This window comes from Panthera tigris, chromosome A1 (assembly GCF_018350195.1).
Source record: "Panthera tigris isolate Pti1 chromosome A1, P.tigris_Pti1_mat1.1, whole genome shotgun sequence".
Classification (NCBI taxonomy): Eukaryota; Metazoa; Chordata; class Mammalia; order Carnivora; family Felidae; genus Panthera; species Panthera tigris.
The window spans coordinates 172,617,825-172,759,637 of NC_056660.1; the positions used below are offsets into that span (position 1 = coordinate 172,617,825).

Consider the following 141,813-nt stretch of genomic DNA (forward strand, 5'->3'; position numbering starts at 1 on the left):
GGATTCCAAAGATGAATAAGGAACATTTTCTTGGGAGTCCGTGGGGAAAGACAAACATTATTTTAATAGACTGTTGTCAATGCAATGATATAAGCCAATCCAAGACCCTCAGATCAATAGACCACACTCAGCTGGGGTCAGGGCCAAGAGGAACTTCTCAGGAAAGGCTCCACAGCATTGGTGATGACTCAAATATAATTTTTTTAATGTTTATTTACTTTGAGAGAGACAGCAGGGGAGCTGCAGAGGGGGAGAGAAAGAGAACTCCAAGCATGATCCATGAGTCTGGGATCATGACCTGAGCCGAAATTAAGAGACGCTTAACTGACTGAGCTACCCAGGCACCCATGAAGTATAAAGGGTAGGAAAAATTTGGTGACAAGGCTAGAGAGGGCAAAGGGGGAGGTTATTCCAGATAGACCAGCATGAACAAAGACTTAACAGCAAGAAGCAGCTTGATGGGGGTAGGAAGTCTGGAAGGCACACCTGGAGTAAAGGGTGTGGAAGGAATGGTGGGGAACTTACTGAGCCTGTGTGCCTGGCTGCTGGGCACTGTTAGCTGTGAGAAACAAGACTATGAACAGCTCCGAGTAGGGAGAGCCTAGCTCCTAGCCCAGCCCTGGCTGTAGCCCACCTTTCAATGACCTGACCACCAATTCCCATCCCTCAGTTCCTCCTGGACAGCTGGAGATTGGTACTAAGGGTGCTATGAGAGAGTCTTGTCAGGATTTGTCCTTCTTGTTGGTCAGTGGTCATCTGGCGTCCAAAGAGAACTGCTGGCTACTACTATGCCTCTGCTATAGCCAGGACTGTCACAGCTGCTCACAGACCTCAAGCCCGAGCAACCTCCACCCTCTATAGGCCCTGACACAGAACTTCCCCAACACTCTGCCTATGGTATCGGGGAGATAGACACAGGACTTCCAGAAACATGGATGAAGAGTTTTGGCATTACTTGTTAGGAACATATCCTCACCCTGGCCCAGAAGACTGTGGACTCTGGCTGTCAGCATGAATCACATCCAGTTCCATATTCTCTTCCAACTAAACTAAGCTGAGAGAGACTAGAGCCCTAGGCTAGGCAGGATGTTATGCTGTGGGTGATGGCCACTCTGTCCTCCTGACCCCACCCCCAGTTTCCCTGCTTTTCAGAGCCCATGTGTCTGATTGGCACTAATCTAGCCAAAGCTAATACAAGAGCCATCATCCCTGGTCTCCACCCTGGTGTCACATGGGGGCCATGTTCTACTGTAGATAATGGTAGGGTTACTGCTGTTGAGGTAGAGCAGAGTTTTAAAATTTCTGCTTACCAATTTCTCAGAAATGAAAATTGGTGCAGTATGTCTGGTCTCCTGTCTTGGTGGGCGTCTTAGCCTGTTCAGACTTCTATAACAAAATCCCACAGATTGGTATATAAACAACAGAAATTTATTAGTCTGTATACTGAACTCTCAGATCAAGCATGATTGAGTGAGGGCCCTTTTCTAGGTTGCAGACTGCCAACTTCTCATATCCTCTCATGACAGAAGGGGCAAAGATGCTCTCTAGGGCCTCTTTTATGAGGGCACTGATCCCATTAGGGCTCTGCCCTTATGACTAATCTTCCAAAGGCCCCATCTCATATCTTCACCTTGGGCATTAGGTTTGCAACATAAGAATTTGGGGGGGATACAGATATTCAGACCATAGGAGTGGTCATAGTGATACCCCAAGGTTCTATGTATTCAAGAAGACCAATTTGGGCAAAAACAGCTTTGTGGCCAACAGCTGTACTGCAGCCTGAGATTCCCATTTCCTTTCTGGTAGAGAAGACCCAAGGTATAAGCCTACTTTCTCCCCACCCACCCCTTGGCCTACCAATTCAAGGATAGACTCTACAGTCTGGCTGCCACCTTTCCCATTATATATCCCCACCTACACATATCTTCTTTAGGTCTTTGGAGCTGCATCCCATTCCATGAAGGTGCCTTGTGCTCCGTGATTTTGTACATGATCTTCTCTTTGTCAAGGATCACCTCTGCCAGCATACTGCTATTCGTCCTTCAAGGCTTAGCTTTCTCAAATTGCCCTGCCCACTCTAGAACAGAGTTAGTCTCTTCCTCTTGTGTTCCCACATTGCCTCTTGCACATTAGTACTTCAGCATTTTACTGTTGATTTATTTATTTTGAGAGAGAGTGTGTGTGTGAGTTGGGGAGAGGCAGAGAGAGGGAAAGAAAGAATCCTATGCAGGCTCCATGCTGCCAGTGCAGAGCCCAATGGAGGGCTGGATCCCACGAGTCTGGAGATCACAACTGAGGCTGAAATCAAGAGTTGACACTTAACTGACTGAGCCACCCATCTGCCCCAGTACTACATTTTGGAAAATTGTCTATTGTATTGTACATTTCTCATGCTAGGCTCTTCCATCTTTCCAGGGGTAAGCCATCAACTCAAAACTCAGACTCTGAGTGTTTGTAAAGTGGACGGAGCTCCCAGCATTACAGAGGGGATGTCCCAGGGTCCTTGACCTAGTTCAGGGCTCCAGTTTCCTGCTTCATCTTGCTTAAGTTTGCACCATAGCCCTGCCTGTGCTGGGCTTCTCTTAAGGCAGACTCAGAAGGAAGTGCACCTTCCTGAATTAACTGATGTTCAGTTAGTGGTGGCCAAGGAAGAGGGTGGGACATTACAACTCAGGTGACTTGTGAGTTTCATTTCACAGTTCAGTGGGATGCCTCACATTGAGAGAGAAGAGCTGACGCCCGAGGAAAGTGACCAACTGCTTCTCCCAGGTAAGAGCCTCTTCTAATTCCTGCTTGCTTCAGCCCCAGTCCCTTGCCCTCATCTCTCCAGCTTGGCCCATGCTAGGGGAGTGGAGGCTGGAACAACTAAGCCAGATGTCCTCAGTGGTAGCTCCCATCCTTGGCAGGGATCCGTGGATACTTTTCAGAAGGAAGTCTCACTTCATGTAGCTGATTCAGCTGAGTTAAGCTAAGAGGCCAACAGTTACTCAAACATGTGCAGACCCTGGCTGGGTTCTGGGAATCTAGGGATGTGGAAGAAATGTCCCTCCCCACTGGGCTCAGCTGGAAGAGGCAAACAGGGATACATTTACTGGGAGTGTAAACACTGAGATTTATTGAGGGGAATCTTCACAGTCTTTGGCATGTAGAAATATGGAATAGATATCAAATAGAAGAGTGAATGAGTAAGAGAGTGAATATATGATTGAATTAGCTGGGAGTGAGTGAATGAATGTTTGAGTTAGCTGAGCCTCAAAAGGAGAGTGAAAGCTCACCCCGTGTGTAACTCTTGGCCCTTTACTAAGATTATAATTGCCTTAGTTATCCCATTTTATTCTTGAAACAAACTTGTAACATACGTGGAGTTAACATTCCCATTTGACAGATTTTGGAAATTAGGCATATGTTACTTTGAGGAAATTTGTTAGAAACTCATTTCTTAGTTCTCCAAATAAGGACCCCACCCCCAACCCCCAAATTTTTCAAAGCTGTATTAGCACCTACCTATGCCAAATTTTGTGCTGGGCTGAAGATGTAAATGACTCAGACACAGTACTTCCAGAGGCAAGGAATGCCGTGAATGAAGGCTGGACAGCAAGAGACAGGGTGAAACTTGTAGTAAGTGTGGCTGGACTATGAGTGGGAGTAGCAAGAGAGGAAGCTTGGGGCCTGCAATGCTGTGATAAAGAGTTTTAGACTTTTTTTTTTTTTTCCTGCAGTGGGAACATCACAATGTAAAGGTTTACCTCCTTAAGGGAGATAGGGCTGGGAAATGGCATTTTTGCATAGTCTGGTGATATGTTGGTAGTTGGTAGGGCAGGGAGATATACAAATTGGAGCAGAAGTATCAGTTAGTAGTTGTTGGAATAATCAGATGGGAATAGGGTCTGAGGCAATGGCAGTGGGAACCAGGAGGAGGGGATACATGGGAGAACTCTTTCCATTTTTAGCTCTTTCAGCATAAGACCTGATTGCATAGAGGAAGTGAGGGTCAAGGATGTAAACAGGCACCTGAATAGCTGTGAGAGTGAGCAACCTTAATGCCTCCAGCCAATGTGGAAGACAGGAAGAGTTTCATAAGGAAAAGTGAAGGAGAAAATGAATGTGTCTTTGACTATTGAATTTGATGAGCCTCTCTATCATCTGGACAGTAATGTCTAACAGACCATTAGAATTTGGGATTTGGTTCAGGACAGGGGTAGATTTAGGAGCCCTTGCAAATAGGCCTCAATCAAACCTTGCAGATGATACAAAGGGAGTGTGGGGAAGAGGGCTATGGCCAGAAACTAGGAGAGGGGGGTGTTGTTTAAGGGGAGAGGAGAGAAGAAGTTATGAAGACTATGAGAGACTCAGGAAGGAGGCCCAGGAAAGACTGGCTGTCAAAGCCAAGGGACAAGAGAATTTTACCGTGAAAAGAATGCTCATGGCTTTGCATGACTGAGAGAGGACAGTAAGGGTGGGGACTGAGGAAAAGGTTGGGATTGGGCAGTCAGGAGATCCTAGGTGATCAGTAGGAGGGCAAATTCATGGGCATCATGGGGGTGGAAGATGGGGAGGGGTTGCAGGGATGGAAAAGTATCTTTCCTGAAGTTTTGCTGTTATAAGGAGAGAAGTAGAGTAATTCAGTGGACAGATGCCTTCTGCTCATCTTGGGGCCTCCACTGCATTTTCCCTTTTTCTTAACCCTGAAAGGCACCTGAATCCCCAAAAGCTCCCTTGGGAACTTCTTGGAACACCAGTACCACCTCTAGCTTGAATTAGCAAAGTACCAGACATCTCTACAGTCCTTTACAGTGTGCAAAGGGATTTCAGATTCATTAACTCCTTTAATCCTCACAAGAACTGAATTTTTGTCCTGTCATAGAAGAGGAGATTGAGGCTCATAGAGTTTCAATTCAGATTCATCTAAATAAATCTGAAGGCACACCCTGAGCAAGGTTCTTTTGTTCTCATTATTTCATTTGCGCCACATAGCCCTTTGACATATATTGGTCCCCATTTGGCAGATGAAGAAAATTAGGCCTCCAGATTAGACACCTGGTGATGCTGCTTTGTGAAGAGCTGGGTCCTCGACTTTGAGCACAGGGCTGTTTCCATTCTGCATCACTATACTTCTAAAACCCACCCATGAACTGATGTTTGTGTTATACATTAAATTTCCTGAAGGAAAAAAAAAATCCCAAAACTAACTTTATTTATTTATTTTAATGTGTACTTATTTTTGAGAGAGACAGAGTGTGATTGGGAGAGGGGCAGAGAGAGGGAGACACAGAATCCAAAGCAGACTCCAGGCTCCAAGCTGTCACCACAGAGCCCAATGCAGCACTTGAACTCACAAACCGTTAGATCATGACCTGAGCTAAAGTCAGATGCTTAACTGATTGAGCCACCCAGGCGCCCCTCAAAGCATTTTCTAAGTCTTACTCCATTTAATTCTTACAACAACCTTGTAAAGGTAGATGGTAGATATTTCCTCCCATTTTACAGATGAAAAAACTGAAATTCAAAGAAGTCAGAAATGACCTGCCCGAAGTTGTGCCACTAGTGGAACTCCTTTCTAAAGCGCGAACCCATCCCTGTTTAGATCTCCCTTCAAGATGAAGTTTGCTGGGCGCCTGGGTGGCTTAGTCAGTTAAGTGTCCAACTCTTGATTTGGGCTCAGGTCATGACCTCACGGTTCGTGAGACTGAGCTCCACATTGGGCTCTGAGCTGACAGTGCGGAGCCTGCTTGGGATTCTCTCTCTCTCCCTCTCTCTGCCCCTCCTCCACTCACCCTCTCTTTCTCTTTCTCAAAATAAACTTAAAAAAAAAAAAAAGATGAAATCTGCATGCCTTAGCTAGGCATAAAGGCCATTCTTAGTCCAGCCTGCCTGCTTCTCCAGCAAGTCTTTGGCCCCTCCTTACCTCACACCCTTTGTTCCAAACCTCTGGAACATCCCTGAAATCCCAAGCACAGTAGCAGGTCCATGTCTGTTACTGCCCATGTCAACTGTATTATGATTGTTGGTAAGGCTCTGAAATCCCTGAGGCCAAGGGCTACATCTCCTTTGTACCCCAACATTTGGCACAGTAGCCATCAGGAATTGTAAATGTAAATAAATGACAGAATGAATAAATGGCATTGGGATTAGAAATCAGTCTTCCTAATGCTCTGTTAATATACATGCTTCTGGAAAATGAAGGCCTTCTGGTTGATTACCAAAGGATCCGTTGATGGTCAGAGGTTATGAGCTCTGCACACAGCTTTCTTCCCAGACCCCTTAAGAAGGAAGAAAGTTAAGGGCCATGGCCTCTGAGGGTTTGCAGAGTGTGTGGTTCATGAGGGCTGTCCTTTTCCTTCTATAGGTGGCCACCCCCCATTGTGGAAACACATGGACTCCATTGGGGCAGTAGGGTTGCAGCAAAGGGAAGGATTTCCTAGCTGCTCCCAGAAGGGCTTGCCTTGCCCCTCAGACAGCTCTGAGCTGGTAAGTGCAGCACTGGGTTTCTGTCTCATGGCTATTCAAGGCTGTCAAGGGCAGGATCAGCTGAATATGCAGTGGGGCCATGGGCTCACAGCCATGCAGCCCTTTCTAGTTAACCAAGCCTTTCAGATCTGATCTGGTAACTACCTCTTCTGTGGCTCCACACAACAGCAAGGTGGGGATTATCTTTTCATCTTACAGCTGAGGAAGAGGGGACTTAGAGAGGTGAAGTGATTTGAGTTTTAGTTGAGCTAAACAGGAGCTTCAGCTGAGGTGTTTCAGTTCCAAAGGCATTGCTTTTGCCACCTTGCTACATAGACGCTGTCCCTGCCCTGATGGGTTGGCATAGTCTAGAAAGGACCATCTTGGGGTTTTCTGGTAGAGAGTTGCATTCTTAAGGCACATCCTTCTCCTATTTCTTTAGTTACTCCTGCATGTCTCCCTCCCTTCAACATGGCCACTGCAATCAGGCACACAGAGATGATTGCAGGGCTGAACTCAACGTAGAGGTTATTCTGCAGCACAGTCCATAAGCCTCAGGTTAGCTCAGACTGAGTTTCTCTTTTCTGTCATCTGTTTTTTTTTTTAAGTTTATTTATTTTGAGAGAGACAGAGACAGAGAGAGCAAGTGGGGGAGGGGCAGCGAGAGGGGTGTAGAGAGAATTGCAAGCAGAGCTGGACTCGGAGCTCAAACTCACAAACCATAGATCATTACCCAAGCTGAAACCAAGAGTTAGACACTTAACTAACCAAGCCACTCAGGCACCCTTCTTTTCTGTCATCTTGACCAAGATTTAGAAACCCTTGCATATCACACCATCAAGCAGGAAACACTTGTGTAAGTCATTTCATATCTGTTAGTCTTGTTTCCTCATCAGTAAAATGGAGGAAAATAAAGTCTAATCCTCCCACCCCCTTGGAGGATTAAGTGAACTAATGGAGATAAAGGACCTGCACAGAGGAGGCATCCATGAAAGGGTTCTTGAGTTGTTCCCTGCAGTTTCTTTAGTTTTCTAGGTTATTCTGACATCTGCTGGACTTGGCTTGTTGCCTAAACTGTGAGGGCATCACCCCTCACTGCATTTCATGCTCCCACATCACCTTTGTCCAGTCTCTGCTCCAGACCATGCTATCAACGTTTCCCTAGTACACAACTCATGGTTGGGCCACAGAAGTGAGCAATGACATGGCCCCTGGCATGGGGGACTCAGGCCTTCTGAGTATTATTATTCTCTTGGCCATATTCCAGGGCCACACAGCCAGGAAGTGGCAGAACAAGGACTCAGATGTAAGTTTTCTCATCCTTTGGAGTTTCTTTGCTGCAACCTTCATCAGCTTTGAGTTCTTTTGAGGTGAAATTGCTAGTTTTTATAAGGTTTCACATTCATATGGAAACCCCTCTTCGGTCAGTTCTGGGCTCAAATCCCACTCTGTCCCTTAATAGCTGCTTGGGTTATGCAGATGACTATCCCTCTCTGAGCTTCAGTTTCATCATTTGTAACACATGAACAACCCCTCCTAGTGTACATGGCTGCTAGAAGCATCCCCTATAATGTAAACACGGAACTGAACATCTGGCACTCCAGGTAGGATCATTTGCCTCCTTAGGAATCTGTTTTCCATTCTCTTCTTAAGCAGAGGTGGGAGCAACTCGCCTGCATCTCCCTCACTGAACATCCTTTCCTCCTTGGCTCTCCCTGCCTCCTTATTCATATGCCTGGTGGTTACTTTGCAGATATGGGTCCAGCGTGGGGCACTGGAATGGAATTCCTGTGGGACAGGTGGTGAGGACCTGGGAAAGGCTCAGGCCAGGAGACTAGAAAATAGAGTCACAGGTTGGGACTCTCCAGCAAACCTAGGAGGGCTGCTGGTGTCTCTTTGAAGGACAGGCCAGAGAGTCATCTGGGGTAGGTTTCCACATACAGATGAGGTACTGGGGTCCTCTTAAACTCCCCCACAGTAGCCTGATGGAGAAGAACCTGGGGTATCCTATTCTCTGCTTTTTGCCTGCCTATCCCTCCCATCACTTTGATTCATCCCTAGTCCAGCCTTCCCCCCAATTCATCCCCTCACTCTGAAGAAAATCCCTTTATCCTCTTCTCCAGATCTTCAAATGGCTTGTTCCCTTCCTTCATTTAGGTCACCTCCTCAGGGAGAACTTCCCAGACCAATATCCAAAAATACCTCTTCCTCCCCTGGTCACTCTCAAACTTCTATTCCTGCCTTTAAAAAAAAAAATCTACCATTTCTACCAGAATATATGTTTATTTGCTTATTTTCTGCATCTATGCTGAAATCTGAGCTTCACAAGAACAGAACTCAGCTGGTTATGCAACATATAGTGCTTAGAATAGTGTTGGGCATGTAGTAGGGGCTCTATCGATGTCTGTGGGAAGGATGGCTGACTGATGGCTGATGACTGATGGCCAATTGTCCTCCATTGTGTAGCCTCCAAATTTTCCTGGGCCGGGCTTACTTAGGTTCCAGAGTCAAATGGATTAAGAACCTGAACTTGAGATTCATTCACACATTTTGTTCATTTGCTCATTCAATGATAATTCACTGAGCAGCTCACCTCTGGGTACTGGGGAGCCAGAGTGAGTCAGGGGTATGACAGGAGAGAGGTCTCACTAAACCCTGAATTCAAAGAAGAGGAAGGGGCAGGGGACACAGGGATCTGAGAAGGAGCTACCAGAGAATGGAGCAGGAGGAGGAAGTGTGTGGGTCTCCCCTCTAAGAAGGAACCTTCTAAGAATGCAGGAATGTAGTGTAAGCTGCAGGCTATAAAAGAGAGCCAAGGGATGTGAAGAGGTGAGGAGTGGGGCTGAGCAGGTGTTGGGGAGACCAGCAAGGCTCAGAAAGAGCTCAGGAAGGGCTCTAGTCAGCTTCTGGGAAAGTCAAGGGAGGTGCTGGTCTGTACTGGCAAGAAGAGGAGGTGTGAGCCAGGCAGGACAGTCCTGATTGGAGTGAGAGAGCTTGGCTAGGTTAACAGGGCTCTTGCCCAGATGTTAGCCTGTTTCTCCCCAGGTGCTGGAATGCCTACAGCAATTCAAGGTAACACAGACACAGCTGCAGCAGATCCAAACCAGCCTCCTGGGCTCCATGGAGCAGGCACTAGGGGGGCAGGCCAGCTCTGCTTCCGCTGTCCGGATGCTGCCCACATATGTGGGGTCCACCCCACATGGCACTGGTGGGTGACATAGATTAAGATGGGTGGGCAGGCCTGGGGAGAGTGTTCTGATCTGGGGAAGGGAGAAGTTCCTTATCCCTCTTCCCATTAAGGTTCCCAACTCTAAGCTCTCTTAATGAGACTTTACAGTCCTTGGGGATGTTTCTGGGAGGTAGAGGGCTTGTCTTGCCAGCTCATGCCTTTCTGTGACCTTTCTGCCCCAGAGCAAGGAGATTTTTTGGTGCTGGAGCTGGGGGCCACAGGGGCCTCACTGCGTGTTCTGTGGGTGACCCTGATGGGCACTGAAGGACACAGGATGGAGCCCCGGAGCCAGGAGTTTGTGATCCCCCCAGAAGTGATGCTGGGACCTGGTCAGCAGGTGAGAGGTCACTGCCCAGTCTCTGGGGCTTGGCTGGGTAGCCAGGGCTCTGGTGGGCAGATTTGAGCCCCCAACCTGTTCCACAGCTCTTTGACTTTGCTGCCCACTGCCTGTCTGAGTTCCTGGATGCATTCCCTGTGAGCACTCAGGATCTGCAGCTTGGGTTCAGCTTCTCCTTCCCTTGTCACCAGACAGGACTGGACAGGGTGAGGCAGAGTGGGCATGGGAACATTGGGTGGAGGAACCACAACCCTATGAAGGTTGCTGGGGAGTAACCCAGCTTTCCTGCCCCCAGAGCACCCTCATTTCCTGGACCAAAGGTTTTAGGTGCAGTGGTGTGGAAGGCCACGACGTGGTCCAGTTACTACGAGATGCCATCAAGAGGCAGGGGGTGAGTAGAGGCAAGGGCAATGGGAGGGCAGCTTGTGTGGCCTGGGCCTGGGCCCAGCACACATAGGCTGTGCCTGTGCTCCTGGGAAGGCCTGCTTTCCTTTTCTGTTTACATCCTTTATCCAGTTTAACTCTGGGGTGAATGTTGCTACCATTCCCATTTTATAGGTAAGGAGGCTGAGGCTAGGAAAGGTCAAAAAATTTTCAGGACTGTAGGAGAAAACAAGGATGAAAGGACTTGACCCTGTCCTCAAGGACTTCACAGTCTAGTGGGAAAGCATTTTGACAAAAGATTGTCCCTGTCAAGGAGGTGGTTCCAATGACTCTGGTAGCACTGGGAAAGGTACACCAGGACCTGGGCAGGGATTTGAAGGAGGAATTCTCCAGGTGTATAAGCTAGGCCTGGGGTGGAAGGTCTGGTTTCAGAGAAGAGAATATGCAAAAGCCTGGATGCCTGAGAAAGGTGGATCTGAATTCATGTGACTAAATACAGTGGTGCTAGTGGATGGTAGTCAGGGCTGGGAGGAGCAGGCTTGGGAAGCCAGGCCAAGATGAGGATGAGCAAGCCAGGTGCCAACAGTGCAGTTTTCCAGATGCCATGCTTGCTCACCCTCATCTTGGTCCTGTGGGGAGCGCTGGTGTTCTGGGGGTGATGGCTGAGGTTGGAGCCTTTGAGAGTCCCAGAACCCGAGCTGGGGGTGGAAGAGCCAAGGGGAAGTGTGGAATGGGAGGAAAATCCTCTAGGTGGGATGGCCTAGAATATATGTGTGGGCATGAGCACACATATTTCATGGACTCTGAGAACCTCCATCAAAGCCAGGACCCCTCCGTCAAACCAAGGCCCTAGGCTTGCCTATCCCCCCGGTTCCCCACTACCTACATAGGTAGAACCCTGACCTCTGCCCTCTCCATTGTCCAGGCCTACAGCATCGATGTGGTTGCCGTGGTGAATGACACAGTGGGCACCATGATGGGCTGCGAGCCAGGGGTTGGGCCTTGTGAGGTCGGGCTTGTTGTAGGTGAGCGGTGGGCCATTTGTGATGATGGGTAGAGGGCACAGCTACCTGATGGGGAGGTCCTGATGGAGTCATCCCTGCCAGACACTGGCACCAATGCATGTTACATGGAGGAGGCAAGGCATGTGGCGGTGCTGGATGAGGACCGGGGCCGTGTCTGCGTCAGCGTTGAGTGGGGCTCCTTCGGCGATGATGAAGCCTTGGGACCAGTGCTGACCACATTTGACCATGCCTTGGACCAAGAGTCCCTGAATCCTGGTGCCCAGAGGTGGCCTGATCTTCTGCTCTAGAGCTTATCATTCTTCTGCTCCCTTCCTCACTGCTATCCCTGAACTCAGGACCCTCCCTCTTGCTTGCTCATAGGGTTTCCAGGTTGCAACCTGGGGGGCCCTGGCCAGGCTCAAAGAATTAAGGGCTTAAGATTCTAGAACCCAGAGTTTTCAACACTTAGCCCTCCCTTATTCCTGACAGGTGTTCCCTGCCCTCTTTTGGGTCCTGCCACCCTCCAGGAGCCCCTCTGAACCCAACTTAAGCCAGAGGGGGCAGCAAAATCTGGATAAACACCCACCTATCTCCTGGAAGGCCATTTGCTTCTAGAACCTCCAGCCCGGGGACCCTAAAGAAAATGATCCTTCTTTTGGGGCTCTTAGAGGTGGGGTCAGGTGGGCTGAGGGCTTAAGAAAGGCTCTGTCCAGCCATACTTCCTACCTATAGGTTTGAGAAGATGATTGGGGGCTTGTACCTGGGTGAACTGGTGAGGCTTGTGTTGGCTCACCTGGCCCAGCAAGGAGCCCTCTTTGGCGGCTGCACCTCCCCTGCCCTGCTGAGCCGAGGCAGCATTCTCCTAGAGCATGTGACTGAGATGGAGGAGTAAGTAGGGAAAGCGAGTGGGCCTAGACAAGGGGCTTCTTGGCTTGGGAGAGGGAAGGATGCTCTGTCCCCCAGGTAGCTCTGGGGCTGGGGGTGGGTAGGGAGCTTCCAGGCTATTGAGTCCCAGTACGCTGTGTCCCTCTAGCCCCTTGGCCGGGGCAGCCCGTGTGCATGCTATCCTGCAGGACTTGGGCCTGAGCGTGGGAACCTCGGATGCTGAGCTTGTGCGGTACGTGTGCACAGCCGTGTTTACTCGGGCTGCCCGACTCTGTGGTGCTGCCCTGGCTGCTGTTCTCTCCCGCCTCCAACACAGCCGGGAGCAGCAGATGCTTCAGATCGCTGTGGCCACCGGAGGCCGAGTGTTTGAGCAACATCCCAGGTATGGGAAAAACACACAATCCTGTGTGAGCAGGTAGCAAGAACATGTGTGTGTTTTCCATAGAGACCCAGAGGGCACTCTGTGGTAGCATGGGTGCCAGGCAGTGGGTACAAGTGGCACTCAAGCAGAGTGAGGTCAGATGGGGACTAAGGGAAGCCAGAGGAAGTCACGGGAGAGAAAAGATGCTTCTCTTTGGGTGTGCAAGGGAGGGGTCTCTGGGAGCACTGGAGACACTGGGCATATGGTTGGTTCACAGATGGATTTAGAATTGAAGGGATCTGGAGTAATGGGGCTCAGGGCTTCAGCAAGCCCTGGGGTTCAGGTTCAGGTGCCAAGCCAGGTATGCTTGCTATGTGTCTGTGTAGTTTCCTCAGCATCCTGCAGGAGACCGTGATGCTCCTGGTCCCTGAATGTGACGTCTCCTTCATTCCCTCTGTGGACGGGGGCGGCCGGGGCGTGGCAATGGTGACTGCTGTGGCTGCCCGCCTGGCTGCTCACCGACGCCTGCTGGAAGAGACCCTGGCACCATTCCGGTTGAACCGTGAACAGCTGGCAGCAGTGCAGGCACAGATGCAGGAGGCCATGGCCAAGGGGCTCCGAGGGGAGGCCTCATCCCTCCGAATGCTGCCCACTTATGTACGGGCCACGCCTGATGGCAGTGGTGAGGACCTGGCCTAAGTGTGGGGCTGGGTTATGGGTTCCTGGAAGTCATAGCATGTGCTGAAGTCGAGCCACCAGCTTTGTCCTGGCACTGAGGGTCTCTGTCCCACAGAGCGTGGGGACTTCCTGGCCCTGGACCTTGGGGGCACCAACTTCCGGGTCCTCCTGGTACGTGTAACTGCAGGAGGTGTGCAGATCACCAGCCAGGTCTACTCCATCCCAGAGTGTGTGGCCCAGGGCTCTGGACAGCAGGTACTCACAGCTTGGACCTGATGTCAAGAATGGGGAAGAGCCAGGATGGGACCACCCTCTGACTTGCCCCGTATCTCAGCTCTTCGACCACATTGTGGACTGCATTGTGGACTTCCAGCAGAAGCAAGGCCTGAGTGGGCAGAGCCTCCCCCTGGGTTTCACCTTCTCCTTCCCATGCAGGCAGCTTGGCCTGGATCAGGTGAGGGAGGGAGGGCCAGGAGAAACCATCCCCAAGGGCTTTCCACCCTCATCCCCTTCATGAAATGGGCAGGAGGCCTGGGAGAGGGCTTCAGGTGTCCTGGGCTGGAGCTAGGGGTGGGCAGAAGCACTGCTGTGCTGGGCCAGCACTTAGTCCCAGTTTCCCTGGATATGGTGCGTGCAGGTGGAGGAGGTGTGGCCTAGAATCTAGTGAAGTGGCCTGGAATCTAGGGCTATAAAGAGGCCTGAGGTGGAAAAGATCATGGATACCCCTGGGGGCTGCCAATGGGCAGGAAAGTGGAGCCAGGTTAGGTCTGGGCGCTCGGGAGCAGTGTAGGCCCAGATCAGGGCTGATGAGGGGACACACTGACTGTCTCCCCCACAGCCCTGGTGTACTGATCTAGGGGACCTGCAGGGAAGAGCATTTGTTCCTGTATTTCAAGCGGCTGTGTTGTCCAGTTTCTTTGCATGTCTTCCCTTCCTGGCCTTGCTGTGCCCTGGCTTGGTGTTGGGTGCCTGACTGGAATGGCAGAGCAGCATAGAACTAGACACAGCACCCACTAAGCATCCACCTCTGCATGTCCTTCAACAAGAATGCTGGACTTCTCAGTGCATACATCTGAGGCCTGTCATGCAGACAGCTCCTCCCAGACCTCTGGTCCAAGTTCCCAGGAGTCTCCTCCTCAACAACCCCAACTTCTGCCAGAAAGCCTCCTGTGATGAGGAGCTTGCTGCCCCTAAAGTTGCCCACCACATTCTTCCACGCCTGTGCTCACTGAAAAAGCTCTGCTTTCTCTTCTCCACCCAGCCTTTGTGCAGGTTTCACCTCTGCTCCAGCTCTGACCTCTCTCAGACACCTGCCTCTGTATTTTGCTTTCTTTCACACAGTGGCCCTTTGGAATTGAGCATTCAGCACTGTCTGTCTGCTGGTCTCCTCCACTCTAGGCTAAGCACCCTTGCACCGTTTGATTATTCCTTGTAAGGTGTGAGAAGAAGATGGGACTCAGGATGCAAAATCAGGCATGCAAAAACAAACAAGGTCCTATTCATTTTCTAGAACTGAACTTAATTTCTGTGTTGAGCCCACATTCTTTTGAGGAGTGATAACTTAATGATAATTTGGGGACCTCCTTCCCCAGGTAGGGGTCGCTCCCAACTGCACAGCATCCTTTGTTGTGTACATGCAGATACTCGGGGAAGTCAGGAGATGCCCAGGCCCCAGCTATGTGGACTCTCTGCCACTTCCTGTCTTGGTTCTTGACACCTTCCTTGACAACTCACCTTCCCCTCCAAGGGGAAGGAGGACAGAGACCTCCTCTGCTGTCAGATCACTCCAATCTCTACTGTCTCCTCCCTTCCCACACAGGGGAATGGCCCAGGAAGAGGCATAGGACACCTTTCTCAGGAAACTCCAAAACTTCAGTCCCTCACACCCAGCACCCCTTCCCCAGACCAGGGGTCTTTCTCTTGTCTGGGAGCAGGGAAGTTTTGCTGCTACTAATGATCTGTCTCCCCCACACTAACCCTCCTCTTCATTTGCCCTCTCACTCTCTGGTTTCTGGTTTCAATACAATGAGCATAGAACAATCTGGCTGTGGTTATATAGGAAAAAGGATAAAAGGAAATATTGTTGGGGGAAATGTCGGTTAATAGTTCTAAAATCTCCTGCCCCAAAGATTTTCATAGCTGCTCTGCATGCTCATACTTTGGGCAGAGCTGCCATTTTCTAATAGCAGTAGGCTAACTCCTCCTGCCCCCACCCTCAAGAGGAAGCACACTTAGAAATGAATAGTTCTATGCTGCCAAGCCCATCACTAAGTTCACAATTTAAGGCCAATTTCTCACAATAAAGGCCTATCTGTCTTGTCTCCCCCCATTCTGCCCAGGTGTCTGGATTCTGGCTTTTCCATTTGTCCTGCACTCATATCTGGAACACACAAGTGTATCTGCTATGGACACGGCTCTATCCCTAATTCCTCAATTTCCTTCCTCTCAAGTGACTCTTGCTAGTTCTTTCTGAAAGAGCAGAATTTTCTGTCATTTGGACCCCTGAGCCTTCTGTGTCCTCCCCCTTCTCATACATAGCACTCATTTTATCAGCTCGGTTCATTCCTAACCCAATTATGAAGGGCCGTTCCTTCTGGGCAGCCGTCTTAAAACATCCAGACTCTCAGACCATCTGAGCATTCTGGCACTAATAATAGAAGACATAGGTCAGATGGTTATTAATAGCTTTCTTTACACAGGAAGGCCCCTGGAGAGTTAGGAGGGGCAGAGGGCAAGGCCTTCAACCATGTGGCAGAGTGGGTATGGGATCCTGTTTGGGGAGAGGGGAAATCGTATGCTTCTGATGGGATGCAGGCTTTGGGGAGGGTGAGTGAGATTCCAAGGGGCCTTTACCTTCCTGCCCCACCTTGGTCCCACCCTAGGGCATCCTCCTAAACTGGACAAAGGGTTTCAATGCATCAGACTGTGAGGGCCAAGATGTTGTGTGTCTGCTGCGGGAAGCCATTGGGCGAAAACAGGTGAGGAGTCTGCCTCTAGGGATGCTTGGGGCTGTGGCAGGCCTTGAAGGGAGCAAAGGGTCCCTTGCTTCCTGACCCAGGGGGGTGGAGTGGGTGGCTCTCTGCAGTAGAGACCTTTGGGTCCAGCGCTGGTTGCTGTGACGACCACGTTGCCCAGCAACTAGCAGCATCCTTTTGTGTGCAGGCAGTGAAGCTGAATGTGGTTGCCATTGTCAATGACACGGTGGGGACCATGATGTCCTGTGGCTATGAGGATCCCCGTTGTGAGGTCGGCCTCATCGTTGGTGAGGAGGGCCCTGCTTTTTTGTGCTCCTACTGCCTGGTGTTAATTCATTGCTTCCTGTTGATTCCTCAGGTTGGACACTCCCCTGGTCTTGGGGATGTGGCATCTTTCCTGCCTGACCCAACTAGGCCCTGCAACACTCATTTGGACTGGGTGTCTAAACTTTGGTTGTTTAGCCCAGCTCAGCTACTGACTCACAGTCATTTAAGCTCTCTGAGCCTCAGTTTGCCCTTCAGTTAAATGACTCTGAGCTTTAGAGTCATACAGATTTGGGTGGAAATACTAGCTCTGCCACTTCTATCTGTACGACCTTGACCAAATCACCAGAGACTCAGTTTCCTTCTCTCTAAGATGGAGACAATAATGCCTGTCTCAAGGGTCATGAGAATGAAACAAGAGGCAACAAAGTGTGGGACAATGCTTAGCTCATGGTACATATACAGTGCTTGGAACTGAGTAGAGGCTGTGGGTGGAGGACACAGAATGAGCTGTGGGGGGTCCTTCAGGTAGTCCAAGATCCTAAGTCTTTATTAAGCATTTCTCCTCTAGCCAGATAGGGCCTGGATGAAAGGTCAGGAAACCACATAAAGACAGGGGAAATACCTGTCTTCTCAAAACTGACCATAGGGTGCCTGGCTGGCTGTCAGAGGAGCATGTCACTCTTGATCTCAGGATCGTGAGTTAAAGTCCCATGTGGGGTGTAGAGATTACTTAAATGAAAAAAAAAAAAAGAACAAACTTTAAAACAAACAAACAACTGACCATTTAGTGGGAATTGAGCCCAGAACAGCATGTGGCAGTCAGAGAGCTTAATCGGACTCTACACATCAGGGTGACAAGGCCAAGATCAGAAAGGAAGTGATCCCAAAATGAATGGGACTTGAAGAGAGAGGGTTGTCTAGGCAGTGGAGGAGGGCTCCCACAGCTCTTTGGGTAGTCTCCCAGAGAAGGAGGTATGTAGTAGCCTCCTTTAAACTGGGGGCTTCTTGAAAATAGAACCTAGCATGGAGAGATGCTCAGGAGAGGTGTGCCCAGATTGCTATGTGAATAAACAACTAGTGAGAGGAATTCCAGGTGGGGCTGACAAAGAGACCACCTGCCTAGAGCTGACCATGTATTGGGGGAGAGGGAGGGGATGTCTTTACCCAGAGTATGCCTTCTGCCTAGAATGCCTTTCCTTTCTGTGCTTCTTGGCTTTAAGGTAAAATCCAAACGTCATTTCCTCTCTGTAGCTTTTCCTGACCCTCTAGGCAGGAAGACTCAGCGGTGCTTAAGGCTCCCATGATGCTCTTATTTGCACTTCTATCTGGGTACATACAGGCACTATCAGAGTTAGCTGCTTACTGCCCAACTTTGGCCACTGTAGGGCTCCTCATGTCTTGATTCCTATGTCCCTGGTTCCCAGCCAGAACCTGCTGGTTTGACTAAAGATGTGGAAAGCCAGTGTAGGGAGATTGGGCCTCTCAGTTGCAGGCAGCAGGGGTTGGGAGGCTCCCTCACGTATCTCCCAGGGGTGGTCTGGGGTAGCATGGAAGATACAGTGATGGTGGTGCTTGTAAGGAAAGTAGTGGAGGCCCAGAGGCCTTGATGCCCCAGGGTCTTCAGAAGGAATGTCAGGAAGGAAGGCATATCAGGATCTGGCACAGGTTGTGAGTGTGGGGAAATGGAGAGGTAAGACATGAACCCAAATTTTGCCATCTCAGTCTGGGAAGGGTTCAGAGGAGTCTTATCCATGTCAGTAAATGGCTTCCACCCTGTCTGGCCTCTCTGCAGGAACTGGCACTAATGCCTGCTACATGGAGGAACTTCGGAATGTGGCAAGTGTGGCTGGGGATTCAGGCCACATGTGCATCAATATGGAGTGGGGAGCCTTTGGGGATGATGGCTCTCTGGGCTTGCTCAGAACCTGCTTTGATGCAAATGTGGACCAAGCATCCATCAACCCTGGCAAGCAGAGGTATGGGCTGGGTTGGAAAGAGGTGGCTGGTGGTGGCTGGCACTGGTTATGGTAGCAGGTGGGGTCTCCTGACCTTTGTGCAACTATGCTTTCTTGCAGTTTTGAGAAGATGATCAGTGGCATGTACCTTGGGGAGATCGTCCGCCACATTCTCTTGCATTTGACCAGCCTTGGAGTTCTCTTCCGGGGCCAGCAGACCCAGCGCCTTCAGACCAGGGACATCTTCAAGACCAAGTTTCTCTCTGAGATTGAAAGGTACCTGAGGCCTGCATTGCTCCTTCCACCTCCCAAAGGAATCTATCCACTTTGGGTAAAATTTTGGTTGGTGGGAGGTCCATTCCAGAGGATGGAGATGTCATGAGGTGGGAAAGCTAATGCAGGACTCTGGCTCTCTGTGCTTTCTTCCTTTGTTTCCTCAGTGACAGCCTGGCTCTGAGGCAGGTCCGAGCCATCCTGGAGGATCTGGGACTGCCCCTGACCTCAGATGATGCCCTGATGGTTCTGGAGGTGTGCCAGGCTGTGTCTCAGCGGGCTGCCCAGCTCTGTGGGGCGGGTGTGGCTGCTGTGGTGGAGAAGATCCGTGAGAACCGGGGCCTAGAAGAGTTGACTGTATCCGTGGGGGTGGATGGGACCCTCTACAAGCTGCACCCCCAGTGAGTCTGGGTGCTGGGCTGAGCAGGGAGGCATGGCTGGCTGGGGTCTGGCTGGCCTGGTCTTACCTCAGCCCCTCTCCTTCACAGCTTCTCCGGCCTGGTGGCGGCCACAGTCAGGGAGCTAGCCCCTCGCTGTGCGGTCACCTTCCTGCAGTCAGAAGATGGGTCTGGCAAAGGTGCAGCCCTGGTCACTGCGGTTGCCTGTCGCCTTGCCCAGATGGACCATGTTTGAAGAAGTCTCCAGGAACTACCCTTGCTGGACCAGGGCCCAGGTCCTACCTGTCCCCAGCTACCCAGGACTCCCAGAATAGCCCAAATGTGGCCATTCTGTGGCCACTAGCCTTGACCTCTGGCTTTCTCAGAGAGAAGTAGCACTTGGGTTAGCAATATATATATATAATTTATTTACATTCACGTCCGCTAAAATCCCTACGCACCCCGGCGGCCGGGCAAGGCTGTGTACATAAGGCCAAGTGTAAGTGCACGAATGCACTTAAGACAGAGTCAGGGCACGAGCTTCACACAACAGACCCCGCATGGGGGAACCGGCCAGCCCCAGGAGTGGGCACGCCACGGCACGCACACTTGCCATTGTCCAGCCCGGGACTCCCATTGCATATTCACATGCCCTGTTGGGCAGGGCTCCTCCAGGCTGGGGGTAGAGGGAGGATCAGGGAGGAGCCATTGGGTGTCCCTGGGTGGGTGGGAGAAGGGCAGCATGTGAGAGGCAGATGTGGACTGATACTGGGTGTGAGAGACGTGAGTGGCCTCCAGGTGTACAGCATGAGATGAGCGTGTGTGTGTGTGTGTGTGTGTGTGTGTGAGAGGGGGAGTATGTGAGATGAGAACACGAGACATGCATGGGCACATGCCCGTGCGGTGGTTGTGTGCCTGAACCCAGGGGCCGCCCCTTGTCCAGCTGTGGCCCTCAATCTAACAGGCTTGAAGCCAGGCCCCTCAGATGTGCCCCTACCTGGCAGGCACAGAAATGTTTGCATAAGGTCCAGCTCAGGCAGGAGCTCTGGGGGCCATGTCCCGAGCCCAGCGTGTGCGCGCATGCCCGTGTGTATGCGGCCTCCTGGCCAGGGGCAGGAGGAGAGGTAGCATCACACGCACATACACACACACAGATGGGCTGGGCCTGGCTTGGGCTCTAGGCACTGTCCACCCTGGGTGGGCCCCAGAGGCCAGGGCATGGTCAGAGCAGGTGGCAGTGCCAGCCTGGCCAGGCAGGCCTTGGAGGGGCAGAAGTGTAGGCAGGGTCTGAAGGGCCAGTGTTAAGGGACAGTGTCTGCCAGGAGGGGGCCTGTCCACACAGCTCCCCCTGAGCATGGGGGAAGGGCCCCGTCTGGCATCTGTCCGTCCCTGGTGGGTGCCAAAGCTGGTGAGAGTGTAGGCGTTGTAGGCCTGGCTGGCCTCAGCACTCCGCCTCTGACACCGTGAAGAGGCCAGCGTCTGGCTGGCCCAGTCCGGCTACTGCTGCAGCCAGCTGGCTGAGGTTGCCGTTGGGGAAGTGCCGCGCCTCCCACAGGTTGAGGATCATGGCTGTGGGGCTGGGCTTGGAGGCAAAGAAGCTGAGATGGCTGTGGAGGGGGTGGGGAGGGGGAACAGGAGCCAGTCAGCGCCCTGCCTTAGCCCAGGCTGTACCCTCCTGTCCCTCAGCCCACCCAAGGGCAGGACCTCCCCTTGACCAAGTGCACCGACCACCCTGGGTGCTGGTGGATGGGGTGCAAGGCCCACAGAGCTTCCTGTCCACCCCACCCATCCTACCCCACCAGGATGGACTGCAGGTGGCCTTTGTAGCCCCTCCTTGCCCATCTCCCACCCACCTGTCCAGGTGGAGTTTCTGTGCCAGAGTCCGCCAGTCGGCACCACGGCTACAGGGTGGGTCAAGGCTGGTAATGATCTTCTGCCGAATGAGGAAGGGGATCTTGAAGGCACTGGGGCCCACTAGGGCTGGGACCCCCCCTTCACTCTCCAGAGCCAGCAGCTCAGCAAATCTCGTGTCCTAGGGGAAGGAGGGGTGGAGGTGCCTCTTAGAACTTTCATGGCCCAGGCCCACTGCCACCTCCAGCTGGAGGAGTATCCAGACCACCTCAGAGCATAGGGGCAACATGGGCAGTTTCCTGGGCACCCCTGGTGTGCCAGGGCCCTGCTCACACCAGAGTTTAGAGGGTCCCAAGCCTCAGAGGTACGGTGACCTATCCAAAGTCACACAGCCAGTAAGCAGGAGAGCTGTCTAGCCTCATTCTCCTCCTCTCTCCCCATCACTCCTCCCCAGGTCACCTCTACTGACCACTCAGAACTCACTGAACTCTTCTCACTGCCTTTGTCCTCCACACTCAGTTCCCACTGCCCCTTTTCACTCATTGCTGCCTATCTCTTACTCATCCTTCAAGGCACTGTACAAAGTTCCTCCTCCTGGAAGCCCCAGGACCCCCAGGTGGCTCTGTCTGTCCCTCCTGCTGCTCCCACATCTTCTTCCATCTCTACCCCATGTCAGATTGTGATTGCATCTGTCTGCATCTGTCCGTTTGCATCTGCACCTCTCTCCCTGGAGACTTGGAGGAAGCTGCTAAGCAGTTTCTAGGAGGAGGTGGGCTTGGTGGCAGGGTAGGCCCAGTGAGAAGGGGGGTGGGGGTGCGGGCACATTTCAGCAGTGCTCATGCCCCCTTCTGCCCACCTTGGTGATGTTGAAGTTGATACTGAAGCTCTGCCCATCGCCTTCCACCTGCCACACCCACACCTTGCAGGCCAGGTCACTGGTGCTGGGGCTGACGCGCTCCAAGGTGAAGGTGCAGTGCAGGTACTGCTGCGTGCCATTCCAGATGTGATAGAAGGGGATCTCCTGAGGAGACAGGCTGCGTCAGGCGTGCCCGGCATCGGGTGTGCCCACTCCAGGCACCCTGAGCGCCCTCACCTGGTAGCTGACCAGGAGCTTGCTCTTCCACAGGGAGCTGGGCACATCGTGGATGGACAAGCGCAGGTTGTGGTAACTGTCCTTGAAGTGAAGGACTCGAGGTTCCTGGATCAGCTGTCCTCCCAGCTGCTTCTCCAGCTGTACCACCTCCTGCGGCGAGCCCCAGGTTGTCAGCTGAGCCTGGGGCCCGGAGCACCCTCCCCACTGCCACCCCTCCCTGAGGACCTCCCCGTGGCAGGGTGGGGGCACGCAGTACCTTGAGTGCGTCGTGGGTATCATGTAGGCAGTAGACTCGGATGTTGTATTCAAGGGAGGTGCAGGCCACGGGGGCAAACAGGAGCAGCTTGAGGCGCTTGGTCGCGGCCACGCTGAGGGCCTCTCCCACCAGGGCAAAGCGGCCCAGCTGCTCAGTGAAGACATAGCAGGCGCCGGCCTCCAGCTGGCAGTAGTAGAGGTGGGAGGGTGCCTCCTCACCCAGGTGCAGCACATCCTGCAGGCAGGGCCCGATGGGTCAGCTCATGGCCAACTACAACTCTGAGGAGCAGCCAGACTGGGGAGAGGGTGGCTCGAGGGCCAGATAGGAAGCCCAGGCTCCACGCTGAGCCCCGTGCTCAGGTGGGTGGGCTCAGGGCCGTTCCTGCTCACCTCCCAGCTGCCCTCACAGGACTGCTTTTTGAGGCGCAGGCTCCAGCTCTCCGGGCAGGGCTCCCCACAGTGGTCCATGGCGAGGATGACGGGCCGGGTGAGCAGGACTCCAGGGGGCCCGCAGCTAACGATGGGACTCAGCAGGGTCTGGCAGCCAGCTAGGGGCAACCTCAAGTGGGGAAATATGGGTGCGGAGGGAAAAGCATCAGTGGGCTGTCTTGGGCGTTGGCTGGGGCAGGGTAGTGGCATCCCAGGTTGGTGGCCCCAGAGCTGGGTGGAGCTTATATGGGCAGTTCTTCCTTGCCCTCCCTATGGCTATGCCAGACCAAGTCTGACAGTGGGTGGGCAAGGGGCGTCATGGTAACTGAAGGCAGAGGGCAGAACCCGCCCAGCCCCAGCAGCAGGGCCCGCGCCCACACCTCACATCCTCCGGCTTGTGCAGCGTGAGGTAGATCTCGTAGATCTTTCCTCGGGGTATGGCATCTGGGGGGATGAGGAGGCTGATCCCTGTGACAAAGTGGGAGGAGGGCTGGGGTTTACCAGGGCTGCAAAGACACCAAACACCCCACTCTGCCAGCCTCTACCAGAGCCTCCCTTTGAGAACTGACCGGTGTCAGCCTGGCCTAGGGGACAGAGGTGCCACAGGCACTGCCAGGCTGTCCAACTACCCACATAGGCATGAAACTGAGTCCTAGTGGCCCCAAGAGAGGCTGAGAGAACTCAGGTGGGACAAGCATGCTTAGTTAGCCTGGGCACAGAAAACTGTGGAACAAAATGTGTCAGGTATGATATACCTACCTGACCCATCACCCAAAAGGCACTGGGTGGGACCAGGGCACTCCCTGCTTAAAACCTTCCCTGGCTCCAGTATAAGGTCCAGCTCCCTGACCTGGCATTTAAGACCCTTCACCTATGACCCCAGTTGCCTTTCCAGCAGCTTCTTCAGCACAGCCTGTGCCATATACTTGGCCATTCTGGAGCCACTTTCCTGAGCACTCCTCTGCCTAGATGCCCTGCCCTCCTGCTCTGCTCAAGCTTTCCTCCTCTCCATCGGCCCTGGCCATCTTTGGGGATAGCCATTCTCTGCCACCATGACTTTGCTCCTCATTTGGCAGTGGCCCCTGCAGATGGGGCTGGGGCCTTTAACAACTTGGTCCTTAGGTAGCCTTCCCTGGTTTGGGAGCCTTTGCACACACATCCTTCTGTCTGGCTGATTCACTTCCATAGCAGGGTCTTGCTGGGCAGCATCAAAAGTGCCTGCTCAGTGAGGAGTGGTTCCAGGGGAGGCACAATGGGACAGGAGCTGCAGAGTTCCTCTGGGGGATGGCAAAGGGTGGTCCTACTTCACCTTCCTGTTCTTTTAGGGCAGGGAGTCCCTACATCAGAAGGGGCTTCAGAGGCTAGTGACCAGGGAAGAGAAGGAATTCTACGACTTTATCCCACCAAGTCCAAAAGCTTACATTTATGCTCCGAGTGGGTAACTCTGAGATGGGCTACTTGGAATATCACTACTTCCCAGAAACTGAAGCCCAGGAGATGGCATATTTACAGCTACTGCTCCCTTCATCAGCTCTGTGCTGCCTCCTGCTACTGGCTGCCAGTGTTGGTGGCAGTTCCAGAGATCCACATATGAATGGTCTCTGTGGCAGAGGTATACACACTTGCACACTCATTCAATGAATGCTAATGTTGAGTACTTGAGGCAGTGAGGGAAAACCACGGGCCCTGCTCTCATGAGGCGTCAGCCCCGTGGGTAGAAACACAAGTGGATGGTGGTTAAGGGTGCTAGGGGAGAGCAGGGAGGAGCAGCAGCCCCCCTGCCCCAGGGGAAATGAAAGGCTGATGGTCACTGAGTGCCCCCTGTGCCTATCCTTTCTAAGAGCTTGACATGGACCATCTCACCTCATCATCCTAGCAGCCCCGTGAGGAGGACATGAGGCACAGAGAGGGAGAGCTGCCAGGCCAAGACCTGAATGAGAAGTAGCAGATGAGTCAGTGAATGGGGGCAGAGGGATCTGTGTGTGCAAAGGGCAGCATGGTGTGCTTGGAGTTCTGAGAGCCCACCATGACTGCCACGTGCAGGAAAAGAGTGCATAGGAGGGTAGGGGCCACTGTAGCTGGCTGGCAGGGGACAGGACACTGTGGCTGTGTCATGTGGGCTTTGTGGGGGGCACTGTGAAGCCCCCAAAGCAGTTGGAGAAGGGGAGGGACATGATTAAGTCTGGTGTCATTGGGTGAATGCTTGAGGTAGGTGTGGTGGCCTGAGCCCGAAAAGGCAGTAGGGAGGAGAGCCAGGAGGACGCAGAAACATTTGAGGAGGAAGAATGATGGAATTGGTGTGTGACTGACTAAGGCTGTTGTGGAGGTGAGGGGGGACAAGTGAAAAAGACCAGGAAGTCACGGTGACCTCCAGTTTCTGGCTTGAGCCACTTGACTTTGCTGTCCCTGAGGTGGGGAAAGCCAGGAAGCAGGAAGTTCTGGGGGAGGGTGGGAGACAGTGCTGTTTTAGGCATCAGGAATCTGAGGTGCTGTGAGACATCCAGATGGAGCTGCCCAGGAGGCAGCTGGGTGTATGATTCTGTCGCCCAGGAGAAATGTGGCTGGGGCTGGAGGAGTGGGAGTGATCTGCACAGACATGGCGATTAAAGCCATGGAGTAGGCGCAACTGCTCGGTGAGAGGGTGCCAGGAGAGAGCTCTCAGGAACACCTACATTCAGGGAACAGGCACCAGGAGCAGCTGGAGAGGCGCAAGAAAATCAGGGGCATGTGGGGTCATCTCAGCTGAGGGGACAGAAAATTTCAAGGTGGGAACATCAGAGGCTGCTGTGCTTCCTCAAAAGGTCTTCAGTAGAGATTACTGAAAATCTTTAAAAAAGGATGACTATGGAAGGGGTCTGTGGATTCTCTATCAAGAGGGGTTTCCGCGAGGTGGTGGGTGGGGGATGCCATGTTCAGGTGTTTGTGGTCTGCCATCTCTCCACTAGTTTGCCAGCTCCTTGGGGCTGGCACCTGTCCTACCTCTGGGCCCAGGGTCCAACGTAGAGTCCAGCACACACAGGCTGGCTGACTGTGGAAATGAATGGACAGAAGTCCTGTCCCTTAGGTAACAGAAGGGAGACACTCAGGCCATGGCCTCAGTGTCGGCCCTACTGCCAGCCACGACTGGATCCTCTCCAAAACTCTATCCCCTTTCCTTGCTGGCCTAGCTCAGCACTTGGGATGAGGCTGAGCAGCACAGGAAGAACATCAGAGCTGTCCCATCCTCCTCCAGGAGAGACACAAAGGCTAGTCTTGCCTTTTAGAGTTCCCCGGGGCACTCTGGGGTCTTTCCCACCTGTATTAGGGATCATCAGCCGTCCCCCGAGGAAGTTGAAGGTCCCGTAGGTCATGTTGCTGGTGCCGCGGGGCAGGGAGCGGAAGTAGTTCTGGGTAGAGAGGCGGGAGACGAAGTCCTCGGCCTCAGAGGTGGGTGAGCTGTGGTGCAGCGTGTGGCGCCCACCACCCAGTGGGCTGAGCAGGTGCCCATTGGCGAGCTGGAACTTGGGGCTTGGCCCGTCCTGCCGGGGACACAGACTGCCCTGGCAGGTGGTGGTGGTGGTGCTGAGGTCTGGCTGGATGGTGAGCAGGTGGGGATTGTCTGCAACGGTAAAGACAGACTCAGTGAGTGGCACTGAGGTGATCTCTTGGGCAGCTCTTGGTGTGGGGGCCTGGCAGGAGTAGGGGTGAGGGGCACCCCACCTGCTTTGCTGGGCTTGATGCTGACAGGCTGGAAGCCTGAGGTGAGTATGGACGAGTCAGCCACATCTGAGTCTAGCCCTTCCTTCTTGCGGCAATAAACAAGGATGAGGACGAGCAGCAGCAGGAGGAGGCACACAGCCACAGCAATTAGGCCCACGTAGAGGGCCACGTCCTCGGGCCCGGAAGCAGCTGCGGGAAAGAGCGTGGCCTTGGGAGGGGCAGGGTGCAGGAGGCCGGGAAGGAGAGGTCAGTGGTCTACACCCCAGGAGGATGAGGCGCTCACTCCTTGGGCATCAGCACTAGCAGGGCTGGGGATACGGGTGGCAGGGAGCATGGAGGCAGCATGTGTGCATCTCAGTCCTGCATCTGCCTGCCACCACCATGCTCTGTCACTCTGGGCAAATCACATCTCTCACTGCTCCATTCGGTCTGAGGTTGCTGCTACTGAAGGATGGAGGAGGGGAAAAGATACTTCCCTGGACAGCCCCAATGGGCCGCTGGGCTGAACGGAAGCTCCTGGGATCCCCGAAGTAGGGGATCTGCTTCTTGGGGGGGGGGGTGCAGTCTGCCAATCTGGTTCCTAGCCATGTCCCTGGGCCAGAAGCAGTGGTGCTGGGGCTCTTCTTCTTGTCTGCCTCCCCAGGCCTGAGGCAGGGCTGGGGAGGGGGTGATTGACTGCCTGGAGGAAGCTTATATTGATTTTAGAAGGGCTTTGCATAATAGAAGAAATGTCCATCAGAAAGGAATTGACACAGATAATTAGGTTTTTAATTGAAAGAATGGGGGAGGGTGTGTTCTAGAGAAAAAAATCCAACAGAGATCTTTAATTGTTAGTTATGGCCTTGTAATTAACAGGCCTCACAAGCCTGGTGTCCCCAAAGGACTTCTGTGTGCACTTGGGGAACCATGTGGAGGTGAAGCTGCAGGAGAGGAGGGGGATCCAGGGGCATGGTGTACATGGTAAAGGTTCACACGTATGCATGTTTCATGAGAAGTGAGAGAGGTATTAGGGTGTGTTAGGGATGGGGAGTTCCCGAGGGTCCTAAACTTTGGAGAAGGGGATACAGCCTGTGGCAGGGGGGCTGATCAGGGCCAATCCTGGCAAACTCAAGAGGACTCCTGGGGCAGAGAGGACTCACTGTGCACGCAGAGGTCACTGGTACAATTTCGGGTGTCCAGGTCAGCGCCCCGGCACTCCTCGCCTCCATTGCGGGGAGCTGGGTCAGAACACTCACGACTCCGCCAGTGGGTGCAGTCGAGCCCACAGGCTGACCACTTGCTCCATGGGCTCCAGCTGCCATCGACTAGATGAGAGACAGACACGAACACAGAGGAGATGGTGCAGTTAGCCTGGGCAGCCAGCCTGGGCAGTTTGCCAGTGCGGCCCTGCTGGGCATCCAGACCTAGGTGCGATGCTGTGGTAAGGAGCACACCCTCTGATGTCCAGCTGGCCTGGATGACGCATGCTAATGACAGGAGGCACGATGATGCCGGGCCTGCTTTGCTCTATCCACACTATGGGGCCGTCCTGGCCCTGGGGCAGCAAGGGTACTTGGTCCCACGATGACCCTCTGATTCCAGGCATAGGTGGTTCTGTAGCCTCAGGCGGTGCCCTGCCCCTGCCCCACACTGTCTGTACCTGTCCTGATCGTACCTCAGCCTCTGTGACTCAGCCCCTCTGCCAAGGCCTAGCCTGGACACAGACCAAGCCCTGCTTCCGATCACACTAAACCCCATCCCAGCCTTGGACTGAGCCTGGCCTTGTGTGTGGGCGGGTGGGATGGAGCCATGGGGGGCAGGCTGGTGGGCACAATGGAGCCAGGGCACGGAGATGGCGTGGTGAGGAGCGATGCGGGAGGTGGCGGCCGCTGGTACCTGGGCACAGGGTGGCGCAGGCTGTTTTCTGGACATTCTGCCCCTCACAGAAGGCACCCCCGTTGAGAGGCGCCGGGTTGGTGCAGCTCCGGCTCCGTTTCTGCCAGCCGCGCCCACAGCTGGCGCTGCAGACGGACCACTCGGTCCACGTCGACCACCCACCGTTCACTGGCCGGACAGAGAAGGACTGGGGTCAGGGAGCGGGGGGGGGCTTCCTCAGACACGCTGGCCCAGGGGCCAGGGCAGGAGGGCAGAGGGGCTGTGAGCTGGAAATGGGCGGACTGTGGCTGTGCTGGTGAAGAAGCCCTGGAGGGGAGCCCATGCTTGTGCTCACCGGCCCCCAGAGCCTGGCAGTATCCTCTCCACAGCCCCTTCTCCCAGCAGGTTCTGCAAGCACTCAGGGCGGCCAGCCCTGGCCCAGTCTTTCATGCAGGCAACTCCTGCACCCGCCCCTTCTGCCTGCTCCTAGGGTGCCTGGAACATTCTACTTCCCATACCTGGGACACAGGAGCATGGGCTGTAGTCTGTCACCTTTTCTAGACTCCCATCCTGTGCCCTCATCTCCATCTGCACGATGTCCCTGGCCCACAGGTAAGCCAAGGGATGGTCCAGCCACAGAGGACTACCACCTGTCCCACACCTCTGCCCAGGCATGCCCCTCGGCTCCCAGACAGCCACAGCAAGCCCTCTCCCTGTCCTTCCCAGTGAGGCCTTGGCCTGGTCCACTGGGCCCTGGCTCCATGGGGAGCCACCAACATGTCATCACCCCATATCCCTATGCCCGGGAGCCCCTCTGCCCCACCAGCGCTGGGGCCCACCGTAGACGATGACAGCAGCCGAGGCGCTGCGGCGACGCGCTACGATGTTCTTGGCCACGCAGGTGTAGTTGGCCGTGTCGGCCAGGCGGGCCTGTCGCACCACCAGGCTGTGCTCCCTTGTGATGTACACATTGGGGTCCAGGGACGGGTCCACCAGGTCCTCGTTCCGGAGCCACTCCACCTGGGGGAGGGAGCCACGCCACTGCACTGCCCGCCCATGCTGGCCCTACCTGGAGCGAGAGCAACCCCTGGGGGCGTCAGGGCAGGCAGGACCTGAGACCTGGGAGCCCTACCCACCTGCGGAGCGGGCACCAGAGCCCCTCTCACCTCAGCCGGGGGGATGCCCTCTGGTGGGCGGCAGGGTAGCACGATGCCCTGCTCCAGGGACACCTCCTTGGCCAGCGGCTCCTGCTCAAAGTTCTTGCGCAAATCTGGGAGAAGAACAAGAGTGTCCTCCAGCCTGAGTGCCTCATGACAGCTTCGCCTGGCTGGCCCTGTACCCTGGTCCCGCAGGGGCTGTGGCACGTGGCAGGAGAAAGTGCCGAGTGACCAGGGGGAACATGGGGGTGGCTGGGCCGTGTGCAGAGGCAATTTCTCCACCCATCAAGGCAGGCCCTGAGGTTTTTCTGACCAGACTCTTCCCCCTAGTGATACCCTCTGGCCACCCCTGACCAAGGGCTAGGCTCTGGACTCACAGGCAATGCGGATGTAGGCCTTCTGACTCTTGGTGGTGCCCGAGGAGCTCCACGCCACACACTGGCACCAGTACTCCTCCAGCCCAAACACCTTTTCCACCTGCTGCCTCGAGACATTGATGCGGACCTCCATGGCGGGCAGCCCTGGGGGGCAGGAGAGGTGGGTAGCCAGGGTCCTAGTCATGCCAAGTCTCACACGGTTCTTGCTGTCCAGATGTGTGGGGTCCCTACACCACCATGGCCACTCTGCTCAGAAGGAGCAGCCTGGAGGGAACTCTGGGGGAGCCCCAGGGGGTACTCTATTTATATCTCCTGAAAGCCAGGAGCCAGTCCTTAGCTCCTCCATTCATTATACTTTTTTACCCCAGGCCTGTCTCCCTGGAGTCACAGAAATGTCTCTAAATGGGCTTCCTGTTGTTTCAGAGACAACAGCACAGAGGAGCTTTGGGCTACAGGGGCTGGCCTTCAAGGACCCAAGGCAGAAAGGGTGAGGTAGATAGGAGAGCCCTGGGGCTTTTGTGTATTAAAAAAAAAAAAAAAAAAAAAAAAAAAAAAGGTGAAGAAGGATCTGGTTCACCTCCCTGGGGTTAGCAGGTAGATCCTGACATGTGATAATATAGTAACAGCTATTAACAATATAATTACAGCGATTATGTAGTATGATAATAGACCCCTGGGGCTTAGCCAGGGTTTCCCACATGCTAGCTTATTTTCTTCAATCTACTCCCTTGGTCGGCATTGCTCCCACTCCATGGATAAGGAAACAGAGGCTTAGAGAGGCAGTGACTTGCCCATCTCAAGAGAGAAACGCTGGTGAGGGTGAGGGGGCAGTCTGCAAAGGTGAAGCTGGCTAGTGATGAGTATCTGGGACCCTCTCTGCCCCAACTGGGCTGGGCTGAAGAGACCCCTCTCAAAGACAGACTCAGCCCCCCTGTCCTCTGCCACACCTGGGCGCCCCGGGGGGGGGCCCAGATCCTCTGAGGACCCAGAAGGGATGGAATGCCTGCCGTCCTTTGGGCCCCTGGCCCTTGGCCAAAACCAGTGTCCCCAGGAGTGAAAAAAGACTGTTTCCAATTTCTCCTCCTCCTGACCCCAATTTCCCTCGGGTCATTGGCTTATCAGAAAGAGGGAGAGAGGCCGGGCAACCAACGTGTTTCCATTGTTAACAGAGAAATTCAATTAGGGCTGCATTGCAGGGAGAGCAGCAGCCCAGCTGAGCAGACAGGCCGGGAGGCTGTTTTCCCCCTTAATTTCTCTAACATGTCTTTCTCTGACCTCTGCCCACACCCCTCCTCATGAGTCTCTCCAGCTCCCACACTGGGCCCCAGATTTTTCTCACTTGCCCCTGCCCCTAGCAAGTTCTCACAGGAGACTTCTGGCCAAGGTCATCATGGCTGAGCTCCCTCTGTTCTGGGCACTGCCTGGCACCCCTTCTCTCTAAGGCGAAGGATGTGCGCATTCTCTGGGGGTAGGGTGAGGCTGAGAACTGGGGGTCCCTCATAGGGTGTATGTATAGTAGAAGGACCCTGGGCTCCAGCTACCTGTCAAACATACTGGAGTCTTGGGGCATCTGAGAAGGAGCTGTGCATACACTTGGGGGTGGAGACAGGGCCCTCCTGCTCTAAGCTTCGGGGGTTAATGGTGAGAGACTTCCAGAACATTCTGAACTGGGTACATTTCCTGAGTGGACAGGTCTATGGATGGATGGACTGTTCCATCCCCCATGGTGGTGGTGGGAGCTCAGGAAACTCAGTCTGGGGAGAACGGCACTAAATTTAAGCACTCCTATTTCTTTCTCCCCATCTCCTCCCCTCTCTGTCCTGCCACTGCCACCCCCTCATCTCCTTCCTGCTGCCATGAAGGAGGGCCAAGTTTGTCCACGATGTCCCAGATCCAGGCAGTGGCCTCAAGCACCACATGCTCCAGGAAGCTGGTGGACCTAGGGGGAGATCCAGACCCAGACCCTGTCCTGCTGGTCCTGGATGTGAAGACAGTGCCTTCCTCCCTGCAGGTCACCAAGCAGATGCCAGGAGAGAAAGGATGCATGGTCCCTGCTGGCCCCAGAGTGTGTGGGGTGTGAGTGGGTGTGTGAATGCTGTGGGCACATGGGGAGGCCCCAGTGTGGGTGTGCTGAGTATTTTTGGGAGGTGGAGGGTTAGCAGGGTGGGGTTGGGGCTCTGAGGCCAAGTTTGGGCTTAGGTTCTCATGTTCTCGCCAATCTGCTTCTAATAACCAGCTTGTTTAACGCACAATGCTTGGCTTCACAGATCTGGGGCTTTTATAGCATCAGCAGGTTTGGGTTTGAGGGTTTTCAGGCTTGGTCTCTCCTCCTGGCTTTCTGGATGGGAACTGGGGACAAGTCAGGGGAAGACAGGGGTGCTGTCTCCTGAGGTGTCCACCCAGCTACCCACACAGGAATGGGTGGGGCTAAGGATCTGTGCTGACCTATGACTCTACCATACCTGCCTGACCACAGAACATTCCCGGGGCAGGGTCTTTGGTCTCAGTGTCTGCATGACACCACTGCCCACTGCAGTGACATCTGTTTGTGAGCTTATCTCTTCTCAAAGCACTCAATCACTTTGGGTTGAAAAATCAACAAGATCAATACAAATTTGGATATGTTGGCCATGGGAGGCTTGAGTATGGATGCTCAGGGCAGGAGAGGGCCCCAGTGATTATGGGCGAATATGTCCCCATGAGCTCTGCTCTCTGCCTGGTTTGAAGGGAGCAAGACCAGAGCAGACTCCTGGGGACTCTGGGGTGGAGGCTCTTGGCATGTGTGACCCAGCCTATGACTGCTATGCAGGCATTAACCTGGGTCTCAGCCAAGCCATGGATTCCAGAATTCCTGATGGTAGGAGACAAGGAGGGGTGTGTGGGGACACCTGGAAGAAGAGGCTGGGAGCAGCAGGAGGCTGGCCTAGAGCCTTCTAAGGAGTTCTAGACAGGCCCTGAACGATGCAGGAAGGCAGGTCTCCGACTGTAGCTTCCTCCTCCTCCTCACCTGTCCTTTCTCTGGGGGATCTGCCACAGCAGTGGGAGGACTCAAAATGGTGCTGGGCCCTGGGTGTGGAGTAGGGAGAGAGGAAAGGCCTGGAGCCGGGCTCATACAGGGTGCATGAGATCTCATGGCTTTCCCCACCAACCTACCAGCCCCCCTACCCCATTTTTACAGATGAGGAAACTGAGGCCCAGTGAGGGGAGGCAGACACTGCCACCAGGTCCTAAAGCTGCAGGGCCAGGGAGGTTTCTGGTACCTCTGCTGGGGTCTGAAGGTGGGGGATCATCTTGGGGGCTAACCTAGGCCTGGCACAGTGCAGGTCCTCAGTTAACCTCTGAGGACTGCAAGAAAAACAGCTGCAGGCAGCAGCTGTGTGGAGGCCAGGGCACTGCAGAGCTCAAGGGCCTGGGCAGGAATCATTGACTGGGGAGCTGATGCTTGGTGGGAAGGAGACCAGCCCCTGCTGAGTCTTGTAGGGGAAAGTTGGGTGTGGCTTCTAGGGACCAGAATGCTTGGTTGGAGCCCTTTTGGGGCCCTGGATGAGTCAGAGCCATCTGTAACATGACAGGTTGGTTCTGAGGACTAAATCACCCTCTGCCAAAACTCAGGGCTCATTTGCTCACATCCCCATTATTGTGAGAGCTTCCAAGTTCTCCTAGGCAGGGCCCCTTCCTTTAGTCTCCCTCTTCCCAGCACCAACTTTCCACAGAGTTCTAGTGCGGTCACAACCCTATGTTCTGCTGCCTGCCCCCCAGGCCCACTCTTTCTGCCCATACCGGGGTCTCCGCAGGCCAGCTACCATTCCTGCATTTGCACCTTCTGGTCCTTTGACCTCGGAAATGCTTGTTCCAGGAGGTTTTAAGATTCATGCTTAGAAAGTATCCTCTGGAATCTTCTCTGGAATACCCAGACCCTCCTGCCTGGTGGCATGGACCACCCCTCTAGGTCTGGGGTCTCTTGCCTGCCTTGACATCTGTGTGAGTTGTCCTGGGCATGGCCTGCCTGTCTTCATCTGCACTGCTGCTCTGGCCTCACTCTGGTGGCTGTACCCCCGCAGGATGTGTGCTATGTCTCGGGACTCAACCTGAGGGGCTCCTCATGTGTGGGGGCTTCACAAAGTGCCAAGGTGAAGGAAGAGGAAATGGACTTATTTGGGGTCTAAACAGTGAGGAGGAGGAGAGGCTATAGTCAGCTCCACTAGGCCTGCTCTTGGAGAGTGCTGGACCCCAAACAAAGGCTCTCTGCCCAATCCCCACTGGCTGCCTGCTGCCTAAGGCAGGGAATGGGGTGTCCCACAGAAAGGGCACTTCTTGAGTCTGCCCTCTGTCTCTGGAACCCCTCCCTCCATGTCTCAGCTCAGTCTCACTGGTTCCCTCTCCTTAGCGTCTCTGCATCTGCCCCTTCCATCAGCACCCCCACCCCCATGGGCCCCAAGTGTCACTCATAGCTCTGGCCACCTCACTTGGCATTCTGAAATCCCACAGGACTGTGACCTCACTCCAGAGCCCGAGATGTGAGTCTCCCAGATGGTACCACTGTTACCTATGCACCCTCCCTCCTGACCCTGACCAGTATGCCCACCTCTCTGACCCAAAGCCTTTGCTCCTGCTGAGCCCCTTTCCTGGAATGCTGTTCCCCTGTTCTTTCCCTGACCAGCTCTCATAACCCTTTTGTTTCCATGTCACCTCCCCTGAGAACCCTCAGTCATGCTTTCCTCTTGCTGCCATAGCCCCCAGAACTCACTGAGAGGTCCCCATGCTGCCCACCTCTCTGCAGGGGCTGGGGCTCTCTGTAGGTGGTGGCTGTGTCCCCAGCATGAAAGTGGGGGCTCAGGGAATGTGTGAAGAATGAATGGGGGCACAGAGATCAGAGTGTCACGTCCTCATTATCTGGGACCTACTCCCTCCAAACTCTCTTTGCTGGCACTTCTCGCCAGGCTGCCCGTGGCCCAGACCAGGCTCAGATGCAGTGGTGGGCATTTGCCTCTCCAACCATAGCCTCCTGGGGCATTTGTAGGGGGCTTTCCTTTTACTCACTAACCCACTTCCCAGGTGGTGAGTTCTGGTGAGGGTGGGGTCTCCTGGAGAAGGCCTCGATGTATATATAGGGGGTGTGAGGTATGGGAATCCTGCCTCTTCTGGGGGCTTGGGGTGGTGGCCAGAGTTGGTTATATCCTGTCCTCCTGCTCACAGGTGTGCAGCCAGGGGTAACTGCAAGCCCCATTCTGGGCCTCCATTTTTTCCCAGGCTGAGACTCGCTTCCCCGTTAACTGGCCCTGCCTGGCCCCCCAGCCTGGCCTCACCACTGCTGTCGTCCGTGCTGCGCTCTATCACATGGTCCACCTGGCGTACCCACTCCCCGTTGCACTTGAAGAAGATCTGTGTGGCAGGCATGGCCTTGCACACCAGCAGCACCGGCTTGTTCTTGACGATGTATACATCCTCAGGCTCCACCAGGAAGTGAGGAAGCAGGTCTGGGTTGGCGCCGGGTACTGGGTTGGCCACCGTGGCACTCTGTTGGGCACCTGCAGCAGGGGCAAAGAGGGAAGGTGAGCCGGGCCAGCCTTTCAGGGCCCTTGGGGGCTACGTGCCCATATAGGTGCTGAGGCTGGGCCATGGGAAGGCAGCGGGTGTGGCTGATGGGAGGAGAGTGAGGCCAGGCTGCCACTTCCAGCCCAGCAATCTGGGCTGCCGAATGCTCCCCTGAGCCTCAGCGTCCCCTCTGTAAAATGGGGGAAGCCCACCCACTTCTGAAGACTATAGAGAGATGAAATGAGACAAGGGCAGAAGTCCCAGCCCTTAGGATGCCCTCCACACAGAGCAGCAGTTAGGGCTCATTATTACTCTGGTAGAAGTTCAGGGATCTGGTGAGGCAGCCCACCACCCTCGGAGGTCCAGAGAAAGCCAGAGGGATGGAGAGGACCCTGGCAGAGCAGGTGGGCAGCCCAGGGTGGGGGAGGGCAGGGTCCCTTCCTCTCTGCCCCGGCTGCCTCCAGGGCCACTTCTGGGCTCATCTCCATTCTGGTAAGTAGGAGGCGCTCAGAAAATAGCATGTGAATGAAGGAGGGGAGGGGGCAGCTATGAGGGGAGACATGGTGAGGGGGCTGGTGCTGGTGCTGGTGGCAGTGCGACAGGAGAGGCCCCAGGGTGGGGGGAGAGCCTGGACTGCTGGCTGGGCCCAGGCAGGGTGGGAGCCAGGAGAGTGTGTCTGGGAGCCTGAGGGACCTAGGCCATGTCCCACCCCTTCAAGGAGACCTGAATCTGGGCTTCCTTCTAATTTTAACTGAAAACCACAACCATCCCACAAGTCATTTGTTGCTAATTACACAGGTAATTGGCTCTGAGGCTTTGGTGGAGGTAACCTCCCCACCCCTCCCCCTGCCCTCTGCCAGGCAGTCTGACAGTCTGTTGGGCCAGCAGGACCCTGGGAGGGTGGAGAAGGGTGAATTGGGAGGCAGTGGGAGGATGGAGTGGGGGCGCCCTCCGCCTCCAGCCAGGTGCCCGCCAAATAGGCCCTCAACAGCCTGGTTTCCCTCAGGGGCTACTATGATTTCCCCCACAAGCCACCCTGACAACCAACAGTGGCCTCTGGCCATAAAGAAGGAAGAACATGGGCTTCAGAGACCAGCTCTGCTCCTTGCTAGAGGTGACCTTGGGTGAGATAGCCGTTTTGTCATCTGTGACACTGAGGTCCTGTCTGCCCCTCGGGAGAGTCTGGAAGGGCCTCATGTGGTCTACCTCTTGAGTTCTCTACTGTCCAGTCTACCCTTTTGGAGAGCACTCCAAAACCCACAAAGGGCTTCTAACACAAGGAGGCCTGGCTCCTTGGGCCTTGATCCTTCTCTGCCCAGAGGGCATCCAGTGCCCTTTCTCTGCTGTTTAGCACAAGGTCCCTCTCTTTCCAAGGTGGGAGTCGGCCCTCCACCCCAAGATTGATTTTGGGGAGGGGATCCGCGCCTGGTCCTGTAGGTGTCCTGGGCCAGCTCAGGTGAGCTGGGAATGGGAATGCCCATTGAGAGGCTGAAGCCTGGTGTGACTTCTTCAGGCATGCCAGCCCACTCTCAGCCTGTCTCCCTGCCTGCCAGATGGGTCACGCCATTCCTAGGCTGTTGTGAGAATGAAATGAGAAAAGGCACTCATAGCAATGTCTTCGTGGTTGAGGGCTGATGAGGAAACTGAGGCACAGAGCCACAGATGCCTTGCCCTCAGGATGGGGGAGGGCATTGCTGGCTCAGCAAGACAGCATCTGCCGCAGGGCCATCATCTGCCACCTCCCCCTCAAGACCATGGCCTCTCCTCAGCTTATCTCTTCCTGTTGTGAACTCTTTTTGGAAGCCGCCCTTGCACTTCCCTGTACAAGCTCCAAGATGAAGGCCGACCTGCCTCGGAACCACATTTGCAGCGAGGAAAACAAAGCTCACCTTTCCCCATCTTGCCCCATCCTGCAACACCTCCTCGGGGCTCTGCCAGTGCCCTCTGGAGGTCTATTTGAGGTTGAGGAACGTGGGGGGGTGGAGGGGAGGAGCCATCTAGACATCTTACAGATGGGGAATCTGGGGTCCCAGGGGAAAGTCACTCACTTCAGACCCCCAGGCTCGGGCCCTGGATTCACAAAATGTCCAGTGGCCACCTCATGACTCTTCTGTTGTTACACTTGCTCTTCACTATTACCCAGCCAAGGGCAGGACTGAGTCAGGCTCAGGCCTCCTAAGATTAGGACTCTGAAGGAGAGCATGGGCTCCTGAGTATGGGCCTGAATGGGGAGCTGGTAGGCCCAGTGACGTCTCTAGACACAGTATCTCCACAGACCCAGGGCTGCACAGAGGATGGCCAAGCTTGACCTCTGAGTGGGGCCCACAGGGGGCTGGTCCAGCAGGGAATGGGAGCCCCCAGTGGCAGGCTCAGGGCTTCCCTGTGCATCACCTCCCAGCGGCTCAAAGCAATGGTCTGCAATGGCCCGTGCCTGCCTACTGGCTCGGGTCTGGGTGGGCAGGGGTCCCGGCCAGGGATATGGGCAGTGAGTGGCCCTCAAGCCTCCCTATTGATTGCGGCACCAAGCACTGCTCACGTCAGCTGCCCGCTGAACCCAGCACAATCCCTCATGTCTGCATTTAACTGCTAATGAAAAATAAATGTACTGTGACCAATAAGGGACATAGCTCACTTCTCCAGGGCCTCCGTCACGCCACGCTGGTGCGGCCTCCCCTCCTCACCCTGAGGGGAGGCATTTACTAGATGGACCCAGGGGGCACCCTCCAGGCTGCAGCTATGCCCTCTATCAAGGACACTCTTAAAGCCATAGGTTGGGGTAAATTCAGGCCCCATTGGATGTCCTCTTGGAGCTACTAGATGTTTCCTAGGTGGCCAGAGCTGGCCTCCCCTCCTCTGGCCCTGAAGCTCACCATGTGCCCTCCACCCTGTGGTCAGCACCTGTGATCTACCTGACCCCTCACTGTCCCAGTTAGGCCTCTTGCCTGAACTAAGGCAGCGCATGAGCCTTGGGTCCCTCCCGCTCCATGTCACAGGCCACTAGAGTAAGCAACTTTCTCCTTCACCTGAATCCTGTACTTGTCTAAGAAAAATAACATCAAGCAGTGCACGCTCAGGCCCAAATGATCTATGACCTTTTCCACAGGGCACAAGCTCTCTAGTTTGCCCCAGTCCCCCCCACTCCCTATTGCTCTAGCCCAGGCCTGCCTCTTCTAGTTTCTATTGTGTGCCTGGCTCCCACAGCTGTTTCAGGATGAGGCCAAATGCTTTTGGTTGACATCCCTGAGTCTTCTGGCACAGACAACTCACCAGCCTTCCTGTGCAGAGACACCTATTGATCCCTCCTAGGCACCTCCCTCACCACCTCCAGGTCTCGGCCCATAGTCTTCTCTGTCTCAAACACCCCTCCTCCCTCCTTTGCCAGCACTTTCCTACCTTCTCCTCAGGGCCCAGCTCCGTTGTCGCTTCCTCTGGAAAGAGGGGTTCCCACCTCACTCTCCCAGGAAACCACAATATCATTTTGCCCTCTCTGCATCTATGGCCTGTCCTCACTGGTACTGTAACTCTTACCGCAAGAGAAACATGTGGGTGGCTAAGGCCTTTGTCTTTAGCCAGCCTATCCATCCCTGATCCCTGCCTCTCAGCTCAAGGCGCCTAGTGCAGGCATTAGCAACTAGGGACTCAGAGTGGGTGCCTTTGGCTGCTTCCTTTGGGGCTGTTGAAGCAATAAGCATGGATGAATGGCTCTGCCAGGATGGACACACAGGGGCTGCAGGAGGGCTGGCAGGTGCACGTCCCACTGACTATATGGCCCTGGCATACCCTGAACCCAAACCTTCAATTCTGCAGAGGCTCTGTTTACCGTGCCCCAGCCAAGGACCTCTTACTTGCAGAGGACATGACCCAGCTGCCCTACTGGAATCCAGTTAGAAAACCTCTTTCAGGGGTGCCTGGGTGGCTCAGTTAAGTGGCTGACTCTTGATTTTGGCCCATGTCATGATCTCATGATCTGTGAGACTGAGCCCCTCGTTGGGCTCAGTGTGGAGTGTGGAGCCTGTGTGGGTGTTTTCTCTCTCCCTCTCTCTCTGCCCCTCCCCCACTCATTCTCTTTCCCTCCCTCTCTCTCAAAATAAATGAATAAACTTAAAAAAAAAAAAACCATTCACTGGGAACGCAAGCTGGTGCAGCCACTCTGGAAAACAGTACGGAGGTTCCTCAAAAAACTAAAAATAGAACTACCCTACGACCCAGCCATTGCACTACTAGGTATTTATCCACGGGATACAGGTATGCTGTTTCGAAGGGACACATGCACCCCCATGTTTATAGCAGCACTATCAACAACAGCCAAAGTATGGAAAGAGCCCAAATGTCCCTTGATGGATGAATGGATAAAGATGTGGCGCATATATATATATATATATATATATATATATACACACAGTGGAGTATTACTCGGCAATCAAAAAGAATGAAATCTTGCCATTTGCAACTACGTGGATGGAACTGGAGGGTATTATGCTAAGGGAAATTAGAGAAAGACAAAAATCATATGACTTCACTCATATGAGGACTTTTAAGAGACAAGACAGATGAACATAAGGGAAGGGAAACAAAAGTAAGACAAAAACAGGGAGGGGGACAAAACAGAAGAGACTCATAAATATGGAGAACTAACTGAGGGTTACTGGAGGGGTCGTGGGAGGGGGGACGGGCTAAATGGGTAAGGGGCATTAAGGAGTCTACTCCTGAAATCATTGTTTCACTATATGCTAATTAGTTTGGATGTAAAGTTTTAAAAATAAAAAATAAAAATAAAAAAATTACCATAAAAAAAACCTCTTTCACTTACTGGCAGATCCCCAATGGGCTCTGTGTGCAAGGGAATGATGAGATCTTCCTGCATGAACAGGTGGAGGGAGGCAGGAGTGGCAGTGGGGAGATGGATGAGGACGCGTCCAATAGAGTGCACCATGGTAGACCTGCCTCACGAGGTGCATCTGGGAACTCCCACCCAGTCTTCAAGTTTCAGCAAATGTGCCATTTCCGCTGGGACACCTTTCTAGATCCATACTCTTTGTCACTTGCCCAAGTGCCCACCCTGTCCCCTGAGCCTCCCTCCAGAGTACATTCAGGATGGTTGGCACGCCATGTATTTGCTTGGAGCAGGAGCCCAGCATACTGATGGAGTATTTGTTGAGTGACTGCATGACTACCCCTTCTTCCCCCTTGAATTTCAGAAGACCTGCCAAGGGTGGCCACTTCACTCTTGTCCTGCAGGGAGACCCAGATATTGTGCAGAGTGGCCCACAGGCAGAGGTGTGGGCAGGGAGAGGGCTCCTGCACGGCCACACACCAACTTGCTGCTACTCAGAGTCTGAGCCCCCCTTTCTCACTTGCAGTCTGGGATGATAAGACCTGCCCGTGTAACTCTGAGGCCCAGGGTGGGTGTGAAAGTGCTTTCAAATGTTTTATTTTTAAAAGCACCATGAAAATATGAGGTGTGATTAATCAAGCTATTAATGAACTGGATTTTCTGAGCAAAGGCTCAGTCCCTGGGGAGGGGGGAGGCGGGGAGGGGGCAGGGTGTCACCTGGCCTCATTCAGCTGGGAGATGGGAGCAGTACGTCCCAAACGCAGCCTTGCCCCTGCTGCCACCTGCTCCTTTCATCCTCGCAAGCTTTCCCTGACAGTCCTGGTGGTCAGACCCACAAGCCCCTGCTTTGTCTACTCTGAGAAATGTTCTGGATTTGATATGGGGTAGAGGAAGGAGCTGGGGCCTGGCAGCTTTCCCTTTCTCCAGGCTGAAATTTTCCTGGCAATTCACCCAGCATTGAGCCCCCTGACGCCTGGGCCCCAGGCGCTTCTGTTCTCAGAATGCCTTGCCTGGAGATTTGCATTTGGTAGGTCCCCCTGGGGCTTGGGTGTTCCCATTCTATAGGCCCAGGTGGAGAGAAGAGTGCCACAGGCTAATGCACCACGCCCTTCACCTGGCACTGGAGGCCCTGTTGGCCCAGGGCCTGAGCTGCCCACTTGGCCTTGCCTCTAGGGCCTCCCTCCAAGTGTGCTCCGTGGGATGGCATCTTGACTGTTTGTAGTCCCTCAAGGGCTTGTGCACATTGTGTTCCAGGCTCTGCCTCCCTCCCCTTCTGGCTAAGAGTACCTGGTTTTCTGTAGAGGATGCTCCCCCCACCCCACTCAGGCCATGTGTTCATTCAGTCCAGGTAGGCTGAGCCCTTATCTGGCCCCAGAAATAGGCATACGATGCTGCCTGGTTCGCAGATGGGCAGATCACCCCACCTGAACAGATGGGACTCTGGGATTTGGATTAGACTGCTAGAAAGAGAACCTCTCTTTCTTCTGGGCCAGTCCTGAAGGCTTTGTAGGTCTATGTGCCCAGGTGACTTCTACTCGTCCTTCAAGGCCTGTTCAAGTAACCTCCTCCCTTGGGAAGCTTTCTCTGACACTCACACAGAGTGGGCCACACTTCCTCTGACCTCCCACAGTTCAGCTGAACTTGCCCACCATCTTAAACCTCATATTGTCACCATTTGTGAGTCTGTCTCTCCAATGTCAGCACCTTCAGGGCAGGGACTGAATGGTGACATCCTTTGCACATCCCCCCCGAGCCGGCCAGGATCTGACACATAGCAAGTGCCCAGCAGGTGTTTGTTGAATGTGTGGTGAACATCATTCCCTTGAACGGGACCAGAGCCCAGAAAGGAGGGCTGAAAGTGGAGGACACACACTCAAATCTGATGGGAAGCCAGCTCTGCTTGCCCTCCAGTCAATCAATCAATCAATCAATCAACCAAAGAAATGAATGGAAAGGGAACTTGATTTCAGAAGCATGAGTGCTGGACCCCAGGGAGGTAGAGAACATGGGCAGCACCCAGGGAAGGCAGGGAGCCAGGGGCCAGGGCCACAGCGGTGGGGCACTGAGGGGTGCATACGTGCAGGGGAATGGGGATTTTTGCTCTCCTGCCCATTTGTACCTTCGCAGCCTGAGATTGCTTCGTGAGTTATTATTTTTTAAACATAGGCAATTCTATGATGAGGGAGCTTCACCAGGAGGCTCTGATAAGCAGGGACAAACTGTACTTGCTGTCAGAGATGCAGAGACAGCTGCAGGAGGTAGGGGGAATGGAGCAATGGTGGGCCAGAGGCCCCGAGATGACAGATCTGGGAGCCACACAAAGAGCCCTGTGGTTCCAGGCAGCAACTCGGACACACGGACCTGCCTGGAGATGATAATGGGGTGCCACAGGGTGAAAGCAAGCTGAGGTATGTGCCCCAGAATTCTTCCAAATCCAACATGTAAAAAACCTCTGTGCTGCCTGTCAGCTGCTTTGGGGGCTCATTTGACTGCTGCAGACCTCCCTGCTGCTGTTTCTTAAGCCTCAGTTTCCTCATTTGGGCCACATCATGCTGACCCTGCACCAGGTTGAGATGGGTTAGTACCACCCTGCCTGGGGTCTTGAGGTGCCCACCCATGCCCCTCTTTTTTCCCTTTTCTGCCCCTTGGCCCATCCCTCAATCATCTGTCCCCCTGGCTGCTGCTTCTCGCACCCAATAGCAAGGACTTCCTGGAGGGCAGAGACAGGTCTGGGGCCAGGCTCTTTTGCCCCAGTGCGTGCGTGGCCAGTGAACGGGGGAGGACACAGCGGCAGTCTCTCCGGTCTAGGAGTGTGCATGAGGTGGAAGTAGCAGGGTGGGGGGCTGTTACCCCAACCCACACTCACACGCTTGCGCGGCACTCCAGTTTCCATGGCAATGGATGCGTGAAGGTGCCACAGAAGCAGCAGCCACCTCCCCAAGATTGGAGGAAAGTCACCCTCTTCCCCAACGGGCTCCAGGGGCCTGGTCACAAGGACAGACACTGGCGCCACAAGGAGGACATGCAGACGGGCTGAACTGCAAAGAACAAAGCAGGTAGGAGTGGGGGACGGTTGCCACTTCACCAGTTCAGAGGACACTCATGCCTAGTGTGGCCAGGCCACGCTGTCCATGGCTGCCGCACACCAGGCTTGTCATCTGGTGGCTGTACTCAGGTGCTTGCTGCTGGCCCCTCATTTTACAGACAGGGAATGCGAACTCAGGACTTATGTAAAGTCATCCAGCGACAAAGGGCTGTGTGGGTTCTCGACAACTCCCAGCCCAGGCCGGGCACAGGGCAGGGGCTCTGGGCATTTACTGGACCAGGGTCTGGCCCTGTCCACCTCACATCCTCTACTCACTCTGTGACCATGCTGACCCTCTCTGTTTCTCAAACCCTCCAAGCTTATCTCACCACAGGGCCTTTGCACTTGCTCTTTCTTCCACCTGCAACACACTGCCCCTTGCTCTTCTACAGCTGCCCCCTTGAATCCCTCAGGTCTCAGCTCCAGTGTTACCTCCTTCAAGTTCCTGTTTCTGAAGCAGCCCCTCTGAGCCTCCTATCTCTTTCCCAGTCTACTTCTCTCACAGTGCTCACTGTTATCTGAAGTCATCCTGTTTGTAAACTTGCCTGCTGGTTATTGTTCATGTCCCCTTCCCCGAAATGTTTCATGAGAGCAGGGACCACACTTGTCAGGTTCTCTGCTGTAGTACCAGAACCCAGCCCAGGGCCCAGTACATAGTAGGTGCTTGATAAACATGTGCTGAATTCAGGAACAAACAAACTCAGGTCTTCCAACTCTATCCAGTGCCCACACTTAGTGTCACACTGCTGCCATCACTAAGGTCCCCCAGACACACCCAGGAAGGGGACTTAGAAACTACTGGGATGCCAAGGGAGGGAGTGCTGTGATGGGGGGGACAGGCTCCCAGGGGCCTCTTCCTAGTGCCCTTTCCTGCCACAGGGCCTTGCTTCGGGCCAGAGAAATAGTTAATAAAGCTGAGGCCTAAATAAGCATTTGATTAACAAACGATAAAATAGCTATTGTGTCCCTGAATTAAGCTGTAATTGTGGCTGATAATTGGCTGGTTAGAATTTAATAAGCTGCAATTAAATAGAATGGAATCCAGGGTAATTATGTGGTCGCACAGCCCAGAGAGAACTAGGGAAGGAAGGCTTTCTCTTACTATGGAATCTTCTGGTGGTGGAGTGTGTGTTGCTGTGGGAGTGTTTCTGGTTGGGGTGGTGGGTGTGTATGTGTGTGGTTTTGTGTGTGTGTGTGTGTGTGTGTGTGTGTGTGTGTGTGTGTGTCTGTGGCAGGCCTCCTCCACCTTTCACTTGGCAGGGGTGGGTGGTGGGCGCAGGCCCAGCCTCCTCACCACTGCTCAGCAGGAGGTCAGCATACAAGCTCTGAGCCCTACCAGGGCCTACGGCGGCCCTAGCTGGAAGAGATATAACAGGATCCCTGGCATAACGGGATCTCTGGGAGGGAGTCCAGGAGGGGTCTGGGCAGGCAGGCAGGATGGGGGTTTAGCTGTTTTCTCAATGAGGAAACTGGGGCTCAGAGAGGGGAAGGACTGGCTCAAGGTCACTCAGCTATCAGTGGCCAGGCTGGGTCAGATTCTCACATTGCCCATGGATCCAGGATAACTCTGGCCAGCAGGCTGAAGGATGCCCCCCCCTTTCCCCTCCCTCCCCGGCCCCAGCTAGCTCCTGAGTCACCATTCTCCATTTCCATCCATGCCCTTCTCCAGGTAACCATCCAGGCTCAGTTAAGAATTGTGCAATTATTCCACACTGAAAACAAGGAGCCCCACCCACTCCCATTCCCCTCTCCCTTGGTCTTCCTGCCACCAGCCAGCCCACCTGCCAGAGGCCCTGGTGGCTGCAGAGCTCCCCAGTCGCTCAGCCCCGCATGCCCAGTCCCACCCCCAGCCCAGGTGAGGCCCCCAGCAAGTCTGAGGAAATGATGAATGGCATCAGCGATGTGCCGTTTATGACCCCATCAGCATTTTTACAATGTTGCTGGCAATTAATTTAATTAAAGACCCTGTCCCAGATATGGTGGCATTTCATATCTCACTGGTTTAATGCCAGCCTGGCCAGAGTGGGGGCCAGGGGTGGTGCAGGAGCAGCCAATAGCTCCCTAGCCTGGCTCTGCATAGTGTGCACCGGACAGGGCAGGGCAATTTCAGCCCCTGGACAGAGCTCAGAGACCAGAGGATGGCCGCACAGAGAAGTGCCCTTGGCCAGTGGGAGATACTACCCACAACCACAGCCAACAAATGCCCACCCACACACATGTGCACGTGCGCGCACACACTCACTCACACATGCACATACATAGTCTTAGCACAACATGGCTTTTCTTATCTAATCCTCATGATAATTCTAGGAGGCAAAGAACTATTAACTATTTTTATTTATTTATTTACTTATTTTTAAGTAGGCTTCACACCCAGCATGGAGCCCAACACAGGGCTTGAACTCACAACTCTGAGATCGAGACTTGAGCTGAGATCAAGAGTTGGATCCTCAACCAACTGAGCCACCCAGGCGCCCTGGCAAAGAACTATTTTAAATCTCCAACTTCCAGGCAATGAAACCAAGGCAAAGAGAGGTGAAGTCAGTAGTGAGTGATGGGTTCCTACCCAGGCCAGATGGCTGTAGCACCCTAAGCTCTTAATCAGGATATGTGCATTCACCAAATATGTGCCGGGCGCAATGCACCAGGCACCGTGTTAGGCACAGGCCACACAGTAGTGCCCAAGACAGACTCGAGTCCTTGACCCAAGGAGTGGCCAGTGGCCACAGCCCCACCTAGGAAGTCCTAGGCACACAGTGTTCCAGAATCATATTGGCTGTGCCTCGTGCTCTGGCATTCATGGGTGCACACACACTGAGCCTTGTACACACACACGTATAACAGTACTGCCTATCGTCCTTCGGGCTAAATCTGGCTGCGGTGGCCAATGCCGTCACCAGGATGAAAACCCTGTGGCCACAGGTCATCAGCCATCCTGTGATCCCATTCTTAGCAGCTGAGTCCATCTGGACTTCTCTTCATAAAGGACCCACAGGAAAATCCAGTCCAGATCCAGCTGCTCCCAGCAGCAGTGGTATCTGAGCCTCCAACCCAGCTCCTCCTCTGCTCCCCATCCATGTGGCTTGCCCACCTGTGCTGTGCCCTCTCTTGGGGCTTCTGCTCCCATGGCTTCCCACCAGCCTCCTGACCATGGCTCCCTAGCTAGGCTCCCTAGCCCCGCTCACTGCTGGCAGCTTTCCCTGCGTCTGGATGTCTCCCAGAACCTCACACCAGGCATGTCCCAAGTCAGGCTCAGGGGCTCCTCCAAACCTTCTGCCCTTAAGCATTGCTCTTAGTCAGCAGCGCTACACCCCCAAGGAACTTCGGTAGGAGTCTTAGAGCCACCAGGCCCTCTTGCTCCCTGACCTCTTCTAGCCCCCTGAGTGCCACCCCAGGCTTTCTTCCACCCACTCCTTCCTCTCTCCATTTATGGCTACCCAACTCCTCAGGCCCCCACCCCCTGAGGGTGCCCCAAACTTGCCTTCCCATGACCACCTCCTGGCTTCGGTGCCCTCCTCAACTACACCACACAGTGCTATTTCTAGAAAGAAAATCTGATCCCACACTTCAACCCCTTGAAATAGTTCCCACTGACCACAGGGTAAAGGTCATAACCCCACCCCACCCAATGCAGCAGCCTCATCCTGGGCACCAACCCACACCCTGCAGCCAGCTCAGTGAGTCCACAATCCCCTCTCACTGCACACTTGGACCCTTGCCCTCACTCCGACATCCCCCTGCACCCGCAGGGCACCCCACTCACTCGCAATGCTCACCAGCCCTGTCAATTCATAATTCGAAGGTATCACCTTCTCTTGACACCCCCCACCCCCCAGCTCCTCTCTGCAGTGGAGATGCATGGCTTGCTCCTCTGGCTTCCTGGCTGGGAGAGCATTATCGACTGACACAGGCTGCTTGTGCAGCGGCTGCTTCTTCCATCGGACGGTGCGCCCTTAAGTACGTGCACAGATGTGAGCCACCTCTTCTCAGCAGTGTCCACCTCAGGGACTGGCAAGCTGGGGGTCAGTAACTGGGTTGAGGTGAAGCATCCCCCTTACTGACTTCAAGCTCTGGGCTGGGAACCATGTCATTTATATCCCTGCCAGTGACCGGCCCAATGCACATACTTGCTGAGAGCAGGGCACAGAGACCTCAGTTGGGCATCAAAAGACTGGGTCTCCAGTCCTCAACAAGGGTATGAAGTCCTGGGCAGGTCACTGCCCCTCTGAGCCTTGGAAGGGTCACGGGTGGCAAACTCAGGTGTCTTCAGGGGCCGGGTGGGAGCCAGAAGTGAACAGTAAAGATGCCTGTCCAAGGGGTCAGTGCAACCCAGCCAGCTGCTACTACACTTTCTTTGAAGAGAAGCTGGGAATCCATTTTTATGTGAAATTTCCTGTTTTAAAATGTTGACAACTAATTTAAACATTTAAACACCTTGTGGGCCAAGCAAGTTGGCCGGCCAAAGATAGACTGGATGATGTCCAAGGTCTCCTCCAACTTTACAGATCTAAGAACCGGGGTCACAGCAGGGTGAGGCCCCCCCAGTCACTGCTCTGCCCCTCTGGTATCCTGCTCCTCCCTGACTCTTCCCACCCTTGCCGGCACCCCACCATCCTGCCTCCTCTCCAGGATCTCTCCTCATCATGGCCTCCCGAAGGAAGTCCCCCCAAGTTCTGGGCAGCAAGAGTCATCTGTATAGCACCCCAGGTGGCTGGGATTTAATTGTGGGCACAAGCATCCTCCCTTGCTTGAAGCCTGCAGGCACTGCCCCTTTCCTAGAGGCTGAGGGTTGCAGAAAGGGCGGAGAGATGCTCTCTGCTTGGGAAAGCAGAGGGGGTCAGGAGGGGCCAACAGCAGGTTAGGGGCTGCCCTGCCTTGCTTGCCTTGGGTCTGGTCCTCAGATCCTGACCCCCGGAGAGCCAGAGAAGGCTGCTGAAGACAGAGACACAGGTAGAACTGGGGCAGGCATCCACAGAGGAAACCCCCTGCGATGACCCCTCCCAATTCTGGGTGGGTAGGAGCCCAGCCTGGCTGTGAACTTCCAGCTGGGAAGAGGGTGTCTGGCTGCGCCCATCATACCCCTGACGAGACAGTAATGAGCCCTCACCCCATTTTAATTACCCGCTGTCCAAATAATTACCAGCTTGTTTATTTTACTTAATGGCAGCCGTACTTTTTTCTCCTAATATTGATTTCATGTTTTCCTGGTTTGTTCATTATCTTTCCTGCCCCTTTAATGGGCTATGAGGTCTTTCGGGGGAGGAGAGGCGAGGACTAGAGGAAGATAGGGGAGAGGGTATGAGTGAACATGGAGGAAGGAGAGACTGGTGGCCTGGGCCTTGCTGTGCAGCCTGAGGCAAGCCACTGCTCTCTCTGGGCCCCGCGTCCCCAAACCCCAGATCCCTGCACACTCTCTCATCCTCGATGCAATCAGGGTGGAGCATTTAAAAATGAAAGATAGGAAGGGAAGGGCAGCAGGGGAGAGAGAAGCTGGCCTACTCTTTCCCCTAAAAGGATAGGAAGACTCAGACAAGTGTGAGGGTAGGAGGGATATGGGGGAGGGTTGGGAGTGGGTGGAGCTACACTAATGCCAGAATGAGGTGGGAAGGGTGTGCTCCTGGAAACCAGCCTGGAGGAGGCTACAGGTCAGTGGGGGTGTGTGGAGGGACTGGTGGGCAGCCTCCTCATCCTCAAGTCCTCCAGGTCTCGTTGGGAAGGGAGAGAAAGCCTCCACCCTCATGAAGCCCAGCCCCTCCCTGGGCCTGACCTTGGTCCTTGGCCTCCACCTCACCTGTCTGACATAGCCATGGAAACATGGGTGATGCTATTATGTCATCATTTCTCTGGTTGGGGGTGGGGGGCAATAAGGAGAGATAGGGGCAAAGGGGGAGGGGAGGGCAGGGGCCTCTGTGGGTGAAGATTTAGAGCCTCTTGAAGGGGTCATTAGCTCTTAATAAATCACTAATAATTGCATGAATATTTAAATCTTAATAAAAAAATACAGTGGGCCCAGTGAGTCTCACTGTGTGGGTATTTATTGCTCTCAGGCTGGAATATATAAAAGTTGGTATCGGTCTGATTGAACTGCTGTTATCGCCACAGCTAAATGGGTAATTGGGAGTGAGAGACGCTATCTGCAGATATAAATTACATACAGTAAACCGAGGGCATTAACTGAGGGTTTATTATCAATTATCTCTGCGCTTGTTCCCCTTAAAACGAACTTTAAGTATATTAATGAGAAATTTACAGGTCTTAATGAATTGAGGGAAGCTAAAGGCTGCTGAGGGGTCTCCCACCTCAGCTCCTGTTCCCTGGTGGGGGCCTGCACCCAAGGGGGGCCCTGGAAGAAGACTCATGGGTCAGCATGCTGGTCCACACACACCAGCTCTCCTGCTTGGACCGGCTGGGACAGCAAGCAGGTCAGTCCCTGGGGTGCACGGTGCCCCTCTCCCAAACCCCATCCCAGAGAAAGGTGCTGGGTGTGAATGGGGAGGTTTCATCCAGCAAAGACCCAACCAGGGCTTGGTCCTCTGTTGTGTGCACACGCTTAGAGCCCAACTTCAGCTTGATGTACACAAGGCAGACCTTCATCTGCCCCTGAACCTGTATGTGGGTGCTGCCATTTGAGCTGCATGAATGGAGCATGAGGGGATGGGGGGCCGGGAGGGGACACGGGGCTGGGTGTGGGTGGGGTGCAGGTGGGAGTGGGGTGTGCACTTGTGTAGCATTTGCATCCACCCTGCTTCCCCTCCAGGCCCTGCTGAGATGTGCTCACAGCCCACAGGCCTGCTGGCTTCAAGGTCAGCATGACCTCCTTCTGGGCCAATTCACCATCCAGCAGTCTTGGCTCCCTCTGGGGCCTCCACACCAGGAATGTGCTGCCCTCCCGGGCATCCTCAGGCCCTGCCTGGTCCTGGGTAATGGCCTGAATTTACCATGGAGGGAAAAACCCAGGCCCCTCTCTCAGGAGCTCACTCACTTATGGGAGAAGGGCATTGGCTAGGTGTCAGAGCAGTAAGTCCATGATTATAACCCATAGTCAGAATTCTGTCAGAGAAGCACTGGTGGTCTGAGAACACCTTGATCTGAGGTATCCAGGGCTTGATCTGAGGCATCCAGGAAGGCTTCCTGGAGGCAGGGTTACTGAGCTATGTAAAATGCCTCAAAGGCCCAAGGGTCTCCAAGGATGCTCAACTCTCCTCCCTTAAGGACAAGAAAAATTCTTGTTTAACTCTTTTCCCCTCTCCAGCCTAGGTCTCTTTTCTCTCTTGCCCTCAGGGCCTAGTTCTGTCCTCCATCCTGTTCCTGACTCAGCCACAAGAGTCTGGCTTCCTCCTCCACCTCTCCACTGAAACCCTTTCTCCATTTGCCAATGACTCCTCTATCTGATTCAGGAGCTCTTCCTGGCCTCTGCCTTTAGGGCTCTGCTGAAGATCTTCCCTTTCTCCTGGACCTCTGATCAGCTTTCTCCTTGCTCTTGGAGAATGGCAGGCTTCAATAAGGACCTCAGAGCAGAAGACTCCAAAATCCCCACTGCAGGACCTTCGGGCCTGTCTCTGCAGGATGTTTCCTCTTGGCCATCCAGTGTGGCCACTCCAAATGGTCAGCTCCCCATGCAAACAGCACTGTCTGGAAAGCTGCTGGCTCTGCCTCTCCTGTTCCTTTTTCTCCTGTCCCTTCAGATGTCATGGGCCACTGTCCTCCCTAATCACTATCTAACACCCGGCTGCTTACCTGTTTTCCCAGCACTCTGAGATCAGTCCTGCTTTGGGGTCATTGTACCTGCTGTTCCCTCTGCCCGGGATGCTATTCTTACTTGATGCTGTAGCTCACCCTCATTGTCCAGATCTTGGCTCAGGTCACTTCCTCAGAGAGGCTTTCTGAGCACCCCATCTCAGATAGTGCCCCTGGCACTCTTGGATAGGTTCCCTGTTGGACGTGTGTGTTGTCCATCTGCCTGGAACTAGACGTGCAGCTCAAGAAATGGACAGCTTGTCTGTCTCATTCACCTGGAACAGGGCCTTGAACACTAGAGGCCCTCACTACCTCTTTCTGAGTGAAGGGATGAGTAAGTTTCTGCAGGACCTGCTCTGTGCTGGGTGCTGAGCCCTCCGCTGCAGAGAAGGCTTCTGGGGTGTTCACCATCGGGCAGAGGAGGAATGCAGTGGGGCAGTGGGTGTGCCCTGCTGCAGGGACGGGGACGGGGCAGGAGGGGGGGTGGGTGGGATGCACTTGCCTTGGGGAAAAGGTAGGGGCCTGGAGGGGGCAGCGGAGAGGGGTATTCTAGTCCGAGGGAATAGCAGAAGTAAAGAATCTTCTGAGTCAGGACATATCTGGTGGCAGCACGGTTGGACACTGAGCATGGGACACTGAGCATGGGAAAGCGGGGCCGGTGGGATCAGAATGCTGTAGAGACAGCTCTGCTGTGTGAGGAGGAAGAGAGTGGAGGCTGTCACCACTGCAGAGGGAGCCTGACCTGGAACAGGCCGCTGGAGACGGGGAGTGAGGAATGAGGAACGGATGTGAAAAGCATCTGGGGGGCAGGGTAAGGAGGTGACCGTCCTGACCGGGAGGGAGGCAGCAGGGAGCAGAAGATGACTCTGTCATTTCCTGCCTGGTTGAGTGGATAGATGGCCAGGCAGCCAGGCATAAATAACTGGAAAAGCCCACTGCTCGCACTTGGGGGAGGGCAAGATCAGTGCCCTCTGGCAAGCTGAGAGAGCCATCGACCCACCCTGTGGCAGACCTGTGTGTGTGTGTGTGTGTGTGTGTGTAGCAGCTGTCAAGCTCTGGGTGGGGGAGGGCTGTGGAGTACGGCAGGTTGGGGAGATGTGGGGCAGGAAGGCACTGAGCCTCAGTCCTGCCGGGGTTCTCTATCTTTAACTGGAACAATAAGAGGCCAGGCTGGCTTTCAGAAGCTGCAAAATGCTGGTCCACAGGCCTCTAGATGTGTCTCATTGGTTTAAACCAACATTTAAAAACTAGGAGGTTTCATGCAAACACTGTGAAGAAGGGAGCTGGGGCCACACCAGGCCCACACCCCCTGAGCCATGACTGGCTACACTCTTCAGGCATGACACAGTTCACCCACGTCCTCTCTGGCCCCTTCTCTCACTGGCCTGCTAGAACCAGTGGGCACCCACGTTTGGCTCAATCTGGCCTCTGCTCCCACCTCTGTGGGTGGAAATAACCCCCTGATGGACAGGAACAAGAAAAGCCCATGAGAACAGAGTGAGGCTGGGCAGTGGTGCAGACACGGGCCCACATGCCCCCTGGGATTCCAGGGGAGAGGGACCCCATGTTTGCCCCACCCCCCACCCAGAGAACCCTGGCACCCCATGGGATCCCAGTCCGTCTCAAAGACATGACAAAGCCCGGGATGTCTGATATATCTGTTGAGACACTTTCATCAGCGTGGACCTGAGGTTAGTTATGGCTTTTATTTAAAAAGTGCCTTTTACTCCCCCAAACACAGCCCCATTTGCTTAACTCTCTCTATCCCTTGTTTCCACGCCTTGCTTCCAGGCCCCTCTCCCTCCCTGTTGCCTCCTGCCTCTGTAAATAATCCTCTGTGTCTATAATTAGCCCCAAGAAGAATAATTCATAACAAACTTTATTTCTCATGGCATCTTTCTTGCTAACGTGTCGCTGAGCGCCTCACAGGATCAGCAGGAGGGAAACCAGACTCAGGAAACAGCTGAGCGCCTCCCCATGTGCTCCTCTCCCTGTCTGTCTGCAACCACAGAGCGGGTGGGGTGGGCTGAGACTCCTCATTGTGTCCTCCCCAGCCTGCCCGAGCAGGAGGGTGGGCCCTGATGCACAGCCAGGGTGGGTCTGGGATGTGAACCATCAACCCAGAGACTCTTCCAAGGCTAATCATGATCTGAATGGTACTACTAATAATAATGGCAGCTAACACTTACATAGTGTTTACTACACCCCAGGTTCTGCTTTTTAAAAATTGAGGTTGTCTTTGGGGCGCCTGGGCGGCTCAGTCGGTTAGGCGTCCGACTTCAGCTCAGGTCATGATCTCGCAGTCTGTGAGTTCGAGCCCTGCGTTGGGCTCTGTGCTGACAACTCGGAGCCTGGAGCCTGCTTCGGATCCCATGTCTCCCTCTCTCTCTGCCCCTCCCCTGCTCACACTCTGTGTCTCTCTCTGTCTCTCAATAATAAATGTTAAAAAAATATTTAAAACATCAAGGTTGTCTTTTTTGATGTATAAAATGCACCCCCCCCCCACCGCCTTTAAATTTATAGTCTGATGAGGTTTAACAAATGTATTTATCCACCACCACAATCAAGACAGAGAATAGTTTTGTTTAGCCCCTTTACTATCAATCCCTTCTCCCAACCCCAGCAACCACTGATCTGCTTTCTGTCACTAGAGTTTTGCCTCCTCTAGAATGTCACAGAAATGGAATTAGACAGTATGCGGCCTTTTGTGCCTGGCTTCTTTCACTTAGCACAATGCTTTTGAGGTTCATCGATGTTGCTGCTTGAATCAGTAGTCGGTTCCTTTTTATTGCTGAGCAGTATTCCATTATATGAATGTACCACAGCTTGTTTATCCATTCACCAGTGCTATTTCTAGATTTTGGTGATTACATAGCTGCTGTGAACATTCACATATAGGCCTTTGGTGGACAGGTCTTCATTTCTCTTGGGAGTGGGACTGCAAGGACATATGGTAAGCATGTATTTAACTGGATTAGAAATTCTTTGTTTTATGTACCATCTACATTCATATATAACCTATCACTGAATTCTCTCAACAACTTCATAAGTTAGGTACCATCATTATTCCCATTTTATAGGTGACAAGCGGAGGCTCAGAATGGTGAAGCAACTTTCCCAAGATCACACTGCTAGAAGTGGCAGAGCCAGCAGTCTGGCTCTGGGGTGTGTGTCCAAAGGCCCCCCGATATACTGCTTCCCGCAGCATTCCAGCGTTGATCCCTGGGTGAGGCTTGGGATAGGGGCTAGAACTCTGATCTGAGAGCTGAAGGGCTGAGTCTGAGTCCCAGCTTCATCTATGGCTAGCAGTATGACCTACACAAGTCCCTTAGACTCTGGTACATCCCTGTCTGCAAATGGTACCCACAACTGCCTGTATCACTGAGCAGCTCTGTGGCTGGAAGAAAATAAATTGGAGCAGATGTTTGGCACCCCCTCCAACTTTAGCTTGGTGATCACTATCATGCTGTCTGACTTCCTGACCTTACAAGTTTAGTAGAAAAGGAAAGAAGACTCCCACTACCTGCCATGGTGTTCAATGCACAACCAAATCACACTGCACGCATTCAATGCCTGGTTATTCATCCCCCTCTGCTATAGAATAAATACGTGTGTCCCCCTCTCAAATCCATATGTTGAAATCCTAGCCCCCAATGGTATTAGAAGGTCTCATGAATGAGATTAGTGCCCTCATAAACCAGACCCTACAGAGCTCCCTACCCCTTCTGCTGCCATGTGAGGACACAGGGAGAGGACAGCCATCTCTGAACCAGGAAGCAGGCCCTCACCAAATACTGAATCTGCCAGTGCCTTCATCTTGGACTTCTCAGCCTCCAGAACTGAGAAGTAGATTTCTGTTTATAAGCCACCCAGTCTGTGGTATTTTTTGTTATAGCAGCCCGAATGGACTGAGACACCTTCTTTCTGGTGGAGGAGTTTTCCAGCGAGGAAATCCATGCCCAAACACCCAGAAGGAGGGAATCAGAGAGCAGCAACCTTCCCACCTTGGCCACTCAAGGACTGGGGACACCCATGAGGAGGGTGAGAGTGGAGGAAGCAGGAAGCTGTCACCAACCCTGCCCCCACCTGCTTTTTTGCAAGAAGGCTGTCGATGTGGGGTTGTCTGGGTAGGTCTCCCTGTCATCTGGTCCCATTTGTCCCAGTGCAGAATGAGATTTCTCCGAAGCTGGCTTAGAAATAATATATCCCCTTGTTTAGTGGTTCAGAAGAGGGTCGTCAGGGAGGTCTGGGGCCAGGTTGGAGAGAAAACTCCCTTTTGGCCTGCCCACCAGCTCCCTCACAGAGAATCCCTACTTGTCCCTCACATGAGCTCCTGGCCACCCTGAGGTCTGCTCCAGATCAGAGGCTCCTGGACGAGGTGAGGTCTTCCATTAAACAGAAAGAGATGAAGAGATGTGGTCAGCCCCTTGTTGAACCCAACTTGTTATTAAAACAAGAGCTTGAAGGGGAAAGTGCCGATGTGAGTATTGCCTCATTGAGGGAAGCTGTAAGGCTTGGTGGTGGAAATGAATCATGGCTCTGGTCCCTCCCCAGGCTCACTGCCCAATCCCTGTCACTGCACTACCTCATGTCTGCCTCCTCCCAGCATGGCTGCATCCCTTCCCCCTCCCTCCGACACACAGTTCCAGTCTTCTCTCCCTTAGACCAGCAGGTTCCTTCCAAGTCCTTCCTCTCCACCAACTCCCCCACCCTTGGCCAGTGGCAGAGAGGCCTGAAAGGTTAACACTTTGAGGAGAAAGAGGAGGTAGTGAAACCAAGGTAGGAGAAAGAACCCAGGGTGCTGCCTGGATCCTAGCATCTGCTCTCCTGGGACACCTACTGACCCTCCCCCAAGTGCCTCCACTTTTGGGTTAGGCCACCTTCTCCATGCACATGTGTTTTCCTGTCACATTTTGACTGGCACTGCCAGGATAGTTTCAGGGGCAAAGACTCTACCCACAGACTGAGCCAGTCCAAGCTTTCACTAGGGGAGATGGCAAGGGACAGCCCAGGCCATGTGGACATAGCCATCAGGGACAGCCCTGGGCCTGCCCAGCCAGCCAGTCCTCCTGGCCTGTCTGTGGCTCAGCGATGCTATTATCCCATCCCATTGAGCCAATGTGACAGTGGCCATCCATCACCCAGTTCCATCCAGCACACGTGCCCTGGGATGCATGTCCACTCTACTCACTGCCTGCGGATCAAGGAATGGTGGGGAGACAGAAGGGAGAAGTAAGCTGGAAGTGCAGTGAGGGATCAGAGGAGGCAGACATGACTCCCTGAAGGGTGTTTTGGGAGTGGTGTTAGGAAGGCAGTAACATTTGAGAAAAGCCTTGAAGGTGGCACAGGGTATCAGTAGGTGGGACAACAGGGGAGCAGCAGGTGTAAAATCAGAGAAGCAGAAAAGAGCATACTCAATGACTGGACACCTGCTGACTCTTCCCCAGTCTCCATCCTCCCCTGCCCCCAAACCATTTCTTAGGGAATCCCCTGCTGTTCTGTATTCAGCTGTGTGGTTTAGGTGGAAATGACTCCCCCATCGGCTCCAGGAGTGGGTCCTGAGTGGCTTAAACCAATTGTATTTCTTTGTATTTCCTGTTCTGGCTTTGGCAATTGGTTTGGGAAAGGTATGGGAGCTAATGAATGAATGATGTGGGGGCGATGATGTGGGGGTTGGGCTGCTGCAGTCATTTTATTACCAAGACAAGGATGTTATGGAGTTGTTGGGGGCTGCCCTGAGGAAGCCAAGGATGTAGCCAACATCACAGAAGACAGAGCAGAAAAACAGAGAGAGTAGTGGCAGATTGACACGGTTTGAGCCAGTGGATCAAGCCTTGCCCAAAGTCAGCCATACCTTTGGGCTTTTCAGTTACAAGAGTCAATAACATCCATTTACTGCTTAAGTCTGTTTGAGTTCAGTTTTCTGTCATATGGTAACCAAAAGATGTTTAACTGAGAATCCAGTTTGGCTGGAATGTAGGAAACATGAGAAGAGAGGCATGAAGACTGGCAAGATGGAGCAGCAACACTTTACCAGGGGCTTGAATGACAGGTTGGGGAACCGCTATTTATTTCCACAGACACTGGAGGACCATGGAAGGTTTCTCAGCAGAGGCGTGACTGGATCACACTGGCTTCCAAGAATCCTAAAATACCATCTGAATTGGGCCTCACCAATCCCTACTCCCTACCTCTTCAGCTCCCTCCCACAAGTTAAGCAGCAGAACCAGCTTTGTAAGAAGCCATAATCTGTTCACCTTCCACGAGCATGCAGGACCATCTTGCCTGGAGCAGACTCTAGGAACATCAGTGGAAGCCTATGGGGCAGGAGTCCACACCTGGAAGGATGGAGGTTCCACAGGGCAAGTATCTGCTTCCTTCAGTGATGTGCTCCCAGCATCTAAAACAGAGGCTGGCACGTAGTAGGTAGGTGCTCAGTCAATCTTGGTGAATGGATAAATGAATTCTCTGTAGCTGGTGGGGACCTCCCCGCAGGAGCTAGCAGACGTAGGCAGCGGAGCAGCCCTAAGAGGGGGCAACGGCACCTCACGGAGCTGCCCGTGGTGCTGAAAACGTTTGCCGCGTCTGGGACTGCTATCCGTGGTGCTAAAACAGAGCCTACACAGCCCTTACGTGGTGAACTGGAAAGGGCTCAAAGCACCTAAGAACCACAGTGGGGAAGCAAACTCCATAACCTTGCTTCCCCTTGCTAATCCCAGTCCCCGAAGACTTTCTGCATGAGGCAGATAACCTGGCACAGACCCAAGCAGGCCTGTTTTCTGATGGTAACCTTGTCCCCAGCATAGGTATCAGTCCATCCTCAGGTGCCCAAGCTCTCCATGGTTGTGGGCTCCCAAAGGGCTTCAGCCAGCCTCTGCTGGGGACCCTGGAAGAAGCAGCCAGGCAGAGATGGGCCCTGGGCAGGCAGCCAGAGAGAGAGACTTCATGCGAACAGCATTAACTGGAGGGCCTGGCAGGAGATTCCAGTCCTCATTGGCTCATGGGCACTGCCAAGCAAGGTGCCTGTGCTAGAAGACAGTACATAGAGGGAGGGTGTGGCTGCTCTATGAGGATAGATGAGATGGCAGGGGAAAGATGGTCAAGATTTTGACCTTCACAGATCAACACTATGAAGGCAGAAATTGGAGAGTGGGGATGGGGAACAGCAATGAAGGTGAAGGACTGGGGAGGAAGTAAAGTTTCAGAACACAGGTGACTAGTGAGTGAGGAGCCATTCTCACCAGTTAGGGACAAAGCAGTCCTAAATACAGACTCTCTCACACAGATACAGATACAGGGCTACCGGGTTGTTAGGTCTGGCCCAGGCATTTGGCTCTGAAGGGACTTCCTCTCTGACATCATGCTTACAGGGTTGAGGCCTCCCAACATCCTAATTTTGCCTAAGAACCACTCTGACTCTTCCATCCATGAACTTGCCTAAACCTTTCTGGAAGCAATTTATATTTCCAGCCTGTATCACCTCCAGGGAATGATTTTCAATGTTTATTCCCTGCTGAGTGCAGCAGGATTTCCTGTTATTGGTTTTAAACTTACCTCTCTTGAGCTTTGGTGGGGTCCAGGAGTGGAGATGGGTTTGTTCTGCCAGTCTGGGATTTAGTGAAGGAGCCCATGTCCCTTCTCTATGCCCTTTCTGATGTTACAGATTTTTACCATATTCCTGCTTAGCTTCTCTCTATATACTGAAGTTGTCCCAGGCGGGCCAGTCTGATTTTATATGACAGTTCCCTTCTCATCACAACTCTCTTGATAACAACCACTCATGGTTGTACTGAACTTTATAGCTACCTATACATTGTCACCTGTGTGCCGTCTCAGTGTCTTTCACACTCCCAGTGAAGCAGACCCCAGAGATCATTACCTCCACTTCACAGATGTAGAAACTGAGGGTAAAGGATAGGAAATGAATTACTCAGATCATGTAAGTCTGGAGTAAAACCCAGGTTCCCCCCACTCTTGGGTGGATGGCTCTCCAAAGAAGGCATGACCACAAGCACACCAGAATGTTGGATGCAGGTAACCCTCACTCATGTGTCAGGAGAAGGGAACATTTATGGCTTCTTTCAAACTCCCTTCCCAACCATGTTCAGCCTTCTATTGCTCTTCTGGGTCCCTCCTTAGGTAAGAAGCTTCAAGTAAATTCCCTCAGACACCATCCGCATTATTTTCCCCAAACTAAAACTTGCTGGCCATTCTCTGCCCAGCCCACTGCCTTTCAAGATAAGATTTTCCTAAAGCTTATCCCTCACCAGCTTGGCATTTTACTACCACCCAGGAGAGTTTAGATTTAACTGCAAACTTGGTGATTTCACTGTACACATTCTCTTCCAGATCTTTTATTTAAATGTTAAAAAAAAAAAAAAGATTAGCTCCAATTCTTGGCTGAGCTCTCATCTTATACTTCTTTATCCAGAACACTGTTTATTAATTCAGACCTTTTGTTTCCTTTCTTTGTCAGCTCCTTATCAATGATAAAACAGTTGCCTCAAATTCCAGATGAATCCATTTTTAAGATACATTTACACATGAGACCCACACCCCAGAAAACTTAGGATACACAGAGTCAGAGGACACACACACACACACACACACACACACACACACACACACTTTATCAAAGCATCCATTTATATTGATGCTGGTGCCTCTATACCCATGCTAAGGCACACAAGTGTTTATTCACACACTCACACTTCCTTCCACACTCACTCATACACCTGCATGTTGAGGAGGGACTTGGCATTGCCCTTTGAGGAGCCCAGTGATTTCATATGTTTGACAGGAGGGAAGGAGATAGAGCCAGGCAGGAAAATGCCAGCACATGAGAGAAATGGATCAGAGGCTCTGGAGCATCTGGAACTGTTGGGAGGGGATCAGGGAATTTCCTGAAATTTGGACTAGGGTGGTTAGAGAATCCTGGATGAGGACCTCTCTCAGCCATGGGCAGGGGGCCCAGATAGCTGTGTTGCCACACAGTGGACTGGGCAGGCAGCCTCTGTTCATACTTAGAAGAGAGGCAGGTCTGGCAGGTGACCATGGACCCCCGGGGGTGGGCATCCCTGCTTTCCAAGCATGCAGTGAGGTCACCTTCACCGATGGGCACATATTTTTTTCTCAGTCACACCAATACCAATGTCCACCTCCAGGTGTACAAAGTCAGCCCCTGGCCAGAGGTCCCATTTCCAGCCTCATGAGATGTGTGAGAACACTTGTCACCCTACCAAGACACCCTGAAGCCACCTCTCTCCCTGACCACACTCCTTGCAGAGTGCAGAGGTTGTCCACAGTGCCAGGTAGGGACCTGGAATTTCCAAACGCTTTCATGAGAAGTAGCTGCCATTTTAAACCCCAAAGGGGTGATGACTCCCAACCTAGAGAATCATATGAGCACCAACCATGGCCCAGAGCACACTTATCACCTTCCCGCATCCTATTTTGCCTTGGGGCTACCACACTGGCATGTTTTCTCTGGCCACCTGGAACAGGGTGGGACCAGCTCACTGGTCACTCTGGTCCAGCTACAGGGAATGGAGCACACTGAGGCTGGTCTCCGCAGGATCCCTCACAGTGCACGTGTGGTCCCTCAGAGGACTGGGAAGGACAGGGGAGGGACAAACCAAATTATAACCAGGGACACCATCTCCTAGCACCTGGGGACAGCTTTCCCTTAGGAGGATGGGATGTGGGGTCTCAGACTCCTGCAGGGGTACAGGCAAAAGGTGAAAGGGACAGGGAAGGTACTTACACCACTGGATAGATAAGTCTCTGAGTCACTGGGCCCTGCTCTCTACTGCATCTGTCCTGCTGCTTGGGAGTTCTGAAATCAGATTCCTCTTGCTCTCTTTTTCGTCCTCTCCTGGCATTTTTCTTTCCCTCAGGGTCCTCAGAGGAGAAGGCTCCATAGAAAGATCTTTAAATGAATGGCCCCTCCCGGGCCCTGGGGAATATATTAGAGTTCTGAAGTGATAGCCAAAATGGTGGAAGTAATCCAGGGAAGACAGGGAGACATATCGGGCAGGCTGGACCGCTAATGCCAGCCATGCATCTCGGTGGGCTGGGGAGCCGAGAGCCACTTCTCACAGGCAGACAGGCCAGGGACCGAGAGGAGGAGAAAGGAGGGGGGAACCCCATCTCAGCTCCTTCTTTGTTCTCCTCTGTACTCTCGACAGCATGCAATTATTTCATTTCTTCATTTGCTCACTGGCTCGTTGCCCATCTCCTCCACCAGAACATCAGCTCCAGGAGTGTGCCATCATACTTCCTGGCACCCGCAGTATCCAGCTCAGAGCCTGGTACAGAAATGGTGTTCAGCAAACATTTGTGGAGGACATGAGTTAAGGACTGTATGAATGAGTGGGAGAGTGAATAAATGAATAAGTGAAGCCATCCAGGCAGTCTCCCAGCCTGCACCCAAGCCTGTCCAGAGACATGACCAGTCTCATGAGGTTGCTCAGAGAAGCCCCACCTCAGTCCCTGGCAGTGGCCTAAAGATTCTCTTCCTTGGGATGAGCACTGGGTGTTGTATGGAAACCAATTTGACAATAAACTTCATATATTGAAAAAAAAAAAAAGATTTTCTTCTGTACTTGGACTTGGCCTCAGTCCCAGATATTCCTGCTGTGCCCTTGGGCTTAGCCAATTACCTGCATTCTTGAGGCAAAAGTGGCCACCATGCATGCCAGACCCATGCTTAACATCAAGTCTTCATGACTTTGGTAGTGTCCCTGCCATGGCCAGGGTACAGGCCTTGTCAGCCCTCATCTGGATCATTCTGGTTCTGAGCTTTGATCTGCCGTTGGGCCACTAATGATCCTTCTAAAACCCAGATCCGATCACATGTTTCCTGATTTAAAATCTTCAGCAGCTCCCTATCTCTGGAATGGCTTGAAACTCCTTGGTATGGCATTAAGAGACCACTGCACAATGTGGACTCAACTTATCTTCACAACCTCAACTTCCGCCACTCTTACCACGGCGACAGCAAGGCCAGCAGCTAAAAGGTCCTCAGTTCTCACTACACACCTTGCTCTAAGCCACACATTATGGCATGGGCTTATTTGATGTCCTCATCCTATAGGATAGGTAAGCCATGTCTCCATTTTACAGATGAGGGAAGTGAGGTGTAACTAAAGTAGCTAAGCAATTTGCTCCAGGTTGAACAGCAATAACAACAAAAATTATTATTAGAACTAGAATGTATTGACCGTGAACTATTCCTGGCACTGTTCCAAGCATTTCACAACTGTTACCCATTCAATCTTTAGACCAACCCTGTAAAGTCGGATTGACAGCCAAACATTTGACTTCTCTGTGCCTCAGTTTCATATCTGTAAAATGGGGAGGATAATGACAGCATCTCCGCAAAGTTCTGTCATGAGCAAATGTGTGAAAGTGCTTAAAAAGGGGTGGATCCCAAGCAGGGGTGTGCCATTTTGGGTTTTGGGGAGATGCAAGTATAGCAGTAAGGCTGGGTTGAACGTTGAGGGCAGGAGGACAGATGAGGACCTCTGTCAGGAGGCAGTGGTCAGCAGTCAGGCTCTGGGAGGTAGAGGGAGGGAGAGAAGGAAGAGACAGGTTCGAGGTGACAGGGCTCAGGGCAGGACCAGGTCTGGGCAGTGCTGGAATCCAAGATGGTGCCCAGGGCAATGGCCCTGTGTGGCCAGAGGCTGGGGGTGGCCACAGTAGAGCAGGGTCATGGGCAGAGGGCCTACTTAAGGGAGCAAGCCTAACACTGGCATGTCTTCCATGGAGCAGAAAGAGGGGTCAATCCAAGGTTCACCCTGCAGGGAATGGAGCCTCCAGGATGCTCCTGTGTCTGTGCTGCTATATCACCCTTGGCATTGGAGACCTGGCCTTAGGGACAGGGAGAGGGGGGCCCTGGGGCCTCTACACCAGCTGACTGGAATTGCCAGCTGCAGTCCCATAAATCGTGCCCTGGCCCAGGCTGGCAGTCCATTAACATGAAAGATTTTATCGCGTTTTACAACCTCCCTGTCTTGTACGGCGACAGCAGGTAATTAAAACAATAATTGTTTTCTGATGTTGCTTCTGCTGAACGATAAAAGCTTCCAGTTATTTTCTTTTCACTGGGGTAAGGTGGGGGAGGAGGGGTCTGATCTGGGGGTACGCGGGTGGAGTGAGGAGCCACAGAAGTTTTGGAGGTGCAGAAGGGTGAGGAAGGGCCTCCCGAGTGGCTACTGTGGAGTGAGGCCAGCAGGAGCCTGATTCTCACTTGGCAAAGCTCTGAGGACTTCCTATCACACACACACTAGTACATAAGCAGATTCATGCCACACACATGCCCCCTGCAGGCACATCCTTCCTGCCCAGACCTTGGCTGCCCTGTGAGCTGCTCTGGGGAGGCCATCCTGCTTGAGAGCCCCTAGGAGGGGAGGAGGGGGCTGGCAGCATCTGGGATCTGAAGGAAATAGTCTGTCCAAAACCCTTGGGAGCCCCTTATGGCAGCTCCCATCCATCCTGCGAGGGAGGCATAGACAGGTTCTAAAGAATGGAAGTGATGAGGAAGAGTTGAGGGGCGGGTTGGAGCCTATGAGTACAGCCCCAGTGCTAACGAACTTGTATTTCCTAGGTGCTCAGAGTCTGGCACACCAGAGGTGGCTTGCTGGGGAAGGGCTGGGATTCCTCAAGTCACAGAGGGCTTGATTCAAGGATGACAGGATACACGGTATGGTGAGGGGTCTTCTATACCCTTCTGTACCCATCCATCCATCCATCCATCCATCCATCCATCCCTCCCTCCCTCCATCCATCCACTTATCCAGCCAACAAATACTGAGCTTCTACTTAGTGCCAGGCCTGTTCTAGGCATAGGTGATATAGCAGGGAGCAGGTCACAGTCCCTCAAGAAGCTTGTGTTCTAATCCTGGAGGTGGGGGGGATAAACAAGTAAAGAAATCAGTAAAGGAGGTCACCTCTGATATTGCAAAGTGCTGTGAAGGAAATAAGACAGAAGTTAAGCCGCTACTTGAGGTTAGAGGGCCAAGGGGAGCCTCTCTGAGGAGGTGACTTTCAGTGAGTCTTGAATGACATGGAGAAGAGGGGGGAAGAGAGTAGGGGCTGAGGCTTCAGGGTCCCAGTACCTTCAAGGGGCCCTCAGACCTCCCTGTCTCCACCACCTGGTCCTGCCACATGCCCGCTCCTTGCAGCCCCACGTCCAGGAAGCCTGTGATGGACACAGGTGGGAGTAGGGTGATGACTGGCGTGAGCTCTGCTTGTGCGGGTGCCCGTGAATGACATCACATCTGGGGCTCCCCTGCCCCTGCCCCCCACCGCCCTCCAGGCCTGCAGTAAATCATCCTGATGCTTTAAAACAAATACTTCTTAATCACTAAAAATTGAAATGATTTCATGTGAAAATGTTAATGTATTCGGAATCACAGCCGCGCACTGCGTCTGACAAATTAGCACCCAGCCCGTCGCATTGTTTGTAGCTACATTTATCCTGGTGATGAGACACACACACAAAACGGAGCAGAGGGGTGGTGAGGGCAGCTCCTGGCTGGGGGCATGCACAGAGGAGGAGGGAGGGGGCAGAGGGAAACAGGAGTCTCAGAGGGCAGAGAAAGGCCCAGCCCCATCTCTGACAGCCTGCCTGACCCCATTGCCTGCTGCAGGACTGCGTGTCCCCAGCTGCCCCAGTCCCCTCGACCTCCCCTTGGATGCCAGTTCTGGACCATGAGACCCTCACCAGGCAGGGCTGGCTGGCCTAGTGGCAGGCTCCCCAAGGACTCAGGCATTAGTAAAGCAGGAGCACCAGGAGAGGAGAAAAACAATTTTTGCAAGAATTTAATGTGTCAGAAGTAAACGTTAAGATGTAGAAAAACTGGAACCCTCATGCTCATGCATGCAACATAAGATGGTGCAGTTGCTGAGGAAAACAATTTGGCATTTCCTCAAAATTAAACCCTAGAATTACCATTTGACCCAGCAATTCCACTCCTAGGTTTATACCAAAGATAACTGAAAATGGGGTTTTAAACAAATATTTGCACATGAGTATTCAAAGCAGCACTATTCACAATAGCCAAAAGGTGGAAACAACCCAAATGGATGATAACGGATAAACAAAATGTGGTCGATTCATACAATGGAATATTGTTCGGCCGTAAAAAGGAATGAGGTACTGATACATGCTACAACATGGATGAACCTGGAAAACATTTCGCTCAGTGAAAAAAGCCAGACACAGAAGGCCACATGTTGTATAATTCAATTTTACATGAAATACCCAGAATAGGCAAATCCGTAGGGACAGACAGCAAGCTGGTGTTGCCAGGGGCTGGGGGAAGGGGTAATGGGAAGTGACTGTTAACAGGGTGTCCCTTGGGGTGAAGAAAATATTTTGAAACTAAATAGAGGTGATGGTTGCACAGCATTGTGAATGTACTAAATGCCATTAAACTGTGTACTTTAAAATGGTTAATTTAAAAACAAAAAAAAAATTTTAAAGTAGGCTTCATGCTCAGCGTGGAGCCTAAGGCGGGGCTTGAACTCGCAACCCTGAGATCAAGAGTTGGACACTTAACTGACTGCCCTCTGCCTGCCCCTGCCTCAGGATCACCTCCATGAAAGCCCAGGGCTGGGTCATTCTGGATCATTTGCTTCATTTCACAAATGAGGCAGAGGAGCACATCCGGCCAGGGGCTCGCATTCTGAATACAGAGCAGTCCTGGGACCCAGGCCTCCTGACTGCCAGTCCAGGACAGTGTCTACCCTCTCCAGACCTGGGCTCTCTCGTGCTGCACCCTCTTCTCCTAGTCACTTTCCTTATCCCTGTTGGACTTCTCAGATCTGCTTCGCAATTTTGTGCCTTTCTGGTAGGCAAGGGGGCATGTAGCATAAATGAACACAGAGATACGTCATTATGCTCTCTCTTCACCTAACTCCACGTCCCTGCGCCCAGACCACAGTGGACCCTTTAGTAGCCAAGTTCATTCCCACCTCCAGGCTGCTGCACCCACAGTTGGATCTTCCTGTCATTCAGGTCTCAGCTCATACCTCACCTCCTCAGAGAGGTCTGACCATCCAGTCTAACCTGGCACCCAGCACGCCCACATGAGCCCACTCATGGTCATGTGGTCACGTGGCCCTCTCTGCCTGCCTTCCAACTCCTGAAGAACATTCCTCATTATCTGAATCTACTAGTTTATGGTCATCTCCTCCCACTAGAGTGAGTTCCTTCCCATCTCCTCCCACTAGAGTGAGTTCCTCAAGGTAGGGCCAGCACCTGCCTTGCTCACTGAGTATCTATAGTGCGAAACACCTAGCCTGGCACCCAGGAGGTGCTCCATCAACACTTAATGACAGGTGTGCCCCCACCTTCACCTAGCCCTGTCTCCCAGGCCATCCTCTCCACCTCCCTCAAAAACTCACTAGGGCCCTGGGCCTTCTGCCCCACCCCCTTCTGCAGATGGCACACAGAGGGGCTAGGGCTGTGACCTGGCTCTGTGGTGGCTGCCATGTGACTTTGTGAGGTCACTTCACCTCTGAACCTACCTGCAGAGAGGTTAGGTGCAAGTGCTTTGCAAACACTCAGCAGTCAAGCTTGTCTTGCCCCTGCCCCCTTTGCTCAGGTTCCTCCTCTGAAGCATCCACCAGAACCCAAGCCTTTTCTGGCTCATATCCTTGTACCCCAGCTCTATAATTTCCGAGTGCCCTCTGTGTCCTGGCACCCACTCTTCCCCACTCTCTAATGCTGGCTCTGGGCTTCTGCATAGGTCCCAAGCAGCTCCTCGTGGCCTCCTCCCAGAGCACAGGTCCTCCAGGCCTCATCTGCATGCTCCTTCCTTGTGGCTGCCTCCCAGCCCTGCTCAAAACTTAAAAATTTCCTGGATCCTATTGCTCTCTCTTTGGTCTGCTTCTGGCTTCCTCAGAATCTCCTCCCAAATTTTCCTTTTCCATCTCAATTGCAGCCATTCCCCAATCGCTCTTTAGAATGGGATCTGAGCTCACAGTACCCATGACCAGCTCCTTAGGAATGGGCCTTTCATCTCCACTTCCCACCCTCATTGCATCTCAAAGTGCCAGTCCTGGCTTTCCAGTGATCTTTTAGATGTTTGCACCTGCCCATCTGCCACTGCCTCAAACTGAACAGGTGAAATGTGATGCCCCAAACACAGGCTCTCCTTGCTGGAAGGGAGGGAAGGGGAAGGAGTGTGCCTGCACATGTTTTCAGGGCTTGCTATGTGCAGAGCACTGTGTGGGGATGGAGAGTGCAGCCTTGTGCGCATGGGCAGTAGGGGTGCACACCTGTCAAGGTGACAGCCTGGTCCTAGCTCCTGCCGACCCAGGGAAATGGGCTCATAGTGCCCAGGTCTGATTCTTCTTTTTTCCTTTCTGAAAATGTTTTAAAGTTTATTTATTTTTGAGAGACAGAAAAAGACAGAGCGTGAGTGGGGGAGGGGCAGAGAGAGAGGGAGACATAGAATCTGAAGCAGGCTCCAGGCTCTGAGCTTTCAGCACAGAGACTGATGTGGGGCTTGAACCCACCAACCATGAGATCATGACCTGATCCAAAGTTGGACACTAGGCGACTGAGCCACCCAGGTGCCCCCTATATCTGATTTTTCAAGGGAAGCCTGAAATCTGGACTTTTTGTTGTGCATTCTCTATTTTTTAGAATGCTGCATCTGCTACCTGGAGGGTGAATGCCCTGCACACTGCCACCTTTGGGTGCCTTGCCCACATCATCATGTCTTCCTCCTGAGATCCTGTGCCAGGCCTCTTTCAGATACAGGGTACCAAAACCCAATCCACACTGGCAGAAGCCTAAAACAGGAAGTTCTTGGCTTAAGGGCCGGAAAGGCTGTTGGGGCAGCTCACAGGACTGATAGAAAAGTTCAGGGAACTGAGTCTCCAGGGCCTTGGGACAATCTTCCCTTCTGTTTGTCTCTGATTTGCCTGTGTATTGGCCTCACTCTTCTCACCAGACAGGCTCTCTCCACACACGGGGGAAGTAGCTACCACTGGCCCAACTTTCCCACCTGCATCTTCACAGGCTAAACCCAGAGGCAGAGATGGCAACTTCACCTGCAAGTGAGAAAAGCCATGAAAAGAATCCTGATTGGTCATGTGGCCACTTGGGATCAATTCATGTTGCCCAGGATCTCCATCAGGATTTGCCCATGAAGATGCTTTCCCTGGGGGACAGATGGAACCCTATGACTGACAGTCCCAACAGGACCACATGGTATTGGGGAGGAGGTCACCTAAGGGAGGGTAGGGGTGCTATGCCCATGAGACCATGTGTTGAGTACTCAAAACTACAGAGGAACTACAACACCTCACGAGATGGGGTCAATTCTCCGGAAAGCCCAGTTCCCAAAGGGCAAGAAACTCCTCAAGGACAATGAGTGAGGGTGGGCCTGAGAGGAGTCCGAGTCCATTCCGGAGCCCCATCCTTTCCCGTTTACCACGAAGCCTCACCAAGGCCACCTGCCTCCCACCCATGGTCTCCTTGACAGGTCCCAAGAGGGAATGTTCCAACAGCCCCACCGACTGGGAGCTCACTTCCTGCTAAGTCTACCCATGTCACTGCTTGTTAGGAAGGTCTTTCTCAGCCTCCTGTGCCTCTCACCTGCTGGTCCTGACCCTGCTCTCTGGGGCTACACAGAACAAAGCAAATCCACTTTCCTTTCCTGCCTCCAGTGCCTTAAATTAAATAACACAACCCCGTCGCCACCCAGACCTTTGAGGACTTCTCTCTTAGGACATGGCTTTAAGTCTACCCCTTGGTTTCCCATGGGCCAGAGCCAGTTTCTGTTGCTTATGGCCAAAGTGCCCAGACTGATGGCCATGCTCTGGAGAGGGCCTGGCAGGGTGGAGCTCCCTGGTTGGGGCCCCCAGTACTGTGGGGCCTTCTTGCTCTCCTGGCTTCTTTCTCATTCATTACACAGCTCCCAAGCCATTTTTTCTTTCTGACATCACTTCCCGTGGCTCAAAAGCTCTGAATCATGTTTGCCTCTTCCCGGTCCCATGCCTTCCACATGTAACATCCAGAGGCTCCTCCTTTCAAATGTCTCCCACAACCATCTCTCACTCTATCCCTGCTGCTTGCTCTCTGGGAAGGGGGGGGGCCTCATCATTTCTTGCCTGGATGACCACCACAGCCTCCTGGCTGGTCTCCTTGCCTCCAGCCTCACCCTGCTCCCAATCTATCCTCGATGCGCTGCCAGATTAATCTTCCTTAAACACCATTCACCTCCTGTCTCTCCCCAGCTCAACGATGCAGCCAGCCCTATTGCTTGTTGGTCCCCCGCAGGCACTGTCTGCTTCTGCTGGGCTGTGCCTCCTGGCTCCCCTGTACACACACTGTCACTATGGAATGCCTGTGCCCTGCCCCATCCGTTCACTGTCTGGTCCAATCCCACCACATGCCAAGGTCCCAGGTGGAGTCCCTTTCTTCTGACCTTAGGGACCGCCAGAGCTCAGAAGCAGAGCATGGCGTGGAGTGGCAGGGGGAGAGGGGAGGTGGTGGCCAGGGATGAGCCCCGAAGCCACAGTCCACCCTGCAATTCAGTAGGTAGGTTATCCATGCCTGGCCAATCTAGGCTCTCAAATGTCACTATGGCCCCTGCCACCTCTCTGCTCATCCTTACACCCCACCCCGCCTCCAGGCTGTTAGGAGTCATACCTGGCCAAGTCACCGGGGGTGAGTCATCCTTCACCACATCGACTTTCCTTCTCAAACCCTTCCATGAAAGCTTATCACCCCAGAATAAGCACCTTCCCAAGATTCCAGACCTGCAGGGTCTTGCCCTTGAGGCTCTCTGTCAGTGCTGTCAGCCAGGGACCTCATGCTCCACTTCCTTACACTTTAGGGGTGTGGTCACAGAGGCCTAAAGTGAGCGTACTCGGTGCAGTCCACATAGCATCGCAGCAGCTCCCATGCACTGAGCATTTACTGTGGGCCTGAATGGGGCTAAGTTGTTCCACATGGAATACCTCATTTAGTCCTTGCAACCCTATGAGGTAGGAGCCTCTCATTATCCATATTTTCTGGATGAGGAAACTGAGGTGCAGAGAGCTGAAGCTGCCTAACGTCACCCAGTTTAAGCTTCTAACCCACACCATCACCGGCAGAACCCTGGCTCTTAGTGGCTCTGGTGCCTAAGTGACTCCCCACCCTCAGCCCACCAAAGAGCCTGGTGTCCAGAAGGAGCAGCCCCTCCAAGCCTGGGGACATCAGTGGGTCCTACAGGCAGAGGCCTAAAGACCCTCTGTCACTCTCTCCTTGTGACCACTTCTTCAGGGTGACCAGGGAATAGCAGTGTGCTACAGCCGGCTCACCTTTGCTAAAGACAGACCATAATTAAAATTTGTAGAATTTTTCAAGCCAGCTGATATCACATTGGTAGCTTAAAATAGGCCACAGTGGGAGTATTTACACCATGGAAATTGGCAAACCAGTCCCCCAGCTCTCCCAGAGTGCCAAGTGTTAAACTTTTACCAGCACATCACTGCTGAGGAGGGAATGCTGACCACCCTCAGAAGGGCATCCTGGCCTTTGGGTGGTGGGCTTCAGGAAATTCACACCAAAGACAGCCCCCGTCCCCCTCCCCCAGTAGAGCCAGATTTCTGAAAGTATAGGGGTCTTGAGAAGAATGGATGAATCTCAAAAATGGACCTCTGGCTGTGTGAACCCAAAGGATATGGAGAAAGAAGGTCTCTAGAATAGTGTCAGGGAAGCTCTGAGCCCTCATGACCTTCCCCTTTTGTATACAACCTTCGTGGGAACTTGGGGGGGCCCCTGATCTCAGCAGCAGGGCCCAATGAGACAGATAAGTAATTTCCCCTTTCCTGGTTCCTTTCTCACTTCAGGGCCTACTTTTTAAGTCTCTTGGCCCTTCTCCAACAACCCAATTTCTCGCCGGTACTTTCCCTTTTTTGCTTAAATTTTGAGAATCAATTTTGTTGCTTGTACTTGAAAACCCCTGATTCATTCACTGAATCAACTTGCCTCCTCTTTGGAAAAGCAGACGGCAGCTCATCATCTCCTGCCCCATGACCACTCCCATTCCCACTTCCTCAGAGCCCAGCAGCGGGCCTCAACGGTTGGGGTGGGATCTGTCTGGCCCCAGAAACTTGAACTCATTCAAAACAACCCCTTGGCCTCTCTGATCACGTCTTCTTGGTTTTCGGTGCTTTCTTACTAGAGTTTGTCCTGCCCTTCCAGTTCAGTGTCCTCAGCTGCAAAATGGTGGGATGGGAAGGCTGGCTTCCCAGAGCTCCCTAGTCAGCAGCCTTGCCCTTTCCTAGTCTTTCTCCTCCAAGCCCCCTCCTGCACCATGTGGCTTTGGCATTTCCCACAAGCCTCAGCTGGACCTGAGCTCAGCCTGCCCTGCATGCTTCTCTACTCCATGTCTCTTGTCAGTGTTTTTGTCCTTGGTTTTGGGCCATCTTTCCATGCTGGTCATGTCCCTTCCTGGAATAGAAGCCAGACAAATATAAAACCCAACAAATGTCCTGAAGGGGCCACAGCATGATGACCTGATGCCAATCCCAAGCATGATTCTGGTGGAGCTTCTCTGTCAACTACAGATGACTAAGGAAAGTGGTAACACAGAGAGACATACTGGGACTCTGGCAGACCCATCACTCCAGACCAGCTTCCCTTATTATAGTTACTGTTCTGGTAGATCAGGGCCAGACTGGAAACAGTGTGTCTGGATTTCAGCCAGGCACGTGATAAAATATCTCAGGATCTGCAAATGGAGATACATGAACCAGATGACAGAACACTTAAGGGAATGTAAAACCTGTTGAATGGCTGGCATTGTTTGTAACACAGCTGATTAAATAGCTAAGGTCAATCCAAATCCAAACTTGGGTCTTTACCTTTGAGCCTCAGGCTGTGTCCTTGGTGCTATTCAGCATTTTGATTAAATATTTGGGCAAACTGTATTGATGACACACTGGTTAAATCTGAGGACAATGTGCCCATCTCTTCCTGGTGAACAAGCTGCAAATGGTCGCAAATAGGACAGTGGCATAGGTGGTTTGGACTCAGGCTAAATGGCAAAACCCTAACTGCTGGCTGTGGGGACTGGCTCACATGGCATAGCACTTGAGTTGGCCCAATGGGGAAGGACCAGGACATGTGTTGGATGGCTGAGGGAAGAGATGCTCTCTCCTTCCCCCTGGGCTGGGCCTGCAAGGATGTAGCCCTGGTAAGTTGTGGCAGCCACCTTGGGACTGTGAAGGGAGAGGTTGTTGGAGAGTGGTGCCAGTCCCCCAAAAGAGCAGAGATGAGGCATGGATCCTGGCCATGCCGTTTTTTCTGGATCCAACCATGCCTGAAGCTAGACTACCTTTTAGTTGCATGCACCAATAAATCCTTTTTTTTTTTTTTTTTTTTTTTTGCTTAAGTAACTTTGGGTTGGGTTTCCTAATATTTGCAACAGCTACACTTAGTATCGTGTGATAGTTCGTGCCAGAGCATTGTATCACAGTGGGATGAACTCCTGGGACTGACATCCAGAGGCAGGCAACAGGAAGGTAGGGGACAGGGAAGGGGCTTAGAACCATGCTACATGAGAAACAGCAGAGAGGACTGGTGGTGACTGGCCTGGAAAGGGCAGATGGGGCCAGGGAGGAGCCCTGTCTTAAATAACTGAAAAGGGGGAATCCTCCTTTTGTCAGAAGGAGGAGCCAAGAACCATTTGGGGGAGGTTACTGAGAAGGATTCCTCCTTGTAACAAAGTGGCTTTGAACAGTCTCAGCCACCTGACGATGTGTGGCCTGGGGCAAGTTGGAAAGCCAACCCCCAGGCAGGTTTATATTCAAAATTCTGTGGCCTGGACAGCCCTGCCTAGGTTGAGGAAGCACCCAAGGTGGGGTCAGGAGGCAGGATATACAGTGCAAAGAGCTTGGAGAGATGAGGGGATAAGCCCAAGACCAGAGAGTATCAAAGTCTCCTGACTTTCTTCCATAGTCTTTCATGTCCATGGGGCACCAGACAAGGCCTTGAGAGTAAATGACCACCTAGGACAGCATTCTGCTACCCACGGTGTGGGAGGGGGTAAGCAAGGGGGTCAGGCTGAGCAGTAACAAGGTTCCAGCCTTACCATTTCTTGAGCCTCAGTGTCTTTTTCTAATAAATGGGACTAACCTTACCTATCTCGTGGGTTGTCCTTAGGTTCTGATCAGATGATGCAGGAGAGCCCAGCATGGGCCATGATTACTACCATCATGAAGTTAATTAAGGAATAAAAAATGTAGCAAGTCTACAACCATCGAAAGCTCCTCCTCTCTCGGCTCCAAGCTTCTCTTCTAGCTGAAGGAGGATGAGATTTGGAGTCAAAGACCTGGATTGCAACTCCAGCCCTGCCTAGTTTGGCCAGGGACTGCAGGAAGCCGCGCCCTCCCACATCTGTGAAATGGGACCCAGGGCAAGCAGCGCATTCGAAGCCCCTCGCCCGCAGGAGGTCATCATGGAACGCGGCGTTCTCCTTTCCGCAGCGAGGTCAGCCGGGGTGCTCTGGAGGTCTCACGCACACCAGACCTCCAGTGTGACCCACCGGCCAGCCACGTCTACGGGGCTCGGAGAAAACGGGGTGGGGGGGGGAGGAGGCGGGGGTGCTGCTGGGCGTGAGAACCGAGGCGCAGCGGGGGCCGTGGAGCTGCGGTGCCGGTGCCGGGAGGCTGGACGCCCGCTCCCCGGGCGGCAGCCGAGCGCTCAGCCAGGAACTTGTTAACAGGCCCCGAACAAAGAGCCACTAATCCGGCGGGCGGCCGCGGGCGGGCTGGCGGGCGGAGGGATCCCGCCCCTTCCCCTGCCCCTGCCCCGAGTTTACAGCGCTCTCAGCACCGGCGCCGAGCGGGGGCGGGGCCGCGGGGCAGGACGCCCCCGGAGGCGCCCCTCCCCAGGGCCCCAGCCGGCTATGGGGCCGACGGGCGCAGTGGCTAATGGCTAATCCCCTGGGCTCGAGCTCCTAGAGAGTGGCTCGGGCTCCCGCCGCCCCTCGGCCGCTAACGTGCCCTGCAGCTCGCCTGGCCGGAGGCCCGCATCTAGCCCGGGACCCCGGCCTGGCAAGCTACCCAAACAACGAGGCAACGGGGTGGGGATGGTGTTTTGGGAAGCAGGGTAGGCTCCCGCCACGCGGGGATCCTAAGGAAGCATTCCTACCTGCCTGTGCCTGGCACCCTTTTATCGGGGAGGAGTGAGGGGTCTGGAAAGATGCTGACATGGGAAAACCCAGCAGCCCCTCAACTCCATCCGGTCTCCGCCCCAATCAGGAGGGAGTAAGGTCTCACTCCGGGTGTACTGCCGGCAGGCTCTCTGCTGGACGTGCTGGGGTGGAGCAGTGCGGGGTGGGGCCCACCTGCCGTCCTGGCTGGGTAGGTATAGGGCAGAAAGGATACATCGTCGGAATTCCCTACCCAAGGGCCCTGCAGTTGTAGCTCTCAGGCCCCATCAATCTAGACTGATCCCCATCCTCAAATCTCAGACACATATTTGCCTGGAGCTCAAGGTCACCCTGAGCCTTCCAGATGGACACAGCTCTGACATCTAGGTGTGGGGAGGGTCTGAGTTCTGGGAGACTCACTCATCAGGGCGCTGGCCCTTGGTGCTGTCTTCAGGGGCCTCTTCCTCCATCTAAGTGGAACCTAAAACCTACCCCTTTGGGGCCTACCTTAGGGATGAGCAGCTGCCATTCAGGCCTCCCCAGATTTCTGAGTCTCTCCCTCTCCCCCATCTCAAACAGGGCTGGGCTGGGCTTGTCAACAACCACACCTGGAGAAGGGGAGGGGAGGGGACTTCTATAAGCGCTATTCCTGGGTGTCAAAAGAGACAATCAAAACACAGGCCTCTCCTCATGCCTGTGTCCTCCCACTTGAACCCTTAGCTGCACCCCATCCTGCAAAGATGGCACCAAAGACTCCCCCAAGTGAGGACAGAACAGTGTCCTCTGCCACATCGTTCATCGGCAGTTGCTAACATTGCATGCCTACTGTGTGCCAGGACTGTGACACACTGATGTATGTATGTATCAGTCCACCTAATCCATACAACAACGCTGTGAGGTGGGTCCTTTTATGACTCCATTTTATAGACAAGAAAACTGAAGTGCAGGGAAAAGGTAGATTGCCAGCTGGGACTAAGGGTGGGGCACAGGGGGTACCAAGGGCACACAATTTAAGGAGGCTGGCCCTGCCCTTGCACAACTTAATTTCTGCACCCTGGGCACCTCCCTTATCTCACCCTAGTCCAAGTCCTCGTCCAAACTCAGACTTCAGAGCTTGCCCACTCAACCCTTCTACCACCTCCTCAACGTGCCTGGGGGTCTGGCTCCCGAGGGCCAGCGGCTGCCTGTAGCACCTGACATTAGTGCCTCGGAAGAGGGTGGCCTTAGACACTGGCACTATGACCTTCTTGGGACCATAAGAAGGCCTGTTTTTGCCAATGCGGGTGTTCACCAGCTAAAGCAGGACCTTATTTCCTGCCTTGGGTGCTGGGACTCACAGTTCCTACCTCTGCTTCACAGCCACTTTCAGCCCTGCCACAGCAGCCACCTGGCTCCAAGGCAACATGGCAGCTACCGCTGGGGTGGCTGGAGCCTTTGGCAGGTGCTGAGCATGTGTGAGTGTTTCCTGGGGGAACCTGATGCTGAGTGCACAGTCCACCCCAAGCCTCCCTGCACACTAGCCTCTGCTCCAGTAGAGTCATCAAGTCCAATGCTTTAATATACAGAGGTCAACAGCCCAGAGAGGTTAAGTGACTTGTCCAAGGTCACACAGCAATAGAATGGCAGAGCTGGGACTAGAATTTAGTTCCATCCAGGGACCCCACCCCCTTTGCTGCTATTTTCTGTGTGTCAGAGCTGATTATTAGCACATGGTTCCAGGACAAGCTGCACCCAAATCATCACCTTCATAGAATCCCAAACAAAGCTCTTTGCACACTGGAGGAATCGGTGTCTGAGTCAGGCCCAAGTCCCTGCAGGAGGTGGAGATTGGGGGGGGGGGGTTGCTTCTTCCAATTAAAAGCATGACTCTTTCCTGGGACTCCTGCCTGCGGCTGGAACAGCGACAAATGCTTTCTTCTCTTATCTCTGGGCTTGGGCCCTGATCACCACCTTAGGACTCTAGCTCTGTCCTAACTCATGCCCCTTCGAAGCCAGGGAAAATGGAGGAAGGAGATAAACAAGCCACAGGGGTCTGCTCCATGTCAGGTTCCACCCTGGGGCACTCTCTATGTTGACCACTATCTCATTACAATAGCTTCAGGAAGCAGAAATGACCCTATTCTAAAGATGTGGGAACAGGCTGGGTAGTAAAAGTTACTTGTCCAAGGTCAGGTGGCTTAGAGCGAAACCTAGACCTGTCTGTCTCCAAAGCCCCTGCCCTTTCCACTCTACCTGACGGGAAGAGGGGGCTGAGGCTCCCCAGAAGGCAGGAAGACCTGTCAGTGCCATTCCCATGGGAGCAGAAAAGAAGGATAAAGGAGTGGACCAGGAGAATTGATCACAGGAAGCTGAGCTCCCATCTGGGTGGCGAGGATGGCTGGGGCTCATGGGCCAGACTCTCCTGGTGCTTGGCCTCAGGAACCAGAAGTCCCAATAGGTGTTGCACACAGCAGCCCAAGTTTTGGTGTCAGTTCCATTCCTGAGGATCAGGGTGGGGCCTGAGGAAGAGGCCATGAGACCAGTTTGTCAGGGTCAGGAAGGGCAATGCCATGACTCTATGCCCCTTAGCCCCACCTTCCAGGGCCTTGAGTCTAAAGGTTTGGTGCCCAGAATGACATTATTTGCATGAGAAGACACCCATCTAGGAACATCTATGACTGGGAGGGGGAGGGGTGAGCAGGGAGGTTCCTGTTCAGTAGACCTGGGCCTACAACCTGTGTGAAGGACCCACAAACATGCATGATCACATGAGCTGGTTTGCCATCCGTGTGAGGCTCCAAGACACAGCCACCCCATGGTGAGGCTTTTACCTGCTCATTCCTACCCTGGACAGGAGCCATTTCCAGCCTCCCCAGAGTAAAGCAGTCTGTGTCCAGGGACAGGGATGGGGAAGGCTGCCAAGGGGGACAGAGTAAACTTCTCTCCCCCTCTCTAGCCATAGCAGCCCTCCTTACCTAGCCAGAGAACCCAAACACACATGGAGGGGAAAAAAAAGAAAAAAAATAAGAACTTGACTGGCCATGACTCAGAGCATGTTGGGGGCTAACAGCAGGGTCATAGGGCGGTGGACAGTGGCAATACCCGTAGAAAACACTGGCATGAATGAATAGCTAACTTGGGCCAGGGGCCTCTGGCAGTTGCCCCAGGCCCCATGTGCCTCTCTAGGCCTGAGGAATCCATCCTGTCGGCCACTCAGAGCTCATCGATGTGCCATGGCCCCTGTGTGGGCCCTGGGAGGAGTTGGGGAGTCCCCTTGGAGGGAGCTGAGATAAACAGAACAGTTGTACTGGCAGCAGCAGGGGGGCTTGGCCTAGGTCTGGACAGAGCAGGAGACGTTGGGCTGTAGGATGGGGAGTGTGGCTGGCGGGGCCAGGGGCACCAGGTCCTGCAAGGCAAGGGAGCTATAGTGCAGAAGTCACAACTTGACTGGGGGTGTGGATGCGTGGCCCACCAGCAGTTAAAGCCAAGTTCCAATGGATCAGCCTAGTCATGCATGGTGATGCAGGTGTTTCCCTAAGTGCCCCCAGACTCAGGTTTGGACTTCACCTTCAGGCACTGGTGAGCCACAGAAGTCTTTTTAGTGGGGTCCCAGCCTAGATACCAGGGGCATTAAGCAAAGTAGAGGAGGTACATAAAGGGGATGAGTGGGGTGGCCACTGCACTGGTCCAGGTGGGAAAGGTGAGGGAGAAAGGGGCTGGGGGGGGGGGGCAGGTGCGGTGACAAAAGAGGAGAGGGACACAAGCAATGTCACAAGTAGAAGCGAGCTGGAGGACTTAGTGACAGATTAGACATGAAGCGTGAAGGAGAAGGGAGAGCCAAGAGAGACTGCAAGGTTTCCAGCCCCAGGCTGGAAGACTAGGGGGGGTGAGGGGAGGCAGCGGGAGGGGATTGGCCTGGATAGAGTAGGCTCAGGCATGCATGTATGTGGACACACGTGTTCCCAGGCAGCAGCCAAGCCCAACACGACCGCCTTTGCAAGAAGAAGGGGTCCCCCTACCCCGGGCTTAAGGCAGCTCCTGCCTTTGAGACTGCAGGTCTGCAGGTCTGGGGCCCAGAGCAGGACCAGGTGGGAGGAAGGTATGTGAGACAGGAGGGGCTCCTAGCCCTGGGCTGAGGCCAAGTTGGCTGCTCATAGAAACCTGCCAGTGACCCACGGCTGGGGGCTTGGTACCTGGATCAGTACCAATCCCCGGGTTCCCGAGGGAAGCCCCTCCCAACATGGGCAACAGGGAACAGACAGGGCCAGCCCTCTCCTGGGGGTACCTGGGAGGCCCTGAAGCCCAGCCCAACCCATCCCCAAGGCAAAGTGAGAGCCTTAAAGAATTAAGACACCCTCCCCCAACCAACTGCCCCAGTTTGGGGTGAGGGGTGGACAGAGGGGTCCAGGACCAGCCCTGAGGATGGGGGTGGGGCTCGGGGAAGAGGCCATCAGGACAGATTGTTGAGGTAAGGATGGACAATACCACAGCTCAGTGCCCCTCAGCACCACCTTCCAGGAGAGCCAGCTCTTCATGGGCCCCTCCCCCTAGGAGTGCAGAGATCTGTGTGGCAGGGCATCCAACAGGTGTGAGCGGCCCACAGGGGTGGGGAGGCAGGTGGCAGCTGTGTGACTGGGTATGAATGGGAAAAAGCTGTGAGACAGGGTGTGGGGGAGTGTCCCCGTGTGCTGAAGGGACAGGCTTTTGTGTGAAGCAGTGACAGAGGGTGGGCCCTTGGCCTGGGGAGCCTGAGGCTGCAGTCCTGCTGGCCCCCGGCGCCCCCTGCCGCCTGACTGGCCGTCTCTTCCTCAGCCACTCACACACATTTTTCACTGGCTGCTGTTGCCGAGGAGATGATGGGTGGTGTGGGAGGAGGTGTGGGAGGAGCTGGGGTCATCTCAGGGCCAGCCTGCCTGGGCACGTGTGCCCAGAGCCTGTGGGGGACAGCAGTAAGGGGCCCCAGATAAGAAGAAGGGCCCCTGCATGCCGTTCAGAGGCTCCTCCCACAGGCCCGAGAGTTCATGCCCAGAGGCAGCCTCTGCTCCAGGGCAGCCCTGCGGCACGAGTGCCCACCTGCCAGCTCCCTGGGCAACCATGGACCAGGCCCCAACAGGTGCCCCACCAACCAGGGATGCGGTTCCCCAACTCTATGACCTTCTGAGAAATCCATGCGGCACCCCCCAGGCTGAGGCACCCTGACTCACCAGCACCCATCACCCCCTTATCGACACATGCTCACCTGTGCAACTGCTCACAACGATCACACACATGTGCAGGAGGCCAGCCGTCACACAAGCTCATCTGGCCACACACATACCAATGCCATAGACACTGCCAGCCCTCATCGTCACCGGGGCACACATGCCAACCCACAGCCTTCACACGTGCTCAGGCATGACCACACAGCCCTCTCACACACAGCCAACTTGGTAAACATTTCCCGGGCACCTACTCGGTATCTGGCAACACCTCCCCTGTGTGAGGAGCATGAACACCCCCAGTTTACCGTGACCAGCTCACCAACCCTGCACTCCCCTGAGGGTTGCACACACGATCCGAACACGGATATATGTGCAATAGGAACACACACCCAGCAGTAGTGCAGCCTCCTGGCTCGGTCAGGATTAAAAGGGGAGGTCATGGGGCAGAAGGGTTTGTTAAAGTGAGGATTTAGGGGGGACAATGGGGTGTTGGAAAAGGGATGGGATAGAGTAGAGGGAAGACTGAGGGGGCAGAGTGGGGAGGGCAGCCAGGCAGAATGGGTGCAGGATGTGCAACACAGAGACCCTTTAAAGAAACAGCCATCAGCCTCAATCATGGGGCTGGTGTAAGCTCTCAATCATTGATCTCTAATCAGTCTGGCTTCGTACCTCAGGAACCCCAAAGCTCCCTTCTGACATCTAGGATTAACAATGGCCTGGCCAGGGTAGGAGGCATCCCCCAGGTTCTCAGAGCGGCAGGAATCAAGAATTGCTAGGGTGCACCCCATGTCCCCTTGATCACACAAATGACCCCCCCGCCCCCCCCCCCATACACACATAAGCTCAGCTCTGCTAAGTGCATGGATGGTGGGGAGGAGAGATCAGGAGGCCCTAACAACTCAGCCTAGGTGGAAGCTCAGGGAGAGCAGACAAAGGATGCAGGGGAACTCCCCCCACCCCAAGGGAGGTGGGCTGAGAGCCTAGTTACCAAGCAGGTTAGGATGGCCAACGGGACATTGAGGGAGGAGGAAGGGCGGTGCAAGGAAAGGGAGAAGGGAAAGCGGCAGCGGCCCCACCATACATAACTCTGGCCCCCACGCACCGAGGAGGCTGGGAGCCACAACACTGGCCAGGGGCCGCGGGCCTTTGACTGTGCAGGCTGTAAGGGCTGGGGGCTGGTGTATGCGCCTCCACGCCTGAGTGTGTGCGTGTGCGAGCGTGTGGCGGGGACAGAGGAGGACACTGTGTTCTGGACGTGGGCAGAGGCCAGTTGCCAAGTGGGAATTGTGAGTAGCTGTTTGGGTCAGATGCTACCGGGAAGAGGTATCTTAAGCCCCCTCCTCAATTTCCTGGGCACTGGGATGTGGTCAAAACCTCTATCTATGACTCTCAGAGTCAGGCTCCCCCGGGCGTTGATTCAAACCCTCGACTCTGCTCTGGGGCCGGGCAACCAGCAAACTTCCCCCGCCCGGAGGCGTGGAGCGTTTACACTCGCCAGCCCCGCGCGCTGACAGCTGCTCCAGCACTTGGCAGAACCCAGGCTTCCGGGGAAGCGCGCGGGGAAGCTGCGCAGCAGCGAGAGGCGGCCCCCGCGTCCCGCCTCGCAAAGTTTGGCCTCCGGGGGCTTCCAGACGGGTCCGGCTGCGCGGGTCAGGGACCCCCCCATAGCAAAGAGCGTTCGCGCGCACAATCCCCCGCAAGCCTCCCCAGAGCGCGCGCGTGACTCACCCGTGCCGTGGAGCCAGGCGGCGAGGACTATGCCCAGGAGCGCTGGCCACAGGCCGGGCCGGACGGCCATGACCGCGGGCGGGCGAGCTGGCCGGCCGGGCGCGGGGCCCCGCGGGCGGGAAGGCGGCTTTCAGCGCCTCAGCCCAGAGCCCCAGCCCGGGGCGCCCTCGGGGCCCATGCCAGCGGACTGCGCTGCCTTGGGGCGGCCGGCTGCGGGGCGCACGCGGCGCGTGGCTCCCCTGGGCACCGGGAGCACAGCAATGCAGCCGGGGCGGAGCGCAGCGCCAGCCGCGCCGCGCACCGAGCCAGCCGCCGCGCGGAGCCCGCAGCCGGGGAGCGGGCCGGCGGGCGCCGCAAAACCCGGACTGGAGCAGCGGAGCGGGGCGGCGGCAGGGCGGGGCGGGGGAAGGAAGGAGGGGCCCGGCCGCCCCACGCCGCGCGCTTGGGCCACCCCCAGCTCCGGGGATCCCTCCCGGCGTTGCCCGAGGCTCCCCCGGGGAGGGGTTGGGGTGGTGGGCGGGGAGGCCTCCCACCGCCCCGCGCGGTCTCCAGGGACAAGGCCTGGAGTCTGAAACCCGGAGTGGATCAGTTGTCCGGATCCGGGCTCTCCCAGACCCGCCAGCCTGCGCACAGGTGGCCCGGGAGGGGCCCAGGGCTGCGGCGACCCCGGCGCGGCGCCAGCCTGCAGAAAACGGCTTGGGGCAGGGGTGCTCGGGGCAGGTTCCGCTGCAGTCCTCTCCCCCACCCCACCCCACCCCACTCCCCGCCTCCCAGCCGCGCTCCGAGGCCGTCTGCGTGCCGCGGTACGCCACCAGCCCGCGGCTTGGATAAGGGACTGCGGGAGAGCGCTCTGCCCCGGCCCTCGCGTAGAGGTGCTCGGGCAAGCCAGACTCAGGGCCACCTGCAGTCCCAGCCATGTAGCTTGGTGGACTCCAGCGTGACCCAAGATTTCTCTAACCCCGTGGCGCCCTTCGCCTAAGGAAAACAACCCCAGGACACAGCGTATCTGGGCGCGCGGTGTTTGCGCCCTGAGCTAGCACCGCGCCAGAGACGTGGGCGTGAAGGACTGGGCAGGGCTTTGGGAGCCACGGAGACCCCGGTGTAGGATCTAGGCACCTCTCCACCTTCTAGCTCTGTGACCTTGGGCAAGTCACGTTGTCTCCAGCAATGACCGCTGCTGGAGTCTCCTGCTCCCCACCCCCATTCCCTAATCTGGTTAAAGTAAACAGGGTTGCCTTGAAGGAGAAAGGAAATGACAAACGCGCAACATACACACAGGACGAATGGTCAGAAAAAGAGAGGGTCCGACTCTGGGAGGGATGAGAAGGGTGGCGGCAAGGTCGCAAAGTAAGCCTCCTACAGGGGCCAGTCAATAATTTAAATTGGTGCTGCACGCTGGGTGATGTAAGAATGGTCTTCCCTTCCACAAAGAGATATGAGCTCTCCTCTATTTCTTGAAACCACGAGGCCCTCTCTCGGTCTGTCTTTTGTTTCCCACTTTTGATAGAGAAGGGTTATGAGAAATGTTTTCCTTTTCTCTTAACTAGTGTAAGAAACATCAGCCAATGTCCAGATACTCATGCATGGATACTGGGCTTCAGCACCAAGGAGGCAATGGCAGTACTGGAGACGAGACATCAGATCCAATGGAAAGGTGCAGCTGGCTCTTCTACTCTAGGTCCCAACTGAGGGTGTTGGAATTGGGGCCCAGCATGGCCCTATCTTTCAAATTATCAAGAGAAGCCATTGGATGCAAAATCTTCTGATTTAAAATTTTTAACTAAAAAATATATATTTTTTTAACCTCATGTGAGCCCAGGTGAAAATGTCTGCAAATGTCCAACAGCTTCCGGTTTTTGAACTCCGCTTTAGGGATTGCTTGTATGTATGCTGTGTCTACTTGATCTACCCAACTGGAGTGTGTGTGTGTGTGTGTGTGTGTGTGTGTGTGTGTGTGTGTTGTGGGGAGCAATGTGTGCTCAGGCCCCTCCCTCTGACACTATGCCCCACCCTGCTTCAAGGGAAGAGGTGGATGGAAGAGGTGAAACCTTAGGAGGACTGTCATTTGGGGCACCTGGTGTAAGAGAGGTGATTAGGAACTGGGTTTGGGCACTAAATGGGGAGGATGAAGGACTGAAACTGGGGTCTGGGATATAAGAGGATATCATAATGGTGAGTGCTGCACTCTGCTCTGTCCTTGCCTACGTTAATAATTTGCTCCTCACATTCAATCCTATTAAATAAACATTATCATCTTCATTATACAGTAACGGTAACTGAGATTTTGGGAAGGGAAGTGCCTGAAGCCCAGGGCCAACGTATTCAGTGTTTGCAGGGCTAGCTGAGATTGGGCCTAAGGGAGGCTGACTTCAATGTCCATGCTCCTTACATTTCCTCTTCCTACAGTTTCTGCTCTGGGATTAGAATTTGGGAATAAGGTTTGGGGAACAAGAAAAGAAAGGGTCTCCTTCTCTTTTCAGTTTGGTGGCTGTGTTCACTTCTCTGGCCTTCTTTCTTCAGCCAGAATAGTATGGTCTGTAACAGGGTAGACTAGGTTATGTCATGGTAACAAACAGTCCCCAAATATCAGTGGCTTCAGCCAACAAAGGTTCATTTCTCATTTGTTCTTCATGGGTCTACTGCTCCAGATCATCCTCAATTGAGGACCCAGGCTGACAAAACAGCCACTCTCTGGAACATCGTTGGTCAGTGAGGTGGGAAAAGAGAGGTCTGGAGGTAATCAGTGGCTCAGCCCTGAAATGACATGTGTCACTTCCACTGACAATTCATTGGCCAGAGCTGGCCCCATAGCCCCATACAAAAGGGCCAAGAAATATAGTTCTCCTACATGCCAACAGCTGAAATGTGAGGAAAGCAGCATTAATGATGACCGCTGCCTCCAAGCTCAGCATGATCCAGCCCCTGCCTACTTCTGCAACTCTGCCTAGGCCTTAGCCATGGTCACCTCCCTTCTGTTTCTCCAGCATCCAAGTTCATCCCCACCTCTGGACCTTCCCACTTGCTTTTATTCCTGGAACACTATGTCCCCAGATCTTCACATGGTTGGTTCCTTTTAGTCACTCAGGCCTCAGCTCAGCCATCCCCTTCCAATTGGTACTCAGGGCATATCAGGAAAAGGAGCAGGGATGCCCTTGAGGAGATGGTGAGTTAATTGTCTCACCTGAATTCTGCTTAAGAATCTAGGTGGGAGGACTGCCAGGAAGTGCTTGTCTCAGGCTCAAAGGTAGATGGTCAGATAGGAGGACTCCTAACATCTTTAACCTTCATTGCCTTTGAGCCCCAGACTCAAAGGGAGGGAGCAGCAAAACCCTTCCTAGGATAGACTCTCCAACTAGTGTCTGTAGTCCTATCCAGTGACCATGCATGGGTTTCACCTCCAACCATTCTGCTGGCTAGGAATTTCTTCTCCTTAGGCAGCAGGAATCTGCCCCTCATTGGATTCACCTTTTGGGGCCTCATCAAACCTGTCTGCTCCTTCTTCATTTCTGTTATTCAGAAGACTCTTCTTTTTTACTTCAGATGACAAAGTCTGGGTCTATCCTGAATTTAGACCCAAATAGTCTTTAGACCCTTTAGACCAAATATTTCTGCTTCTGTTACTGGAATAGCAACAGAGCTCTGGGTCTCTGTCCTTGCCACCTTGGCCCCCTACTGTAAGTGCTTTCCACCAAGGCTGCTCCTCTGAAGGCATCTCTTAAAGGAAATTGGCACATCTCCTGCCTGCATGGCCTGATGCATTAGCAGGGTCCCAATCAGTTATTGGTCAGTGACATCACACTGTTAATGCCCACTGGATTGGAGGGGAGGGGCTCTGAACCCATGGTGAGGCCATCAATGACTTGGAGATGTGCCAGAATCTCCTATGGTGCTGGTTAAAATACACATCTCCAGGCCCTGCCCTATCCTGATTCTAATTTAGTATGTCTGGGGAAGTGTCTAGGAATCTCTGCTTTTCCCACCCACTCCATCCCCAACCAGCTATTTCTACTGGTGCCAGTGGTCTGAAGATGGCACTTTGAGGAACACTGCCCCATGTCTTTTCATAGGTGCTGCCACCAGCTGGATGTTCCCCATCTACCCTTGCACCACTGGCTTTCTGAATTTAAGTGCAGAGACTTCAGTTCATTCCAATTCTATTCCATTGTATTACATCTAATCCCTTTATCCTATATGGAGCCCTCTCAGGTTGAGGAAGCTGTCAGGCAGGGTACTTGCTATTTTCTTCAGCTTCCTGTCATTCCCAGATAAGATTGGGAAGTCATGTATACTTTCAACCAAGTCCTTGCTAAACAGGATGCTGAGAGCAGGACCAGGGAGAGAGTCTAGTGGCTCCCCACTTCAGACTATCTTGCAAGTTGCACCAGGGCAATAAATCAGTATCTCTTTCATTCACTCAGGAAACCTCTGACCACACCATCTTTCAGCTAACATCTCACTGCTGCACCCACAAAATAAACAGAAAGACCCTACAGAACCCCAGATTTATGAGCCTCCAGCTTTATCCTAATCTACCAGGCCAATGACTAAAACAAGAAATTAGTTCAGCAGGCTGGACTTGCTCTTGGTGACCCCATGTTGGCCCTTGATAGTCTAGTCCCTGCCTTGATCCAAGCATCCATATTTGCCCACTGCTCAGCATCTAGCTTCTGTCTTCTAGAAGCAGCAGCTTCCTGTCTTTCCTTTGAGAAATCACCCTTCCTCACCATTGGTGTGTGAGATTCATGTGGGGCCACCCCACCCCAGTTCCAGAGGATGACACATGCTTCAGGTCTACCTACTCAGCAACCACTATTCCTTGAACCACAGTGATTCATTTAGAGATGGGCATATGGCCTGAACAAAGGGCTCAGGCTCTTTTCTGGGATTTTTGTTAGAACTAAGAAGAGAAAGAGTTTCTTTTCTTGCTGAACTTGGAGCAGAAAAGAAGAGACACTGGAGCTGCCACCATGTGAGGAGAACATACCTGAGACTGAAGCCTGGGTAGGGAAAAGCAGAGCCTGGAAAAGAGAGACACTGAATATTGATTCATCACTTAAGGCCCTTAGATCCAGCTGCTCCTGAAGCTGCCAGATATACCCCTGGTTTTTCAGTTACATGAGCCAATAGATTCCTCTGTTTGTTGTTTAAGACCATTTGTTTTTTTGTCATTTGCACCTTTAAAAATGATACATAATCATCTTTTATAAAAATATTTTCTTGAACCTTGCGCAAGGTGGAATAAGCATTTATTAGTGCCTACTGTTTGCAAGGCTTAATACCACCCAACTGGGGAAATTGCAGCCTGTGGGAGAAGACATAGTCTTCCCAGTTGTAAGTTAGGGTGGAATGAGCCAGGTCATAAGACAAGTGATGAAAGGGGGGGTGGGGGTGGTTAAAAGGGAAAGAGAACTAGAAACAAGCCCCTTCAGATGACCCTCAGCAATATCTGGACCAGTCCCTTCCTCACACAGAACCCCAACACCCACACATCCCTGAATCTAACACACACACACACACACACACACACACACACACACACACACACCATGCCAGCACTGTCTTTCCTAACTCATATGCACTTCCCAAACCCAAATCACACACATGTGCATGCCCAGCAACTGAACATAATCAATAAAAACACATTTCCTGTCTATACTTACATACATGTAAAAACACTTCCACATATCCCCACTTCTTTCCTGCACAGACTATTGTACTCTCCATGCTGCCCTATGCTATTGAGAACTCTCTGCCTGGGCCTCTCCTGTGCCTGACCACAGGAATGGAGATCTCCTTGCCTTGGCTCCTTCAGGACCAAGGACAGTGCCCAATATTTCTTGAGATCTCACCTTGTGTCTAGCACAGGACTCAGATCCTTAGCTGGTTTATCTTTTTCAATTCTCACAAACCTTTATGAAATGGATGCTATTATCATCCCCATTGTATAGATACAAAAACTGAAGCACAGAGAGGGGATGTACCTTGACTAAAACCACTCAGCTTGTAAGAGATGGGGCAGGATTAAACCTAGAAGGTGCCCCCAAAATGTTTGCTGAGTGACTGAAAGAATGTTCAGTTTAACAAATGGTTTTATTAGAGACACATACTCCTATGAGGTATGTTCTATCACACACATACAACACACATACACACATGTACTCAGAAACACACATAGAGAAACACACACACACCCAGAGACAACATTTCCAGCTCCATGAGCTCCATGGTATCTCAGATTCTGAGGTTTCCCTGGCTACATAGCCCCCATTTCTGGTTTCCCCACTGGGCACTCTCAGGCAGGTTTGGTAGTGAGATGTTCCCTGCTGAGGGGCCTGTTGAAAAGGAGAGGGCGGGGAATCATCAGGAAGGGGCAGGAGGAGCTGAGGAGGGGGAGGAGGATGGGATTGGACCAAGCGGAAGCCTGGCACTGTGCCCTCTGCAGATGACCTGATGAGCATTTTGCAGAGTTAATTTCATTAGCGTCTCTGGGAGATGAACAATTAGCAAGATGCTCTGATGCCTTTAAAAGCTTAAGAGAGGGAGAAGGATGCCTTCTTGGCTTCCCCACCAAGCCACAGTGCCCCTCCTCCTCACTCTCTCTCCATGCTCCCTCCATCATGCTCCCCCCATCTCCCATCCACCATCATCCCATCTTCCCCTTTCCTCTCATCATACCATCACAGAGTCATTTCTACCCGCCATCCTACCCCAGGAACTCCACCCCACTCGGCCCCACTCCTTGGCCACCACGATGGCCCCTCTCTCCCTTTTCCAGGCTCCCACCTGCCCCTTGAAAAGCCCTATGCTGGACCACTGCCCACAGTGCATCAATTGGTCCCCCGTGTTTTGATCACTTAGACACCCAGGGCTGGGGTTTGGCACTGGTCCAGGCCTCCAAAGTAGCACAGCTATTCTTTGGCACCCACAGAGGGCACGGCCAGGTAGGAGGTCTCTTTTTTTATTGATTTTGCTACCAGGTCCTTGGCAACTCCCAGACAGGGTTCTAACCCTTGATAGCTTGGAGCTCCCATTCCAATTCTAGGGCTTCTCTGGTAGATAGGGCTGAAGTAAGCTTCTGCCTCCTCTCCCAGTGCCTGGCATATTGAATTTCCAGGCCTGGGGGGAGGTTGGGGCTCTCAGAAGGGAGGCCCAGGTTACTGTGGGGATCATCCATAGCTCCATTGAACAGATGGAAAATGGGACTCCAGACACCTTGGGTCAGTGTTTGTTCTAGATCCCAGCTGCATGATCCGGTCTTGGGGACCCACTCCTTATTTTGCCTTATGAAAGTCCTAGACCTGTGTGAGGAGTTCTGGCCCAGCTGCCAGCCTCCCCCAGCTTCATTTGGGGAGACCTGGGGAAGTCTTATATAGGAAGGTCCTGCTGGCCAGGACTCCAGCCTTTGTGAGTTGAGATTCCAAGCTCTCTAGGACTAGATGGGGGCTCCAGACAGACCTCCTCTCAGACTAGATGATCCCTGATGGTTCTAAACTCCCTTTAATCCCTAGCCCACAATCAGGGCATCAGAATTCCCTGGGAGCTTACTAAAATCTGGATTCCTGGACTCCTTCTCCGATCTACTACAGGATCTCCAGGTGGGGCCTCAAATCTGCATTTTTAGGGGTTTCTACCTGGACCCTTGAGACTGGGAACCTTGTCCCACAACATCAGGGGTCACAGACCTCTGGAGCCAGAAATTCTTGCTCTATATCATTAATTCTCAATGGGGGCAGTATGACCCCCAAGGGGGTGGAGATTTTTCTATGGGGGTGGTGGTAGGTGAAAAAAATGGACGCTTTCTCTATATAAAGCATAAATCTATGTACAGTACATAAAGACATATATGATGTATCTGTGGTATACAATTTCAGAGAGGGCGTGATTAGGAAAAAAATATCTACAAAGGCTCCTTATGGGGGTGATAGTGAAAAACAGGTTGAGAAACTGCTCACTACTGTAAGATTCTAAGAAGCATAAAAGCATAACACACACCTCACACTCCACATCCTGACACGTACACACATACCCAGGGACACACACACATACACACACACACACCAACACACGCTACACACAAATGCACTGAAAGTCTTCTCTCACACATATGCAAATACACACACTCCTGTCTTCACCCTCCCACACAGACATCAGGAGGCTCCAATAACACTGCATTAGTGAAGAGAAGACTAGGTTAGGATTTTAATAAGCTTTCAAATAAATAAATATATAAAAGCCCCTTTACCAGAGCCTCTATGCTTCTTATTAATGTGACATCTCTGGCCTCACGCTTCTTGAGAACAGAGGAGCCATGTGGTCCTCTTCATGAATGTAGGCGTTTTTCTGAGATGGTGCACGTTCTGTTCATGGCTATGAAGGAGAATGTGTACCTGTGTGTGGTGTGCTAAATGTGGGGGCTTGTGGGTGATGGGTCAGAAAGGAGTGTGTGTGTGTGTGTGCATGTGCACATGAGGGTGATTCTGGAGTCACGGTCAATTTCCAGAGAATTCAGTCTCTAAATTCTCTCTGTTCATCATTGTACTACTTACCTTTGCTAATACATAGTGCATAATCCATAAATATGTGCTGAATAAATGAATGTAATTTTACAAGGCATCTTGATCTCTGTTCTCTTAATTAAACCTCATGTCCTAGGGATCACTGTGCTCAATTTATAGATGAGGAAACTGCGGCTCGGGAATTTAAGGCAGCACCACCATCCAGTAAGTGCTAGATGAACACAAGACTTCTGGTCCCCAGGCTACCCTGAAGACACTTGGGAGACCCAAGTAGGGTGGCCCAGGCTGACTTCTCTGTCTCATTTCACCCAGGATCACTTGCAGGAGGGCTGCTGAAGAGGGGCCATGTTGGAATCCAGCACCCACAGCAAGACACCCCCCTCCAAAAAGTTCCTAACAATCCCTGCCTGATTTTCACTCCCATCCTCCCTGGTTCCACCAGACCCCAGGACCTCAGGGCCCACTGCCTCAGTCCCTTGAGGACCAGCCGAAGCTAACACAGAGCAGATGGGCGATGTTCACCCAGCGTGGCAATCGTGACTCAATCCCTCGGGGGTTGGTACATACTGTGTGCCAAGGTTAATTAAACCGGTAATTAGAAGGAGAGATGCTTAATCTATCTGGTTAATAAAATAACCCCCCTTGCATAAGCGTACAGGCGCTGTCACTTGGCCAGTGGAAGTGGAGATGCTGCAGCCCTGATATTATGGGATCAGTCCAGCAGCATGCTCCCCACTCCAACTGGCATTGGCTTCCCACCCTCTCTGCTCCTCAAGTCCTGGAACCGATTTCTGGGTCCGTCACAGCCACCTCCGGGGGGAATCTTGAAGGATCAAGTCTAGGAAGGCATCCAGGGGTGTCCAGTCCCAGGGAAGCTCAAAGGTTAACGGCAGCACCTGCAGGGAACACTGCCCAGGCAAGAGTCCTGGGGTGGTGGCCCAGCTCACCTCCTCTGCCAGCCGGGATTCTCTTGTGTCCTTTTGTGACCCTTCATGCCACTTTCTTTAAGAGCTATGTCTGACCCTCACACTCCAAATTACATCTTTGGCGAATATCTTTAAAAATTAATTTTTAATTTTACATGTAAAACATGAGCACCTTATTATTGTAAAAATTTTAAAAAAGACTGCAAATAACCTCACCGCAGATCTCAGGGATTTGTTTTTAAGGAGGAAGCCACTGGAAACCACTGTGTAGCCTTCTGGGCCTTTCCCTGCATGTATACAGGTATGTCTATTGATGTAATTAGACATAGTTTCACTTGATTTTTGACTTTTTACAACATGGTATCTTACTGTATGCTTCCTTCTGCAGTGTGCTTTTCTCCACCCTGCCCCCCAGCAGTGATGTGGAGACTTGATGTTTTCTTCAGTTAGATTTCACAGAGATGGAATTTTCCAGATAGGGAGAGAAGCCTCCCTTGTCCTCAGGACCTCATGCTAAGAATGGCCTGACACCTACATCAAGGCATCCCTTGAATATGGGCTCTCAGCCCAGTGGGTCCACCTTGCTCCCCACAGGCCCATTGACCACTCCCTGTCTGCCTAATGTTCCCCTGGACCCTTTTCTCCTTAGCAATTAGAGTGAGCCAAAGTCACAGCAGTGCCCCTTCCCTCCTTCAGCCTCTGTCTCTGAGACACAAGGGCAGCTCACAGAAGGCTGTCTGCATGTAAGGCCTCCACAGATTCACATGCCAACCCACAGACTCCCCAGCTTAGGAGCTGGGTCCTCAAAGAGACTGGCCACCTGCCATTTCCCATTTCCCAGAACAGCTCTGGAGGAGCAGGACCTGAATGACACCCCTCCCTGGGGGACTGATGTGAGGACAAAGGTGCTCAGCTCACCTGCATGGCTTGCCAGGCAAAAGGGGTGGCCAAACTCTCTCCCAACTCCTGGTAACAGCCATAGGCAGGCCCAGCTGATGGGCACATCAGGTGGCAGACAAGGGCAGAGGTGTGTCCATGCAGAGGAAAGGGTTTTATTAACCTCCTAATGATCGGTTTAATGGGCGTTGAAGTCAGGTGAATTCAGCGACTAGAGCAGGTGGCACTGAAGCCACAGTGCATGATTTGGTGTGAAGCGGGGAGACTAAAGGGTCTTTAGCTACCAGAGCTCCAAGTCAGGTCCTAGTCTAAAAGGGCAACAGGACACACTTTTTTTTAAGGGCAAGAAACAAGTTAGAGAGTGATGGCAGGATCAGACAGGGTATGGGCTCAGTCCACTCTCCATCCATTCATCCACTCATTCATCACCCATTCACCCATCCACTCACCCATCCACTCACTCATCCATTTGCCCATCTACCCATCCACCTACCCACCCATCCGCTCATCTACCCACCAACCCACCCATCCATTCACCCATCCACTGACCCACTTATCCATCTATCTGCCCACACAGTTACCCATCCTCCCACCCACCCACCCATCCACCAACCATCCATCCATCCTTATATTCATTCATTCAACAACAAGTATTTATTGACCACCTACTCTATGCCAGGCCCTGTGCTGTGTGTAGACAATGTTTTCTTGGATCTGATTATCCCAGTGGGGGTGGTAGGCAAGAGAACAACTGGCAATAAATAAGCAAACAAAGCAACAAGATAATTCCAGATGATGAAGAATATAAAATAGGCGAAGTGAGAGAGAGTGAAGGAGAAAAGGTGTGGTGGATATCAATACAAAAGTGTGGCCAGGGGAAGTCTCTCAGAGCATGATGTTTCAGCCAAGACCTGAGTAATGAGAAACTGGGGGAAAAGTGTTTGAGGCAGAGGGAACAGCAAGTGCAAAACATCTGAAAAGGAAACAAGCTTGGTGCATTTGCATAAGCAAAGGAAAGGTGGTGTGGCTGGGGCAGGAGGGAGTGGTGGGAAAGGATGAAGAGGATGGAATCTGAGAGGTAGGCAGGGACAGGATCATAAGGGCCCTTGAGGCAGAGGAAGGGAATCTAGACTATTCCAAGGAAAGCCAGTGGAGGGTTTAGGCAGGGGAGTGACATGATGTGATCTGCTTTTAAAGTTCATTCTTCTGGCTGCTTTGTAGTGATGACTATAAGGGGGGGGGGTGCTAATGATTTCTAGGCCCCTTTCAATTCCAAAATCCTATTGTTCCCTGCCCCTCTTCCATTCTAACCTGTTAAGGATAATCTCTAACATTTGAAGAGTGTTTCACCATTTACAAATCATATTCATGGAACCATTCTGTTTAGCTCTCATGCAGTTTCATTCAGCATTTTCCCAAGGAAGTGGCTCCTCTGAGCCCCTGAAGAGCAGCCCCAGAGTGGAGTCTCCTGGGACCTGGAGCCCTAAAGAGTGCTGCTCTGCAATGCCAGCTGCAGGGTAAGAATATCTCTGTTGGTCTTGCTGTGAACTTCTCTTATGTGCCATCCAGGCTCCCAGGCCCTCTTCTGGTAGCAGCACCCCCATTGTCCTTTGGAAGCCTCTACCACCACCACTCACAGTCTCTGTGGTTCAGATGAAGCCAGTCCCACCTCTGGCTCCAGGGATGGGAGTCAAGAGTTTCCCAGTCTCCTGGCTTCCATCATGGTTGGTTCATAAGGGACATCTAATTTATATGAGAATCAATCTTGGGTCTTAAGCTGGGGCTTATATAGGAGAAGTTCCCTTTCAGGTGCGGTTGGTCACCTGTCAGCCTGGGGGCCTGGAATGGCTGATGGCCACACACTGAAGAAAGCCTACCTAAGAAGGAAGGCCCTACAGAAGAGAGCTAACAAGGAGACAAGCAGAGAGGCTTATTCTACTGGAGCATCTTGATCCAGCCAAGCTTAAAGCCAACATCCCCCATCTCAAGGCCTTTTTAATTGTAAGTGCTCTTTTGAGTTTGAGTCAGTTTGAGGTGGATTTCTGACCCCAAATGAGTCCTCATCATGCACATTTTAACAACCCTTGAAGGTTTATGAAAACACTCTTACACGCAGGGCTTGGTTCATTCTTAGAGCAACTCTCAGAGGTGAGCATTATTATCTCCATTCCATAGAGGAGGACAAGTAGGCTGAAAGTTGTGTTGTGTTGCTGGATGCAGGGCTAGTACTCAGATCCAAGTCCTTAGTCATTTGTGTCCTGGAGGGCGAGTGCAAGACTGCCATGCATAGGCCTCCACCATTTCTGTCATGAGCCAGACATGACTCATGTCACCCTTCCTTTGTCTACCAAGGAGCAGGACCCACTTGTCTGGCTTCTCTTTCCTAGCCACTGCCCTCTTTGGACTGGGGTCCTTGGAAGCCTGCTGCCCATGATTCCTGTCTTCTGCCAGTTCAAATAGTCAAGGCCCTTTTGGGAAAGCTACAGTGAGTGACTCAAGGGACACAGACTAGGCCCTAAGACATTCCTCCAACCAGCTGAGAAGCCACGTGCCACAAAGGAGAAATTTTGGACACATGATTAATACTCGAGTCTCAACTATTTCATCTGTAAATGGGGTTAGTAGTACACTAGCTTCAGGTGATCAACATTAAGTGAGGCAAACTGAGCAAAGCCCTGGGTAAAATGAGCATTGGCATCGTGGGCTCCTTGCAGGTCTCTGTGGTCCTGGCCCCTCAAAATCGTGCCTGTCCTCTGACCACATAACTCTGTTCTGTTCAGTTTCTTGGACATGTGCTTCTCACCCTGGGGACACTTGGCTTTTTCCTCTGTGATTCACTCATTTCACTGAGGGAATATTTATTAAATGCCTACTGTGCTCCAGGTTCTGCTCCAAACAGTGAGAAACAGCAGTGAACAAAACAAGAGCCTGCATTCTTTAGGGCAGACACAGACTAAAAACATACAGAGGAAATATTTTCTATATGCTGCACAGTAAGCAAATGAACAAAACCCAGGGAGATGTGATAGTGCTCAGAGGAAGGAGGGGGACATGAATTGGAATGGTGTAAGGCCATCTGAGACCTAGATGATGAGAAGAATTCAAGAACCGGCAGCTAAGTCAAGAACTGGCAGCTGGAGTGTCCTAGGCAGAGAGTATGGCAAGTGCAAAGGCCCTGAGGTAGAGCCAGGTTAGAGGAACAATAAGGATGGTGTGGATGGAGAGCTTTGAGTGAAGAAGAGGGTAGGTAGAGCAGACCCTGGGGTCCTTGTAAGCCATGGGTAGGATTTGAACTTTATTACATGTGCAATGGGAAGTCATGGAATGGGGGAGGTAAGCAGGGGAGGGACAGATCCCAGGCCCATTCTGAGAATAGCAGTCTGGCAGCTGTAGGAGGATGCATGGAAGGGGCAAAGAGGAAGCAGGGCTGCCAGCCCGAGCCCCTGCTTTGTCCACACCCTGCTGGAGCTAATGCCCCCAGCCCAGCCCACCCCCAGCAATCAGATGGTGTCAGAAGCCCCTGAGCTCTCTGCTCATCTGGAGGTACTGGTGAACAGTTCAGGGCACCCAGGGAGAAGTGTACTTGATGAACTTGAGCAGACACTAGGGTTTCTGCTCCTCAACGCCTCATCCCCAGGGATCAACATCCACCCACCATCCCCCACTCCTACAACTGAAATGGTTTGTAATTTCCTACCACTGTCACTAACAAAGGCATACCTCCTCAGACCCCAAGTAATTTGCATAAGAGAAGACCCTTTCCCCTACTGCCAGAGATTATTTCCCTCCTCAGTAGCATCTCAGAATTTGGAGGGTCCAACACCCCCTCTCCTCCCACTCTGGTGAGCACTGGGATGTGCGTGTGCAAATGCTCTACCAGGGTGTCTTAGGGCCGTGTGTGTGAGAGCTGATGACCAAGGGCAGGAGGCGGGGAAAGGTTCTGCTGGAGCAGAGAGAGGCCCCAGGCTACGGGAATCCAGCCACCACTGCCTGTCGGTTCCCATCATGAGAGCCATCGGCCTCACCGGCTATTTCGTCTGTGTTTATTTGTCTGTCTGCCTGTGTCTTGCTCTATCTTCTGATGTGTCTGTCTCAGCCATCAGATGCCCCCTCAGCTGGAGCCAGTGTTTCTGAAATCAGACAGCTCGAATCTTTCTCCTAGAAGCCGGGCATGCACGCTCTCAGGCCATGGGGCCTCATTGCCTCTCTGGGAGCAGGCCCACATGCCGTGTGAAAGAGCAAAACAGCCCCTTGGGCTGCACAGTACTTTACAGTTTGCATTTCTCTGTCCCACGCATGTGTTTAATTATATCTTGTCTTGTTCCCGAAGGAGTTCAAGCCACTAGTCCTATGTTTGTTCTTTGCAGTGACACTAGGTTAGTGGGCAGACACTAACCTAGTCTATTGGCAGCCAAGAAAACTGAGGTTTAGAGGGGTTTTGTCAAGGTCATGGAGCTAGTGAGCTTTAGGGGCAGGGCTGGGACTCCAGCCTCTGGCGTGGGTTGGATTGCTATTGCAGGAAGTTTCCAGAGCTCTCCCACTCCCGGAGGTTTGGAGCTTGCTCTGTCTGGAGGTGTCCCGGGCCACCTGCTCTGTTATGGGCTCAGTGAGGAGTGCTGGACATGTCCTGGCTCTTTCATACCTCTGATCCAAGCCTCAGTTCTCCTGTTTGGAGTTCTGGGAAAGGTTCTGGGGAGCAGCAAGTTGGGGAATCCCATGAGAAGTGGGGGAAGGGGAGGGGATTGAGAGTCTGGGCTGTGGGTACAGGGCAGGCAGGGCTGCTCTGAATGCCCCTGCCTGTGCTCCTCTCTGCAGCCTGGCCATGAGGGACTGAGGGCTGGGGAGGGCTGGAGGGGGCTGGAGGCGGCTGGTGGGGGCATAGTGGGGGAGAGAAGGGGCCGCCCCACTGACAGCAGGTGACAGGATGACTTGGAGCCCAAGCTGCTGCTGCAACAAAGGAGGGGAGCGAGGGGGACAGCGAGGCTTGGCAACCACACTCCCAGCTGCTCTGGGTTTGAAGCTGAGCCACTTTGCTGGCTCCAGCACAGCGCGAACAGGTGGCAGCAAGATTGGCACAGCCAGGAAAATCCATCTTGTGGAGGCCAGCGTGCAGCAGAGCGGGAGAGGAGCAGCCAGACGGAGGGGGTGGTTGGAGAAGTAGAGAAGGGGAGGGGCTGCGGAGAAGGGACCCTCCACTCCCCCTCCACTCCCCCTCCGCAGGCTCAGCCACCCCGGGGAGCCCCACGAGTGTCTGCATGTGTCCACATGGCCACCTCTGCACACCCAAGCCGAGGCACTCAAGACCTCTTGAGGACCCTTAGGGGCCAAGGGCTGGCCAGGTCTCCTGCCCCAAAGGGCTCACAGGATACCTGCCTTCCTCTTCTGTCCTGTTACTTACACCTTCCAGCTAGCTCACCTCTTCAGCTAGTGCCAGCTGGCACAGGGGACACCTGAGCACCTGGGGTGGATGGAGGCACCTGGGCATCCCAGATGGGCTCCCAATTCCAGGAGTGGCAAGTCGAGTTTTCTTGCCTGGTTTCTTGCTCTGGCAGAATGGGGAGCCCCCAACACATGCTGTTTGGTGATGTGGCTGAGAACGGGCTCACTCCACAGTGCCCTGACTCATGACCACGTGGGCTCCATGAAATCTGCCTGCGTGATGTTTGCCACTCAGCCACTGCAAGGCTGTGTATGGTGCTACTTAAACACCTGGTTGATGCCCAGATAAACCAGGTGGCTCTGGCATTCACTCAGTCTCCATTCAGTAGATGTCTGTGAAGTGTCTACTCTGGGCCATGCACTATTCCAGGTATGGAGGACACAGCAGGAAAGAGGATAGACAGGTCCAGAGCTCATGGCACTTACACAGTAGAGAGACGAGTCAAACAAAACAAACAAACAAACAAACAAACAAACAAACAAGGTAATTTTAGATAGTGATAGATTCTGTAGAAATAAATAGAGTGAAGTCAAAAGGAACTAGAGTGGTAGTTTTTTAGATGACGTGGTCAGTGAGGGTTTCTCTGAAGAGGTGGCATTTGGGCTAAGACCTGAATGAAGAACTTGTCATAAAAAGTGTGGGAAGAGTGTTCTCAGCAGAGGGAATTGCATGTGCAAAGGCACTGAGGAAGAATGACACTGGTCTGTTTGAGGGACAGAAGGAAGACTAATGATGTTGGGAGCAGGTAGGGCCTGGATCATGCAAGACCTGAAGGGAGTGGGGAGGAGTTAACCTTTTAAAAAATTTTTTTAATGTTTATTTATTTTGAGTGAGAGAGAGAGAGAGAGAATGTGCGAGCAGGAGAGTGGCAGAGAGAGAGGGAGTCACAGAATCCGAAGCCGGCTCCAGGCTCCAAGCTGTCAGCACAGAGCCCAACGAGGGGCTCGAAATCACAAACCATGAGATCATGACCTGAGTCGAATATGCTTAACTGACTGAGCCAGCCAGAAGCCCCTGAGCTTTTTATCCTCTGTGGGATGAAAAGTGTTTGAAGGAGGGATCCATCTGGTGGCTGTGGGGTGGGGAGGGAGGCATCGGGAGACAAGGTTGGGGTGGCTGCTGTTGGCTGAGAGGAGGGGTGCTGGATTGGAGTGGAGGTGGGGAGGGGATGAGGAGTAGCTGGATTTGGGTGCGTTTTAGAGGCTGAGCCTACACCACTCTGGAGTTGGATATAGAAGAAGAAGAATTAAAGATATGTCTGAGGTTGAGCTGGGTGGAGGGGGCATTCCCTAGGCGGGGGAGGATTGGGGACTCCCGTGCAGTCAGGGAGGAGACACAGAGGACGTTCTTTCTCCTCTTTCAAAAGTACAACCCAAAGGGGATCCCCACACTCTGCATGTCTGGAGCAGTGTGTGCCCCTGCCCCCCGTCCCCGCCTGAGAGATGAGTGTCCATCTTTATTCCACAGACACATCCCCTCGGACCCCAGCTCTCCCGTGCATTCTGAGCAAGTCGGATCCCTTCTCGAAGATGGACGGCACTTTACAAACTCCATATGCTCAGTTTTCTTTTATTATTTTAATTTCTAAATACTTGGGAAGGGTTCCAGCATTGGCTTCTGCTGTGATTCTGGTGCCAGCAAACACACTTTGCTCTCTCCCCCTCCTCCTCATCCCTTCCTTCATCCAAACCACAGAGCTTTCTTCCAACCTGGAGGAGAACTGGCACGCGGGGAGGGAAGTTCAGCCAGCACGTGGGTGCCCTGTGGGTCTGGTCAAAATTAAATTGACCCCAGAGACCCCGGGGGGGACAGCAGGTAGGGCCTGGCCTCGTGGGTGGGAATCCAGGATATGGGTCAGGTCACGGGTTTCTAAAGATGCTTTCAAAGAGGCCAGGGCACCAGATGGGAACAGCAGGCTTCCCCACACTGCCCGGTCCACACAGCCACCCCTCCAGGTCTCTCCCTTGCCCGAGTCCCACAGGGGCTGGCTGCCCTCCTCCTCCTGTACTAAGCTCTTCAGCACCCACTTCGCCAGCAGCTGGCTTGCTTTCTCTCTCTCAGACAACTGTCAGGGACTTCGCTTTGCTCTTCCTTCTGCCTGGAGTGCTCTCACCCCAAACTTTTACAAAGCGTACCCTTTCTCACCCCAGTGTTCCTCCTCTGTAAAGCCCTCCCTGGATACCCAATCTGAGTTGGCTCCCCTTGAACATTCTTCATGTTCCTCGTCATGCTGAAATCTCATGTATTGCTTCGATGACATGTTCCCATAGGATCAGGACTTTATCTGTCTTTGTTTTGCTTGCTGCTGTACCTCCAGTGACTGGAACAGTGCCTGGTGTGGAGTAATAAATTCTTGTTGAATGAATGAATGGGTTTCCCGCCCATCTCCTTGTGCCAGATCCCATTTGTGGAAGGGAGACGGGGCATTCTGGGTAATGCAGAGTTAGGTATATGGAGGAACAGGACAATTATTGACTGGCTACACATGCCAAGAGCAAAACAAGTGACCATTCAATGTGTTACCCCCATTTTACTCACAAGAAAACGAAAGCTCAAAGGAATAAAGGAACCTGCCCAGAAGCAGACAGCTTGGAAATTGGGGAGCATGGTTTAAATTCTCGGCTTTCCTACCCACCAGGCTGCAGATGGACTACAGATAAATGACCAATTTTCAACAAAGTGGAATAATAAAGTGCACTTAGCACCCCACACTATTATTGACCATAAATCAATGGCACTTTGATGACTCAGATGGTGATGATTTCAGAGCCCCTCAGGGCCCTGTCGTGCTGGGCCCTGATCTCCTGCGTGGAGCCACTCTTGTGCACAGTGTGGGGCCAGGATAAAGCTGCAGTGACCCCATGCAGCACCCTGGGGGCTGCTTTCCAGGCTACACCTCTCATCCCTGCAGACTGGCTTTTGCTTTTTCGTACTGAAGAGAGGTGGACAGGGCATCGATGTGAGGTTTCCTGGGGCACGTCATCGTGACCAGCAGGAGTCTCCAAAACCAGCCTCAACCAGGAGGGGATGGGTTCTGTTTCTTTTACCTGCTGTGCTCCGTCCCTGGGCATCTGCAAAGCCGTGGCTCCACCTCTGCCAAGCTGGCACTCTGCCAGGTTTTCAGTGAAGCTTGACCAGGCTGGTCTGCAGCAGAGCGTCCTGTCCCTGCTCTGCCTTCATGCAAGTCACTGACCACCATCTAAGATGCCGTGCCTTTTGTTTATTTTGCTTACGTCTTACCTCCCTACTGCCCCATTAGACTGTAAGCTCTGTGAGGCCAGGGTATTGCCAGCTTGGTTCCCTGCTGTATTCCCAGCACCTGGCACCTGGTAGGCGGTCCGTGTTTGTGCAATGAATACTCCCCAAACTTCGGTCATTCACGTCCCACCTTCACAATCCTGGTGAGAGCTGTGTCCCACTTGTACTATCTAATATTTTTCTTTTAACCATCCCCCTTTAAAAAACTTAAAGAAATGAAATGTAAAAGAAAGCTTTTTATCACTGCCATAAATGGAAAGCCAATATCACTTGCCATAAATAGAAGACAACTGTTAAAATAAATGCCACGAAAACAAAACAGTGTGAGGGAATTTGAGCAGGAGCCTGTTGCCTGCAGAAGGCAATAAGCTTAGGCCTGTTCTCTCTCTCTCTCTCTCTCTCTCTCTCTCTCTCTGCTAAAAGGAGGGGTCAGCAAGTGCTAGAGAGGTGTCCAAGACGGGCCAGCATGAAACCAAGACCTTGCTTTTGATAAGAGATTTTAGAGAGAATTGCATAGGCAGCCACCTTCTCACCATCCGAGTGAGACAGTTGGCTTAATGCCACGCTCAGCACCTCCTCAAATCCCTACCTGCCATGGTCCTCGTCCCATACTTTGGGGAACAGAGAATCTGGAGAACTCGATAGGGGTACGTGTGGAGGGACTGCTCCTTGAATGTACCTGGTGCCTGGGGCCATGAAAGCCCCTAAGGTGTCTTTGTGTAAATTTGGAAAAGCTGGTCTCTGGGTGGAGGTGGTACCCTTGTGGGCAGAGAAAGTCACCCTGTCTCCTGGGTCCTGCCTTCCTGCATCGTTTTCTCCAGGCTCCCAGGGCTCACTGGTCTGGATCTTGATCTTGGTACTTATCCCAGCCCTGCTTGTGCCTCAGTGAGCCGTTTGAGCCTAGTCTTCCTCACCTGACTGGGGGCTCTCTGCTGTGAGGACTGTCCTGTTCGTACCTTATCTTCTGTTGCTCAGCAGTGTCCCTTATAGGGCTGGCTTTCAAGAAACATTTGTAGACTTGACTAGAATCGGTGATTAATCAAACTCAAAATAGCCAACATTTCTCCCTGTCCAGACAAATAATACCAAAAAATTCATCTAGTCTCTCAGCCCTGGCTTTTTTCTGAAGTTTTCCTAGCACCGGGTGGGTGGGTGGATATTCCAATTTCCCACATCCTTTGGAAGAATTTCGTCTTCCTGACTCCCAAGCTCTCCTTCCTGATCTTTTCTTAGTCTAGTCCAGCTGGCAGAGAGTTTCAGTTAACATGTTTTGTGTTGCAAGTGACAGGAAAACTCAGGTCTGATTGGTTACATCATAGGGGAGTTTATTGAGCTATACAGTTTTAAAGTCTGGAGGCAGTGTTAGCATCAGGTGTGGCTTGGTCCAGCAGCTTCAGAGGTGTCACCAGAGACCTTGCTTCTCTCCATCTCTCTTGTCTGACTTCCTTGAGTGTGTCGCTCTCGGGCTCGCACAGAATCTCCCCCCACCTTGTGCAGCCCCAGGTTCTCCCTTCCCAGTAGCAAAATAGCTACAGCCATTCTTGTCTTGTACCACGTCCTTCAGGGGAAGAGTGAAGATCTCTTCTAGACCTCTACGGAAGACAAGAAAGACCTTGCTTTCCCAGAAACTCTAGGAATATTCTCATGTCTCATTGACCCTGATTAAGGTAACTGACCATCTCTGAACCAATAGCCACAGCCAGGAGGAAGGGATATGCCGGGTGGCCAATCAGGTGGTCTGCTCCTGAAGGTGTGTGGAATCAGCTCACCAATCATAGGCTGAGATATGGGAGGGGTGTTCCTAAGGGGACTTTGGAGGCCAACTTCCAGAAGGAAGAAGGGATGGATTCTGGGGGCAAACTACAGATGTCCTCAATATAGGGGACGTAACCCAAGCAAGCCATCCACTGCGGGGCTTTTGTAACAGCTTCCCTTCTTCCCCAAAATACAGGTGGGTGAGACTACAGGCTGGGGCTATTCTCTGAATCCAGATGCTGCCAGGTTCAGAAAGGACAAGAGTAACCACATGAAACCCACACAAAGCCCCACACAAAGGCATAGAAGGTTAGGGCTGGAGGAACCATCAGATCAGGGGTTTTAACCTAGGATCCACAGACAGATTTCAGGGGCTACGTACAGGAACCTTTGAAATCTCTTGCCAAATCCACGGGGTCCCATGTGTGCAATTTTCTGGGCAGAGGGTCCACAACTTAATGAAGTCTCATAGGAGGTTCACTGAGGGGGACAGCTAGGCCCTCAAGGTTGAATAAGAGCTGGAGACAGAAGTCGAAAGAGAACCTGGGTTTCCAAGTTCTCCACCCCTCTGGGTGTGGGTGGGGTATCACCACAACATTCTCGTTGTGCAGCAGCCTACTTTAATCCTCTGCAAGTGCCCTACGAAGTAGCTGCTGTCCCCATTTTGCGGATGAGAGAATGCATGATTTGTTCATGGTCACAAGTGCCTTAGTGGGTTCAAGCCCAGGTCTGAGTCCACAGCACACCAAGCTGCCTCCGTTTATTTTATTGCTGTTATTCCTTAGAGCCACCCAGTGATGGGAGGTCAGGGACAGAGGCTCAGAACTGCCAGGCTACTGCCTGGAAAAGGGAGTCTCATTTTGCTTTGCATTGGAGGATGCCCACCACCAGACTGATAGTCACCTGGCTTGGCTTCCTATGAATCTGGCAATTCTCAGCATGCTGCCTCAACTCTCAGAACTTCCAGTCCCTTGGCCTGAAGTGGGACCAACAATCCTTACCTTGCAAGGCTGTTTTGTGGGTCCCCATGGGTCCTCACTGCGGCAACATCATGTGCATGGCCAGGCCGGATGCAGGCGAGAGGCTGCTCCTGGTATTGGCAGACCTAGAGTCTTTTAGAGGTTGTCTGGTTGCTCACCAGGACCTCGGCTTCCCCACAGCTCACAAAGCAGGAGGAGAAAATCATTCCAAGTGATGGCACGGCTCAGGAAAGCAAGTGCGGGGGAGGTGGGGGGGTGAAGTCACTTGGCCAGGTGATACAGCAGTGGTGGGCTGGGATTTGAACCCAAGCCTGCCTGAGGCCAAAGGTGGTGCATTTCCCCTGCCCTTGCTCTCCATGAGCCTCAGGGCAAAGTCTTGTGCTATTTAATCGAGGTGCTGGGGGCCTCTGCAAGTGTGGCCTGGCTACCATTTAATTTAGACTCGTTACTTGCAAGCCTGTCAAGGAGGTACCAGGGGCCATGGCCTGGTTGGGGACAGCCTGGCCCAATCTCATTGCCCCTCTTGCCCTCCCAGCCTGCCGGCCCCAAGTCACATCCAGCCCAGGGCTCCCTGGCCCCACTGCCCACTACAGGGCCAGGCTGCCCTTGGGCTCTGACATGGGAAGGGGGGGGTGAGGGGCTTTCCGCTCCAGTGTGAGAAGACACTGCCACCACACACTGCTCTGAACGGCTTCAAAAGCCATAAAGCAGCAGAGAAAAAATGACGGCGGGAGAGGAAACGAGCCACGGAGGAAATTAACTCTCACCCAGGGAGCTGCGCGGCTTTCTGCTGACAGAGAGGGCCGGCTAGATCATAAAACTAAACACTTAAACTCTCCTCTTTACAATAATTACAGCGCCTTGAATGCCTCTTCCCCCTGCCCCAGTTGGCCCAGGCCTGCTCTGCAAGGGGTACCAGGAGGGCCTGCAGGGGGCTGGGCCTCAAGAGAGAAGGGACAGAGCCAGGCTTGTTATTGCTGGATCAGACTTGGGGACCGGCTGCTCCAACCCCCTCATTTGACCGATAAGGAACCTGGGGGCCCAGAGAGGGTTTGTGACTAAGTGAAGTTCACCCAGCCAGAGATAGGTGGGACGGACTAACGCAGCTCCTCTCCCAGTGGGCGGTGAGACCCATTTCTACCAAATCGCTGCCTTAATTCTACAAACCCTTCCTGAAGCCCATCCATGAGCCAGACCCTGTGCCAGAGCCCAGTGAAAACACCAAGGGCCTGTCCTTGGCCTCAGTTAGAAAATGAGCTCCTGTCCCCCTCACCCTGTGTCCGGCCCCGAGAACAACACCCTTGTGACTCCAGGAAGCCATCTGGAGGGACCTGAGAGCAGCAGGTCTGAATGCCCTCTCTTCTGGGTGCCCTCCTCACCCGCTGGCTGTCTGGGGCACCCCCAGGAAGACACTGACTAGAAGCTACCAGCAGCAAAGGGCCACAGGAATGAAGGGCATGGCTGCCAGCAAGGGCAGTGTCAGACTCCAAGCTGGAGAGGACAGGGCTTTTCCTCCCCAGCTGCAAACTGCTCCCTGGACCTTTGACCCCAGCTTCTGTCTAGCTCTACCCTGTTTTCAGGGCTGCCCATCGGCTCTGCTGCAGGGGGACCCCTGCCATCTGTGCCTACACACCTGTTTTCCTGCCAGCTCTACCCCCTACCTCCATTCCTCACTCCTCACTCGGACTCCTCCCCCTACAACAGCCTTCCTCTCCCGCTTGGCACGTGGCCGCCTTCTGTACTTCCAACGCTCCCCCTCCATCCCTCTCCCTGAGTGAGGGACAGCTGTTGTTTTTTCCTGCAGGCATCATCCCCCTCTGTGTGACTGCCCCTCCCCCTGCTCAATCCTTGAGGTTTGGAAGGAGCTGATTGTTGGGAGCTGGAGCGAGTGGTAGGGTGGTGCGTGCCCCAAGGCCTGGCCAATCAACATACCTCATTGCCTTGGTTACCAGAGTAATTTAGAGATAAACAGGGAGACCAAAGTCTAATCCAGGCGAATCTTGGGATTGTGGGGAGGGGTCTTCTCTTCCTGCTGGGACTGCTGAGCTGAGCATATATATAAGCCTGATGCTGCCTGAGGACTTGAAAATGAAGCCAATGCAGTGGAAAATGACATGAGATGGGGACTTACAGCTTCCTGATGACTTGGTGAGCACCTGGATCCAGCTATGCCTGAAGTTATATGAGTCAGGAAATAACATTATAATGATATTAATAATTAGATTATATAATTATATGATTGTGTTTACAATTATATATTACTATTTTTGCTATTGTCATGTTTTATATATTGTGAATAATAATTTTATTATTGCTATTTTGCTTCAGCCAGTCTGAATTTGGTTTCTGTCACTTGTTACTGAAAGATACTGAGTGATACGGCAAGACCCCCTGTTGAAGGACCCAGCTGACATTGCTATGGCCTCTCCCCAGTTCCTTCCAGAAGGGAAGTCTCAGGACCTGCCTGGGCCTGACCTCTTGGCTCTGTTACTCCCTTCTGCAAGTGAAAAAGGTTGGGTCTTCTGGGTTTGTTCAACAGCTGCTCCCTGTCACTCTGGGGACAACTGCATCAAGCAGAAGGGTCCAGCTGCTCCTACCCAGGCTCCTGAAGGTACATATCATGACTTTTTCCCAGACCCTGGCTCCCAAAGAGGTGAGCACAAATACAGCCAATTTAGCTTGCCAATTTATGCTTTCAGTGGTGAATCACTGTACACGTAGATTTGTCAGCATATACATTCTTGTATTAGAAGGCCACATTAAAATGAAATTCAAAATGAAAAAGATAACTAGAAATGAACATATGGTAGCCCCTGTTTTACCACCAGCCCAGTATCCACCCTCTTCTTCCATCTCTTTGCCTGGATACTTTTCCTCTTCAAGTTTGTCCTGACCAAGGCTGGTCCACTCACAGCCTGCCATCCCTGACACAGTGATGTCAGGGTAGACATGTGGCCCTGGACAAGACAGGAGGACTCCATTCTGGGTCACTTATCACATCCATGAAAAATGATGTCCTCTCTTTCCTCTGTGGTACTCGGCCTGTAGAAAGTAAATCTGGAGCTGCCAGGAAGCACTTCAGAGACGGAGGCTGATGAAAAATAAAGCCAAATGCCACAGAAATAGACCTGGGTTTGGGGAGAGGAGCAGAATCCTAATGACAGTGTTTTTATGCCTGGATCCAGCCATGCCTGATGCTGAAGCTCATTCCCTTAGACTTCCCAGTTCCCTTGTTTTCTTGAGCTGGTTTGTGTTGGGTTTCTAACTCTCACCAACAAAAAAGTATCGTCGAATGTAGGAAGTATTCCAGAGAAGTCATTTTAAGGAAATAACAAAGACAACATTTTACAAGATGCCGAAGTTATGTATAGATAAATAACTAGGATAAATGGACTAGGAGAGGAGACTGACCCCTCTGTGCAAGCCAGGCTCTGAGTAGTTGGGTAAATAGAATGACGCCTTTCTTTTGCCCCTTTGGTGTAGGCTGTGACTCTCCAGTGATGGGACAGCTTCCACTAGCCTCAGTTACCAGGTGGCTCTGTGCAGCTTTGTTGGCTACTCAGGTTTTTCCTGCCTTTTCTGTCAAAGGGAAAAGTGGGAGGTACCATTTGCGAGCGGGGTCCTGAAGGCTGGCTGTGCACCCCACCTTCATGCCTAGAGGGAAGAAGGGTGGAGGCTCTAGGCAGAGCAGAGCCATGAATCAGGTGCTCCCTGGTCTCCTGCTACACAGGCTGTGTCCTGTCGACCCTGATGGGAATGACCTCTGGCCAGAGCACTCAACATGGAGGCCCTGCCTGTTCCCAGCCCATTTCCAGATACTCGGCTGGCAAAGAATTCTAGCTGGAAGACACATTACCCAAGAAAACAATCGCTCTCGGGCCCTAAGTTGTCAATACGTTGCTTCTGGAGTCCTATTTAGCTCCATTCCCCCTTTTGGCACAAAGAAAACAAGATACACAGGTGGCTTTGAACAGTTCTCCAAAGAAGTTGCCAAAGGTCCTTACCTTTTCAATCCTCCCTGTCTCTCTGTCTCTGTCTCTCTCTGTCTCTCTCTTTCTCTCTCTCTCTATTTCCTGCATCACTGACAGCATGTGTCATTCCCTGTTCACAGCAGTCCACTGCCAACTGAATTGAATCTAAAGTTTTGGCCCTGATTCTAAATGCCTCCTGGGCCACGGTTCCCATACACCTTTCTGGAGCTGGGTCTTACTATTCTAGGCGCTATGGCTGCTTGCTGTTCCCCAAGCACATCCCTGCTTGCTAGTGCTGCTCTGTCCCTCGAATGCCCCTGTGGGCCCAATAACCACCATCTATCATGCTCCCGGCACATACCAACCACTTCACTCATTCAGCCTTGCGGGTGTACACATCACCATCCTTTCTAGGGACAGGCAAACAAGCTCTCAGAGAGGTCAGGTGAGTAGCCTCCACTCACACAAGTATGGGGACAGGGTCGGAATCTGAACCTCCAGTGCCTGGCTTAAAACCCTTTCCTGATTCCAGGATCCCTGTTTCCCATTCTTACCCCTGAAGACACTGCAAATGCCCCATCACATACCCTCCTTCCTGAAGCGTTCCCTCAACGTCCCCCTAGAAATCAACCGACATTGGGGTCCCTGGGTGGCTTAGTCCGTTAAGCGTCTGACTTCGGCTCAGGTCAGGACCTCACGGCTCGTCAGTTCGTACCTCGTGAGTTCGAGCCCTGTGTCGGGCTCTGTGCTGACAGCTTGGAGCCTGGAGCCTGCTTCAGATTCTGTGTCTCCCTCTCTCTCTGCCCCTCCCCCACTCTCTCTCTCTCTCAAAAATAAACAAATATAAAAAAAATTAAAAAAAAAAAGAAATCAACTGACATCTTTTTTTATGTTCACACCCTATGATATCAGGCAGGTTTCCGACAGGGGGCAGAGGGCACTCAGCTGGGACTTTGAGAAGAATTTAATGAGGGTTTCGTTTGCAGAGGTGCAGGCAGGGTTATAAGGGAAGCCACCGTGGGTGTGGAAGCACCGGGGACAAGCCACACGGGAAGCCATTGCCAGCCCAGCAGAGGGAGAGGAGGAAAGAGCAGTGTGGCCAGAACTGGGGAGAGCTGCTGCAGGGAGGAGGGCCGTCCACAGTTGCTCAGGATACAGGCACCATCAGAAGCAGGGAGACAGGAAGAAAGAGACACTACTCTTTCTCCTTCTACCCTCCAGTTTCCTGCCGATGTACCCAACTGTGAGCCCCAGGTCCAGGGAGCCTGCATGTGCAGTCATGAGAGCATCAGCCTCCCACACACAGAGCTGAGAGAGGAGGGGGCAGAGTGGAGCTGGGAGGTGCCATAATGCTGTCTGATCGCTGCTATAACAAATCACCACCAACTTGGTGACTTAGAATAACACACATTTATTCCCTTAAAGTCCTGGGGGTCAGAAGTCCAAAATGAGCCTCACTGGGCTAAAATCAAGGTGTCATTCCTTGTGGGAGGCTCTACGAGAGAGTCTGTTGCCTTTCCCAGCTTCTAGCATCTGCCTGCACTCCTTAGCTCACGGTCCCATCCTCCACCAGCAATGGAGCCAGCCTCATGTTGCCATATCTCTTGGTCCTGACTCCTCTGTCCCGCACTGTCTCCCATGTAAGGACCCTGTGATTACATTGGGCCTACCCAGAAAATCCAGGATAATCTTATTTTAAGGTGAGCTGATTAACAACCTTAATTTCATCTGCAACTTTGATTCTCTTGGTTGTATAACCTATGATATTCCCAGGTTCTGGGGATCAGACTGTGGACATCTTTGGGGGGGGGCGTTTTTCTGCCTACCATATACACTAAACAGAAAACAATTGGTTCACCTGCTTGATATGCTGGTTACCTGGGAAGTTGGTTTATTTCCTCTACTGGATGAGTCACCTAAAAGCTTGGGTTACCTGTTGCATGTAACAATCTGCTTCAAGACTCAGTGGCTGAGTCTATCATCACTCATGCATCTGGGGATCAGCTTGGGTTTAGCTGAGCAGTTGGCTGCTGGGCAACTCTGTGTCTCATGGGCATCTGTGTTGGCTGGCATGGCTCTGCTTCATGTGTTTCTCATCCCCTTGGGCCAGCAAGCCAGCGGGGTGGGCCTTTCCCAGGCAACGACAAAGATGCACACCAAAACAGGGAGGAAACACTCGACGCCTTCTGAACTGTCACTTCCACCCATCTGCCATTGGCCAAAGCAAGTCCCATTGGCAAGCCCAAAGCTGAGGGGTGAGGAGATGCCCTCAACTCTCAGGGAGGGGGTTGCCAGATGCAGGGAGGAGGGAGATATGGGATTACAATCCAATACAATCCAGGGCCATGTCTTAATCATATTTGCTTTCCCACTGTCCCAGAACATGTTTTTTTTACTGGGTTGAGTCTGCATGGAAATGTATCAAGTGAATGAATGAATGAATGAATGAATGAACAGTTGAGCTCCCATAAGTAGGATATACTCATCCAGGCTTAGTGTCTCTCACTGTGGTGCAGATGGGCTGGAGATCACAGCTGGCAGGGCACAAACTCCTTTGTCTGGTGTGGATTTTGCAGCATAGGAGGGAGAGTCACATCTGAGCCAAGAGCTCAGCTCCCTTGTGTGTGTGTGTGTGTCTCTTGGGGGTTTCCTGAGGGGCTGCAGAGTGCCCGGGTGGTGTGGCTCCTGCAGACACGCCATCTCTGCCACCTCAGTTCCTTCACTCCTTTTCTCCCTTCCCCTGAGCCCCTGCCTGGGGGACTCAGGTATTCAGTGGCCCACAGTACTCAAGATTGCCACTGGGGCAGGCCCTGCCCTCAAGATGCTTATGGTCTCCTGAGGACGCAAAGCACGACAAGTGAGGACAAGAGGGTTGCAGCATCTGCAAGAGGAGTGTGGAAAGAGCGCCCCAGGAGCACCAAGTGCCTCCATGCACCCTCAGAGCTGAGCCTGGAAGACCAGACCCTGCTATGTGGGCAGACAAGTGGAGAGGGGCCTTCAGGGGTCGGCAGAGACGGCGTGGGTGAGCACGTTGTCCCTGTGTGCAGGGACTGGTCCGGCAACTAAAGAAGTTCAGTACTGCCGAGAAAGTGTATTAACTGTAGGGAGGCCATGAAAGTGAGTGGCAGACAAGGAAGGAGGTGGTTTTAGCCAAAGGGTTTAGATTTATCCTCTAAGCCAGGGGTTGACAGACATCTTCTGTAAAGGGCCAGAGAACAAATATTTCAGGCTTTGTGGACCATGCAGTCTGTATCGCAACTTCTCAACTCTGCCATTGTAGCATGAAAGCGGCCACAGTCAGTATGTAAATAAATGAGCATGTTTGTGTTTCCAATAAACTTTATTTATAAAAACAGATCTGGGCAGTGGATGTAGTTTGTCAATCCCTGCTCCAAGCCCAAAGTCACAAACTGGCAGCCTTCAGGAATATCTATCCCACAGATTTTTGTTTTGTTTTGTATCATTTAGCCAACATTAAAAGATGGAGTGATTTTACATAAAAATCTAAATCTAGATTTCCAGGCTCCTTTAAAAGTCTGAAGCTCTGGGGACGCCTGGGTGGCTCAGTCGGTTAAGTGTCCGACTTCAGCTCAGGTCGTGATCTCATGGTTCATGAGCGGTTCGTGAGTTTGAGTCCCGCATCGGGTTCTCTGCTGTCAGTGCAGAGCCTGCTTCAGATCCTCTGTCTCCCTCTCTCTCTCCTCCTCCCCCATGGACTCTCTCTCTCTCTCTCTCTCTCTCAAAAATAATAAACAGGGGCGTCTGGGTGGCTCAGTCGGTTAGGCGTCCGACTTCGGCCCAGGTCATGATCTCATGGTCCGTGAGTTCGAGCCCCGCGTCGGGCTCTGTGCTGACAGCTCGGAGCCTGGAGCCTGTTTCAGATTCTGTGTCTCCCTCTCTCTCTGCCCCTCCCCTGCTCATGCTCTGTCTCTGTCTGTCTCAAAAAATAAATAAACATTAAAAAAAAAATTAAAAAAAATAATAAACAAACCTTAAAAAAAAAAAAACAAACAAAAACTCTGAAGCTCTGGTTACACCAGGCTTTCAATTCTACATGGCGGTAACCGGCTGGAGTCCCCTTGCACCAGGTCATGGTCTCTCCAGTTTGCCAGAGTCTCCACCATTTCCTATTGCCTCCTGCTTATCATTTTCCCTCTGCTGTGCTAATGTTTTCTTTGTTCCCTGCTCCCCCGCCCCTGCAACTGTATTAGTTTCCTAGGGCTGCCTCTGTACAAGAAACGGGGCAGCTTAAATGACAGAGATGTACTGTCTCACAGTTCTGGAGGCCAGAAGTCCAAGGTCAAGGCATGAGCAGGGTTGATTCCTTCTGAGGGCTATGAGACACTATCTGTTCCATGCCTCTCTCCTCACTTCTGGTAGCCTCAGGCATTCTTGCAGATGTCATTCTCCCCGTGTCCTCCCACTGTCTACCCTCATGCGTGTCTGTGTCCAGAATTCCCCTTTTTATAAGGACATCAGTTACATTAGATTAGAGCCCGCTCTAATGACCTCATTGTAACCTGATTACCTACATAAAGACCTTATCGCCAAATAAGGTCACATTATGAGGTACTGGGGGTTAGGACTCCAACATATTTTTAAGGGGGGGAGACACAATTCACCCACCCATTCCTTCCCAGCCTTAATATTTCCTGCCTGACTGCCCCTGCCATTAGCAGTGAAGACACAGAAAAGTGTTCTTGGAACATCTGGATCTGCATTTACAAAGATTTTACAGGTTGACAGCATGGCCAATGCCTTTGGAGGGGGCAAGTCCCAGACTCAGAGGTTGGGTGACAGCAGGGAGGCGGGGGGGTGGGGTTTGATATGTGGGTACCTGGGCCACATAGGACCAGAGGAGGTGGCAGGGTCAGGAGGGAGGTGAGAGGTGAAACCCATGGGGCTTGGTGAGAGCCTGGAGGAAGGGGAGAGGGAGGCTAATATCCAGGTTTTAGGCTCAAGAAAACAAGTGGGCAGTCATGCTTTTGCTGAAGGGGGAGCAAATTTCAGTGAAGGTTTTGTAGGGGTGAAAACTGCAGGCTGAGATGAGGAGAAGACAGAATTGTACGCACAGACTTCACTGGAAAAGAGCTGGGCCAGGCTAACAGAAAGAAATAGGGGAAGTTCAGTAGGCAGGGGGCAGGAGGGGGCACTGAGGAGGGGAGAATGGATTGGACCACCTCCGAGGGTCGTAGCCTGCCAGGTCTCACAAGGTCCTCAGGGACCATGTAGTCCAGGGCAGACTGATTTGTTGGTCCCAATTTTTATGGCTTTCTCATGTGACTTTGCAGTCTCTCCATACAGAAGCTGAGTGTCTCCCTGCTCCTCCAATTTGGGTTCAGCTATGGGACAAGCTTTAGCCAATGGAATGTGGGCAAAGATGTCCATTCCTAGCCTTCAGAGGCCTCTTCATGTTTCCACTTTTCTTCTTGGGTGTCTGCCATCACCACCTGAAGACATGACCTGGTTACCCCACTGGGCCAAGAAGTTGGGAAATAGGTGGAGAAGAGCTAGACCCAGCCGGCCACCTGGTGGAGCCCAGGCTGGGTCAGCCAACATCCACATAACTGCAAACACAGGAGCCAAATAAGGCTTATTGCTGTATGTTGCTCAGAATCTATGGCTGTTTGTTGCTTAGCAATAGCTGACTGAGATACAGGCAAATACACCATTTTGGAGATGAGGAAACTGAGACCTCGAGAAGGTGAGAGATTTGCCCAGTGATATATAAATAAACTGCAAAGTTCTCCTGATTCTTGGACTGAGGGTCTTTCTTTCTACTCCATTGCAGTGACTGTCACCTAGCTTCTGATTTGTTCATTCATTCGTTCATTCAACAAGTATGCTACTAGAAATACCTAGATAACTTGGGTTTTTCCTTAGCTCTCGAAGAGCTCCATGTGGTCATAGACAGATCACGACAAATGTGGTAAGTGAGGCCCTAGAGATGTGCTCAGGCACCCAGAATAGGCACTTAACCCAGCTCGGAAAAATCAGGGTAGGCTTCCTGGAAAAGGGGGTATCTGGGCTCAGTAATAAAAAATGAGGCAAGGCAGAGGAAGGAATGGGTTGGCATGAGCCTGGGCAAGAGATGAGGCACAGCCTGGGGCTGTGTGTATGGTCAGACCCTCGCGATGGAGGGCAGTAGCAGGAGAACTGTAAATTCTTTAGAGCTATTCAAGTCGTTTCAGATGAAGCAGGGCCTGGTGGGAGATGAGGCCGGAGATGAAAGTGAGGCCCACATCCAGCCCTTTATCACACGGGCTCAACCTTTTCACTAGCAGGTGATTGGAGGCCATTGTGAGCATGGCCTTGGACCAGTCAACTCATTCCTTGGGCCTTCGTATGTGCATCCCTAACATGTCTTCATTTAGTCTTTAGGGGCTTCTCCAGCTCTGAAACCATTGTGGGGGACTGCCTGGGGGTGGCACACCACAGAGGAGACTGTCTGTCCTGGCAGCCAGTCCATGCCAAGAGCTGAGAAAGAAGGGACCCCTCTGCCTGTGGGATGGAGTATGGGTGGCACCTCCAGAAACCAGTCAATGCTTTCCTCTGCCTTGGTGAGGAGCAGGGAGCTCTCCTCTGAGCCAAAGTCTGGTCCTGGAACATGAAGAACAAGGATAAATTGGACATTCAACATTCAACATAGGAGCATCAAGATGGAGGAAGTGACTTTGTTTCCCTTTCTTTTCTCCTAGCAGAGGGAACGTAGGGGTTGGGAATAGTCACTGGCAAGAGGGGAGAGGGCCTTTCAGGTGGCCATCCAGGCTCAAAGAGCCATGTCCCCCTGCCCTGTCACAGAGCCCTCAGCAGAGGCCACCTGGAGGAAAAACAAACACCTAATACAAGAACCCACTATTTAACAGAAGAGGGCCAATCCAACCAGGCTGGCAAGGAAATTTCAGGTAATTGATGTTATTTTCCCATTGACTATGTTCTGCTAGAAAGGATTTTGGTTACAGGGTGTAATCAAGTCACACTTAAGAATTCTACTAAAAGATTACTTTTATAATGAGAAAAAGGAATCTGTGGCACACCCTCCTCGGAGGGCAATTTGGCAATACCTATCAAAATGGGAAAGGCACACTTTCTTACATGTAGCAATTCCACTCGTGGGAAAGGGCCTCACAGGTGTTTGCACACACACACACACACACACACACACACACACACCTGTGTGGGAAGAGACGCTCTTCTCAGCATTGTTTATGGTGGTCAAAGATTGGGAACAACCTCAATGTCAACAGTGAGGGACGGGGGAGACCACTCAACAGTGCATCCATGCAGTGGACTAATATGCAAACATAGGTAAGACCATGGCAGTTGTTGGTGACAAAGAATCTCAAGCAACATTTATTTTTAAAATTTTTTTAACGTTTATTTATTTTTGAGACAGAGAGAGACAGAGCATGAACAGGGGAGGGGCAGAGAGAGAGGGAGACACAGAATCTGAAACAGGCTCCAGGCTCTGAGCGGTCAGCACAGAGCCCGACGCGGGGCTCGAACTCATGGACCGTGAGACCATGAGCTGAGCCGAAGTCGGATGCTTAACCGACCGAGCCATCCAGGCGCCCCTCAAGCAACATTTAAATGAAAAAAAGCAAGAGGAATTACACTGAGTGGGATATGCTTCACATATGTAGAAAATGAGGAGGGGAAATAGAGACAAGGGCAGGAACTCTGTGTCAGTTTCCGGTGGCTGCTATGACAAAATACACAAACTTGCTGGCTTAAAACAATAAGAATTTTGGGGCACCTGGTTGCTCAGTGGGTTAAGCATTTGACTCTTGGTTTTGGCTCAGGTCATGTTCTTGAGGTTCGTGAGTTCAAGCCCCGCACTGGGCTCTGCACTACCAGTGAGGAGCCTGCTTGGGATTCTCTCTCTCTCCCTCTCTCTCTGCCCTTACCTTGCTTGTTCTTGCTCTCTCTCAAAATAAATAAAGTAATTTAAAAAATAAAAATAAATTTTAAAAAACCAATAATATTTTTTTCCTCTCACCATCCTGGAAACCAGAAGTCTGAAATTCAGGTGTCAGCAGGCCCGTGCTCCCTTCTGAAGCTTTGGGGGAGAATCTATTCATTGCCTCTTGCAGCTTCTGGTGACTACCCACATGTCTTGGCTTGTAGCCACATCACTCCAGTCTCTGCCTCCAGAGTCACATTGCCTCCTACTCTTCCCTGCATCTGTTTTATAAGGATGCTATCACTGGATTTGGGGCTCACTTGGATAATCCAGGATAATTTCCTCATCTTCAGATCCTTACGTAATTACATCCACAAATACCTTATTTTTTTTTCCAAATAAGTTCACAGTCACAAGTACCACAGATTAGGGCATGGGCATATCTTTGGGGGGTGGTTCATCATTCAACTTACTTTGGATTTCAGTTCCATGGAAAGTGGAGGCCTCTTGGAAGGGAGACTGGGGGTCTTGCTTTTCATGGCAACGCTTTCTGTAGCCTGCAGACTTCTTTTCCATGAACATGGGTTACCTATTTTTACAAACTTTGAACAATAAGTAAACCAGGGGCACCTGGATGGTTCAGTCATTTGAATGTCTGACTCTTAATTTCAGTTCAGGTCATGATCTCATGGTTTGTGAGATCAAGTCCCACATCAGGCTCTGTGCTGACAGTGTGGAGCCTGCGTGGGATTCTCTCTCTCCTTCTCTCTCTGTCCCTCCCCTGTTTGCTAACTCTCTCTCTCAAAATAAATAAATAAACTTAAAAAAAAAACCATAATCCAGCTAGCCAACTTTTTCAGCACCTTAAAAAGCTCTTATGCATACATCATCTCACCAAAATTCCGACTGCCTTTACTCAAGGCCCTGACCAGAGTGCCCAGGGCGGGGTTGGCTTAAACATCTTTAGTGGGTTCCACAGCTGAACCCATACCAGATGTTGGAAAGGTCCTACTTATGGGGGTTGAAATCCATACTCAAATGGTAAAAAATGGTAACCTTCAGTTTCACTGAGAATATGACTCAAGGTGTTCATAAGCAAGATACACACTTAAGCTCCCAATAGTGAAAAATTAGTTTCCAGTGTTACCTGTGCAGTAAGAATAGCCCCCACTGCGGAGATGACAATCCTTCGGGCAGGGGCCAGAGGATCCTTCGATGCCACGAGGGGCCAGGCTGTAATGTTTGACGGGGAGGAGCTGCCCATAGCGTCTTCGTGAATTGCTTGCAGGCAGACATGCTTTGCTTGCATATTAACCGCGTGGGAATTGTCTCCATGTCTCAAGAAATAGTCTCTCTCCCGTCTTTTCTGCCTCTTGATCCGTTTTGTTTGCCTATTTTCAATAAAGAGGAGCTCTGAGAAACATACTCCTTTCTTCTTAAATCTCCAGATAGAAGGTCAACTGGGCAGACTTGATGACAAATGGCAACTGACACTTGACCTCAGCGTGGGGAGAGCTTGCGGGGGGAGGGGTGGAGGCCGCTGCAAAGAGGTCAGAGCTCTGAGGGACAGCCTGTGCCCAACCCCAGCCCAACACTGCTGGCTCAGGGATCAGAGCTTCAGGCTCCTCAGGAGAAACTGAACATCCAAATTTTTATGTAAACTCTCCCAATAATTTAATGTAGGAAACTGATTTAAATTTTCTGTAACTGCTGTGTGGGCCAAATAAAACATACTCATGTCAGATCTAGCCTGCAGCCCTCGTTCTAAAACCTCTGCCCTAATGCATTAGCGCTTTAAGTTCTGACCAGCCTCAAGCTATATCTTCACTTCTACTTCTACAGTCAAGCAAATCCTTATATGTTTTTTTTCTCAGTTCTTAGCTTCACGTGGTGGAAACAAAACAGTCCACGGCGTTGTACCGGGATAGGGATGACAGCTCAGGGAGATACAGGCAGAAAAATGGGCTTCCTGCTTGTTTGGGAAAAGGGGCAGCCTGTCCAGCCCAGACTGGAAGGGGGCAGTGTCTGCTCCCTGGCTAATCGCCTGGTTGTTTTGGACATTTGCTTGTGTAGACTGTTCTGTTCTCAACCTAATGATGCCATTTTTAGTGACTCATTAGGATCCTCATTAAGAGTTGTTAGCACATCAAAACAGTGTTGGTGAGGGCTGGCAGAGGGCGGCTTCCTGGACATTAGCAGTTGTCTGAATATCCCTGGCAGCAGGGAAGGGACAAAATGGCAGTAAATGGATCCCCAAATGCTGTCAGTTCAGAGGGTGCTGTTTTTGCAGTAAGCACTTATTGAGCACCTACTGTATATACGCATGGACATACAGTGGCTTTCCCTGGTCCAGGAATAAGATGCAAAGCGGTAACTCCTACCCTTCTCCCGGCTCAGCCGCTCCAGTTATAACAACACTTCTATCCCATGGACATGTTGACTTGTGCCTGCCTCAGGGCCTTTTCATTTGCTATGTCCTCTGCTTGGCATGCTCTTCCCAAGTCTCAGCCCCAAATACCCTCTTTCTGGGGGGATTTTCTCTGACTCCCTGTCTGCTGTTGCAAATCCTTGCTAACTGCTCTTCAACACATTCCCCTATTTTATTTATAATATGGTGCTTATCACAGTTGAAGTAGTCATATTTATCTGCTTACTGGCTTACTGTCTGTGTCCCCTCCCCCTAGAGTGTCAGCTCCATGAGAACAGGAACCTATTCTACTGGGTCCCTGGCTCCCACAAGGAGCTTAGCACATAGTAGGAATTTACTTAATATTTGATTAACAAATGGGAAATGATAAGGAGACGCAACCCCTTAGCCCAGGGTCACAAATGATCTGGTGTACCCACTAGATTCCCCTATCCTGCCCATTGTACATCTCCAAGGAATATATCTTGTGGCTTTATTAAAGAAATCTGAGATCAGGCTTGAAGGAAAGATAACACATGAATTTCTTCAGGTCATAACTCTCCTTAGTGAAGGATACCTGTTCAGCAGCACAAGCCCAGGCCCCACCTCTCCCCCGCTCTGGTCAGCGCCTGGAGTGAAGCCTCAGGTGCCTGCTGCAGCAGGCAGAGATCAGGCAGGGGCATCCCAGGGCCAGGCTGTGCCAATAGATTATTTCTCTGAGTAATTAAGATGGAATTAAAAATTAATTCTTTCCTTCAGCCTGATTGCATTTCAAGGGATAAACCGAGTGTTATGGCTTTTGCGCACTTTTTTCTCCCTAAATTAAATTGGATCTTGTTTTCCAAGGTGGGGGAAGTGAGAATGTTAGGATTAAACCAGCAGCTCAAAATCCCTGGGGAAGGAACCAGGTGAATCTGCCTTGAGAATGGATGAACTTGAAGGTATGGCTGCTCTGGCCCACATGGTGGACTTGGCTCCCCAGGGAGCAACTTGGGTCCATGTTGGGGACCCAGTAATTCTGATCTGCTCTTGTCACTGTAATGCAGGAAGTCAGGCTACCTTGTCTGCTCCCCACAGGGGACTGAGCTGAATTAGCCAGAGTCAGACCCAGGCTCCAAGCAAGCTCTGCCACTTACTGGTGGCAGCTGTCTCGGGCAAGCTTATCTTCTCTCTCAGCCCCAGCTTTCTCATCTGTGAAATGGGTGTAAACAGCCTACCTCCTGGGGGTGTTGGGAGCAATATATGATAAGCAGGTTTGCCCAGTGGCATGGGCATTCGATGAATGTATACAGGCTACAGGAGAGTTTCCCTCATTTCTTTTAAGTTGCATTGATTCATTCACCAGGGTAATGCATTCCCAGGATTCAAAAGTCAAAAGGTAGAAAAGGGTATATAGTGAGAATCTCCCTCACGCCACTGTTCCCAGGGTACCAGCTCCTTTCTACAAAGGCAACCAGTGTTATCTGTTAGAGATATTTTATGTACCCATGAGCAAATACGTTCACATCACCCATTCCCTTTTTGTTACACAAATGGCAGTATACTAGATGCATTCTTTGACCCCTTGTTTTGTTTATTTTGTGTTTTCTCTCCACCTTAACAATGTATTTTGGAGAGTATTCCACACTGGTGCATAACATAGTTCCTCAGTCATCTCTACATCTGGATAGTTCTCCATTGCATAGATATCCCATGATGTATTTAACCAGTCCCCTGTTGATGGGCATTCACATTGCCTCCAGTCTCTTGCTATTCCAAAAAAAAATTCTTTAATATATAATTTTGGACAGAAATCATCTTCTTCATATGCATCTATATCTCTCAAATAAACTCCTGGAAGTGAAATTGCTGGTCAGAGGGAACAAACTCTCATTTGTTAAAAATAAGAAAAATCCGTGTATGGGAGAGGGAATACATGAAACGAAAACTGCAGAATATTTGTAAAAGTTGAAGCTGAGCCGGACATGGGAATTCATGATCTGATTCTTTTATGCATGCTTAAAAATGTCCATAATAGGGGCTCCTGGGTGACTCAGTAGGTTAAGCGTCTGACTCTTGATTTTGGCTCAGGTCATGATCTTGTGGTTCGTGCTGTGCTGACAGCATAGCGCCTGCTTGGGATTCTCTCTCTCTCTGCCTGCCCCTGCCCCCACTCGCATGCTCCCTCTCTCTCTCTCTCTTTCAAAATCAATAAACTTTCAAAAGAAATGTTGATAATAAAAAATTGTAAAGATAAGGGACTGAAGTTCTGACAAAGAACTTAGAAGTTATCTCTCCCATCCACACACGAGAAAGGCTGAGCAAACTGAAAATCAACAGCTTTTCTTAGACCCAGAAAAGAACTGAGGTCACGGGGCAAATTGCTATTCCCCAAATTGTGATACAGAGAATCACAACTTATCAGAACAGAAACCCACCAACAGAAAACTCTGGGAGAACCAGTCAAGGTAGGGAAACCTAGGCTGTAATTGATGAATTGCTGGAGGCCTAGTGTGGACAAGGTTCAGAGTCAAAAACTCAAAGGGGACCCATTCTGGGGGAGGTCCCCACAGTTTTGTGAGTATTTCCTCCAGGAGTACTACCAAGTTCTCGGAGTGAAGATTAGAACAAAATCCCCTCTATCTTCTGGTCGAGGAAGGGGGAAAGTAGCCATTTTGAAATATACCAGAACATTCTGTTCCTTTTAACAAAGCCTATGTGCCTTCAAGAGAAACTATTTTGCCCAAGCTTAAATGACCTGGTGGGAGAGAAATACCCAACTTCAGCCCCATCTAGCTTTTGTCAGGGGAGGAAAATACTCAACTGCAGCCCAATGTAGCCTTCTTGTCCCATCTAAGGTGGGGTTGGGGAAGGGGTGGTAGTGGTAGAGAACAGGGAAACATTTGCAAAGGTCATAGCCCAGGGGCACAGGCTTGCTAAAAGACAGAGGTAATCTCAGGGCTACAGACAGAATGCTCCCCCTCACCCCACACCTTACCACCACATCGTTAAAGGCGTATTTACCACAGTTCCTTGTATTCAGTATATCATGTCCGGCTTTCAACAAAAAGTTACCGGGTATGCTTAAAGGCATACAGTTTGAAGAGACAGAACAAGTGTCAGACCAGATTCAAATACGGCAGAGATGTTGGAATGATCAGATTGGGTATTTAAAGTAACTATGATTAATATGCTAAGGGCGCTAGAGGAGCCTGGCTGGATCAGTTGGTAGAGAGGGTGACTCTTGATTTCAGGATCGTCAGTTTGAGCCCCACATTGGGTGTAGACATTACTGTAAAAAAAACAAAAATAAAAATATTTTAAAAATATTTAAATATGCTAAGGGCTCTAATGGAAAAGTAGACATTGCTAAAGAACAGAGTATCTTTCTGTATGCTAATTAGGTGACTCTTGGTGGGCCTCTAGATTGTTTCAGGATGGGCACTGGTGGTCAGAGGAATCAAACCATGTGATTAGAGGGTTGGAACTTTCATTCTCATCCCTAGACCTCCAAGGAGAGGTGAGGGACTAGGGATTGGGCTAGTCACCAACTGCCGATGATCTAATCAACCAGGCCTACATGATGGAACCCTCCATAAAAACTCCAAGCAACAGGGTCCAGACAGTTTCCAAGTTGGCAAATACATCCATATGCTGGAGGGTGATACATCCCAACTCCATTTGGACAGAAGCTCCTGCATTCAAGACCCTTCTAGACTCACCCTATGTGCCTCTTCATCTGGTTGTTCATTTATATCTTTTATAATACCCTTCATAATAAAGTGGCAAATGTAAGTCAATGATTTCAAGTTTTGTGAGCCATTTCAGCAAATTATTGAACCATCTGTGGTGCTATGGGAACATCCAACTTTGTAGCCAAGTCAGACAGAAGTGTAGATACCCTGAGGACCCATTACTTTTGACTGGCATGTGAAGTGGGCAGTCTTGTGGAACCGAGGCCTTAACCTGTAAAATCTGATGCTAACTCCAGAGAGTTAGTGTCAGAATTGAATTAAATTGTAAGACACCTAGTTGGTGTTCAGATAGTTATAAATTAGTAGGTATGAGGGGAAAACTCCCATACATTTGGTGTCAGAAGTATTGTCACTAGAGAAACAGTGTTCCCATAGGCTTGAATAAGTGTTTTGCCAAAGATCCAAAGATATACCAAATAGCCAATAAATACATGAAGAGATGCTCAACTTCATTAATCAATAAGGAAATGCAAATCAAAACCACAACGAAATATCACCTTACACCCATCAGGATAGCTACTATAAAAGAAAAAAGAGAGAGACAGAGAGACCAAAAAAACAGAAAATGGTAATAGTTGGTAGAAACTGAAACTTTTGTACACTGTTGGTGGGAATATAAAATGGTGCAACCATTATGAAAAACAGGATGGTGGTTCCTTAAAAAATGCAAAACAGAATTACCATATGATTCAGCAACCCTTGGTAAAGTTAGTCTTAATTTTTTAATAGTTATCTCAATGTGGTTTTGTAATTGTTTATAAGGTTTATTTATTTTTGAGAGAGAGAGGGAGAGAGCAAGTGGGGGAGGGGCAGAGAGAGAGGAGACACAGAATCTGAAGCAGACTCCAGGCTCTGAGCTCTGAGCTGTGAGCACAGAGCCCAACGTGGGGCTCGAACTCACAAACCATGAGATTGTGACCTGAGCTGAAGTCATACGCTTAACTGACTGAGCCATCCCAGTGGCCTTCAAGTGTTTATAGACCAATTCCATAGCCCTGCTATCGAATGCCTATTCAGATCTTTTGCCTGTTTTTCTATTGTCTTCTTTCTTTTACTCGATGGGAATTCTTCCTATGTACTAGGTAGAAGTCCTTTGCCAGTAATATGTCAGAAAATATGTTCTTCCCCTCTGTGACTGGACTTTCCACTGTCCTGACAGTGTCTTTTGATGAACAGAAGTACTTGATTTTAATGTAGTCTTATTTATCAGTATTTTCCTTGATGCTAGTGCCCTTATGTCCCATTCAATAAACATTTGCCCTCCCCAAAGTCACAAAGATATTCTCTAATGCTATCTTCAAGAAGCTTTATTTCACTTTTCATATGATATGAGGTAAGAGATGAGATAGATTTTTTCCACATGTCTATCCAGTTGACACTGCACCATTTGTTAAGAAGACCATCTTCTCACTGCTCTGTGATATCAACGTTGTAAGAAGCAACACTTCCACACGTTTGTGTATATCTGTTTCTGAATTTTATTCTGTCTAATTGGTCTATTTGTCTACCTGTATGCTAATATTACACTTTCTTAGTGATTGTAGCCTTGTATTAAATTTTAATATCTAATAATGCAAGTCCTCCTACTTTTTTTTTCTTCTGCAAGATTGTCTTGGCTGTTTTTCACCCTTTGTATTTCTATGTAAAATTGATAACTAACCTGTCATATTGCACACAAATTACACACACAAGTAATGGGTATTTTATCTCTGTCTCCCTTTAAGATTTTCTTTTTGTCTTTGATTTTCAGTAGTTCTACACTGATATACCTAGGTGTGGTTTCTTAACTGCTTGAATCTCTGGCGTGTTCTCTTTGGTATGTTTTCTCAGAAAATTCCTAGTCATTATCTTTTCAAATACTGTTACTGCTTACTCTTCTTTTCTATGTTCTCTTTCCTCTTCTTCCTGAATTCTAAATACTTACTACATGACTTATATGTCCTTCATGACTTATATTTTCTTTTCTGTATTTTTTCATTTTTCAGTTGGGGATATTTCATTCTGATCTTAACAGTCCCACAATCTTCCCTTCAGCGGTTTTCTAAACCCAGTTGCTTAGTTCTTGCCTGTAGTTGTGTTTTAAAATTATTTTTTCTATTTTATGCAGCTTTATTGGATCGTAGTTGACAAATAAAAGTTTGTAATATTTAAAGTATGCACTTTGATCAGGTTTGGCATATGAATACACCTATGAAACCGCTATCATAATGGATATGATGAAAATATCCATCACCCCAAAAGTTTCCTCATGCCCTTAATCTGTCCCTCCCTATACCCTTTCCTTAGGCATTAACTGGTCTGCTTTTTATCACTATAGATTAATTTGCATTTTCTAGAATTTTATAAAAATGGAATGACATAGTTTGAATTTATTTTTGGTATGGCTTGTTTTTAACTCAGCATAATTATTTTGAGATTCATCCATGTTGATGCATCAATATGCATCAACTATGTTGTATTAATAGTTCATTTCTTTTTAATGCTGAAAAGTAGTCTACTAAATGGATAGCCTACAATGTGCTTATCTAATGCTTGATGATTTTGGATTTTGGACCTTTGGATTTTTACAATTGTTGGCTATTACATATAAAGTTATTATGAGCATTCATGTACAAGTCTTTATGTCAACACATGCTTTCATTTTTGTCGACAAAAACCTTGTAGTAGAATGGCTAGATTTTATGGTAGTTGTGTGTTTAAATTTTTAAGAAAGTGACAAATTATGATCCAAAATAAATATACCAATTTATACACCCACCAACAGTGGATGAAAGTTCCAGTCGTTCTAGATCCTCATCAACACTTGGTATGATCAGTGTTTTTAATTTTAGTCGTTGTAGTGGCTATTTAGTGGAATTTCATTGTGGTTTTAATTTACATTTCCTTAATGGCTAATGTTGTCAGAGCATCTTTTCGTGTGCTTATTTGACAACCATATATCTTCAATGGCAAAGTGTCTGAATAAATACTTACCCATCTTAAAAATTGAGTTTGTCTTATTATTTTCTTATTATTGAGAGGTAAAAGTTTTTAATATATTCTAGATACAATTCCTTTGTTAGATATATGTTTTGCAAACACTTTTTCTTGGCCTGTGGCTTGCCTTTTAATGTTCTTAACACTATCTTTTTCTCCCACATTTAAGAGCTTTATTAAAGTATAATTTACATATCACACAATTCACCCATTGTAAGTGTACAAGTCAACGACTTTTAGTAAAGAGTACAGTTGTTGAACTATCACCACAATCCAGCTTTAGAAACTTCCATCACCCCCATAAGTTCCCTTGTGCCTATTTATAGTCACTCCTTACTCCCAATATGGGCCCCAATCACTGATATGTTTATCTACAGTTCTGCGTTTTCTGGAAATTTTATGTAAATAAAAATACACAATATATATATTTTTCAGTTTGGCTTCTTTCACTTAGTAAAATATTTTTGAGGTTCATCTATCTTGTTGCATTTATCAGTAACTCATTTTCTTTTTGTTGCTAAGTAGTACTTATTGTATGTTTTACCATCCAATGGAATTTGGATTGTTTCCCATTTTTGATTATTATAAATAACGTTGCTATGATTATTCACATGCAAGTCTTTCTGTGGACCTATCTTTTCTTTTAGGATTAGAATTGCAGGGTCATACAAGTGTATATTTAACTTTTTAAAACACTGCCAAACAGAATAGTGTCTTTTGAAGAGTAAATACTTTTAATTTGGATGAAATTCAATTTATTGATTTTTCTTTTATAGTTCAGTTTTTGGTGGCATATTTAAGAAATCTTTACCAAACCCATCACTAATATTTTCTTCTAGAAGCTTTACAGTTTTGGTTTTTATTTTTAGATCTATGACCTACTTCAAGTTAATTTCTGTATATGGTGTGAGGTAATGGTCAAGGTGCTTTTTTTTCCTTTTTGCATACTTTTTGCATATGCTTATCCAAGTGTTCTAGCAACATTTCTTAAAAATAATATCCTTTCCTCATAGCTGCCTTGGAATCTTTGTCAAATATCAATTGGCGTGGTCTACTACTGGACTCGTTTTCTGCTGTATAGACCTGTAGGTCTATTTTTATACCAATACAATACTATCTTGACTATTGTTGCTTTATAATAAAGTCTTGAAATAAAGTAGTGTAAGTTCCCCCAACTTACTCTTCTTTTTCAAAATGTTTGACTGTTCCAGATCATTTGTATTTCCATATAAATTTTAGAATCAACTTGTCAAGTTCTACAAAAAAATCTTGCACTGAATTTATAGATCAATTTGGGGAGAACTGACATCTTAGCCACATTGAGTCTTCTGATCCATGAACACATATATTTCCCTGTTTATTTATATCTCCTTTAATCTCTCAGTGATGTCTTGAGTTTTACATGTGCAGATCTTGCACATCTTTTGTCAAATTTATCATCTCCTTTTATCATTTTTAGAATTTCCATTTGATTATTTTTTGATAGTTTCCAGTTCCCTGCTGAAATTCTTCTTGTCATCTAATATGTTGACTATAGTAACTTCAGTTATTTTAAAGTCTAGTCCTGATGCCTCAAATATCTGGATCCCTGTGATATGTTTCTAATATGTTGTTTTTCTCTTGTATTTTTGTCCCGTTGTTGGATTTCTACATGTTGGTTTTTCGTTGACTATCAGACATAATAGATGAACTTGGAAAAGGCATTTTGAGGCTCTGAATGTTACCTTCCTCCAAGGAGAAATTACTTTTACTTTTGCCTAAGCTAGGAGCACCAATCACCTCAGGTTGCATTCGTCCAATCAGGAATCAAGATGATTTGAAACAGGCCTGCGATCCCCAAGAGAGGGCTGGTTTAGTTCTGGACCACTTCCTCCTAGTGTGTAGTCCTTTAGGTCTCAAATGAAATCCTGGGCTGTTTATCAGGGTCCTTACTTCTTTTGTTTCCTTTTTTTTCTGTGTGTAACATAGAAGTTACCATCTCAAACATTTTTTTATGTACAGTTCAGTGGCACTGAGTACACTCACATTGTTGTGTGCAACCATCACCACCACCCATCTCCAGAACGCTTTCCATCTTATAAACCTGAAACTCTGTACCCATTAAACAATGGCTTCCCATTTCCCCTCCTGCCCTGCCCCTGGCAACCACCATACTACTTTCTGTCTTTATGGATTTGTCTACTCTCTATATCTCATGCAAGTGGAATCTTTCAGTGTCTGTCTTCTTGTGACTGGCTTATGTCACTTAGCATGATGTCTTCAAGTTTCATCGATGTTGTAGCATGTGTCAGAATTATGTATACACCGCATTTCGTTTATCCATTCATCTGTCAATGGACACTTGGGTTGATTCTACCTTTGGGCTATTGTGAATAAGCTGCTGTGAACGTGGGTGTAAAAATAGGGTCCTTACTTCTTAAGAGAACTGCACTCCAATCTTGGTCTCCCCAACCCCACGAAATTGCCAGAAGCTCTTCTCAGCCTCTCCGTTACTGCGTTAGAACTAGAAAATGCCTCAAGAGGTAGAGCACTGCCAGATATCAGGCTTCCCTCTCTGGGATTCCCTTCTCTCTGCGATCTTGGAGCCTCGGTAGCTCTCCAGTATCTTCAAACAGTGATTTTTGTACAATTTCATCCAGTTTTCCTAATTATTCTCGGTAGGATGATTGGTCTGATACAAGCTAGTCTATCATAGCTAGAAGCAGATGTGTCAGTGTAATCTTCATTTGCACCTCTCTTATTATGCATGAGCTTGAGCATCTTTTCTGATATTTACATGTTGTTTGTATTTTCTTTGAAATCCTTTCCCATTTTTCTACTGAGTCTTTCTTTTTATTGATTTGTGGGCATTTGTTACATGTCTGGAAACTTAGCCTTCGTCTTTCACCTGGAAAGAATTTTCTGAAGCTAGTTCTAACTTCCCGTATAATCAAGTCACTTTCACCTCTGAGACTTGGTTTATTCCTCTGTGAAATGGGTGAGAGGGCCAGACTTCACCATATGGTCTGTTTCCTTTTGATCTGTCATTCATGGCTTGATTATCTCCTTCTGTAAAGATGAGACAAAAAAATCCGGGTGGGAGGTTATTGAGATTAAAAAAAAAAAAATTCCTTTCCACATCTTACCTCCACATTCCATGGTGGATTTGTATTGTATCCACTGCTCTCTGGCTTTAGAAAATTGATCACTGTTAACAGGAGGTGGAAGAAGGGAACCCAGTGTCTGTGCATGCTTTTATACCCTTAGGACCTCAGCAATGTGGCACAAAGCCACTCTTCCCACACTTCAGTCAGTCTCATGAGTTTTGCTGTATCTGCATATCACATGTACTATTATTTACTTACATTTCCAGTAAACCGACTCACTTGTTTTTAATCCAAATACCTTTAGCTTCTTCTTGAAAACAATATGTGTGAGGGGTGCCTGGATGGCTTAGTTGGTTAAGCATCCGACTTTGGCTCAGGTCATGATCTCACAGTTGGTGAGTTCAAGCCGACAGCTCAGAGCCTGGAGCCTGCTTCAGATTCTGTGTCTCCCTCTCTCTCTGCTCCTCCCCAGCTTGTGCTCTCTCTCGAAAAAAAATATAAATAAATAAATGAACATTAAAAAAAATAGAAAAAGAAAATAATATGTGTGAAATTATAGGGTTGCTGCGTGAGGATATTTTTCTGGTATAGATTAACACAAACAAATAACACATAATTAAGAGCGTTTTCCGGGTACCCCCTCGACCCTTGGGGAGCAGCCCCCGAGGCTGGGATCCCTGGTCTGGTGGCCAGCCAACCATGCCATGCGTGGCCAGAACACCCAGAGCCTCCACCCACCAACCAGGAAACTTTGCACAAGCATTATTCAATGTTACTCATTATAATCGGGGTATTGCCAACTGATTCCCTCACACAGATGCAGAACCTTTCCTGCTTCGTGGCTGTGGGTTGTTTTTGTGCTGAAGTGTTTGCAGCCTTTGATGAAAGGTGGCCCGAGACGGCCTCCCAGACAGAAGGCAGCTTGCTGCGGCTACCACCTGAGGTCTCCAGAAAATTTTCTTCTTTCAGAGGCTGTGCTCTTGCAACGCAGAGCCTTTCTCCTTCTTCTTCTGAGGTCGGTTATTGCTTTTAGCCCAGAGCAATGGCAAGACTCAGAGAGCAAAGATACAGCGGGAGCCCTAAAATAAATTACAAAGTCCAAAATGGAATGCACTTCGAGTGAGCCCTGAGTGAAAAATAGGTAACGTTTTAGTGCCGTTTTCATAAAAGAAACCACCACACCAATATGTCATTGGGTCTTTTTAACTGTGGCATCTGAATAGATTTAAATCTGATTTTTGACATGACTGGTGCCTCTCAGACATTTGAGTGGCTGCAGCATATCCAGGCCGGATGGTAACCGACCGCTTTTTGATCATTCTTCAGCAAATTCATTCATTTCTTCAGCAAATATCAATAAAGACATAGAGAGTGCAAGCTCTCTGCAAGACACTGGGCTGCTGGTGATGAACCACACCACCTGCAGGGAGCCTGGGGTCTGGTGGACAAGTTGAAATCATCTCGAGGAAACTTCTGGCACAGATTTGAAGACACCTGGGGGGCAGATTTGAAGGCCTCTGGCCCAGGAGTTTCCAGGAAAGTTTGGCTGGACCACAGGGGCTCAGTGCTCTGCGTCATTCTTTTAGAAGCTTTTCCTCCTGCGGTGAGCACCCTGGCCGCTGGCTCCCCCGCAGTGGAGCTCATTCCCCACCAAGTGATTGACAGGCACAACCTCACCACAGGATCAGGAACCTCTAAGCAACGTGAATGCAAATTAGCTAAGTTCCACGGGTGACTGCACCATCCCTCTTTTTCTGGATATAAGTCTGGTACAGATGCCAAAGTTCAGAACTGAGTGTTGCCCCAAAGGGGGCAACCTGTTTTCCTAGATGCACAGGGCAGGCTCTTAGCCCGTGAGCGGGGTGCTGCGTCCTACAGCCATCCCTGGCCTCGGGAGCAATTGCAAACTTGTTCACACATGGCCTGGGGGCAGGAAGCGTTTTTTCCTCTTTATGCCATTGTCCCCTCTCAGTGTGCCCCGCCTTCCCTTCTGGAGGATGGCCAGAATGGGAAAGTGGACTCTCATTCCTGGGGCTCAGACCAGCATCGCTCCCATCCAGAGCACTGATGGGGAACAAGCTGACCTCTGACCATTCATGACCACAGGTGCCTACAAAACTACTCAGGGCAATGTAGCTTCCGCGTAGCAACCTGGCGGTCCAGCAAAAAAGGCAGGGTGCAAGTGTGAAAGGGAGGCACGTGACACTGATCTGGCACAGGCTCCCCTCCCACCTCCCTTCTCCCTCAGCCTCAGCCAACGCAAAACCCTGTCCATCAGCGTCTTCCTCCCTTGTGCCTAGGCCAGTGGCTTTTGAGCCTTTGCAGCTTGGATGTCTGGTTCTGCAGCAAGTGACTCATGCTTGGCTGTGGAGGCTGGGAGAGGAAAGACACCCTAAGGGCAAGGAGAAGAAATTCAGTTACTGCAGAGGTGGGTGAGTGGGAGATAAACATACTGATCAAAACTTCAATGTGCATGAGCTCATTCACCGAGCAACTTGCCAGAGACCCACCAATGAGTCAGGGACGAGTCTATTGCTCAGACCAGAAACAAGGACTGCCAGGAAGTTCCAGAGAGGGGAAGCCTCTTAGAAAGGGCTCTTCTGACCTTGGCCATGAGGGCAACTTCCTCAAGAGTCTGGCTGGGAGCTGGAAGCAAGCAACCAGGCTTAGGGGCTTGTGAAGTTCTCTCCCCTCTGAGGCTAGAGGTAGTTTCCTCTTGGACCACTTCTGCAGTGGACAGCCTGCAGCCCTGGCTGGACAGAAACTTGAACTTTGGGAGTGTGTCAGGAGGGTGCTGAAGCCAATGTGAGCAGAAGGGAATTATTAGATGGCTTTGGGGGCCCTTGTCAAATCAGGAGGCTGGGGCACCAGGCCTGGAGATGAGCAGGATGTAAGCCGAGGAGGCAGAAAGCCCGGGAGATGACTTGAAGCCTTGTCAGCTTGGTGCTGGGACCACTGAAATGCCAGAGCCACAGGGACACAGGACAGGCCCTCCTGCTGTCTCCAAGGTCCCTGAGACACTTGATCAAAAGTCAGGGTTCCAGAAGCAGGCATCTGATTGAAAAGCTCAGGCCCTAAGCCCGCACCTGGCTGCATCAAAGGTTAGGGAGAGGAAACCTCGTAGTACCTTTGCTTCTGCCCTGGGACACGAGTGCCAGAGTCACTCAAATACAGAGGGGAAGTTTGGGGTAATATATGAGAAGAGGGTGGATCCTGAGCAGCCAGAAAATGATAAACAGCCACCATCGGCAGCAGGACTGCTTTCCTATCTTTTGCATTTCCTTTGCTCTGTTCTTGTTTTCCCTTTAGCACATGTGAGTTGTAGCATGCAAGCTGGGTTCCCAATCAGAGGCCCCACCAGCCTCAGCAGCTGCACTGGAGATGAGAGAAGAATGTGAAGAGAGAGCCTGCACACCCTGAGCCATGGGACAGTCTGGTGCCCAGAACCGCCTCCTCTGGGGCTGCAGTGGACACCTGAAGTTTGGCTGGGCAGGCATCTTTTCAGTCCTCTCTCATATTCTCCTTTGGGCTCTGGGGGTGGGCAGTGACCGAGACCCCAGCCTATCAGTTCATTCCGTACCCCAGGCACAGTGGTTGGCCTACAAAGGTCCAATTCAGGCCAACGACATTCAGGGTCAGCCTGATCTTCCTTCTGAAGCTGACCCCAAAAAGAGGAGAACTCGAGGTAAGGCAGGTGCATCTTGCCACCACAGAGGGAGGTCCCGGGGCTTCTGAGGGCCCCCACGCTGAGCTCAAGATTGAAGCCAGCCCAGCAGAAGGCAGGCCCCAAAGAGAAAGAGAGAAAGTGAGTCCTGAGGACCCCATTGCAATCCTGGATCCACCTGTGTCTGAAGACCACCTTCTGACTTTTCAGTTATGAGAACCAAAACATATCCTTTCCTGCATAAGCTAGTTTGGGTTGGGTTTTCCATCACTCGTGAACAAAATTGACCTGGCCAAAAAATACAGTGGGGTGGAACCTATCAGGGAAAGACACCCTCAGTCCTCCCAAAGGTTCAAGTAAGAGGCAGGTGTGTGAGGGGGGGGGGTGGTTGGGGGCATCTGTATATGTGTGTATGAGTGTGCAATTTTTTTTTTCTTTTAAATTTCAGCCCTACTCAGCTGTAGTGAAGGAAACTAGGGAAGCTTTTTCTTCTGCTTGAGCCAGAGTTTTAGAGCAAGAAGCCACATCATAGGAGACTCCCACAGTAGTAGGGACAGAAATGACAATTCTTCTCAAGGGGGATGTGAAATTTGGGAGGGGAAGGTCCCAGCCAGAGACTCTTGTCCCTGCTGTTCATTCCCACCTGGAGACCCTCCTCCTAGAGCTTTTCTATTTTCTTTTAATAAGAGACCTGATTCTTTCCTCCAGTATGTAATCTCATATTTTAAATGCAGCTTGACTCAGCTTTCAAAATCAACAGATAATACTATAAATACCTGGTATTTGTGAAGCTCTGTCACCGCAAATCCTCACCCTTCCTCCGCCCCTCCCCTTCCTGAGTCCCACTGCTTCCTCAGCACCAGAGCAGAGCCATCATCTTCTCTCTGGGTCGGTGCTCACCCTCCCTCTGTGGCCTCTGCCACTGCCCACTCGCCCCAATGGGTCAGAACCAAGGTGACGGCAGCCCCAGACGCTGCTCACAGAATCGCCCTGCGCTGAGCCTTCTCCCCCGGTGTCCATGCTGCTCTCTGCTCCCACCTTCTACCTCGCCCACCTCTGAAGCCAGTGCATATCCCCAATACCAGCTTCTCTTCCCTCTCTCCCCATTACCGGCGCTCCCATCCTCCACGAGCACGCTGTCACAGCCTGATGGCCCCACCTCCCACCCTTCACCTATGAGGTCCTCAGCCCTGCGATTTCTCTCCTTAGAGCCCACCATGGAGAACATTAGCCCGTCTCCATGAGCTCACTTCCACTCACAGCACTTGGGCACGCTCAGGCAGGAGGGCTCCTGATCCATGGTGGACATTGGAAAAACTGGTTTTATTGAACATCGTACTCCTTCTAGGTCAGTGCCCCCTCTCCCCCCTGTCCCTATGCACACACATACTCATTCATTCACAAATCCCCACGCCCACACCTACAGGTGTCTCCCTATACACACACCGCCTGCTTTCTCCCTGCCTCAACACACACACACACTCCCACTGTTTCCCTTCCTGCAGACGTGCGCCCACACACCTCTAACATGGGATGGGAGGAAATTTCGTCTTCTGCAAGAAGTTCTTCCCCTCAGGGGGGCGAGGTGGGGGATCAAATATAGGCTTCTTGCAAGTCTGAAGGAAGTTCCTTTGGTGTATCTTACAGACACCATTCAATTTGGAGACAGGCAGGAAGTCAAGAGGGGGCAGAGTAATGAGACAGGGCTCCTTACCAAGGGTTAAATCATGGATCCACCTTGCCATCCACTCCCCACCTGGCATTAGGGCCTGGAGACCCACTGACAGTTGAATGCACTTCCCATGTGCTTCACAAACATGCTTTCAATGTTACAGAACAGTCAGTCAATGCTTATTTCTCTACCTTCATATCTTATTTCCTGAGTTTAATTGAGGAAATTATTTTTATACATATCGTTATTATACCTAAGAACGTTCACTACTTATTTAGTTGTTAGGGGTACGCCCTTGTCAGATACTGCACTAAAAGCACCACATGCAGCATTAATTTAAATCGGCACAACCTTATGGGTAGATATCACTATAGTCCCCATTTTACAGATGAGAATACCGAGGCTCTGACTTGCCCAAGCTCACACAGCGAACGTGGCAGAGAGCTGCCGCTTGAGCTCAGGCCTGCTGACAATTCAGTCACAATCTCGATCACTGAAGTGTAATGCTTTATGCTTGAGAAATTTCCATTAGATCTGAAAAGCTCCACTTATTTTGCCAGAGCAGGTGGTTACAAAATAACTTAGCTGTTCTTTGAGAGAATAAAATTATCTTGGATGTATGTGTTAATACTTTGTTGTTCTGAGACTTTCTTTCAAAACCCACTAAATGTGAGCTTCCTGTAGCTAGAAATATATTTGATTCATCCCTTCCATCTCAGTATTCTGCATAACATCACTTGGCACATAGGAGGTGCCCAGTCGATGTCCAAAGGAAATGAAATAAAATACAGTAAAATTCAGGTTTTTGCTGTAGATGTTGTCCCAAATAAGCTCTTCAACAAGTGCAGGGGCGGGGGTGGGGACCAGCAATGACAAAAATAACACCAAACGAATAATTCCTTCAGGGGTCAAATGGCCTAGCCCCTCTTCACAGCTCTTTAAGGACTCTTATCACACTTTTCTGTCTCTAACCTGGTTAGGGAGGCCACACTCCTGGCTGCAACCTGGTGAGCCGTTTTCCAGATTCAGAAGAGCCATCTCTCCCTCGTGAGAGAAACTGTGAGAAACACAGACTCCCATCCTACACCAACACACTCGTGCTTCTTATACACCTCAGTGGATAAATGAAACCTTGCACACTTGCCAATATGATGCAAAGGGGAAGGGCATGCAGTCTGGACATGAACCTGGGTTTGAATCCTGACATAAGTGCTCTTATCGGTAAGTGACGGCTCCCACTCGCCTGTCAAGGTTGACATGAACGTTGAGGGCGATATACACCAGACACTTAGCACAGAGCCTGGCACCTAGCAGACAACGGGAAACAGCAGTGGCTCTCTTCCTGCGTATTTCTGCCATGGCCGCTGGTTCTCCCTGGCAAAACAGAGGCATGCCCTGAGAGCCCGGCACCTGTCAAGACGTTCTCATCTTCTTAACCTGGTTCTGCCTAAGCCTCGGCTTCTTGGAATTTCCCAGAGATGGTTCCCCACCCAGGAGGACCCAGCTTTCTGATCCTTGAAGTGAATTTCTAAGCCCACCTCTTCTATCCCTGCCATGTCCCCATTTCCAATTTGCGCCTAACCTGGCCCTTGCCCCCCCACCCCCCGGGACCTGTGAGATGGAGCCAGACAATCGAAAATGGAATTCAGTCATACACGTGGGGAAAAAAAGATTATGAAAATGAAAAGTAAATAAATATGGATGTTGAGGACCTAATTCTGATAAGCGGATTTTCAAAATTAGCCATTTGCAAGAGTAGATTAAATGCATTTAATGTGGTGGGTGGAAGGAAGTCGATTAAGATGCACAACAAACCCCAGTTCAGCAGATTCCGGGGAGAAGGCATTGCAGGCCCCCTTTGCGGTGAGCTTGTTTGCTGGGATAAATGCTGAATGCCTTTTAAGAGCACTAATTTGCTGTTGTCGTGCTGGTAAACAGGCCTCCTGGAAAGGGGCCACTCACTGCCTTCTGTGCACGAGGCGGACCGGCAGGACAGGGAGGGGACTGCTGGGGGCCGGGGCTGCGGAAGGCCCAGCTCCGGGGGTGTGGGGGGACCATTCGCCGTCTGCAGGGATGCAGAAAGCGCCAAGGACAAAAGAGGCACTGGCTTCCCCATCACCTTCCCCAACCACCCGCCCCCCCACCCAGTCCTCTGCAGTGAGAATTTTGATCCCAGAATACCTTGCAGCTCCTTCCATGGCAACAGTCGCCCTCCCTCCCCGCACTGCCTCTGCCTCCTTCCTTCCTGCTCCTTCTCCCTGCAGCCCACTCCTGTCCCCAGAGCCAGGCCTCCGGAGAGGGTTAGTGCACCCCTCAGGCAAGTGGCCAATCCAGTCATCCAAGGAGGAGGGGCAAACACAGATACCAAGCCCTACCAGGTCCCAAACCCGAAAATGACCAGCTCTTTCCTTCCCTGGGGCACTGCATTTAAAGACCTCTGAAAAGAGCTCTGAAAGAGACGCTCTGGCTGGATTTAGGTTTGAGGAAACAAAGGAGAGAAGGGATATTCTTTGCTGTCATCCCATGGCAGAGATGTGATCTAAATGAACACATCCTGATATCTTCACATGGGATCCCAGTGCCCAGACTTGGGAACAATCTTAAGTTCCTTATAGGACCTGAGGCCTCAAGTCACCGAGTCACGAGTCACGGTGTGACTTTATGGCTAGGACCCTGCAAGATCCGCCCGCTGCTGACCTCTGACCTCTCTCTCTCCGCGGCTCCTCCCTCCATGATTCTCTGCTAGCCACACCAGTGCCCTTCTGTTCCCTTGGTATTCTATGCCCGTTCCTTGGCCTCTCTGCCTGGGATGCTCTGACACTATTTACACCAGGTGATAACTTGCCACTCAGGTCTTGACTCAAATGCCAGCTTCCCAGGGAGGTGGCTCCAGGCTGTTATTGTCCATCAGCGCCCCCTTTTCCTTGCTTTCACAACAGTCATCACTTTTTTCAGTTACTTTGTTTTACCGATTTGTTTGTGAGTTGATGTCTGCCTCCTCGCCCTGTGAAAACAGGGGCTTTGTCCTGTGGGAGAGCTATGCCCAGCTCTGAGGACTTGCCCACGGTCACACAGGCAAGAAGCGGTGAAGCCAGGATTGGAAGCCTCACGTGTGTCTGGCGGCAGACGCTTTCCCCACCCGACAAATATCACCACTGGTTCTTGATGAGGAGAGGGACCAGTCCAGGGACTGGCTCCCATCTGTGATATCTCCTACCTGAGACAAGATGCTCTCCACCCCTTAGGAAGTCGGGCTTGGAGGAGGCTGAACAGAGGCGGTGGGTTCTGCTTCTCTCCCATTTCACAGATGAGGCAGCTGAGGCAAGGACGTGAAGTTCCCAGCCAAACTCTTACATCTCATAGTGGCAAAGATGGGGCTCAAACTCAGGTAGTCTGGGGTAGGAAAGGAGGAGGTTGGGGGGGGGGGTTCTGTCCCCAGAAGCATGACATCTAGTCTAGGGGAAAGGGTCATAAACCTCTCGAAGCAAGAGACTCTCTGGAGTTGTTTGAAAGGTCAGTTTCATGGCCCCGGGGCAGTGATACTCACTCAGCAGGACTGAGGTGGGGCCCTGGAATCCGGAATCCACATGTTTACCAAGCACCTCAGGTGACTCTAATGCAGGAGCTACAGGGACCCTTGTGCTTTGATGGGGTGGTATCCGGGCCGGAAACCAGAGGAGCTATCATGTGATGTTCTCTCTAAAGTCATTATCCCTCTCCACCCCATTATCCCTCATCTCCAGCCCAGTTCGTCTCCAGAGTGAGGCCATGAAGCCTGATGGATGCAGTGGTGGCTTTGTGCTTGCAGTCAGTGGAATCTGAAAGTGTAGCTTTCTGCAAGGAGGGCGGAGTGGGCGGACGGGGGAAGGAAAGGCATCTGGGCAAGTTCTTCGCTGTCATCCCTGCGCCTGGCCCGGACACCATCAGCAGCAACACATGCAGGGGGAGAATAAGAAGTCTGGTGTCAAGTGACAAACTCAGTTCAGAGGAGAAGGGTCCCTCCGCGTGGCCCCTCAGGAGATGGTGTGTTGACTCCAATGCCTGCTCGGGTGTCTCGGGCCCTGCTCCGTTCCAGCTGAGGGTGGATGTGAGGTCTGGCTAGAGTCCTTCAGGGCCCAGCTGGGGACCTGAAGGTGAATGAGCCGGGCTGTCTCATCTTTGCTGTCATGACCCCAAGAAAGGACACCGTGCTCTGTGTGGTGTTCCATAAGCTGGTTTGCAAACCTGTTCCTGGAGAAGGGGCCTGGAACAGGGAGAGGGCAGTTATGGCCGCAGCTGCCCCGCTCTGTCTGGATATCCAGACGCTGGTCTATATGTTGTGATAACTTATCTCACTGCTCTATGGTCATGTTTGTCAGAAGATGGTGGCTGGACCGAAAAGCAGGCTTGGAAATCAGAATACGGCAAGCGTTTGTTGAGTAGTGGCCTCATGCCAGGCTCTAGGACCAGCACTGGACAAGGGTCTCTTCTCCACCCAAGGTTCCAGAACACAAAGTATGAGACTTGCTCCCAATTCATGGATCAAAAAACTGAGGCCAGAGAGACTGGCCAGATGAATGACCCTAGAGCTTGGCCTCCCACCTTCCTCCAGGCCTCTCAGGCCTGTGTAAATGAGGACAGGAAGCTGCACGGCATGGCAGATTTGGCTTCCTCAGAAGCTGGGTCTGCGTCCAGGTAGTGGTTGGAGCAGTGCTGAGGATCGCCCGGGGACGCATGGTGGTGTGAGCCAGTTGCTAAAATATTGAAAGGCTTCCATCTCAGATAGTGAGTAGCAGCTTCCTCTGCTCCCGTGGCCCCCGGCCCCTCTGTCCGGGCCACTCCGGCTTCCCTGGGCCTCCAGGACCCCCTGGACCTGCCCCATCTCGTGGTTGGCCACAGCTCTCACGGATCAGCCCCCGGGCCTTCAGGTTGTTAATTATTTTGATGGTCACCCAGGGTTTCAAGAGAGGATTTGTCACACATCTGACCTGAAATCTTCCCTGAGCCACGAAAATCTCGGCCCCTGTGGAGGCTGTCCACTTAGTTCAGCAGAACGACCCAGATGGGAGCCTCAGACTACCACAGATCTAGATCCAGGACTGTCTAAAAACAATCTTCTTTCTATGCCTCAGTTTCCTTCTCTGTCAAAACCAACGACAAAAGATAACACATTCTGCCTATCTCCCAAAGCCTCCCCAGAGTAACTTGGCAGGGGAAGGCAGAGGCTGGCCCCCATGTGCACCAAGAGCCCTCCAGGCCACAGGGCTCTTTGTCTCCTGCAGAAGCCCCCACCCGAACCCTTTGTTTCCTGACAACCAGTATTTCAGAATTAGTCTTCAGTTCTGAACAAGAGTAAAAATCACTAGAATTTTTCATCAGGGACTTGTTTCCTCTGTATTTGTCAAGCCCCATCCGAGGGTCTCTGCAGTTCATTATTTGTATTTTTCCTTTGTCACCAACAAGCTGTTTTCCAAATCCAGTTGCCCATGTTGGAGGGAAGCTTGGGCCTCCCACACGGTGCTCAAACTGGCCTTCTCCAGCTCACATGTGGGGGAAGGGGAAATGGAGAGCCAGATTCCAGATGGCTTAGGGAGCCACGGTGGGTTGGAGGAGATGGAGGGAGAGACGAGAGGGAGAGGGAGCGTTGAGCGCTGAGGTAAACAAATTTGAGGCCAATTACCCGTGGCAACCTTGCCCCCCCAAGGAGGGAAGATGGCTGGAAATATATGAAAATAATATCTAACCAACCACATGATGGTGGAAGTTGGTACCCAGCTGGGAATTTGCTGCCACCCCTCCCCCAACTCTGGGAGGTGGAGGAGGAGGAGAAAATTCCAGAATCTAAGAGGACAAGGGAGGTTGGCAGAAGAGTCTGTGAAGCTAACAAGTACAAAACACGGTTTGGAGGGAGGGGTGTGTGGTTAAGAAAGAGGAGAGAGAATAAGAGCAGGTGCCTCAAGCTGAGATGCTGTCCACCCCTCGTTGGCCACCCCATGCCCCCACCTGCAGTGCCTGCTGGGTAATGAGGGCCCAGGTCTGTTGCAGACACAGGGCACTCCCTTCCTGCAAAAACATCTTTTGTCCTTGAGCGGGTGGTGATAGATAGAGAAACCAACTCAGAGTAGTGAGGTAAGTAGCCCAGGGTCACTGAGAGAATTAATATCATAATTGAGAATAACAAGTAGGCCTCCTATTTACTAGATAAAATAGCGCCAGGGGATGTGCTGAGAGAGACGGGAAAATAGAATTTGAAATCATTTTTTATTTCTCTGCAAATGTAGTTGGTGTTGCATTTTCCCCCTCCTCTCCCTTGGAGATGCTGGAGCTGCCACTCTTTTTTCTGGCCCATGCATGGATGCTGAGACCCTGTGTTCCCCTGGATTTCATATCCTCCCACCTGTCAGGCAAGTTTCTCAGAGCAGGATCCAGGGACGGGCAGAGAATCATCAGGGGCGGAGCTGGCATGGCCACCAAGTTCACTCCAGGGCCACCTCAGAAGATCAGAAGTACACCTGGGAACCGGGACTGACCACTAGCTCTCCCTGTACCAGGAGCTCAGGACAGAGGAAGGGGGTGGTGGTTCAAATACCAGCTCTAGGGCCCCAGAGCCTCAATTTTCCCTCTCTGTAAAATGAAGCTACTCTTTTTTTTTGTTTGTTTAATTGTTTTTTTTAACGTTTATTTATTTTTGAGACAGAGAGAGACAGAGCATGAACAGGGGAGGGACAGAGAGAGAGGGAGACACAGAATCGGAAACAGGATCCAGGCTCTGAGCCGTCAGCACAGAGCCCGATGCGGGGCTCGAACTCACGGACCGCGAGATCGTGACCTGAGCCGAAGTCGGACGCTTAACCGACTGAGCCACCCAGGAGCCCCAAAATGAAGCTACTCTTGAAAGCTGTTATGAACACCAAATGCAACCAATGTGTCCAAATGCTTCGGAAGCAGTAGGCGTGACTAGACCTCCATGCTTCCAGAGATGTCGTTCTCACATGCAGTGGTTAAACTGGAAGAGTTTACAGGGCAACTTATGTGAGAACTTTCAAGAGCTATGAAATTAATTGGAGGTGTTAACTGTAGAAATAAAGTAACAGAAGAAAATTACCTCTAAAGAATTAGAACAAAGCAATTAGCGAGAAAGAAAATGTTGTAGAGGAGAAGTAAGACGCATGCAAATAGCTGTAGCATTGAGACCCAGGAAAGCATAGCCCCTCCATCAGGGCACCAGAGCCACAGCGCTCTTGGGAACTGAGTGAGACCATGGAGAAGCGAGAAACTGAGGCCAGCAAGCAAATGGACACCAGGTCCATGCAGTTAAGACCAGATTCCCAGGCAGAGGGGCAGACGGGACAATTAGATATAGATTCCAGTTTCTGTTCTGCATTCACTGGCTGTGCGACCTTGAGCATGTGATTGAAGGAAATTGGAAGCCATGAGCTCCAAGATCCTTTCCAGGTCCCAAATCTGGGAGTCTAAATGTTCTGGAATATCAAGGGCAGTGGGGTGGGGGGTGGGGGGAGAATGGGCTGAATGAGGAGAGATTGGAAAGGACTTGGAACAAAATAGAAAAAGGCTGGAATCCTCTGGGGATGTGGCCTTGGGCAAGTTCCTCTACCTCAGTGTTCTCATCTGTCAAATGGGAAGAAGATCTTGTTAGAGGCTGTTGAGAAGGGAAGTTGGATAAAGCATGTAAACACAGGCTAAGCTGTCATTGTCAGCTAGCGTTCTGCTTTCTTCCTAGCCAGGTCTTCCCTGCTCTGGGCCTCCTGCCCTCTGTGAGGCTTGAATAAAATTGATACTCTCCCCATCTCCCTTGGCCCCTTGAAGTGGGCCAGAACAATCAGCATATACTGTCCTTCCGGCCACAGCGACTGGTTGGGGGAATGGGCATGTGACCAGTCAGAAAGAATCTCAGGACTTGCAGGGAATGCCTGGCCAGAGACTTGCTCTTCCCCCTCACCTCAAATAGAACTCGGAACTACTGTGGTCTCGGGAACTACTAAATGTTCTCACAGGAAGTCCTGGATCCAGCCATTCCTGAAGATGGTTTCCACATGAACCAACACATCCCCTTGTTTGCTTGAAGCCAGCTTGGGTGCTGGCTCACTCTCAGCCACTACTTAATAAAGCCTCTTCCATCCCACCAAATCACCAGCTCACTTGCAATTGAGAGTCTCTTCTCACAAGTGCTCCTGCCTGGCTCCAGGGCAGGAATTTTCACCTCCAGCATGCTCCATCATCCCAGCAGCAGAAACACTGGGTTGCCAAATGTGGCCACTGCTGCCTGGCACAGCTGCTCCTCCTACTCGGCACCTCCATGTGCTCACCTCGCTATTGAGCATTGACAGGAGCCGGCCTCCTCTTAGCTCTGGGCCCCTGTGCAGCCAGGCTCAGAGATGCATTAAATAGACTGCAGCCCTGAAACTGTTCAAATGGATCTACATCAACAGGGACAGCGAGGGGATGCCTTTAAATAGATTATCACCAAGAGCCAACCAGGGCAGGCAAAGTTTGCCTTCAGCATTGTTCTCCCCCTATTCCTATGCCCCTCCTCTGTCTACTTTTACCAGGCCTCACCCCAAACCCTGTCATAAATTAATTCACGCTGTAGCGGCTTCATGTGTTACTCTGCTAGATTTAAGAGAGGAACAGAGCACGGGAGTGGGCAATGTTCAACCTAAGGGATAGGTACCGAGATGAAGGAATTTTAGACATCTCAAAACCACAAGAGAACCATGAAATACGTGCCTGGGGTCAGAGAAACTGCGACGCATCTCAAGCCACACCACCCAGCGCCCACTATGTGCATAATTTCTTTCACTGATGGCAAGCCCTCCCTGCTTTACTTTCTCCTGAAAGGCTGTACCTTGAAGTATATTCTGCGCAAAGTCCAGTCCAGGTCCGCGTACACCTTCCTCGGAGTGGATGGGAGTGGGAAGGGGGGCGCTTGAGTTCTTGGGGCAGGGTGCCTTAGTGCCCGGGATCAGATTTCCTGCTTGGCCAGGGATAGGATTCATCATTGGCTGAAAGACCCTGAAGGAGAGCCTGCAGGGAAATTTGTGCCCAGGAAGTCAGAGCTTCCCTGGGGTAAGGTCGCTACAGAGCTCACCGCAGAGCCAGGCATAACCCCACCTCCGCCCAAGGGGCCAGACTCCCCACCCAGAGAGTGCTCAGAGCTTTGTTTGCTGTCCTTGCCAAATGCCAGACACTCCTTAATGGTCTCGGGTGCATTGGCTCTTTTACTCCTCAAAACTAGCCTATGAAGTAGGTGTCATTTTACAGATGAAGAGAGTGAGAACCAGAGAGGTCAAGTAGCCTCGCCAAGGAGCCATAGAGTCAGGATTCAAGCCCAGGGAGGTTGGCTCCAGAGCCCAGAGTCTTGACCCCTACACTACACATCCTCCCTGTTGAGCCTTGTATTTATATCCTGCTGCATCTATCGGCTATTGTTTATTGCCTACCATATGCCAAGCACTGAGCTAGGCGGTTCACGGTACA

At 51.6% G+C, this 141,813-nt stretch overlaps 2 protein-coding genes across 2 annotated transcripts; one reads left to right on the plus strand and one right to left on the minus strand.

Moving 5' to 3' along the window:
* The first annotated feature begins 2,475 nt into the window (after nt 1–2,475).
* Nucleotides 2,476–19,606, plus strand: HK3 (hexokinase 3). Its single transcript, XM_015539032.2, has 19 exons — nt 2,476–2,769; nt 6,347–6,468; nt 9,493–9,655; nt 9,859–10,013; nt 10,100–10,219; nt 10,309–10,404; nt 11,323–11,422; nt 11,504–11,687; nt 12,134–12,289; nt 12,435–12,668; nt 13,034–13,329; nt 13,441–13,580; nt 13,660–13,779; nt 16,208–16,303; nt 16,488–16,587; nt 18,360–18,543; nt 18,643–18,798; nt 18,963–19,196; nt 19,284–19,606. Exons 1-19 carry the CDS (start codon nt 2,709–2,711, stop codon nt 19,426–19,428), a joined length of 2,862 nt encoding a protein of 953 aa, XP_015394518.2. The 5' UTR covers nt 2,476–2,708; the 3' UTR covers nt 19,429–19,606.
* Nucleotides 19,607–19,655: 49 nt separating this feature from the next.
* UNC5A (unc-5 netrin receptor A) lies at nt 19,656–81,221 on the minus strand. The gene is made up of 15 exons (XM_042991743.1): nt 81,152–81,221; nt 35,194–35,415; nt 29,888–30,031; nt 29,520–29,623; nt 29,193–29,373; nt 27,639–27,803; nt 26,500–26,688; nt 26,096–26,398; nt 23,181–23,268; nt 22,762–22,930; nt 22,373–22,606; nt 22,117–22,266; nt 21,880–22,044; nt 21,026–21,204; nt 19,656–20,779 (listed from the first exon to the last, which is right to left on the minus strand). Exons 1-15 carry the CDS (start codon nt 81,219–81,221, stop codon nt 20,614–20,616), a joined length of 2,529 nt encoding a protein of 842 aa, XP_042847677.1. The 3' UTR covers nt 19,656–20,613.
* Nucleotides 81,222–141,813: the final 60,592 nt, after the last annotated feature.

Excerpts from the sequence above, each read along its gene's own strand:
- HK3 (XM_015539032.2), top strand. The coding sequence starts at position 2,709 with ATGCCTCACATTGAGAGAGAAGAGCTGACGCCCGAGGAAAGTGACCAA. Across the intron at positions 11,423-11,503 it reads TGAGGTCGGGCTTGTTGTAG|ACACTGGCACCAATGCATGT; the intron begins GTGAGCGGTGGG and ends CATCCCTGCCAG. Across the intron at positions 12,669-13,033 it reads GTGTTTGAGCAACATCCCAG|TTTCCTCAGCATCCTGCAGG; the intron begins GTATGGGAAAAA and ends GTGTCTGTGTAG.
- UNC5A (XM_042991743.1), bottom strand. The coding sequence starts at position 81,221 with ATGGCCGTCCGGCCCGGCCTGTGGCCAGCGCTCCTGGGCATAGTCCTC. Across the intron at positions 29,374-29,519 it reads AGGGCATCCCCCCGGCTGAG|GTGGAGTGGCTCCGGAACGA; the intron begins GTGAGAGGGGCT and ends TCCCTCCCCCAG. Across the intron at positions 26,399-26,499 it reads CATCAAGCCCAGCAAAGCAG|ACAATCCCCACCTGCTCACC; the intron begins GTGGGGTGCCCC and ends TTACCGTTGCAG.